Below are 144179 nucleotides of genomic sequence, written 5' to 3' on the forward strand. Positions count from 1 at the left end.
AAGCAGACTCCAAGAAAGTAAAGTTTCCTTCCACATACAAATTCAAACCTAAAGTTCCAGCTTTTCGGCCCTTTCTGTCTCGAGGAAAAGCTAATGGGAAAAGTGATGGCAAACATCCCCAATACAACAAGTCTGGTAAGACTAAAAAGTATTGGGCTACCAGAGGACCGGTTGGTAAAACATTGCGGTGCATATGCATGCTCAGATTAGCCATTTTTTTCACTGATCGCTATGCAGCGAACAACGGCAGCTAGCGATCAACTCAGAATGACCCCCAAAGGCCAGGGTTTTGCAAGAGACCGTTCAGAAATTGCTTCAGTCAGGGGTAATCATTCCATTTCCTCCTGCACAACGAGGACAGGGTTTTTACTCCAACCTGTTTCTAGTTCAGAAGCCAAATGGGTCATTCCGGGCCATTCTCAATCTCAAAGTGCAGAACATGTATATTTGGGTACCTCAGTTTCATATGGAGACTTTAATTTCATAATTTTGGCCATGGAGCCAGGGGATTATATGGTATCCCTGGATATACAGGATGCTTCCCTACATGTTCCTATAGCACTGTCCCATCAGTGCTATCTCAGGTTCATTATCCTCCAACAGCATTTTCAGTTCCAGGCCCTACCTTCTGGGTTAGCCACAGCCCCCAGATGTATTTACCAGAATTATGGTGGTAATGGCAGCTTATCTCCGCCAGCAGGGGATAAGAATTTTTCCATACCTCGACGATCTTCTTTTAATCCTAGCACAGTCTCAGGATTTGCTCCTGCATCATCTGCAACAGACAATAACATGTCTGCAGAAGCACGGGTGGCTCATAAATTGGGCGATCGTCTCTGGTTCCATCACAGTGGATGACTCACTTGGGGGCTGTACTGGATTCAAGCCTTCAAAGAGAATTTTTACCTCTGAACAAGATATCCAAAGTTCAGTCAAGAATTCAAGAGCTGTTACACAGTCAAAGGGTATCCATTCACGCAACAATGCGTGTGATGGGATTGATGGTGTCAACATTTGACATGGTGGAGTATTCTCAGTTCCACTCAAAGCCTCTGCAGTATCTGATCCTTGCCAAATGGAATGGGTTTCATCAGATGACAAAAAAATGCACACCATGGTCCTTACGGTGGAAGTAAGGAGGTCGCTAGCCTGGTAGCTAAAGATATCCAATCTGGACAAAGGGAGACCCCTTTTGGATTTCAGATTGGGAAATTCTGACAACAGATGCCTGTCTCCAGGGCTGGGGAGCAGTGTCAGGAAGGTTTTGTTTCCAGGGGCAATGGACCAAGGAAGAAGGTTGTCTGCCAATAAATATATTGGAACTTCGGGCCATATACATGGCACTGATCCAGGCAAAGGACATCCTTCGGGGAAAACCAGTCCAGATCCACTCGGACAATGCAACATCAGTAGCGTACCTCAACCATCAGGGAGGAACTCGCAGCCAAAAAGCTATGAAGTAAGTCACACACTAAAGTGGGCAGAACTTCATCATCCAGCCTTGTCCGCAGTGTTCTTTCCGGGAGTCCTAAACTGGGAAGCAGATTTTCTCAGTCAACACGCAATTCAGATAAGCGAATGGGCTCTACACCCGGAGGTCTTCCAGACTTTAATCGACAAGTGGGGATTGCCAGAGATAGATCTCATGGCGACTCGTCAGAACAACAAAGTTCTCGCATACGGGTCAAGAACAAAGGATCCCAGAGCGATCTTTGTGGATGCCCTGTTAGTGAGATGGGACTTTCATCTGGCTTATGTGTTTCCTCCAATCGCCTTATTACCCAGGGTGGTGAGAAAGATAAAGCAATGAAAGGGTGCCGTGATACTAATAGCTCCGGCTTGGCCCAGAAGACATTGGTACACAGATCTGCAGAGAATGTCGATGGTTGCTCCATTCCTGCTCCCTCAATGTCCAGATCTACTGATGCAGGGTCCTTGTTATCAAAGACATCTGGATCGACTGTCTTTGACAACATGGCTCTTGAGACCTCTATCCTGAAATCAAGAGGATTCTCACAACAGGTAATTCAAACAATGCTCAGAGCAAGGAAACCTTCCTCAGCTCGAATTTATCACCGAATATGGCAAACCTATATTCATTGGTGCAGTGAACGGAAAATGGACCCTAGGCCTTTCAGAGTTTCCAGGGTCTTAGCATTCCTTCAGGCAGGAATGGATAAAGGTTTAAAGGTGGCTTCCTTGAGAGTGTAAGTGTCAGCATTGACTGTATGGTTCCAAAAGAAAATTGCCAACTTACAGGATGTGCATACGTTTTTCCAGGGAATGCAGCGCATTCAACCTCCTTTTGTTCCTCCTACAGTGCCTTGGGACTTAAGTTTAGTACTAAATGCCCTTCAAGTTGCCCCATTTGAACCACTTAATAAAGTGGATCTAAAATGGTTTACAGCTAAAGTTCTCTTTTTCCTGGCCATGGCGTCAGCTAGAAGAGTGTCAGATTTAGGGGCATTGTTATGTCATCCTCCATTTCTGATCTTTTATCCAGATAGAGCAGTTCTCAGAACTAAATCTGGGTATCTTCCCAAGGTGGTGTCTAAATTTCACCTTAACGAAGAAATTGTAGTGCTGGCTTTCCAGGAATCGTGCATTTCTGCGGGAGATGAATCGCTGGACGTGAATCATACCAGTGCCATCAGAAAGACAGATTCTCTCTTCATTCTCTACGGATTTCACAAGAGAGGATAGCCTGCTGATAAGCAGACACTGGCGAGGTGGCTTCGTATGACTATTTCAGAAGCATGTTCTCACGCTGATCTCCCTGTTACGGCTAATGTCTCTGCTCACTCTACTCGTAAGGTAGGTCCATCATGGGCAGCACAACGTGGTGCTTCAGCAGAACAGATATGTAAGGCAGCCACATGGTCTTCCATTAACACATTCATTAGACATTATGCCGTGGATACCTTTGCCTCCCAGGACGCTGAATTCGGGCAAAGGATTCTCCTGTCCAATCAGGAGCGTCCCCACCACTAAATTGCTTTAGGAAATCCCAATGTTATCCTGTGGATAACCTGTGGACCCTGCCGGAGAAATATACGTTATGTTAAGAACTTACTGTTGATAACGATATTTCTCCTAAGTCCTCAGGATCCACAGGGATCCCACCCTGATGCACCTGATTTGAGGATCCTTTTACTCACTAACCTCTTCCTTCTTGTACGGAAGGGTGTGCATGTCTGTTCTTTTCGCCTGATTAGGGCTATCTATGATGCTTCTGCCTTAAGCTTTGGGAAAATAACTGATTTGTCTGAGCCAGGAGGCAAGGATATATGGACGGGCCTGTTGCATGCTCGGAGGCCGAAAAGCTTTGACCAATTGGTGCAAATCCGCTGTCGTGTCATCAGAGCCGGCCCTAACCAATATGATGCCCTAGGCAAGATTTTGGCTGGTGCCCCCTAGCAGCGTCACTAGTTCTGCAAGAGATGCCTGGCATGAGTCAGCTGGCAGCTCTGCTAACGTCGGGCGCCTTTTGTTTATGAAAATGCATCTTATTTGCATTACTATGTGGCTAGGATGCACAAGCAGCTTCTGCTGATTAAAATGATAAGCAGCATGCCTATATTCTGTGTGCGACTGCGGCTGTATCTGCATACGAAATGCTACATTACAGTGATTTCCAGGAATACACACAGAATATAGGCATGCCGCATATCATTTTAATCAGCAGAAGCTGCTGGTGCCCCTAAGCATACCAAATGCCCTAGGCATTTGCCTAGTTTGCCTATGCCTAAGGCCGGCTCTGCGTGTCATCATATCCCATTGTTATCCTGTGAATCCTGTGGACTTAGGAGAAATACTGTTATCAACGGTAAGTTCTTACCATAACGTATATTTTGGGGTACAGTTCTCCTTTAGATCCAAGCTTCTACTGTATTTATTATTTTCTTATTTGTTTTTTTTTTCACCAACCAAGTCTCATAGACACAAACTATTTGTGTCATTAATAAAAACAAATTGTAAACTGCCATTTCATTTTCTGCTAATTTAGTGTATGGACACCAGGATCTAATCCTGGATCCCGAACCTTCGTCCCTCTAGATGAGAACTGTGCAGCCACCACAGGAGAGATATCCTGGTCCTGAAAAATAGGATTATTTTCCAGTGCATGTGCAGGTGAGACCCGGACCACATGTCCAACTTGTCCAACTAAAACCACCCTGGCATTTAACCTGCTCATCGAATGGCCTCGTAGGCCGCAACCATCTTCTTCATCAACGGAATGTATTGATGGGTTTACACTGTTGCAAATCTGATCCGACTCTGGATCCTCAGATCTCTTTCCACTGGAAAAAAACAAACTCTCAACAGTTCTGTATCTAACATTATTCCCAACTCCGACATCCGCGTCGTTGGGATCAACAGTGATTCTGGCAAGTTCAGGAGCCAGCCACTGGGTTGAAGAACTGTCAGAGAGAAATCAACGTTTGCACCACTTGTTTCTTGACCTCGCCGTAGTCAGGAGAGCGTCCCAGTACAGAATAATAATGGCTTTTACTATTGAAGGAAAACCATCATACTGCCATCAATCCGGTGAACTGGCAATGACAATCCTGAATAGCAAACCCAGGTAAACCTAATGCGAAAGAAACCGCACTTAAACCCTCTTCTCCTTTAACAGATTGGAGATCCCTGCCCTGAGAGATTCCATCTTATAGTTCAACTTCTTTAGTAGAAATTTTTGCAATTGTTCTGACCGAGCTGTCCGGGCTCAGAAGCACGAAAAAGCTTGAATAGCAGCTTTTTTTTTTTTTTGTGACAGGGACAGCAGGCTAATGTCCTGATCCTGACCCAACTCTTGAATGGAGTCGCATACTACCTCCCCATCCAGAGGAGAATCGGTAAGATCTATTTGTAAAATCAGTGAGGGGAATTATCTGGACACTCCAGTATGTCCCCCTTTGGACTCTATTCTTAACTCACTGGTCCATGTCCATTCCAGGACTGACTGAAGAGTATTAGACGTGGTCCCACAGGTGTGGGCGCCCGCAAGATAGACCCAGCGACATGCGGTGGATGTGGTAGAAACAGAGGATGATTTCTGCTTCTGCGAACTTGAAAATACTTCTGACCTTTTAACTTTACCTTTTACCTTTTTACCTTCCTCTACCTGCAAAGAAGGGAAAAAACCATATCCATCTGGTCGAAATGACTGCATTCTACAAAAATGCGTCACCAACCGTTGTGAGGGAACATAGCTCAAGAAGGTAGACTTACCAGTGGTATCTGCCGAGATCAACATGACAAAGCCATCCCCAAACCAGGTTTCACCTTCATAGGGAAGATACTCCAGTACTTCTCGGAGTCAGCCTCAGCATTCCATTGGTGAATCCACAATGCCCTCCTAGCCGAGACCGCCATGGAATTGGCCCGCGAACCCAAGAGTCCCATACCTCTTGTAGTCGCACGGCAGTATGTTGCAATGTTTTAGATATGACCCAACTTAAGGAGTATCCCATCTCTCCCCAGGGTAATTATATCGGATGACAAGGTAACCGACCATTTCTGAATACAAGCACTCCCTCATGCGCATTGTTTTGTTCATATGTTTGTAAATCCAGTCATAAGAACACAGAGACATGTGAGTTCACTGCTGTGCCGTTTTATTCCATCACCAACTCCAGGCACACTGCACACTGGACCACCCACTTCCCAGCATCCCCCTGGTCCCAGGGACCATCACTGAAGATTCAGGCTTACACATATTAGTAAGGGAGTGTCTACAAATATTAAGCATTCTAATACACTAACATCACATCCTCTTTTCTTTAAAGATAAGCCCTGTACGCTTCAATGCAACAATTAACAACGTCATATTAAGAACATCATCTAACACGTTTCAATGAGTTTCTCAGGTCTGCATATTTCCCTTTTGGGTCTTTCATACACAGTCTGTGTTTCATCTACCATGTTGGACCTTTCTAGAATCGTGGTTTGTTTACCATTATAAGGATCTTCATACATGTCAGATGAAGGGTATTCTTCAGTCATTTTGTCTTCATTATGGTTAGGTTGAGATCTTAAATCCACCCGATTTCTTCTTACTTCCGTTCCACGCTCTGTACATATAGTATAAGATCTTGGTGCTACTTGTGCTTGCACAATACCTTTCTGCACCCAAATACCTTTCTCGTGATCTCTGAGACGGACTTGGTCACACGATTTTAGATCAGATAAGCTTTTTGTTCGCCTGTCATGGAACAGTTTCTGTTTCGCCTGTTGACGTTCCTTACTCAGTCTGACCAACGCTGAGTTATGTGTATTAAGCAGTTCATCATGTATCGGGAGATTTGCTCTAATCCTCCTTCCCATCAGCATTTGTGCAGGAGAAAGTCCATTCTGTAAAGGTGTACTGCGGTAGATTAAAAGACTTTTGTAGAAATCTTCTTAACCTTCTTGAGCTTTTTTCATAAGACTCTTTACAGTTTTTACTGAACTTTCCACCAACCCATTTGAGCGTGGATAGTGAGGACTTGACATAGTATGGACCAATTCCCACTCATCAGCAAATTGTCTAAATTCAGCACTGGAAAACTGAGGACCATTGTCAGTGAACACTTCCATAGGAACACCATGCCTTGCAAAGGTTGACTTCATGCAATTGATTACGGCTTTACTAGTAGTTGTATGTAGTGTCTTCACCTCAGGGTAGTTAGAGTAATAATCAGTCACAACAATGTACGTTTTCCCATTACAATCAAACAAATCTGCGCCAACTTTCTGGTATGGTCTCTGTGGCACTGCGTGAGGACTCAGTGGCTCGACTTGTTGTTTCGGTCTATACGCAAGACATAATTCACATGTAGCTCTAGTCTGTGCTATGTCTTGGTTCATTCTTGGCCAATACATAACTTCACGCGCTCTCCGCTTACATTTTTCTTCTCCTAAGTGGCCTTCATGTATCTTGCACAGCATAGTTTTTCTTAGTCGTGCAGGTATGACAAACCTATTGCCTTTGTAAATAATACCATCGACAACTGTAAGGTCACTGCGGTACATCCAATAATCATGGATAGACAGCGGGCACGCATGTTTTTCTGCTGGCCAACCTTTCCGAATGATATCTTTCAACACTTTCATTGTGTCATCTGTCTCAGTTTCTTTCCTAATCTGTTCTTGTCTTGCAAGAGACACTGGTAGAGAAGCTACGATCAAATTAACATAGGCTTCTATCTCTTCATCCATCAGACTTTTGGAACCTTCACTTTTGTCCACAGCACGAGAAAGTGTATCAGCAATGTACATGTATTTGCCGGGACAGTACAGCAAGTGTGCATCATATTTCTGTAGTCTGATAAGCATTCGTTGAATTCTCATGGGACAGTCATGTAATGATTTAGTCATGATAGCTACCAATGGCTTGTGGTCAGTTTCCACTGTAAATGTTTGACCATACACAAACTGATGAAATAGCTCACATGCATATGTGATCGCTAGAAGTTCTTTTTCTATCTGAGCATACCTTGTTTCAGCACTTGTCAGTGCTCTTGATGCATAGATTACTGGTTGCCATGTATCCTCATGTTCTTGTAACAACACTGAGCCTAGGCCAAATTGCGAAGCATCTGCTGAAATTCTTATTCTTTTCGCAGGATCAAAGTGCCCTGTAATGATCTGTTTCAAGTTTTGCCAACTTTCTTCTTGTTCATGTGACCACATCCACTCGTTATCTTTGTCCAACAACCATCTAAGAGAGGCTGTTCGTTCAGAGAGTTGAGAAATAAACTTTCCTAAGTAATCATTCCTAGGAATCTTCTGATGTCGTCTTTGTTGTTAGGACGTTCCATGTTCACTATGGCTGATATTTTCCTTGGTCTGGTTTTACACCTTGATCCGAGACCACGTCGCCCATAAAGGTAAGTGTATTCATGCCAAATTCACATTTGTCCTTGTTTAGCTTTAGATTCACTTTCTTGACAAGTTCCATTACTTGTCTCAATCTAGAATCATGTTATTCCTTTGTAGATCCCCAGACAATAATGTCATCCATCATTGTTTCAACACCTGGAATATGTTCAAAAATCATGTGTATCTTTTTGCGATATTCTTCTGGAGCAGACAATATTCCATATGGTAGTCAAAGAAATCTGTATCTACCTTCTGGTGTATTAAATGTACAAAGCTTTGAGCTGGCCTCATCTAGCTTAATTTGCCAGAATCCTGAAGATGCGTCCAATTTACTGAACCATTTTGCTCCCACAAATTGCGACATGATTTCATCTCTGGTTGGTAGTTTGAAATGTTCTCGTTTAATAGCTTTGTTTAAATCTCTGGGGTCTAGACATATTCTGAGTTGTCCATTTTTCTTTTCAACAATTACTAAGGAGCTTACCCATTCAGTAGGCTCATCAACTTTCTGTATCACACCCAAGGCTTCCATGCAATTTAACTCGTTTCAGTTTTTCTCTCAGCGCAAACGGCACTTTTCTACAGGGGAGTATTACTGAAGAAACTTGCGTGTCTGTATTTATTTTATGCTCTCCAGGCAAACAACCTAGACCTTCAAACAAGTCTCTGTATTCTGTAAACATTGATTTGCAGTCATCTTCTACTTGTGATGACACCATAAAAACTTTCTTTAGCAAGCTTAGTTTCTCACAGGAACTTAATCCTAGAATCGGTTGCACATTTTTATCCACAATCAGTAGAGATGTTTTAAACTGTTGTCCCTTATATTTCAGTGTCACTAAGCATGTACCTTTCACAGGAATTTCCTCCCCAGTGTACCCTGTAACTTTCACTTTGGCTGGATGAATTTTAGGTTTTACTCTAAAAGTCTTATAGTCTTGAAACGATATTAAATTCACCTGCGCGCCAGTATCAAGCTTAAAGGGAATGACAATCTCGTTCACAGTTAAAGGGACAATCCATTCTTTCTTATCTGCACTGCAAAGTTCAATGCAATCCACAAAGAATTCCTCTGTTTAACAGCATGCACTTTGGTTGTTTCACTTTTCCTTTTACAGCATTTGGCAAAGTGATTAAGTCTCCCACATTTCATGCAGGTTTTACCATAAGCAGGGCACATTTTAGGATTGTGAGCATTTCCACATCTACTACACATTTCCTTGTTAGACTGTGGCTTAGACTGCTTCATTCTTGAGAATGGAGGTTTGCTTGGCTCTGTTTTCTGCACTACATGGACAGCACCATCACTGTCCTTGTGTAACTTTTTGGCTTGAAATCTAGTTATTTCTGCAGATCTACACATAGTCACTGCCTTTTCTAGTGTTAGGTCTTGCTCTCTCAGCAGTCTCTCTCTGAGTCCATTATCAGGTATTCCACAGACAATACAATCTCTAATCAGTGAATCTTTTAAATCACCAAACTCACAGGTTTTACTGAGTGATTGCAGCTCTGTAACATACTGATCAAACCCATCTCCAGACTTCTGATCACATGTGAAAAACTTATATCTTTCATATGTCACATTTTTCCTTGGCACAAAGTAATCTTCAAACTTTTGCATTATAGAAGATAGCACCATATTCTGCCCCTCATCAAACTGAAAACTATTATAAATGTCCAGCACATCCTCTCCTAACACATGGAAGAATATGGATGCATTAGTTTTGTCAGCCTCTGTATCAGCTCCACAAGCAGCAAGCTATATATTAAACCTTTGCTTAAATCTTTTCCAGTTTTCAGACAAGTTACCAGACATCAGCATGCCGGTTGGAGGAGCCAGTTTATCCATGGTTACTCACTGTTTGAAGAGAGGAGCACACGTCAGGCTTTGCAGATACTGAGTATCACAGCCTTACAGACTTCTGCAGGATTCTTTCACACTCTGAGAGCACTAGCAGTCCAAGTTAAACTTCTTCTGACACCATGTTTTGTTCATATGTTTGTAAATCCAGTCATAAGGACACAGAGACATGTGAGTTCACTGCTCTGCCGTTTTATTCCATCACCAACTCCAGACACACTGCACACTGGACCACCCACTTCCCAGCATCCCCCTGGTCCCAGGGACCATCACTGAAGATTCAGGCTTACACATATTAGTAAGGGAGTGTCTACAAACATTAAGCATTCTAATACACTAACATCACACGCATGTAATGCAAATATAATCAAAGCATATAATTAAAATATCACTTAGCTTCCTGTATACGATCCTTTGTAACAGGGCCCCGTGCAGAAAAGGGGTTGACTCTCACTTTATTCTATCCACGGCGGGAAAAGAATAAACACTCAGACTCCTCGTGAGGATTTGAAACCATCTTGTCACGGCTGACCTAGAGCTTTTCAACAGAGCGACCAGCACATGAGAAGGAATAACTTTACTTCAGCATTCATTATAAATTTTAATAAGAATATATACATTTAAATACACATATACACACATATTTCTATATATAGATATTTTACATATTTTTGTCAGGAACAGCAGGGTCCCTATTGACGTTAATACGTTCTTAATGTGTATGAAACATGTACTGCATGCCGATGTTGTGGATCTAATCAGGAAACAGCATGGTCGACATAAGAAATAGTATTTGTGTCGATATCAGTGAGTAGTAACTGGGCAAAATAAAATTTTTGCGACCCCGAGGGGTCTGAGGGAAATAAATCATTAATATTACACCCTACACAAAAATTACCACATCTGTGTTCGAGCCACAGATCTATGCAACATTACAATACATATATATATATATATATATATATACACATTTCCAAAGTCAGCCGGCACTCTAAATCAAATAGCAACTTCCTCCGGTGCCAGAATGAGTAAAAAGATATGCATCCAATAAATACGACACTCAGAGATGATATAATGAAAAACTGGATATATACACATACAGGTATAGCTTTCTGAAATGCATCACATTATCATGCCAATTTTTACCCAGTCAGATTAGTTGGTGCCGACAGGGTCACCCACACACGTCTGTGTCTCCCATGTAGTTTTCTCATTGGAAAAGCATACATCTACTGACATGTTGACACTTATTTACATGAACCAAGTACCATCAGGAGTCGGCGGTGCCGACAGAGACATTCTCATAGCCGTATGTGGCAGAGCCCTTAGCCTCAGACATGCCGACGATAAGGGATAGGCTCAGTACCTTCTGTCAGGGAAACACAGCAGATGTTTACCAGCTCTTTTACACCACACTCATTATATATTGTGCTTTATTTTTAACATATATTGCACTAAACACTGTGCCCCCCCCCCCCCCACCCAGTTTTACACTGTGACCTGTTCAGCAGTGCTTTGGCAGGGTCAGCATCTCTGAGGAGAAAATGGCGCTGGTTAGAGCTGTGAGGGCTAAGCCACGCCCCCTTAATGGCGGGCTTCAGTCCCGCTATTTTCTATATATTTGTACTGGCGGGGGTCTGTATTTAGTGCCTAGGCACTTAATATCTCTCTTGCCAGTCTCTATCTGAGGTATACATGCTGTCCAGGGCGCCCCCCCTGCGCCCTGCACCCTTGTAGTGCCGCTTGTGTGTGGGAGCAATGGCGCGCAGCGCGGCCGCTGCACGGTACCTCAGAGTCACAAAGTCTTCTGCCATCACTGAAGTCTTCTGTTCTTCATTTACTCACCCGGCTTCTTTCTTCTGGCTCTGCAAGGGGGGTGACGGCGCGGCTCTGGGAACGAGCAGCTAGGCGTACCAAGTGATCAGACCCTCTGGAGCTAATGGTGTCCAGTAGCCTAAGAAGCAGAGCCTTTGAACTCACAGAAGTAGGTCTGCTTCTCTCCCCTCAGTCCCACGATGCAGGGAGACTGTTGCCAGCAGGTCTCCCTGAAAATAATAAACCTAACATAAAGTCTTTTCTAAGAAACTCAGTAGAGCTCCTCAGTGTGTGACTAGTCTCTCTGGGCACACAATCTAACTGGAGTCTGGAGGGGGGGCATAGAGGGAGGAGCCAGTTCACACCCCTTTTAAAGTCTTAAAGTGCCCATGTCTCCTGCGGATCCTGTCTATACCCCATGGTTCTTGAAGCATCCCCAGCATCCTCTAGGATGTATGAGAAAATATATATTTTGTGTCTTCTTAGCTGCTGCAGTTCTTGAAAGTATAGTTAGATCCAGCAAAAGCACAAAGGGATATCTAGTCAGGATCCCGGCAGTCCGAAAACTAACTCCAGAACCCCGACACTATTCGGAATGCTGACACGAGCATCCCAAATAGGGTCACCATCCCAGCGCCAGGGGTGTTAGGTTTAGGCTGCAAGAGGAGGCTTAGGGATAAGCTGCGCCAGGGAGAGGGGGGGGGGGCTGCGGAGGGAGTTTTAGGGTTAGGAGTAGGTTACCCGGGGTGGGGATTAGGTTTAGGCTGTGGGGGGAGGGGTCAGGTTTAGGAACCCCCAGGGAAGATTAGAGTTAGGCTGCGGGGGGAGGGTTAGGTTTAGGCTGAGGGGAGGGGGGTTAGGTTTTAGCACCACCAGGGAGGGTTAGGTTAAGGTTGCGGGGAGGGTGATTTATGTTTAGGCTGTGGGGAAGGGGAGGTTTAGGTTGCAGGGATGGTGGGTTAGGGGGCCGGGGGTGAAGATAAGTCAACTTACCTTCCCCTGTCAGTATTCCGATCATTGGGATGCCGCTGTTAATATTTTCCCCGCCAGCATCCCAAACGCTGATAAATCAAACCCAACCAAACCCAACCCAGCACAACATGTAGTGTTATTGTCAGAGACAAAATATTCACCACAATCAATTTATACCAAATTCAGCCTCAGTAACTGATGATGTTAAAAGAATTGTCCTCCTTTCCTAGGAATCTTTCATCCACTATAAGCTTTCTTCCTTGGGGAAGGTGACATTTGAGAACTACAACTAGTTGTGTTTTTCCTGTGCATTGAAAAAATGCTTAGTTGCCAAGTAGAGCAACGGGTTACCGAGGGGTTAAAGTGGGGGGGAACGAGGTGGAACTGAGTTCCCCCACCTGTATTGGTAGGGGGAACTAGTTCCACCACTTCCATTTCCTTGCATGGTAATTCCAATAGAAAAACCTGCCCCATCACCTACATCAGTAGATGATGCAGGCGGCGCTAGTGTTACTGACGAGCTGCAGCCACCTACCCCTTCCTCAGGTCCTGGTTCCATGGTCCTCCTCCATTTACAGCCCACCCCTCCTGGTACTCACACACGCTGTGTCTGTTGGACAGCATTCATCCCCTCCTCAGGGCCCAGTGGCTTCCTTTTACGTCACTATGTGTAAGCGGCACTACTACTGTGGGAATTGTGTATAAGGGGCACCACTGTGTGGCATAACATGTATAGAGGGTACCATTCTGTAATGCAATGTGCAGAAAGGGCACTACTGAGTGATGTAACCTAAATACGTGGCATTACGGGGGGTCATTCCGAGTTGTTTGCTCGTTGCCGATTTTTGCAACGGAGCGATTAAGGCAAAAATGCGCATGCGCATGGTACGCAGTGCGCATGCGCTAAGTATTTTAACACAAAACTTAGTAGATTTACTCACGTCCGAACAAAGAATTTTCATCGTTGAAGTGATCGGAGTGTGATTGACAGGAAGTGGGTGTTTCTGGGCGGAAACTGACCGTTTTCTGGGAGTGTGCGGAAAAACGCAGGCGTGTCAGGGAAAAATGCGGGAATGTCTGGAGAAACGGGGGAGTGGCTGGTCGAACGCTGGGCGTGTGTGTGACGTCAAACCAGGAACGAAACGTCCTGAACTGATCGCAATCTGTGAGTAGGTCTGGAGCTACTCAGAAACTGCTAAGAAATTTCTATTCGCAATTCTGCTAATCTTTCGTTCGCAATTCTGCTAAGCTAAGATACACTCCCAGAGGGTGGCGGCTTAGCGTGTGCAATGCTGCTAAAATCTGCTAGCGAGCGAACAACTCGGAATGACCCCCATTATGCGGTGTAATGTGAATACGATTGTTCTACTGTGTTGTGCAATTTGAATTGAGGGTACTATTGTGTGACCACGCTGCTTCTTTGTGAGATCAATGTCCCTTTACGAAGTATTGGAAGTGGGGCACTAATCTGTTGTGCACAGGGGAGTGCCGCATCACTAGCACTGGCCCTGGCATCGCTAAATGTGAGGGGGGGGGGGGGGCAGGGGGCTGGGTAAATGAGTTCCACCACCTCTCCAAGACCACTTTAAGCCCTGGGGTTACCTTAACATTTTTAGTTACAGTGAAAAATGCCCACTGAATCTTTCCATATGCTAACCGAGGCTTACGGGCCAGATTGTATGTGATGTGCACGTGTGGTCGAGTTGCACAAAAGATTTAGTGACAGTTATGAAGATGCCAAAGATAACAAATGCTCCAGAGGGCCTTGCACATCAAAAACAAATGAAATTGAGAAAAATTTTGAATTGACCATCGACTCCGAATGATAGCAGAAATGGTAAACATAGACAAATAAACGGTAATGCAAGTTTACAACAAGATATTAATTATCATGACAAAAATTTATGCAAAGATGATTCCAAAACTACTCCCTGCCGAGCAGAAAGAAAATTGAAGGCAAATTTGTACAGACATTTTGGAACAAATTCAACTGGATTTGCATTTTTAAATAAAATTACCTGTAATGAAACATGGATCTTCCATAACGATCTTGAGACTTAACGCCAGTCCATGCCCTGAAAACACCATCATGACAAATGAAGAAAGCATGTCAAAGCAAGTCCAAATTTAAAGCCAAGTTGTTTTCTTTGATATCAAGAGTGTTATTTTGGCAGACTGGGTACCAGCTGCAACAGTGAATCAGCATTCCTACAAAAAATATTTTTTATTTTGCGTATAAGAATCAGAAAGAAGTCAGAGTTGTGGAAAATTTGGTTTCATCCTCCATCAGGACAATGCACCAGCCCACACGGATTCAGTATGAAATCCTGGCTGACGGAATGCCTGCGGTCAGAATACCGACACCGGCATCTCGATAGTGTAAATTCCGATAGGGGGTGGTAAGACTGTTCCCCCTCTCCCCTACCCCTCCCTTTCCGCAGCCTAACCCCAACCTCCCCCTTATTGCCTAGCCCTAAACTCTCCCCGACAGTGCCTAAACCTAAAACCCCTTCCTCCAGTGGCGCCTACATCTAACAGCAGCCTAATCCTAAATCTCCCCCACTAGTGCCTAAACCTAACTTCCCCCCGCTGGTGCCTAACCCTATTCCCCCTCCTGCCCCCCACGCAGCCTAGCCCTAACCTCCCCAGGTGGCATGTAAACCTAACCCCCCCCCCCCTTTAGTTTTAACCTGCCAGCTATACTTACGGTTGGGATGCCAGCTGTCAGGATTCCGGCGTCAGTCTCCTGACTGTCGGGATTCTGGCATCAGCATTCTGACGGCTGTCAGGATTCAAGTGTCGGCATTCCGACTGTCAGGATACCGGCAGCCGGCATCTTGACCACATCCCGCCCAGGGCTGTTTCTAGCCAAATTTGGCTCCCAGTGCGAGATTTAAAAATGTGCCCCCCAATTGACATAAAAAAGCACCCCCCCCATATAGATATAGAAAGAAAAAGTATGCGCGGCTCCCGACAAGTGGGTGTGGCCTCAATAAAGTGAGCATGGTCCCTATTTTACACAATACGGCAGGCAAGTGTCCCCATTTTACACATTACGGCAGGCAAGAGTCCCCATTTTACACTTTACGGCAGGCAAGAGTCCCCATTTTACACAATACGGCAGGCAAGAGTCCCTAATTTACACAATACGGCAGACAAGAGTCCTCATTTTACAGATTACGGCAGGCAAGAGTTCCCATTTTACACATTACGGCAGGCAAGAGTCCCCATTTTACACAATACGGCAGGCAAGAGTCCCCATTTTACACATTACGGCAGGCAAGAGTCCCCATTTTCCACAATACGTCAGAACACACACGCCAAGAACCTAAAGGATTTAATCACCAATTTGAGTGATTAAAGGACTGAGTAAAACAGGTGCTCCCCGTGGAGCACACATTGTGATTACCACCTTTTTCATGTTCAACAATATTTATCTGCACTGTTTCATTATATTGAGTGTCATATTTGATACATGTGAAAGTAAAACACACCTTTATATAAGTATCCATTTGCATCATTTCACGAGTACTCAAACTGTAGGGGATGAGCGCAGTCAGGTGAAAACCAGATATCCACAATACGGCAGGCAAGAGTCCCCATTTTACACATTACGGCAGGCAAGAGTCCCCATTTTACACAATACAGCAGGCAAGAATCCCTATTTTATTCATTAGGTGGCAAGGGAGGAGGGGTGAGTGGGGGGGGGGAGAGAGATTTACGGTGAGGTTCTTCCCGCTCTTCGGCCCGCCTCTCCCTCGTCGCGCCGGCTCTTCCTGTAGCTTGGCTCCCCCTCTTCCCGAGTACCCAGCTCGGGGGTAGAGTTTCGCGGAATGACGTTGTTGCATTGTGACATCACGACGCAACCGCGTAATTCCGCTCCCCAAGCTGGGTACTCAGGAAGAGGGAGGAGGAGGGCAACAAAGAGCAGCAGAAGTGCCGCGGCGGGCGCCCCGTGCAGTTGTACGGCTTGCCCGTCGCAAGAAACTGCGCTGATCCCGCCCGCACAGCTCTCTCTGTGAAGCAGTTTTTGGCCAGAACAGATTGCAATGCTAGAACACCCTCCATACTCACCAGACCTACAGATTGGTCCATGTTTATCTTGGCCTTTAATAGGATTATAGGATTAACTAAGACTGGGCAGTCGGACTTAATCCCCTGCTGTGTTGAGTTAGGGGGTCATTCCGAGCTGATCGTAGCTGTGCTAAATTTAGCACAGCTACGATCAGGCACTCAGACATGCGGGGGGATGTGCCGCTCCCCCCCCCCCTGAAATGCAAAAGCATCGCACAGCGGCGATGCTTTTGGATTTGAGGAGTAACTCCCTGCCAGCACAGCTCCTGCGGCTGGCCAGGAGAACCTCTTTGCAGCCCGGGTCGGTGACGTCACACAGCTGCCGCGGCCTGCCCACCCAACGGTCCAGACATGCCTTCGTTGGCCAGATCGCGACCCCTAAACGGCGGCTTAACAGGCAGAGGCAATCGCTAGGGAACAACGGCCTTCGGCTGTCCAGCATGCGTCGGCGCACTGCGGCACCGGCGCATGCGCAGATCCGACCCGATCCCTGCGATAAACTGCAGCGAGCGATCGGAATGACCCCCTTAATCCCCTGCTGTATTGTTCTCTGTATTGTATTGCAGCTGAGAACAATAGATGAAGGGCTTATGTTAATAAACCATGGTGTGCCTAGGCGCAGCAAAGAAGCCAAGATAACCGTAGATCTATCTGTAGTGTAGAACCGCGTGACTTCTTTCTTTTCCCTAAAGTTTAATCTATACTCTGAACAGAGGTGGATTTAGACCTCATGGGACCCTAAGCAAGACACCAATTTGGGGCCCCCTTTCCTCAAACAATCCATAGCACTACTGTATATGAGCCTAATTCATGATTGCATGCTGCGGTCGATGTTCACAGGCCCTGGCTGTTGGGGGCGCAGGGTGGCAGATAATGGGGGCTGGCAACAGGTGGCAGAGGGAGGGAGGCAGATCATGGTGGTGACCAATTGTATCTGTAACCAGACAGAATGACAGTCACAGTAAGGGCGGGATGTATTAAGATACATCGCCGCCCCTCGCCGCTTATCGCAGTGAAGTTGATTGCATATGTACTAACATATGCGATCAATATCGCAATGCAGTGACGGAGGCCCCCCGCGATACCTGTGAGGTGGCCTGCGGGAGGTCTCCGTCACCTCCCAGGGGTCTCCACACTGCCTACACGCCGGGAAGCAGCAGCAGGCTGCCCCCGGCGCCTCCTCCTCCCCCCTGCAGCCAGAAGGACCTCCGGCTGCGTTGCTAGGGGGAGAAGATTACCTTCCGGTACCAGGGCAGCCTGGAGGAAGGTATGCCGGGGGAAGGGGGGTCGGCGTCTGCGGCGGTCGGCAATAAGAAGCCCATAGGCTTCTATATGGTATCGCCATCCAGAGATGGCAATACCCTGGACGGCGAAAAACCGGCAGTAGGGTCTTAATACATTTGAAAATGCGGTAAAACCCCAGTTTTCGGGGGTTTTACCGCATTTTTCCTTTAGTACATCCCACCCTAAGGGGTCTATTCATGAAGCAGTGAAAAGAGTGGAGAAGTGAGCCTGTGGAGAAGTTGCCTAAGGCAACCAAACAGCATTGAAGTAACACTTACAATTTGCATACTATACAATTGTACGGAGCGGCTGATTGGTTGCCATTGACAACTTCTCCACTGGCTCACTTCTCCACACTTTTCACTGCTTCATGAATAGACCCCTATCTGCAGAGTCGGCACTGTGCTAGCAGGGGGCGGGGTCTCAGTGATGCCCAACCCAATCATCGCTGTCCACCACTCCACCTATACTGCTCTCACACAGCGCGGACCCCCAAAGCTGTGCCGCAGTGACAGTTACTTGTGCTATTGAGGACTACCAGTGGGTATTGCCACTGGTGTACTTAATCTAGCCTCTAGTTAGCATGATTCCGCCCACAGAAAAGCAGCTCTGGCGTGCGCGTGAAAGGGGGCGTGCGGTCACTATTCACGGGGGCGTGTGTGAGTCAGGGGGGAGTGGACTCGCGGCAAGCCCCTGTATGTCTTAGCAACCGGCACCGCGGGTGGCGGCGGCCTTCCCGGCACTGTGTTATGGACCGGCCCATAGGCTGACCGGCCCTGCTCGCCGCTTGCCCCGCACTTTGCGGGGTAATCCTGGAAGCGTCTGCTGTAACATGTGCTTCCTGTTTGGCTAATGCCACTGTTACTCCTTCCCAGACAGCATCTGGCAAGTCCGCTCTGAGCACAGAGACATCGAAACCTGGGACCTGCGGAACTCAATGCACTGCTGTCTTCTGCATCTCGCTAGACTGTGTGCCTCAGAGCTGAGGCTGGGCTATCGGATCACCATCCGCTCTCCTGTTGTATCTTAACCCTGCCAGGGACAGTAGGTGGTGTGGCGTGGCGCCCTCCTGAATCCCCTTTTCCGGGCAGTGCTGTCACCCGCTGGCATGTAAGAATTTTGGGGAAAGCACGGTAATCGCAGACCACCTCCCATCTTTTTTCCCCTTCCGGGCACAGCATAGGTTGCATTATTTTTTTTTTATTACACTTACTGCCTTCCACTCACACTCTCTAAGAATCCTCTGCTGCCCCTCGGCAGTATTATTATTATGTGGGGGGTATGTAATGTAATGTCTCCAGAGTCCACAATAAAGCTGTCTAATTACAGTGCCTAACTCCCTGACGCTGGAATGCGCCGGTTCATTAGCCAATCAGAGCTCGCGGACCGGCAGCCAATCAGGAGCCGCGGCTGCCGGTCCGCAAGCTCTGATTGGCTAGCAAACCGGTGCCTTATTCAGATTGACCCCGCCGCCGATGGAGAGTGAGACCGGGCATCAAAGAGAATTGAGGGGCAGGAGAGGCACTGCGCTGCGCACTCCTCGACACACACAGAACGAAGCCAGCAGGATGCAGTATGGTGGACGGCACGGCGTACCGGCTGGGAATTTCTTACCAGTACACCATACCGCCATACTTGCAGCACTGCCTGTGGTGAAACACCTTTCTTATCCCTTAACCCAGGGGTGACCGAACTTTTGGGACCTGCAAATAACACCAATATTAACACACATTTAAAAATAGCATCAAATAACCCCCTTCCCTGTGCAAATCTTTCCCTTTGCAGATCCCCCCCCCCTTGTGCAGATACCCCTCTTCCACTCCCCTGCATAATAGCCCCCTGTACAATACCCTCCTCTGTGCAAATCCCCCACTTTGCAGATACCCCCCTTCCAATCCCCTGCATAATAGCCCCCTGTACAATAATCCCCTCTGTGCAGATCCTCCACCCTTTGCAGATCCCCCCTTGTGTAAAAAAACAAACAAAAAAAAACCTTTACCACGTGAAGATACCGGGTGTAGTAGGGAATGCTGGCGGCCGGTGACCAGCATACCGGCGCCGGAATCCCGACTGCCGGCATACCGACAGCTGGGCGAGCGCAAATGAGCCCCTTGCGGGCTTGCTGCGCTCGCTACGCTGCGGGCACAATGCTATCAACTCTCCCTCCATGGGGGTCGTGGACTCCCAAGAGGGAGAAAAGATGTCGGTATGCCGGCGGTCGGGATTCCGGCGCCGGTATGCTGGTCGTCGGGAGCCCGGCCGCTGGCAAACAGAAGCCTACCCGAAGATACCACGCTCTGTGCAGATCCCACCTTTGCAGATTATCCCTCCTCTTGTGAAGAAACCCCCCTTTGCATAACTTACCTGACAAGTTGTCACGCTGCCTAGCTTCAGTCCTCCCTCTCCCCACAGTCACACTCCAGCTTTCATGCTACATGGCCTCCCGCTGGCTGCTTCTCCTGTCGTCGCCACCGCCAACTGGATCAAACTGGATCCAACTAACACCCAGGCTCCTCACATCGCGGGTGACCTAATGATGTCACTGCATCCCTGGGAACTGTGAAAAGCAGCAGCGGCGGCAGGCTCCTTACAGTTATTTTCTGTTAAGTCTGTCACGATCTACCGGCAGATGCTCCGCGAGCTACCGGTAGATCGCGATCTACTTTTTGGCCACCTCTGCCTTAACCTGTTCAACACAGGTGATGGCAATCATTAATTAAGAGAAAAGTCCAGGAGCAGAGCATTTTGTTCCCCCTGGAGAGGGTCATGGTGGGAGGTATGAATCGTCTTATTCCCGAGAAGCACATGTCCCATGACTGCATATTATGGGGTATATGCAATTGCGGTCGAATTGCCGCAAATGTCGAAAAACGGGGCATTTTCGACACAAAAAAAATATTCGACAATGCAATACAGTACTTTTCGACATAAAAACGGACGTTTCAGATTCGACTTTTTCAAATTCGACAGTTGTCAAATTCGAAATGTCTGCAATGGTAAAAATTCGGCTTTTCGACAAAAGTATATTCAATTGAAGAATGTCGATTCGACAACAGTGCTTTTCGACAGTAATTTCGTCAATTTCATTCCGCCTCACTTTGTTGGCGTAATCTGATAAAAAAAATTTAAAAACATGTTTTTTTTGTTTTTTTATTGATAATAGCATATCTATTTATATTAGAAGGGATTATGTACTTGGTTTGTCTATTAGGAGACACCAGTATTATTTATATATTTTTTAAAAGAATATATTTTTTTTTAACTGACTAAAATAGAGAGAGCATGGTTTTCAGTGGGAAGGAGAGGGAATGGGTTAAAATCAAGAAAAAAAAATGCGTGGGGTCCCCCCTCCTAAGCATAACCAGCCTCGGGCTCTTTGAGTCGGTCCTGGTTTTAAAAATACGGGGGGAAAAACTGACTGGGGATCCCCCGTATTTTTAGAACCAGCACCGGGCTCTGCGTCCGGTCCTGGTGCAAAAATACGGGGGACAAAAGACGTAGGGGTCCCCCGTATTTTTAACACCAGCACCGGGCTCCACTAGCTGGAGAGATAATGCTACAGCCGGGGGACACTTTTATATCGACACACACATACTTACCTATGTTCACACGCCGACCTCTGTCCACTTCTCCAAGTAGAATCCACGGTGTACCTGAAAATAAAATTATACTCACCAAAATCCAGTGTTGCTGTGTCCTGTTCTTTTTTGTAATCCACGTACTTGGCAAAAAAAGAAAACGCATTACCCGGACCACGGACTTAAAGGGGTCCCATGTTTACACATGGGTCCCCTTTCCCCGAATGCTGAGACCCCTCGTGACTCCTGCTGGGACTTGTAGTTCTGCTGCAATAAACAATATTCTTTTATTTAACACAAGGCTATCAGCCCCCTATCCGCAGCCCTTGGATGGGGAGGACAGCCTCGGGCTTCACCCCTGGCCCTTGGGTGGCTGGAGGGGGGGACCTCTTGATTTAAGGGGTCCCCACTCCTCCAGGGTACACCGGCCAGGGGCGACTAGTTAGTGATTTAATGCCACGGCCCCAGGGACCGATATAAAAGTGTCCCCCGGCTGTGGCATTATCTGTCTGACTAGTGGAGCCCGGTGCTGGTGTTAAAAATACGGTGGACCCCTACGCTTTTTGTCCCCCGTATTTTTGGCACCAGGACCGGACGCAGAGCCCGGTGCTGGTTGTGAAAATATGGGGGATCCCCTGTCAATCCCCCCCCCCCCTATTTTTACAACCAGGACCGGCTCAAAGAGCCCAATGCTGGTTATGCTTAGGAGGGGGGACCCCATGCAATTTTTTTCTGGGTTTTTTAATAATTTTTGTGCCGTCCAAAAAGTCGAATCCAGGACGCACATATCCGTCAATTGGTCCGTTTTTCGACAGCGGGACTGTCAAATCCGTTTTTTATTGAATATGTCGAATTCGGGTCCCGGCGGGAGGGTATGTGACTGTCGAATTGTGTCGGAATTCGACCGCAATTGCATATACCCCTATACCCCTTTCACACCGTAAACCTGGGTCCGACCCGGTATTTTGAACCCGGGGCCTGGCAGCCAGTCGTCCTGTTGGTGACCCGTGTGGTGTGCGGGATGTCTGCGGTACCTTCAGTGCAGAGCTTAGAAGCAGCAATCACTGGTCACACTACGTACAGAGCCCGCAGACAGCTCAGGGTAATAATGGCAGCAGCAGGTGGCTCTGCCACAGCCCGGCAGTCAGTGTATTATCCTTACACTTGTACTAACTAGGCCGTACACTCTGTGTGACCCCGCACACAGCGCTCCTCCTCCGTTATCCCAGTGCTCACCCCGGATAGGCATTGTGTAGCAGCCGGCCATTTACCTCGGACTGGAGGACAGAGAATATCACACATCCCCCAGCTCATCACACCATGTAAGCAATACTATGCATGCAGGGAGCAGGGGTAATACGCTGTAACAGGGTGCGGGCTACAGACACTGAGGACTTTGGTGCAATCACACCTGATACACGGCAGCAGCACGTTACTCCTCGGTGCTGCAGCTGCTGCTCTGCTGAGACTGTGCAGTGATGCTGCTGCATCTGGGTAACTGTATTATATACATTACGGTAACTACTCCCTAGCAGCTGTTCTCATCTGTAACTCTTTACATGCAGATTAGAAGTTAGTGCACAGTAGAAATAGGCTGCTTGGTTATTTATTATTATTCGTCTCTTTTTATTTTATTATCAGTGATTTTTAGAACACCCGACTATTCTATTGCACTTTATAACAATAATGAATATTGTATGAACCATACAAGGCAGATCACTGTTACAAAAAGACAACACTGATTGCACAATTGTACTAATGAGTTTTGTTGTTTGTTTGTTTGTTTGTTTCCCAAATGTAATGGGGCATAAAATGTTGCAGTACAGCATACAGCATTTGGACCTGCCTGTGTGCAATGTAGACATTGGGGCAGATTCAGTTATACCACTTTCAAATGCCGGATCGCACCCGGGAATTAGAAACGGGTTCTTCCCGGGTGTGACCCAGCATTGAACTCCGAGAACTGGCTTCCCGACCCGATAATATGTAATATGCCAGGTTGGGTTGCCATCGGGGGCAAGGACCGTGGCGGTGTTGGAAGATGAGATTATCTCCGTGCCGCCTATCCCTGCGCTTTGAACGGGTACCGGGTCGCATCTACCCGGGTAACCTATTTACATTGCACCTGACCTGGAAATAACTCTTCTTTATTCCCAGGTTGAATTACCGGGTCAGACGACCCAGGAATTCGGGAGTGAACCTTTCAGACCGCACAGCGACCCACGTGGACCTGGCAAAATACCGGGTCAATACCAGGTTATTTGTGCTGTCTGACAGGGGTATTACTGTAGCTGTGGTGGTTACCAAACAGCTAAATCTCTGGTATAACGTCCGGAGCTAGTCCGTTATCAGGCAATTCCCCTGCATGGTACACTTACTGCAAACACACCCTAACCCATAGATTCCAGGGTAAGTGCCCAGAATCTATGGGTAACCTCATGTGGCAATAAGCCCCGGAGGATGCAGGCATTGGTTTTATTTTTCCTTGTAGCGGCTGCGGGAAGAACCTGCGTCAGGGCAGAGACCCCAGAGCTAATTGAATCTGCCCCATCGAGTTAAGCAGCTGTAATTTCTAGTAATTTTACCTGAACAAACCTTAATATTGGTAGAAATCTGAGAGGCATACTGTAGGTCAGGGCTGGCCAAACCGGTCCTCGAGATCTACCAACAGTTCATGTTTTCCAGGCCTCCTGGAGACCTGTAGAATTGTCAGTTAGGAATGAATGCAGCACATCTTAATTAGTACTGACTACACCTGTGCACCAGCTAGGTGGTCTGGAAAATGTGTAATGTTGGTAGATCTCGAGGGCTGGTTTGGCCAGCCCTGCTGTAGGTGATATTTATCATTTTACAAGTAACTATCTCAACTGAGGTCTTCAGCTCATGGACAATAGGAAAATTAGCAGCATTATTTCAATGTCCTGATTCAAAATGATAAAGAAATTTGAGTGAGTGAATAGTGGCAGCTAAAATACCATCAAGTTTAATACCTGTGGCTATTTCTGACTTTAAAATCAGCAATTTAGGAACAAATAGAAACTAGAGAACATAGGGAAATAAATTGAGCAGTTTTACATCTTAGTAACAACTTTTTTTTTTATCTTCAACTCATAACAATTTTCAGAGTTACATAGAATGTGATGGCAGATAAGAACCACTTGGCCCATCTAGCCTGATCATGTACATGCACTAGGGTTTTTTTTTGTTGGGAGCCAATTAACCTATTAGTATATTTTTGGATTGTGGGATGAAACCGGAGTACCTGGATGAAACCCACACAAGTACAGGGAGAATATACAAACTCCACACAGTTCGGGCCATGGTGGGAATCAAACCCATGACCTCAGTGCTGTGAGGCAGTAATGCTAACCATTACACCATCCGTACTGCCTTGCCTAAACACTTGTTTCTAATAGGTATATTAAATGTGGTTTTTCTGCGGCTCTGCTTGCTGCTGCTGTTGGAATATACCTGTTGCCATCACCAATTGATCCAGAACCATTCATGTAAGTAGTAACCTTTCTGGGACCTTATCAACTACTAACTTTGTTCCCCGTGATGTAATGGCTGGGTTTCCTGTCTGAGTTCTCCCGCCTTTTCCCATATCATAACAGGGCCGCAACTGGGGGCGAAGGGGGGGAGTGCTGGGTTTAGGGGGCGCTGAGACCTCGTCCAGCTCCCTAAGCCAGCCACTCCTCCTCCTCCACGCTGGGCGCTGTAATCTGGGTGAGTGGTGGATCCATATGGAAGCAATCACATCCTACAGCACACTGCCTGCAAGCACTTTGTCCTCCATGGCACTGCACTCCATTCATCCAGACTGTGGCAGACTTTACAGTCAATCTAAAATCCTCATGGCGAAGCACTACTTGACAATCAGGATTTTAGATTGAATGTAAAGTCTGCCACAGTCTCAATGAATCGAGTGATGAACAAGGCACATGAGCCTGTAGCAGTGGGTTGCTGTGTGTGGGATCCGCTTCCGGATTCTGCCAGCTACTGACGGCGTTAGCGGGGTGCTGTATGTTGTGACTAGTGGCAGCCTGCATCTTCATCAGTGATGCAGTGTGGTAACTGGTTGCTTACTTTCATTGCCATTTTCGTGGTGTAAAATAATTTAGATTTTGTGTGTGTGTGTGGTGTGGAGGGGAAGGGGGTCAACAAATTACTGCCTTCCCCCGGGTGCAGAAAATTCTAGTTTCGGCCCTGATCATAGGGACAGGTTTTGTTTTTATGTTAAAACCGCTAATTCTTTGGAAAATGTGCCTTCAGAAGTATATTTATAAATGTTGTGGGGAGAGGAGGGCAGAGACTGCAGAGTTAGGTGGAGGGGTGGCAAGCTAGAATGAAAAAAGTTTTAAGTGAACACTTCAATGCTGGGAGCAGTCCAATAGAAATCCTATATCAGAGAATGCGAAGGGGTGATCAGGCGAGTCTGCTGTTAATAGCACAACGAAAAGGACGGGAGGGAAGTCTGTGGAGATGTAGGGTCCAGCAGCTTTGTAGGTGAGAGAGGAGTTTGAATATGATTATTGGGAGCCAGTGGCCTGACTGGCAGAGATGACCAGCAGATGAAAAACAATGAGGATGGCAAAAAAGTTGAGGATAGGCTGGAGAGGGGAGAGGCAGGAGATAAGGACAGGTTGCAGTAATCACAGCGGGCAAGCATGAGGACGTGAGAGTTTTAGTAGCATCCAGGGCTAGGAAGTCCACAATTCAGGAAATATTTCGGAGGAGGAAAAAAGGATTTTGGTACTTACCGATAAATCCATTTCTCTGAATCCACTCGGGGACACTGGAGATCTTAGACAGCTGAGGTGTGAAGGATGCAGACCGGAGGTCTTCTGGGAGAAACACAGCTGGCTCCTCCCCATTCACCCCCCCCAATCCCTACTTGATGGAGAGAAGAAGGAACATGAATAATCAAAGCCATATGGGAAGGGACCAACCATGTCCCCGAGTGGATTCAAAAAAAGGATTTATCGGTAAGTACCAAAATCCTCTTTTCTCTTTCATCCACTAGGGGACACTGGAGATCTTAGACAGCTGGGGATGTCCCAAAGATACTCCCATGGGCGGAAGTGCTGTCCGAAGCCTGCAGAACCAAACGTCCAAAACTCGCATCTCTAGATGCAAAGTATCAAACTTCTAGAAACGAGTGAACGTGTGTGCTGATGACCACGTTGCAGCTCTGCAAAGCTGGGTAGTGGAGGCTTCTCTAGCCGCAGCCCATCGAGCTCCCACTGATCTGGTGGTATGAGCACCTACCTGAAAAGGAACTCTCTTACCACTAGAGATATATGCCTGTTTTATAGTTAATCGTATCCATCTGGCCAAGGTTTGATTTGAAGCTGGCCTGCCCCTCCTAGTAGACCCGTAAGGCTCTGACCACATTCAAGGACAGGTCCCCCTCTGCCAATCCTTGGAAGGAGGGAACCACAATCGGTTGGTTTATGTGGAAATCAGAAACCACCTTAGGTAAAAACTCTCCTTTTGTACGGAGCTCTGCTCTGTCTTCATGAAAAACTAGGAAAGGACTTTTACATGACAGGCCACCTAACTCTGAGACCCTCCTCGCCGATGCTAAAACTAGGAGCAAGGCTGCTTTCCAGCTCATGTATTTCAGATCTGCTTTTTCCAAAGGCTCAAAAACTGCTGATTTAAAAAATTCTAGCACTAAATTTAGATCCCACGGGGTGTGGGAGGATGAAAAGGTGGCTGTATTCTAAACACACCCTATAAAAACGTCTGGACCTCCTGCAGGGATGCCAGATGTTGCTAGGAAAAGACTGTGGGGGCCGAGACCTGTACCTTCAATGATCCCAATCTCAAACCACCATCCAAACCCCTTTGGAAAAACCTCAACAGTCTAGAAAGGCAGAACTCTCTAGGATTCCAACCCTTAAGCTGGCACCAGTCCATGTACTTCTTCCAGATTCTATAGTAGTGTGCTGCAGTGACTGCCTTCCTTGCAGCTAACATGGAAGGAATAGTCGATTTCAGGATACCCCTGTCTCTTAGCATCCTGGGCTCAAGAACCATGCCGTCAAACATAGACGGTTCAGATCTGGGTGAAGGAATGGGCCTTGTGACAACAGGTCTTCCCTCTGTGGCAGTTTCCAAGGATCTTCCGCCAGGAGTCCCCTCAGGTCTGAGTACCAACTTCTGCTAGGCCAGTCTGGTGCTATTAAAACCACCCACGCTCTTTCCCGTTTCACCTTTTTCAACATTCTTGGTAAAAGGGGAAACAGCAGGAAGATGTACACCAGTTTGTATGTCCAGGGATCGCCAGAGTGTCCACCGCCTCTGCTGCTGGATCCCTCGTCCTGGCCACATATCTTGGCAGCTGATGGTTGTTGTCACAACTGAGGGCCTGAGCTGACGGGAGGCAGCCTCAGTTGTAGGGGCTGAGATGTACCGGAACCTGGGAGGTTGTATCAGACCCCTGGACATGTAAGTAACATGAATAATAACTGCCCGAAGGCGTGACCACGACAACTTGGATAAAAGTCAATGATGTTTATTATGACAACTCCGCAACACAGCAGCAGTAAAAGAAAACGTAAAAGTCAGCAAAGAATAAATACAGTTCCTGGGTACTACAGGATGGCAGGAGCCACAGGGCACTGGTAGTGTGAGATAGTTCTTATGATCTTCTAGATGGAAAGTCCTTACCAGGCCCGACTGTAGCAATGGAGATAACCCAGGATTGTGCCAGCTGGTGTTCCAGGAAAAGCTGGGTTGCTGAAGATAAAACAGCTGCTGTGGATACTGGCTGGAACCAGACTGTTGTTAGCACGGAGTGGATACTGGCTGGAACCAGTTAAATAATAAATGAACTTGGGAGCGATGAAATATGAACTGAAATGTAGAACTTGAGAGCGGAGAAATAATAATACCGGTGGAGAGTGGTAAAGTGTAGAAAGGACACCGGCCCTTTAAGGGAAGCTGTACTCTGCTGGAAGCTGAGCTGGAAGCAGGTAATGTTGTAGCTGGAAACAGATGAATCCACAATGGATTGGAGAGTCAGGCTACACCGCAGGTGGAATGCTGGTGCGGGTCTCTATGGTGGAAGTCTTGAGACAGGAGCTGGAACCTGGAAGACAATCACAGGAGAGAGACAAACAGGAACTAGGTTTGACAACCAAAGCACTGACGCCTTCCTTGCTCAGGCACAGTGTATTTATACCTGCAGCAAGGAAGGGATTGGCTAGGCAATTATGCAGATTACAAATACTGAGAACAGATTGGTGGAAATGATCAGCTGACAGAATCCAAGATGGCTGCGCCCATGCAGACACTTGGAGGGAAGTTTGGTTTGTAATCCATGTGGTAATGAAAACAGTAATGGCGGCGCCGACCACCGGAGACAGGAGGCGCCAGGCTGACAGATGCACATCCAACCACGCGGACACAGCGGAGGCCGCGGCTGACGTAATCGCCACTCAGACACTCTGCATGCAGAAGTTCAGGGACGGCGGCGGAGGCCGCGGGAGACGCCATGCCAGGTGTAATATGGCGTTTACTGTGACAGCGTCCCAGAGTGACAGGAGAGGATACAGGAATGTACACATCAGGATAACAGATGGGATCCGGTCCTGGAGCGCTGAGCCAGCCTTAGGAGGCATCTGATGGGTAAGAAATGGCGTCCAGATACCCGGATCGTGACAGCACCCCCCCCTTTAGGAGTGGCCCCAGGACACTTCTTTGGCTTTTGAGGAAACTTGGAATGGAATCTCCGGACCAAGGCAGGAGCATGGACATCAGAAGCATTGGTCCATGAACGTTCCTCAGGACCATAACCTTTCCAGTCAATAAGATATTGTAGTTGACCGTAACGGTGACGTGAGTCCAGGATCTTGGCCACTTCATACTCAACGCCTCGTTGAGTTTGGACTTTCGGAGTTGGAGGAAGTGAGGAATGAAACCGATTCAAGATCAGCGGTTTCAACAGGGAAACATGGAATGTCCTGGGTATTTTTAAGAAGGGAGGCAACTGGAGTCTGTAAGCAACAGGATTGATGACTTGTTCAATCTTGAAAGGACCGATATAGCGAGGTGCAAACTTCATACTGGGAACTCTTAACCTCAAATTCTTCGTGGATAACCATACCCGATCACCCACCTTGAGAGCAGGAACTGCTCGACGCTTCTTATCCGCAAACTTCTTGTACCTGAACGATGCCTTGAGCAGAGCTGATCGTACGCTCTTCCAGATATTGGCAAACTGATGCAAGGTGATATCCACTGCGGGAACAGAAGTTGCTGGAAGCGGTTGGAACTCAGGGACTTTAGGGTGGAATCCAAAGTTAGTGAAGAATGGTGTTGAAGCAGATGAAGAATGATACTGGTTGTTATGACAGAACTCGGCCCAGGGAAGTAATTGAACCCAGTCATCTTGAGAGGAGGACACATAGATGCGGAGGAAGGCCTCCAAGTCCTGATTCACCCTCTCGGTTTGACCATTGGTCTGAGGATGGTAAGCCGTGGAAAACTTTAGCTTGACTTGGAGGACTTGCCATAAACTTCGCCAGAATTTGGCTGTGAATTGAACTCCTCGATCTGAGATAATTTCTTCAGGAAGACCGTGGAGTCGGAAGATCTCTTGTATGAATACTTGAGCCAACTTGGAAGCTGACGGAAGACCGGTGAGAGGAATGAAGTGTGCCATCTTGGTGAACCGGTCAACTACCACCCAGATGGTATTGAACTTGTTGCACATGGGTAAGTCTGTAATGAAATCCATCGACAAGTGGGTCCATGGTCGACGGGGAACGGATAGTGGAACCAGTTGCCCCGCAGGCGACTGGCGGGATACTTTATGTTGGGCACACTTTGGGCAAGATGCAATAAACTCCAAGACGTCCTTTTTCAGAGTTGGCCACCAATAGGACCTAGAGATAAACTCCAGGGTTTTTTGGATACCTGTATGTCCGGCAAAACGGGAAGCATGGGCCCAATGCATGAGCTTCTTCCTTAGCATCGGCTTCACAAAACTTTTCCCTGATGGGGGCGTAGAGTCCATCCCTACCGTGGAGAATGCCAACGGATTTATAATAGGATGCTTGTCTGAAGACTCTGACTCATTTTCTTGCTCCCATGAGCGGGAAAGGGCATCGGCCTTGCGATTCTGAGAGCCCGGACAGAACTGGAGTTTAAAGTCGAACCTGGAAAAGAAAAGTGCCCATCTGGCCTGACGAGGGTTGAGACATTGTGCGCCCTTCAGGTATAAAAGGTTCTTGTGGTCTGTAAGTATGGTGATTGAATGAGAAGCTCCCTCCAACAGATACCTCCACTCTTCTAGAGCGAGCTTGATGGCTAGCAACTCCTGGTCGCCAATGGCATAGTTGCGCTCAGCTGGGGAGAACTTCCGGGAGAAGAAACTGCAAGGGTGTAAATGGCCATCTTTAGCCCTCTGAGATAACACCGCTCCTACTCCAACGGAGGAGGCATCCACCTCTAAGATGAAAGGAGAGTCGATGTCAGGCTGTTTCAGAACAGGCGCAGAGATGAACCTTTGTTTTAAAAGATGAAATGCTTGCATGGCTTCTTCAGACCACTTGGACGGGTTAGCACCCTTCTTAGTGAAAGCAGTAATAGGCGCCACAATGGTGGAAAAGTCTCGTATAAACTTTCGGTAATAGTTGGCGAACCCTAAGAACCTCTGGACCCCTTTGAGGGTTAAGGGTACCGGCCAATTTTGGATTGCTTGTAGTTTCTCAGGATCCATCTCTAGTCCGGAACCGGACACAATGTACCCTAGAAACGGAATGGACTTGACTTCAAAGACGCATTTTTCTAATTTGCAATAGAGATGATTGACACGGAGACGGGACAGAACCTCTTTAACCCAAAAACGATGTTCCTCTAAATCGTTGGCAAAAATGAGGATATCGTCTAGATAGACCACGACATGACGGTATAGAATGTCTCTGAAGATCTCATTGACAAAATGCTGGAAGACAGCTGGAGCATTGCTCAATCCGAAGGGCATGACGAGGTACTCATAATGTCCGTCACGGGTGTTAAAGGCGGTCTTCCACTCGTCACCCTCACGGATCCGGATGAGATTGTATGCACCTCGCAAGTCCAGCTTTGTAAAGATGGTAGCTCCGCTAACTCTGTCAAAGAGCTCAGTAATCAGGGGTAAAGGATAACGGTTCTTGATGGTAATGTCGTTCAAACCTCTGTAGTCGATGCACGGCCGCAGACCACCATCTTTCTTTTTTACAAAAAAGAAGCCTGCGCCGGCTGGAGAAGAAGAAGGTCGAATGAACCCCTTTGCTAGGTTCTCTTTAATATATTCCTCCATAGAATGCGTCTCAGGCAGAGACAACGGATAAGTTCGGCCTCGAGGTGGAACCTTCCCTGGAACGAGATAAATCGGACAGTCCCATTCTCTATGAGGAGGAAGGATATCAGCAGAAGCTTTACTGAACACATCCGTGAAATCTTGATATGGAGGAGGTGGAACATCAGACGACCTGGGGGAGGAAGAACAGACAGGCAATACTTTAAACAAACATGTCTCAGCACAGGAGGAACCCCATGCCAGGATTTGCGTAGTCGTCCAATCAATTGTAGGATTGTGAAGACGGAGCCATGGAAGGCCCAGGACCACAGGATGTGTGGCTCTTGGAATCACTAAAAAAGAAATAAGTTCGGAATGAAGAACTCCCACTCTCAGACGAACTGGTAGAGTCCTTAAAGAAATAACTGCATCAAAAATTTTGCTGCCATCCACGGCAGTTAAAGAAATGGACGAAGGAAGTCTTTCGGTGGGTAGGGACCACCGTTTAACATAGGCTTCGGTAATAAAGTTCCCAGCCGCTCCGGAATCAAGGAGCGATAACGTTGAGCAACTTGAAGCGAGACTGGGGAGATTACAATCTTGAGGAGATGGAGAGGAGATCATTACTCCTAGCCGGCCCTCTCCTTGGCGAGCTAGGATTTGGAGTTTCCCGGACGTTTGGGACAGGCATTAATGGTGTGAGACGGAGCTGCACAATAGAGACAGAGAAACTCGGAGAGACGTCTTCGGCGCTCAGCAGGAGTTAAACGGGAACGGCCAAGTTGCATGGGCTCATCTTTAGATGGTGACAGTTGACGAGGAGGAGGAGCAGAAGATTTTGGAGCAGATGATCTTCCACGCTCAGTTGCTCATTCTCTCTGAAACGTAAATCAACTTTCGTGCAGAGTGAGATTAGCTCATCTAACTTAGAAGGTAAGTCTCTGGTAGCTAACTCATCTTTAATATGCTCAGATAAGCCATGCCAGAATGCAGCATACAGGGCCTCGTCGTTCCATGCCAGTTCGGATGCCAGGATCTGGAACTGTATCAGATATTGTCCTACAGTACGTGACCCCTGGCGTAAACGGAGAATCTCGGATGAAGCTGAGGTTACCCGGCCTGGCTCGTCGAAGATGCGCCTGAATGTTGACACGAAGGCAGTGTAGGAAGATAGCAGGGTGTCTGACCTCTCCCATAACGGTGATGCCCAATCAAGGGCTGAGCCACTGAGAAGAGAAATAATGTAGGCAATTTTTGTACGGTCACTGGGAAAATTGCCAGGTTGTAGCTCAAACTGAATCTCACACTGGTTGAGAAATGCCCTGCAGAATCTTGGTGATCCGTCAAATTTTGCTGGCGTTGGAAGATGAAGACGTGGAGCAGAAATGGGTAAGGTGGGTGGGGTTATAGCTGGAGTCACTGTGGTTGATGCACCAGACGCGCCTGATCCACGGAGAGTTGTCTGAATCCCATCCAGCCGAGTAGAGAGATCCTGGAGACAGCGGATGATGTGGCCCTGTGCAGCCTCCTGATGTTCTAGTCGGGCTGCCAGTTCTTGCATCGGCCTGGCCGCTTGATCCTGGTCTCCGGCTGGATTCATTAGGTCAGTGCTTACTGTCACAACTGAGGGCCTGAGCTGACGGGAGGCAGCCTCAGTTGTAGGGGCTGAGATGTACCGGAACCTGGGAGGTTGTATCAGACCCCTGGACATGTAAGTAACATGAATAATAACTGCCCGAAGGCGTGACCACGACAACTTGGATAAAAGTCAATGATGTTTATTATGACAACTCCGCAACACAGCAGCAGTAAAAGAAAACGTAAAAGTCAGCAAAGAATAAATACAGTTCCTGGGTACTACAGGATGGCAGGAGCCACAGGGCACTGGTAGTGTGAGATAGTTCTTATGATCTTCTAGATGGAAAGTCCTTACCAGGCCCGACTGTAGCAATGGAGATAACCCAGGATTGTGCCAGCTGGTGTTCCAGGAAAAGCTGGGTTGCTGAAGATAAAACAGCTGCTGTGGATACTGGCTGGAACCAGACTGTTGTTAGCACGGAGTGGATACTGGCTGGAACCAGTTAAATAATAAATGAACTTGGGAGCGATGAAATATGAACTGAAATGTAGAACTTGAGAGCGGAGAAATAATAATACCGGTGGAGAGTGGTAAAGTGTAGAAAGGACACCGGCCCTTTAAGGGAAGCTGTACTCTGCTGGAAGCTGAGCTGGAAGCAGGTAATGTTGTAGCTGGAAACAGATGAATCCACAATGGATTGGAGAGTCAGGCTACACCGCAGGTGGAATGCTGGTGCGGGTCTCTATGGTGGAAGTCTTGAGACAGGAGCTGGAACCTGGAAGACAATCACAGGAGAGAGACAAACAGGAACTAGGTTTGACAACCAAAGCACTGACGCCTTCCTTGCTCAGGCACAGTGTATTTATACCTGCAGCAAGGAAGGGATTGGCTAGGCAATTATGCAGATTACAAATACTGAGAACAGATTGGTGGAAATGATCAGCTGACAGAATCCAAGATGGCTGCGCCCATGCAGACACTTGGAGGGAAGTTTGGTTTGTAATCCATGTGGTAATGAAAACAGTAATGGCGGCGCCGACCACCGGAGACAGGAGGCGCCAGGCTGACAGATGCACATCCAACCACGCGGACACAGCGGAGGCCGCGGCTGACGTAATCGCCACTCAGACACTCTGCATGCAGAAGTTCAGGGACGGCGGCAGAGGCCGCGGGAGACGCCATGCCAGGTGTAATATGGCGTTTACTGTGACAGCGTCCCAGAGTGACAGGAGAGGATACAGGAATGTACACATCAGGATAACAGATGGGATCCGGTCCTGGAGCGCTGAGCCAGCCTTAGGAGGCATCTGATGGGTAAGAAATGGCGTCCAGATACCCGGATCGTGACAGTTGTTCCGAGAGGCCATTAGGTCTATCTGCGGTAGACCCCATCGTCGTATCACTGCCTCGAGTACCTGTGGGTGTAGACACCACTCCCCTGGATGTATATCCTGACGACTGAGGTAGTCTGCTTCCCAATTGTCTACTCCTGGAATGAAGACTGCCGACAGGATTATGTTGCGCTTTTCTGTCTAAGACAGAAACCGTGTGGCTTCTTTTAAAGCTATGCGGCTCCTTGTTCCTCCCTGACGGTTTATGTATGCTGTCACCGTCACGATGTCCGACTGCACTCTTACGTGCTGAGACCATACTAGGTCTCACACCAGAAGAAGTGCATTGTAAATGGCTCTTAGCTCCAGTACTTTTTTTGGGAGACTGCTCTTCTGCAGTGAACATCTTCCCTGAAACTGATGGCTGTCCAGTACTGCTCCCCATCCTCTGAGACTGGCATCTGTTGTCAAAATCTTCCAATCCCAGATTCCAAACCTCTTTCTCGTCGCTAGGTTCTTGTGTACCGACCACCAAACTAATGAGGTCCTGGCCTTGGGCGACAAGTGAATCCTTCAGTGAAGAAGTAAATGCATGCCTGCCCCCTGAGCAATCAGATTCAGCTGAAAAGGTCTGGAATGTAGTCTGCCGTTTTGGATCGCTTCGAAGGATGCTACCATCTTCCCTAGAAGCCATACACAAAGATGCAGAGAGACAGTCTGTTTCTGTAGAACCTGACATACCATTTCCTTGATGTTTCGAATCTTGTCTTCTGGGAGAAACACCTTGTTTCGATACCCTGTATCGTATCTAAAATGAGACCCAGGAATTGAGTCCTCTGCGTCGGTTGCAGATTGGATTTTTTGAAATTCACGATCCAGCCATGTCGAATCAGAAACTTATGAGTGATCTGAGCATCCTGGATCAACTGGTCCTGAGAGGGGGCCTTGATAAGAAGGTTGTTCAGATACGGTATTATCGTTACCCCTAACAATCTCAATTTCTCTGCCATGATCTTTGTGAAGACTCTTGGGGCTGATGATAGGCTGAACAGTAGAGCTCTGAACTGGTAATGAGTCTTGCCCACTGCAAACTGTAAATAGGTTTGTGCGGGGTCCAAATTGGGACATAGAGGTACGCATCCTTTATGTCCTTCGACACCATGAACTCCCTTTGCTCCAGTTCCGCAATCACTGACTGTATTGATTCCATCTTGAATCTGTTAATCATCAGGAATTGATTTAACACCTTTAAATTGAGGATTGGCCTGACAGACCCATCTGGTTTTGGCACTATAAAAAGAGTTGAATAAAATCCCGTTCCTCTTTGAGAATTCGGGACAGGCATAATGAATTCCATCTGAAGTAACTTTTGCATAGCCATGTCTAATGCCCTCCCTTTTTGAGGGCACAGCGGAAGGCTTGTCGTATAGAACTGACTGTGAGGCCAGGTCAGAAATTCTATTTTGTATCCCTGGGTAATAATATTGTTGATCCAGACTTCTGGTGAGGTTTCAGCCCAGGTGTCCTGAAACCTTTCCAACAGTGCGTCCACCATAGGAGAATCAAGGTGAGCTGGGAGACCGTCATGCCACGGTCTTGTCAGCAGGTTTAGGGTCCTGTTTTCGGGCTGTGGACTGAGAACGGACCTATTTTACAGCTTCAATAAGGGCTTCTAACCCCTTGACCTCAGCATCCTCCTCCTGAGGCCTGACATCAATTACTGCTTCTACTGACTCTCCCTCCTCCTCATCTATGAGACAATCCTCCTCTTCCGAATCTTCTTGCAGGAGAGGGAGGGGTCTCTTTACGGCTTTACGCACATTTTTCTCTACCTATGCGGGCGGAGTTACTCTAATTAGGTATTCCTCCATAGTCTTGGAAAAACCTGCAGCCCATTCTAAATGTTGCTTGCGGGATCCCGCCATTTCCTTAGAAATATCTGCCAGGGTATGTTCCCATGACCCGGATGGACCACTGCTCCCAAGTTGAGTGTCCATTCCCAAACATGTGTCGCAAACCCCGGAGCTGCCAAAATTAGTGCTTTTTCTTCACATTTTGAACATACATAGCAAGTTTTTGTGGTCTTGGATGGTGGTTTAGACATGGTAAAACACACACACACACACACACACACACACACACACACACACAAATCAGCAGTACTTTCACCCTATTAGAATAGGAGGCGAAAGACCGTAGGGATAATAGGGAGCAATGATAAATTGGGAGTCACACAGCTGGAATTATATTAACCATTAAAGAAAAAATTGTTATTAACCAGCCTGACGTTTACAACCCCCACATCACCAACTGTTGGAACAGCTTGATTTGTGAGAAAATTGTGTTGCTCCTCTTCCTCAGGACCTGTCAGCAGAGTCCCTTCTGAAGAAAAAAACATAAACTCTTAAGTACTGTATTTCAGAAAGATCTTTAGTAATAAAGCTTATAAAACTTTCTCTCAGAGCCAGCGCCATTAATTATTATACATAAGCCTATGTTCTGTTTTGGTTGCAATTTTCCTTGTGGCCTTTGACAGAATCTATATGAACTCTCCCTCAGAGAGGACTGCCCTTTCTAAAAGCGCGCCTGGCCGAAAAAAAACAAAATGTCTGTCACTGAAATATTTGATTCACATCGCAGCCTCAACATTTACAGTGTGGCTATACCCTCAGTGCCACTTGCCTATTAGCCACTAATAATGAGCTCGCTCGCCGAGAAAGGTCCGCTTAGATTACCTCAGTGGCTCCTATCTGCCAGCTTTCAGCGCCTCTGCCAGCAGCGCGTCCATACACCAGCGCACCTGTTTGTCTGCGGTTCCCCCACTGGACACGACTGCCGCTGTGGAGCCCTTCCGCCTGGCTGCCTGTATGTCCCTGCTGCCAGATCCCCCTCCGTGAGCTGCGCTCCTCCGGTCTAATTGCTGGCCGCGGGGAGGATAACAATGCCCTGCTAGTGCTATAAATACTACTTCAGATTCTCTGTGTGAGACGCTGATCCCTTCTAACCGCATCTTTGTCTTACTGAAACTGTTAATACAGTTGTTGGCAGCCTTCACCCTACTTCCAGCTAGGTAAGATCGGCCCACAGAAATAATATTATAGAAAAAATATTCTTATGGAGCAGGAGCTCCTTTCCTGTGCTGCTACCTCCAGCACAGTTTTTCAAACTGGAGGGATTGGGGGGCATGAAGGGGGAGGAGCCATCTGTACATACATTTTTTATTACATTGTGCTACCTCCGGTCTACATCCTTCACACCCCAGCTGTCTAAGATCTCCAGTGTCCCCTAGTGGATGAAAGAGAAACAGGATCATGAAAGGTAATAAAAAAAAAAAGGTAACCAAAGTTGAAATCAGGCGCAGTTGGGTCGCTGTTCTAATGCTGCTGCTATATAAACAGGATCAGTCAGTCCTGTGAACCACAAAATATATACAATACAAAAAGCAGCGCTAATAATTAAAATAGTCTAAAAACAGATGGATGGGATGAAGAGTATGACATTTTATAAAAACAATTCATATAACAATGGCTAAAAAAATCAGTAAAATCACCAACATAGCCTGCTTAATTTTTTGTGTCCGTTCCTTTATAAAGTTACTGGACTGCAGATAGGTGTCGGAATCTGTAATAAGGGCTGATGGCACAGTCCAAAGTTAACATTACCGCACAAGCACCGCTGGAGGCATGGGGGGTCATTCCGAGTTGATCGCTAGCTGCTTTCGGTCGCTGCGCAGCGTTCAGGCAAAAAATCGGCACTTCTGCGCATGCGTATGTGGCTCAATGCGCACGCGCGTCGTACTATTACAATGAACAATGTAGTTTTACACAAGGTCTAGCTAAGCTTTTCAGTCGCACTGCTGGCTGCAGAGTGATTGACAGGAAGAGGGCGATTCTGGGTGTCAACTGACCGTTTTCAGGGAGTGTTCGGAAAAACTCAGGTGTGGCTGGGCGAACGCAGGGCGTGTTTGTGACGTCAAAAGAGGAACTGAACAGTCTGAAGTAATCGCAAGCGCTGAGTAGGTATTGAGCTACTCTAAAACTGCACAAAAAAACTTTGTAGCCGCTCTGCGATCCTTTTGTTCGCACTTCTGCTAAGCTAAAATACACTCCCAGTGGGAGGCGGCATAGAGTTTGCACGGCTGCTAAAAAGTAAAAACTGCTAGCGAGCGAACAACTCGGAATGACCCCCCAAGTCCCTTGAAGTAATCCCTTGGGGTAAATGTTGGTACCAGGGTCTTGAATCCTCACCAGAATGCGGAGCCTTGATTGCGGAGTAGGCGTAGAAAATGATCCCAAGAAACGAATCCGTTCACCAAACAGTAGTACTGCAGAAGCTGATTTGGGGTCCAGTATGGTCCGGGCACAGGGTAGGCAGCGTGTGGTCAGTGATGGCTGATCAACAGCAACATTAACACGTTTCGCTGCAAGTCCTGCAGCTTTTTCAAAAAAGCTTGACAAAGCTGCAGGACCTGCAGCGAAATGGATTAGGTGTTGCTGTTGATCACCCATCACTGACCACACGCTGCCTACCCTGTGCCCAGACCATACTGGATCCCAAATCAGCTTCTGCAGTACAACTGTTTGGTGACCGGATTCGTTTCTTGGTATCATTTCCTACGCCTACTCCGCAATCAAGGCTCCGCATTCTGGTGAGGATTCAAGACCTTGGTGCCAACATTTACCCCAAGGGATTCCTTCAAGGGACTATGGCCCTTATTCCGAGTTGTTCGCTCGCTGCTAATTTTAGCAGAATTGCCAATAGGCTAAAATCTGGCAGTTCTGCGCATGCGTATGCACAGCAGGGCGCACACGCTAAGTATTTTTACACAAAACTATGCTATTTTACTCACGGGCGAATGAAGCGTTTCAATCGCTCTGCTGATCGTAGTGTGATTGACAGGAAGTGGGTGTTCCTGGGCGGAAACTGGCCGTTTTCAGGGAGTGTGCTAAAAAACGCAGGCGTGTCAGGGAAAAACGCAGGAGTGGCTGGAGAAACGGAGGAGTGGCTGGCCGAACGCAGGGCGTGTTTGTGACGTCAAACCAGGAACTAAATGGACTGAGGTGATCGCAATCTAGGAGTAGGTCTGGAGCTACTCAGAAACTGCAAGGAAATTGCTTTCGTTAGCAATTCTGCTAATCATAGCAGAATTGCTAATCTTTCGTTAGCAATTCTGCTATGCTAAGATACACTCCCAGAGGGCGGCGGCTTTGTGTTTGCATTTCTGCTAAAAGTAGCTAGCGAGCGAACAACTCGGAATGAGGGCCTATGCCTCCAGCGGTGCTTGTGTGGTAATGTTAACATTGGACTGTGCCATCAGCCCTTATTACAGATTCTCACACCTATCTGCAGTCCAGTAACTTTATAAAGGAACGGACACAAAAAATTAAGCAGCCTATGTCTGTGATTTTACTGATTTTTTTAACCATTTTTATATGAATTGTTTTTTATTAAATTTCGTACTCTTCATCCCATCCATCTGTTTTTAGACCATTTTAATCATTAGCGCTGTTTTTTTTATTGTGTATATATCATGAAAGGTAATGGCTGGGTGGAGCTGGAAAATGCAGGGTAACAACTAGAAATTGGATCTGGGGCACAGAACGGGGGAGAGTGTAGTAGTAGAGGGGACTTTGGCTAGGGGAAAGATAAGGAGTTGAGTTTACCAGATACTGAGCTTCAGGTAGCATTGTGTCATTCAGGATGAGATGGCTGACAGACTAGAAGAAACATGGGGGATGACTTATGGGTCGGCAAGTATGCTAACCCTCCCCTCCCTGAGGGTGCCTAAACCTAACCCCCCTCCCGGCATCTTAAACCTAACCCCCACCTTCAACCGCGGATTACCTCTCAGGCGGCCCGGCAGTCACTTGGCACCGGGATTGTGATCTCATTCGGGTAGATGGCATCGGCATTCCGAGCAGGGTTGGGATTCTGGCATCAGTTTTTCGACTGCCGGGATCCCGACCGTTGGTATCCTGATTGGATTCCGGACAGAAGGAGAGAAGTACGAGGAAGAGAGATAAATTTAGGTATCAGCATACAGTTATTAATGTAGTTTAAAGGAACTGAAGAGCTCACTCAGAGAAGACATGTAAAGGGAGAATTGAAGGGGTCCAAGGATAGAACTTTGAGGGATCCACATGGGGTAGGAAAGTGGAGGTAGGTATAAGTACAGAGAAGGAGTGGTTGGACAAATTGGAGGCAAACCAGGAAAGAGTGACATTTGATGATGATGGCCACAGCCTGCATCTGTTTGGTGGAAAATGTTTGTAGCATGCTTATTTATGAAAATACATAAAATACTGCAAAATTCCAGCAGTTCAGTTTCGGCTGCAATTGAACTGGAGCAAATCCAGCACAGCCTTATTGTTTGTTTTTCAGTTCTCCCCATTGTCAGGTATGGTAATGCCACCTGAAGATGGCATTACCTAGCAGTGCAACGTTTAGCTTTCTTCCTAGACGCACAGGTTCTCAAACTCGGTCCTCAGGACCCCACACGGTTCATGTTTTGCAGGTCACCTGTAGATTTTTAAAATGTGACAGTTGGTGATACACACAGAGGCAGAACTCTGGGAGGCAACGGAGTCATCTGCCGCAGGGCTCCTGCTCTGAAGGGGGCACCTCTCCTCCCATTCTGTGACACCATTGAATTAAGTTAATTGATAGCTGCCGCTATCTCTTCAGTGGCCAACTTCCTCACTGGTCCCTGCACATTACAAATCACACCCTCTTTATTATACTGAATATACACATTTTACAAGTGTCACACCCAGGATTACAAACCACAACCTATTACACTGGAAGCAGTCACCTTACTGATGAAGATATTTGCTCCTGTATAGGAAATATGAGAATTTTAACTATATGAAGATATTTCTCTGACAATTACACGTAACTTCATATAGTTAGAATTCTCATGCTTCCTGTACAGGAGCAAATACCTCCATCAGTAAAGTGTCTGCTGTCAGCGTAACAGGTCATGGGTTCTAATCCTGGGTATGACTGCTAAGAAATGTGGGATTTAAAATAAAAGACAATTTAAAGATTAAATGTATAAATACAGTATATACATTTTTTTCAGAACACTCCATAAACACACACACATATATACACACACAATCACACACACACATATATACGCACACATACATACATATATTTATCTTAATGTAGGAAATAGGGGGCACCAAAATTTATCTTGCCTCCGGGCAACTGGGACAAACTTACGCCACTGGATACACAGTACACACGCTGGGTGACATGGAAAACGTGAACCGTGTGGGGTCCTGAGGACCGAGTTTGAGAACCACTGAGCTAGTGCATATACTTCAGTCCCCATAGCAGCATAAGCGGATGCAGAAACCAACAAAAATAGAGGGTCCGCAAGAGAAATCAGTGAGTTCTCTGGGGTACCCCTCTTGTTAAACAGGAGAAAACAGTGATAATCCCTTTCCCTGGGTGCCAGTAAAATTAGTTATTACTGCTTGACAAATAGACCCTTCAATGTGTACAATACACAGGTGTCTTAGAAAATAGGCAGAAAAAGTAGTCTCTTCTGTTATCTGTTCATGGGTAGTTATCCGATCCTAAAAAGCCACTAACCTTGAATGGTAATCCACTGTAGGGTCAATGTTTGGCTCATTTACATCTTATCTCACTGTTTGAATATAGCATTTCTGGTAAACTCTGGCCCTAAGGTCAGTGGGGGTCATTTTGACCCAATCGCACACTGCACTTTTTCGCAGCCGTGCGATCGGGTCGGAACTGCACATGCGCTGCGACCGCAATGCACAGGCACGTCGTTATCCGGTGACGGCCGTCGCTGGGCAACGACAAGAACTATGAAGAAAGACTTTCGCAGCGGCGAATGCAAGAAGATTGATGGGCAGAAAGCGGATCCAGGCGTCAACAGACCGTTTTCGGGGAGTGGTGAGTCCAATGCGGGCGTGTCGAGGCGTTTGGAGGGCGGATGTCTGGCGTCAATTCCAGGACCTAACAGGCTGAAGTGATTGCAGTGGGTAAGTAAGTCCAGACCTACTCCTAAACTGCACAAAATGTTTTTGCATAGCTCTGCTGCACAAGCGAATGCAGCCTTGCTATGCAAAAATACACTCCCCCATAGGCGGCGACTATCTGATCGCACGGCAGCTAAAAACAGCTACCGTGCGATCAACTCGGAATGAGGGCCAGTGTTACATCATATGCTTTCGATTCTCAATAAATAGTATTCTTGCTGCAGATTATAATAATATTAATGCCATCATCTATGTGGTTTACATTTCCAGGTTTGACAAACCACCACCACTAACTGGACCTCTGACTGTAAATAGAAAGCTCCAAGAAGGAAAAAGACTCTTTTATGGACATCTGAAAGGCCCGGAGTCATTTACTAGTGATCATGAAGGTTGGGATAAAGGGAATTTCTGTATTTTTCAGACCAGGGATCCCACTGGAGCATAAGAAGCATTCAAATTTGAAATGAAAATGTACATAGGCCACACCCACATTGGTACATAATGAACAGAGGGTATAAGATGTTGCTATATATTTGGAAGCAGACAAGTCCATATTCAACTTCCCAGCAATTGACAATTGACCATTTGCTCCCACACTGGAAAAAGGAAAAAAAAAACGGTCGTTCAGACAAACTGCTTAAATCGAACAGATTTAAGCAGTTCGTCTGAACGACCAATTTTGTCTATATTCCAGTGATTGGGAGCAAGTGGTCAATAGTCACTTGCTCCCATCCAGTACCAGATTTTTGTTCCAACCTGCCAATTGGTTGAATAAATGGACAGATAATCTTAAAGTGTATGGCCGTTTTAAGGGTGCCCTCTGGCCTGAGATTGGGAAACCTGGGTTAGAGAATTACAGTATGTTTGTCTGGTTATTAATAGCTCCTGATCACTTGATGGTGACTATGAAAGAACCTACCGTTTTGCAAAGCCCGACAATTTTTTTTATTTTTTAAACAAAGCAAAGAAAACACAACTTTTGATTAATTTAACAACTTAAAACCATTTACAAACTGCATTAACACTAAATGAATATCTAGGAACATAAAGCAAAACTACAGTAAGTGGCAACATAGTACTGTTTTGTTATTTCTGTGATTCTTTGCTATAAGCTGTGATGTAACACCGTGTAGGAAACCTTTATACTGGCACTGTGGACGGAAAGCTGTGGATGATTCGTGGAGAACAATTGAACCTAATAACCCAGATGGGGAAGAATGTGTCTGGATGTGGTGAGTGCTTGCAATATCTTATCTGGTTCCCTCTAAACATCAGTAGTGCAGATAAGGCAAAAGGCATCTTTGTTTAAAGCTGGCCATACACTAGTCCAACTTTCATCCAAGTAGTTGGTTGGAATGAAAATCTGATAATGGATAGGAGCAAATAACAATCAGCATTCACTCCCAAACACAAGAAAGCAGACAAAAACAGTCATTCAGACAAGTTGGTTAAATCTGTTTGATTTAAGCAACTTGTCTGAACAACAGTTTTTCTCCATGTTCTGTGGTTTGGGAGCAAATTGCTGATTGTCATTTGTTCTCATCTATTACCAGATTATCATTCAAACCAACCAACTAGTTGGATTACAGTTGGTCTAGTGTATGGCCAGTTTACACGCTACAATTCTCTGGCCAATCTGCTTGATATCAGCGGATTAGCCAGATAATTGGTCAGCCACATACTGTATACACTGCAATGTAGAAATATTGATTGGTTGAACATGCCGGATCCATTCTTTAAGTGCTATGACGGCTGCATCGGGCAGTGTATGACCTGCTGTGGCCGACCGATGGACATTCCCCTGTTCCTTCATATGGGAAGGAATGGGGTAATGTCTCCTCCACAGGGGGTCAAATACCGATATCATGTGACCTCACAATGTATGTCCCTGCAGTGGCAGATAAAATGCCTGTCGATTTTATCTGCCCGTGTATGCCCGGCATAAGTAATGAAATTGTATTTGAATTTGCAATGTTAAAACATATGGGGGGGATGTAATAGGATGTGTGAATCAGAAAGTGAGACATTTTGAGAGAGTATTCTGTTTGTTTGTTTGTTTGTTTTTAAAGCGGCAATCATTTACTCAGCAAAACTATGTTGATTTTGCTGTGAAATAATTGCCGCTTTTAATCTCCCCCCAGAAAAATATAATAAAACCTCTCACTTTCTGATTCTCACACCCTATTACATTCCCCCCGATATGATTTCTTGAATAATTGGGCAGATAACTATTAGAGCCCTTATCCACACTGGGGTTAAAGTCAGGTGCAAAAAATAAACTACAACCCTTTCTATGTGTATAGACGGATTCGGTATGTGATAGATGGGATTCCAGCTGCCAGAATACCGACAGCGAGTCCCCTCGCCACAGGTTCTATTATCACTCTGTTGGTGGCGTGGACCCACTAGGTTGTCCAATCCAGGCCATTTTTTCAATCCCGGGTATTGGGATTGGAAAATGGTCAATCCCGGGATTGGTTTGTTTTCTCTGTCAAGGCTCACCCCCCGCCCAGCACCGCACCGCCCCCCGAACACATAACCCACCACCGTAGTACCTGAGAGGGAGGGCGGGTGACCATCCATGTCGGTGAGGTCTGTGCGTCGGGCGGCTGGCTACGCAGCGTGACCTCTGATTTCACATCACGCTGCGCAGGGGGAGCTGGGCAGCATCTGAGCCTCCTGAGGACATTCAATGCTGCCCGGCATTAAAAAAACAAAGGGAATTTTGGCCTAAATCCTGGGATCCCGCCGATCCCGGGATTGGTCACCCTAGGACCCAGCAACCGAGTGGGAATTACAAGTGGGTTTCGGTATTCCGCCCATCGATAATGTGCCGGCTGTCAGGATTCTGGCGTTAGTCTCCTGAACGCCGGGATTCCAACAGCTGGCATTTTGACTGCATTCCTTATAGACATATGCATTCATACTGGTATCTGCACGTGTTCTTGCTGCAGCACAAAGTTTTCGGAATGCCTCTTTCATTACATTTAAAGGATGTAATCACACTTGTAAAAGTCTATTCATCTGTATGGGAGAATGTGGAGGTACCCACTATGGATTAACAGGAGTGGTTATAACAGCTTTGTGTTATACGTTTCCTATTCATATCCATGGCCCACAATTGGAAATGCTGCAACACTTTTCAGTGTAGGATTTTATATACTGTAGCATGCTAGTCTCTGTGAGGAGGGGACCATAATGTTGTTTGTTAATCCTTATGGGGGGTTTTATGATTTACCAGTAGGAATGCCATCAGCTGCCCCCTGCAAACGTACAATGTGCCATTTTGTTGAAAGACCCAAGGCTGTCATTCCTGGAGAATAACGAGTGGTGGGCAGATTTGAGAGGAAGTTGTATAATAACTTATATGGTGTATTTTAGTCTATGAGGGTATGCTGAATAATAGTCAGATATACAAAATAGTGTTTCAGCCTCATTTATTCTAATTCAAATATCCAATCGTGCACTTTCATTTATTTTTCTGGTCCATATTTAGAAACAGTGCTGTTGTAAGTATACACTTCTGAACTAGAACCAAAAAGGAATGACTCACTGAGACAAATCTTGTTTCCGCTGATAGGCACCCCTGAATATGAACCCGTCTGTGGGCGTCCACATGGGGTACGAGTGGACTGTGATGGATATCTAATTGTGGTAGATTCGTATTTTGGATTGTACAAAGTTGACCCACAGTCTGGAGAGAAGCAGCTTCTGATCTCAAACAATGAAGGTGATAAGGACAAAATATTGATATGCGGCGCACCTTGATAGTGCCACCTACTGTTGGCTATGATGAAAGTCTTGCTATGTAAATGATATTGGGTCTAATTCAGACCTGATTGGTAATGCACAGCAGCCGATCAGGTCTGAACTGCACATGCGCCGATGCCGTAGTGCGTCGGCACATGCCAGACAGCCGACGGCAGTCTCAGCCCTGCGATTGCCTCTGCCTGATTGAGAAGCAGAGGCGTTCGCTGGGCGGGCCGGCGCCATTATGCCGCCGTTTTAGGGGTGCAGTCCTGGCAACGCAGGCATGCCCAGACCGTGCGGAGGCGGGCCGCAACGGCTGCGTGACGTCACACACAGCCGCTGCGACCCTCACAGCGACGAGTAGCTTCCTGCCAGCGCGCAGTAGCTGCGCTGGTAGGGAGCTACTCTTCAAGTACAAAAGCATCGCCACTGTGCGATGCTTTTGTACTTGTGCGGGGGAAGGGGGGGGGGACAGGCCTGACATGCGGGGTGGACTAGCCCTGTGCTGGGCGTCCCCCCGCATGTCAGTGCGACTGATCATAGATGTGCTAAATTTAGCACATCTATGATCAGGTCTGAATTAGGCCCCTTGCCAAAAGTCTGTGCTCCTGGTTTAGTGTAAGAACCTGCACACAGTCTTTGTCTTATTGATGCATGGCAGCAGCTATATGAGACTCGCAGAAGCTGTCCCTGATTCAGCACTACTACTGGGAGTATGCCATTTGGGTTCTATCTGAATGTATAAATTCTATAAATATTGTAATTCTATACAGTATTTGATTTAGGTGAGGAGGGAATGTGAAAAATCTTCTGTAGAAGATATAATAAAAAAAGACAGTCTCGCGATACCGTGGCGTACCTACAGGGTGGATGGACTGGCAAATGTCCAGGCGCCCACAAGGTGAAGGGGGCCCACCCTGAAATCGGTCAAATACTGTAGACCAGTGGTTCCCAAACTTTCTTGAATCACAGTACCCTACAGCATTAGCATTTTTTTTCACGATACCCCTAGGAGAATTTTTATTATTATTAATCATTTAAAAAAATAAAAAATAATATTAAATTAAGTAAATTGTGCCTAACTGGCATCCTTAGGTTTAGTTATGTGGTGTACAGTTGTGCTTCTGATTGCTCACATGTTTTATGATTGGCAGCCACTAGCACTGGTTTTGTCTATCACTCTGACCATAACTATTTTGATTTGGTCCTGGACCACCAACATGAGGCACCCCTGCAAGTGTCCTGAGGCACCATGGCTGTAGACTAAATACGTGATTTGGCAATTTTGTCTTATGGGCCCTACACACAGCGTGATGTGCCGCCGAGGTGCCCGACGGCCGATACGGCCAACGGGGGGTGACGCGGTGGGGAAAGGGTCGAGTGACTGGGGGAGTGAAGTTTCTTCACTCCCCCAGTCACACGGCCCCATAACCCTGCATGCTAATATGGATGAGAGTATCCATAGTGGCATGCATGTATAAGTGACCCGGCACCAATGATGAATGAGCGCATCGTTTATCGTTGGTGCCCACACACTGAAAAATATGAACAATATCTCGGTCATTAATGAACGAGATCATTCATATCTTTCAATGTTATTGCTTAGTGTGTAGGGCCCGTAACTATTCAGTTCAATTAGACTTGTGATTTCTAATAAAATGATGCGTTGGCCGCAGGGATCAGCAGCGCTGTGCGTCAAGCAGTGAAAGAGTGGAGAAGTTGTCCATAGCAAACAAATAAAAAAAAGATGAATGTTTGATCAAAGGTAACATGGAGAGCTGACGTCCGTCATACTGGTGGCCAGTATAATTCTAGTGCGTTAAAGGAAAACCTGGGGCCTCCTTTTAGTGCAAGCAAATCGCTAGCCGTGACGGAGCATTTAAGCAGCGCCAGGCGTCTCTGGCTATCTGGTGAATAAGGATAGATGCCCATTGGTGGTTGTCATTAAAAAATAAAAAAAAATAGTTATGATTCTCCAGGGCTATTACTACACCATTTTTTCTCTCTCGAAATGTCTGACAGGAGTGGATGGAATTCCTTTCCGGTTCTTAAATGGACTTGAGCTGTCCCGAAATGGCACAATCTTTTTTACAGACTCAAGCAGTAAATGGGGTAGACAGCATCACAGATATGAGGTAAGTTTACCATTTGGGTAAGCTACATGGGGAGCATTGTGCTAGAGGTAGGTAGTTAGGTACATTATGTATCCTGCTTGGACATTTAGGGCCATATTCAGTTAGCTGCCAGAATAGCTTTCAGTAGCGGAGCGCAATATGCTGTTAGCCTATCAGGCTGTGGGCAGAAATCAGCTACCGTAATGTGGAGATATACGCACAGCAGCTCACATTCTAACTGAGGGGCAGATTTATTAAGCCTGGTGAAGTGATAAAGTGGAAGGTGATAAAGCACCAGCCAATCAGCTCCTAACTTATATTTTATAGGATGGGTTTGAAAAATGACAGCTAGGAGCGGACTGGCTGGTGCGTTATCACCTTCCACTTTATCACTTCACCAGGCTTAATAAATCTGCCCCTGAATCCGTTCCTTGACCTTCACTAGTTCACTGAACATGTTTAAACCGTTTTGTCATGCCAGATTTTGTGAGTTAGATTAATTTCTGTCCACATGCAACAGTTATTAGTTTCACATATCAGACAACTAATGTTGTAGTCTAGAATAAATGTTTTTCTTTATTTCCAGTTTTCTAAAACAGAGCCACATTTTACTATCCACATGCATAAATGGGTGTGATATGTAATACCGTCACCCGGGGGGGGGGGGGGGGGGGAATTATGGATGTCAGTATCCCAACATCGTGGCAATCGCAACAAAGCCCTTGCGGGCTCGCTGCGCTCACAACCCTGCGCGCCTGGTGGCAAGCTACGATCACCGCAGGTTCTATTCTTCCTCTATGGGTGTCGTGGACATCAATAGAGGGGGAATCACCTACCTCGCCAGTATATACCGGCGGCGGGATGGTGCTCCCATCAGGATTCCGGGATCTGTATTGTGACTGCCGAGATCCTGACGATTGGTATGCTAACTGCATACCACATAAAATAAGAATTTACTCACCGGTAATTCAATTTCTCGTAGTCCGTAGTGGGTGCTGGGTACTCCGTAAGGACCATGGGGAATAGACGGGCTCCGCAGGAGACTGGGCACTCTAAAAGAAAGATTAGGTACTATCTGGTGTGCACTGGCTCCTCCCTCTATGCCCCTCCTCCAGACCTCAGTTAGGGAAACTGCCCGGAAGAGCGGACACTACAAGGAAAGGATTTGGAATCCCGGGTAAGACTCATACCAGCCACACCAATCACACCGTACAACTTGTGATAACTATACCCAGTTAACAGTATGAACAACAAATGAGCCTCATGAACAGATGGCTCATAACAAAACCCTTTAGTTAAGCAATAACTATATACACGTATTGCAGAGAGTCCGCACTTGGGACGGGCTCCCAGCATCCACTACGGACTACGAGAAATAGAATTACCGGTGAGTAAATTCTTATTTTCTCTGACGTCCTGGTGGATGCTGGGTACTCCGTAAGGACCATGGGGATTATACCAAAGCTCCCAAACGGGCGGGTGAGTGCGGATGACTCTGCAGCACCGCATGAGCAAACTCAAGGTCCTCCTCAGCCAGGGTATCAAACTTGTAGAATTTTGCAAACGTGTTTGACCCCGACCAGGTAGCCGCTCGGCAAAGTTGTTATGCCGAGACCCCTTGGGCAGCCGCCCAAGAAGAGCCCCCTTCCTCGTGGAATGGGCTTTTACTGATTTAAGATGCGGCAGTCCAGCCGCAGAATGTGCAAGTTGAATCGTGCTACAGATCCAGCGAGCAATACTCTGCTTAGAAGCAGGGGCACCCAGTTTGTTGGGTGCATGCAGGATAACAGCGAGTCAGTATTTCTGACTCTAGCCGTCCTGGAAACATACATTTTCAGGGCCCAGACTACATCCAGCAACTTGGAGGCCTCCAAGTCCCGAGTAGCCGCAGGCACTACAAAAGGTTGGTTCAAATGAAACGCTGATACCACCTTAGGGAGAAATTGGGGACGAATCCTCAATTCTGCCCTGTCCCTATGGAAGATCAGATAAAGGCTTTCACATGACAAAGCCGCCAATTCTGACACACGCCTAGCCGAAGCCAAGGCCAAATATATATATATATATATATATATATGACCACTTTCCACGTGAGATACTTCAACTCCACGTTCTGAAGTGGCTCAACAATGTGATTTTAGGAAAACCAACACTACGTTGAGATCCCAAGGTGCCACTGGAGGCACAAAAGGGGCTGAACATGCAGCACTCCCTTAACAACGTCTGAACTTCAGGCAGCGTCTTTCCTAGCCTTTAACAGCGTAGGAATCATTTCATCTGGAACACCCTTTTCCGTTAGGATCCTGCGTTTAACCACCAAGCCTTCAAACGCAGCCGCGGTAAGTCTTGGAACAGACAGGGCCCCTGCAGTAACAGGTCCATCTGAGACACAGAGGCAATGGGTCCTCCGAGATCATTTCTTGTAGTTCTGGGTACCAAGTTCTACCTGGCCAATCCGGAACTACGAGTATAGTCCTTACTCCTCTCTTACTTACTATCCTCAGTACCTTGGGTATGAGAGGAAGAGGAGGGAACACATAAACCTACTGGTACACCCACGGTGTCACTAGTGCGTCCACAGCTATCGCCTGAGGGTCTCTTGACCTGGCGCAATACTTTTGTAGCTTTTTGTTGAGGCGGGACGCCATCATGTCCACCTGTGGCCATTCCCAACGGTTCACAATCTGCGTGAAAACTTCTAGATGAAGTCCCCACTCTCCCGTGTGGAGGTCGTGCCTGCTGAGGAAGTTTGCTTCCTAGTTTTCCACACCCGGAATGAACACTGCTGACAGTGTTAGCACGTGATACTCCGCCCATCGGAGAATCCTTGTGGCTTCTGCCAACGCCATCCTGCTTCTTGTGCCGCCTTGTCGGTTTACATGGGCGACAGCCGTGGTGTTATCTGACTGAATCAGCACCGGCTGGTTTTGAAGCAGGGGTTCTGCTTGCCTTAGGGCATTGTAACTGGCCCTTAGGTCCAGAATATTTATGTAGGGAAGTCTCCTGACTCGACCATTGTCCTTGGAAATTTCTTCCCTGAGTGACTGCTCCCCAACCTCGGAGGCTTGCATCCGTGGTCACCAGGACCCAGTCCTGAATGCCGAATCTGCGGCCGTCGAGAAGATGAGCACTCTGCAGCCACCACAGCAAAGACACCCTGGCCCCGGGGACAGGGTGATCAGCAGATGCATCTGAAGATGCGATCCTCACTTGTCTAACAGGTCCCACTGAAAATTCCTTGCATGGAACCTGCCGAAGGGAATTGCTTCGTAAGAAGCTACCACCTTTTCCAGGACTCGCGTGCAATGATGCACCGACACCTGTTTTGGTTTTTAGGAGGTCTCTGACCCGAGATGACAACTCCTTGGCCTTCTCCTCCGGGAGAAACACCTTCTTCTGTTCTGTGTCCAGAAATATGCCCGATATCAGCAGACGCGTTGTAGGAACCAGCTGCGACTTTGGGATATTCAGAATCCAGCCGTGCTGTTGTAGCACTTCCTGAGACAGTGCTACTCCGATCAACGACTGCTCCTTGGACCTCGCCTTTATAAGGAGATCGTCCAAGTACGGGATAATTATAACTCCCTTCTTTCGAAGGAATATCATAATTTTGGCCATTACCTTGGAACACACCCTCGGTGCCGTGGACAGACCAAACGGCAACGTCTGGAATTGGTAATGGCAGTTCTGTACCACAACCTTGAGGTACTCCTGGTGAGGTGGGTAAATGGGGACATATAGGTAAGCATCCATGATGTCCAGTGATACCATGTAATCCCCCTCTTCCAGGCTTGCAATAACCGCCCTGAGCGATTCCATTTTGAACTCGAACTACCTTATATAAGTGTTCAAGGATTTCAAATTTAGAATGGGTCTCACCGAACCGTCTGGTTTCGGTACCACAAACATTGTGGAATAGTAACCCCGTCCCTGTTGAAGGAGGGGAACTTTTATTATCACCTGCTGGAGGTACAGCTTGTGAATTGCCGCCAGTACTACCTCCCTGTCCTGGGGAGTAGTTGGCAAGGCTGATTTGAGGTAACGGCGAGGGGGAGACGCCTCGAATTCCAGCTTGTATCCCTGCGATACCACTTGTAGAACCCAGAGATCCACCTGTGAGCGAACCCACTGGTCGCTGAAGTTCCGGAGACGCGCCCCCACCGCACCTGTCTGTGGAGCCCCAGCGTCATGCGGTGGACTCAGTAGAAACAGGGGAGGATTTTTGTTCCTGGGAACTGGCTGTCTGGTGCAGCTTTTCCCTCTCCCCCTGCCTCTGGGCAGAAAAGAAGCACCTTTTATCCGCTTGCCTTTCTGAGGCCGAAAGGACTGTACCTGATAGTACGGTGCTTTCTTAGGTTGTGAGGGAGCCTAAGGTAAAAATATCGATTTCCCAGCTGTTGCTGTGGATACAAGGTCCGAGAGACCATCCCCAAACAATTACTCACCCTTATGACAATGTCTATAATATTTGTCCTATTAAAAACACGTTAAAGGTTAAAGAACACAGTACGCAATTGGCGCAAAAAGTACCGCAAGGGTACGCCCTTAACTATACCTTAAGGAATGTACTTATACTGTAAACATTTGTGCAGTGACAATGTGTAGATGTAATGCAGTGTAACCTTGTTAGCTTAAAGCTGTATGAGCGACTATGACGCTCTGAGAACCTTTATGCATTTATAATAATCAATCAAATACCGGTCTAAGGTTCTAACGCCTTTAGTGAGAGAATGAACGTTCAAAAAGAATAATACAATACAAGCTATACACTACCAAAATAACATAGAATATCTAACCAAGTTACTACACATAAAATACAATAAAGACACAATTACTTTTAAAAGGGGAAGGAGAGAGAGAATGGCTTATAACATTAAATAAGAGACAATATGGTTGCAGATAAACCTACACATGCGAGAGACAATCGCTGCGCAGTTGGTCAATGCTGAATACCGCATGGGATAGAAGCTAGACTCCATTTTGGGAAAACTCCCATGATTCCAAAGACTGCAACACATGGTTGAAAGGGGGAGGGGAAAACACCCAGCAGCAGCCATTTCTTACAAACCAACTAATCTTATTCCACATTCCAATCCAACTTCCTAGAACCATCTTATTCAATTTCACATTCCAAACAAACTCAGTATCTCAATAACCAGAGCATATGGTATGCTGGCTATGCTATATGAATTATCACAAGACCAGATCACAATGTAACCACACATATCAGCCTGCCATTGCTACAAAACCCATATTCACAAGTAACTGCATGGCGGTATTCATGATTGACAAGATATATTATAACAAACCAGCACAATCTATTTTAAATCACCATAGGCAAACAAATACCACAAATGCTATGCTACAGGTTGTCTAATGTCCCAGCTACCATCACAGATTCCCAGATCTATCACACAAACAAGTTACAATATCCTATTTAAACCAGCACCATTGACCTTAAAGCCATCTGTCTATATTTCCTTATCTAGCCATGTGAATTCAATACTTAGCCTTTCGCTTGGAGGTCAGTCCTGGGGATGAAGCAGCCATGCTGCTGGGTGCCAGGTAGCTGTGTGAGTGCGTGAGCCCTGTGATTTCCAGTGGATAATATCATACCTGCATTCCAGCTGTGGGGGTGTGTCAACCACAGGAAGTGTGTCTTTCACAGTATGTGGGCTGTCTTGTATCAGTGAGCTGAGCATGTGAGCTTGGTTATGCAAAATGTTGGGTGATGACTAACACATTCCTGTCTTGTGGAAAGCTATTGTTTGGCGAATACAAAACAAAACCCTGTCTCTGGGTTTTGTTCGATATTCATGATGTCCACTTTCAGTTGAGACAATGACATCTCAGCAATCATTCTTCTGGAGACAAACCCTAAGCCCATTTGTAAACACAGGTGTTGGCCCTCCTCATTGAGTCTCAAAGCTCAGTGTAATTAAAGGCTATTGTACTCCGTCTGCGGGAAAGATACTGATTTGGAATACAATTAATCTTCAATTACTATTCCTGTGCTTAACTATGCATAAGATATGTGAAGCCCTCCCAACATGCAAACTATTGTTTGGGGAATCTCTAAGGTCAAAGAGCCATTTGAGACCCACTGATACCTGCTGGACTCAGGGGAATATTAACTTATAAAATCCATTATTTTGATTAAATATGTAGCGTGCACACGCATGAAGTGCATATATGGCAACATGCAGCGTGATATTTTTCTGACTTTGACACTTATAAGGCAAAACCTCCATGTGCCTTTTAGAATCAGCATCACCTGTCCACTGCCGGGTCCATAATACCCTCCTGGCAGAAATGGACATTGCATTAATTCTAGATGCCAGCCGGCAAATTTCCCTCTGTGCATCCCTCATATATAAGACAACGTCTTTAATATGCTTTATGGTTAGCAAAATAGTATCCCTGTCGAGGGTATCAATATTATCTGACAGGGTATCAGACCACGCTGCAGCAGCACTACACATCCATGCTGAAGCAATTGCAGGTCTTAGTATAGTACCTGAGTGTGTATATACAGACTTCAGGATAGCCTCCTGCTTTCTATCAGCAGGCTCCTTCAAGGCGGTCGTATCCTGAGACGGCAGTGCCACCTTTTTTGACAAGCGTGTGAGCGCCTTATCCACCCTAGGAGATATCTCCCAACGTGACCTATCCTCTGGCGGGAAAGGGAACGCCATCAGTAATTTTTTTAGAAATTACCAGTTTCTTATCGGGGGAACCCCACGCTTCTTCACACACTTCATTCAACTCATCTGATGGGGGAAAAAACACTGGCTGCTTTTTCTCCCCAAACATAATACCCTTTTTAGTGGTACCTGGGTTAATGTCAGAAATGTGTAACACATTTTTCATTGCCGTAATCATGCAACGGATGCCCCTTGTGGATTGTGTATATGTCTCATCCTCGTCGACACTGGAGTCAGACTCCGTGTCGACATCTGTATCTGCCATCTGAGGTAGCGGGCGTTTGTGAGCCCCTGATGGTCTTTGAGACGCCTGGGCAGGCACGGGCTGAGAAGCCGGCTGTCCCACGGCTGTTATGTCATCCAGCCTTTTATGTAAGGAGTTGACACTGTCGGTTAATACCTTCCACATATCCATCCACTCTGGTGTCGACCCCGCAGGGGGTGACATCACATTTATCGGCACCTGCTCCGCCTCCACATAAGCCTCCTCATCAAACATGTCGACACAGCCGTACCGACACACCGGGAATGCACACACAGGGAATGCTCTGACTGAGGACAGGACCCCACAAAGTCCTTTGGGGAGACAGAGAGAGAGTATGCCAGCACACACCACAGCGCTATATAATTAGGGATTTACACTATTACAGAAAGTGATTTTTCCCTATAGCTGCTTAACATGTATAATTTGCGCCTAAATTTAGTGCCCCCCCTCTCTTTTTAACCCTTTGAGCCTGGAAACTGCAGGGGAGAGCCTGGGGAGCTGTCTTCCAGCGGAACTGTGAAGAGAAAATGGCGCCAGTGTGCAGCAGAATTGGGGGCAGGTGTGGAGGTAGCGCTGGGAGATGAGATCATCTCCACACCGCCTCTGCCTATACTGTCAACAGGTCCTGGGTTGCATCGACCCAGCAACCCATTCACACTGCACCTAACCCAGGAATAACCGCCTCCCGGGTTGAATTACTGGGTCAGGCGACCCAGGAATTCGTCAGTGACCCCTTTCACACCGCACAGCGACCCGGCACTATACCGGTTCGATACCCAGTTATTTGTGCGGTGTGAAAAGGGTAATAGTTGCCTACTTCTCTGCCCCCACCGGGAGGTGGCAGCGTGGTAGGTGCATAGGGTATGCGGTTGATGGAAGGTGGGCTGTCTGGGGCGTGGCTGGCAGGAAGGTGGGCTGTCTGGGGGTGAGACATCAGGATCACATCATCGTGACGCTGCCCCCGCTATACAGTGCTGGGCAAACAGGCACTGTATAGTGGGGGGGCAGAGCTACGAGGATGCAAATCATCGCAAATTGCATTATCAGATCCCTCTCGCACCACCCACTTGTGCTCTGTTGTGAGCAAGTATGCTATGATACAGCTATACATAGGTAGGTTTCCCAGCATGACGCTTCCGGGGGTAAATTTACTAAGATGGGAGTTCTATTTAAGATGGGATGTTGCCCATAGCAACCAATCAGATTCTACTTCTCATTTATCTAGAATCTTCTAGAAGATAATACCTGGAATCTGATTGGTTGCTATGGGCAACATCCCATCTTAAATAGAACTTCCATCTTAGTAAATTTACCCCCCGGACTCAAAAGAAATCCTTATTTATGATTTACTTACTGACATGCAAAAAGCCTCCCACAGCAGCCAATTATACAGCCACTTCTTATTGCACACTGTTGTTTTTCAGAGAAATGTAAGCTAATATTTGATTGGCCCTAAACCTGTCCTGTGGGTTACACCATTTACAGTTCTATTTACATGGTTTCATTCATTAAACCTTTAGTAGTGTGTCTGAAATGTAACTTCAAATAGACAATTTGTGCGTGAAAGGCTACAGATTAAATCAAAGTACCTGACTGACCTACATGCTTGATATTCATTTCTATTACACAATTTACTGTCTCCACTTACAGTAGTTGTATGTTGGATTCTATATGAATGGTTAAAATCAAACAAAACATTTTAATACAGAGTGTAACTCCTTGAAGTAATGTACAGCACTAACTTACAATGGTATTCCAGGTATTGGAGGCCAATCACAAAGGACGGCTAATACAGTACGATCCAGGGAGGAAAGAAGCAAAGAGCTTGCTGAGCGACCTCTACATGGCTAATGGGCTAGCCTTATCACCGGAGGAGGATTACATATTGATAGCAGAGACCAGCATGTCCAGAATACTACGGTTCGTATGGAATCTTTCCCTAGCTATGCCTTACATTGTCCTCTACCAGTGCACTTAGCCCTGAAGTAATGCATTCCCCCATATTCTTCCTGCACAGCTATTGGCTAGCTGGCAGTAAAGCAGGAGAGAAAGAAGTGTTTGTGGACAATTTGCCAGGCTATCCAGATAACATTAGAGCCTCAACCACTGGCAAATACAGAATTGGGATATCCACCACACGCTTTCCTGGCTTCTTCCCTCCATTCCTGGACGCCATTGCACCTTACCCTGCACTGAAGAGATTTATTGTCAAGGTATGGACACATATTGCTTTTATTGTCTCTCCATCAGAACTATATTCCTGAAATCATAGGCATATACTTGTGAATGCTCATTCTTCTTGTGCTACACACAGACACCTGCCAATACACAAGATGCTGGGACAATACTATCCTTTAATACTAAATAATGAGATATAATAAGTTCTCTGTAGTGGATTTGTGGCTCAGGTAAAGGCAGCGGTTCCCTTTATTCTCTCTATTGGCGTACCATGTGCATAGCTCTACCCAGGACTCATATGGTGAAACTTCATCTCTCCCTATTCTTGGAATCAGGATGTTTATAGTGCACTAGCTCTGAGAACATGAATACTCTCATTCATAAGAAAGTTCTTAAGTTATTATGGGACAGATTCAAATAGTGCATGGTTTTGCAGATAACAGGTTATTATGGGAGGACAGACTTTCTCATTTATTACTCACACCCCTATGCATACTATTAGAGCACAAGGCTTTGATGGATCGTTATGGCTAATTGACTTTGCCCTTATATGTATTCAGTTGCAGATCTACACTGGTTAACAAACATTCTGTAGCAATTGCCATCTGCTGTTAGTTTAATTAACCACTTAACTGATGAATCATTTTTCCAAAAACGCTCAGAAATTGTCTTTTTTTTTTAATGATTGAATTAGGTTAAGAATATTTAAATTGATAAAGCTAAATATTTATCGTATATAAAACACTTTAAGAGGTCTGAGAACACTGTACGCTATCTACGTAAGAAGTACCGTAAGGGTACGCAAGTTGTGTAGCGATCGCTCAACCGTAGTCGAGACGCTCAAGCGTCACGTTCGCTTACGGCCCAGTGATCACAGGCAGGCACGCTATTGGCTGCCGACTAACGTAATGATTCGCTATAGCGTAGCGTACGCTCGGGACCACGAGGAGATCACCAGCGGTGCAGACGCTTACAACGTTAAAACCTTTATATCTATACCTTTAACAATGAGATACACAGTATACCTTAGTGTAGAGACAGAGTGTAAGTGCAACCTGGTGTAACCTGATTAACTACAAAGCTGCTTGAGCGTCACCGACGCTCAGAGAATACTTAACCCTATAAAGAATACACAGATACCTGGGCTTAGGGTCCAAAACCTATTATATGTATTATAACTATTATACTTGCAAAAGGAATCACAGTACAAATGATACACTACAATATAACATAGACTAACTAACCAGATAACTACACGGGAAATACAATACAATACAATTAAAGGAAAATACGAGAGAAAGAGTAGGGAGAGAGAGAGAGAGAGATGGCTCACAGTAAGACAATATGATTACGGAGAAAACTTACGCACAAGGGGAACGATCGCATGCGCCTCGATATCCAGCTCCCGATTATCAGCAATGAGAACCGTTGATGAGAGTGAATCTGGATATGGTCGGCCTGCCTATTTATGCCCCACACACAATACAATTCAATGGTCCCTACAATCTCATTGTCCATTGGACACAGGAATTCGGCTTCGCATTATAACAAAAGGTCATAGGTTGATTCATACAGGTGGGCTGTGACTGTTTCCAACTGTTCAGGTGGGTGGGATACTGGGTTTCCCGCCGCATGACTAAGTAAGAACAAATAATAGTAAATGGACATAAACTTCTTATGTCCATAACTATTCGCACGAGCGATTAATCCGCTCCAAACCAACACCGGAATATTGCTATTTAAATACTCTTCCGATGGGTACCAAACACTACTGTATGACCCGTTAGACCCTTCGTACAATACAAAGAGGAATCTCTCCGTTCAGGAACATGCTATGTTAACCAAACTTTCAGAATCTATCAAAGGGACCATGATCTATAAAATACCTTATTAGTGAAAATATGTAACGATTGAGTCGCACGCTACGACTACACAAACTTTACCGTAAATACGCAAACCGAGCACCAGCGGGTGCACGCAACAGCGGGTATGCGCACTCACGGGAGAGCGCACGCATGCGCAGCGCGGACCTGAATGAGGTGCAAATATGGCAGTGTGCATAGAGATATTTTTCTGACTTTGACAGTCCACCCTTTGGCAGTCAATAATAACTGCCACCTTCTAAAACATTTCAAAAGGAGAAAAATATATGTCAGGGGTTAATTCATTTCCATGGTTGGGTAAGGGAGGAGAGAGGAGTAGGTGGGAAGAGGGTATGACCTAGTGAGATAGCAGAAGCATGTGTGTATGAGTCCATGTTTGGGGGGTCAAGTATCATCGTGCCGTACGTGTTGTAAATCAAGCTTCGAGGTATTGCGAAGTATACAATTGAATTCCTTCTTATCCCGTGGTACGGGTCTGTGGATGGGCTGTCAAACTTTACCGAGCTCTTTTCGGATTTTGAACAAAATGGGGAGCACATTTTAGTTGATGATACATGAATGGGGGAATATGTGATTGCTGATATCTGAGCCTGTATTCCCTATACTATGTGTGTCATTACCTGAGGGTTGTAGAAATGAAGATAAAGAACACTTATGGAAAATGCAGTAGTATTCTATGTCAGGTTAATGTACATCTGTCGGTTGAAGTTTTGTTCGGTATCAGTTGAAAGTCGTCTTCTTTGCGCTGTGTTGCCCATTAGGTGTGAGCAAAAAGCTTTGTCAATGCCATTAGATTTACAAAAAATGTTGGGCTAGCGTAAGTTTAAGAATTCTAGGGAAACTGGGGATCCATGGCAAAGTTCATCAAATGTCCATATCTCAAGTGGTCAAAACTTCTTCTTTGGTCTATCCGTTGTCTGTATAGCGTCTCGTCAACTTCCTCGTCCAAGTGGGTCTTTTTATCTTGGAGAAAAACCAGAAAAACAGGTGAAAGAAACGGACCGTATAATCGCATTTTCATTACATCATTATTTCTATAATTGGGTCATAAATCAAATCCAGGTTAATTACAGTTTCCTCACTCCTCAAACTCATTACCCTGGTACGATGTTTGCACTTCATTAAAGCCTGCCCGCATCTAAATATCAAGCCAATTGATAAGACAACACCTAAGATACATAGGAGAAACTTCCCAACATCCATTATGACTCCTTGAGCCCAGTCTCCCAAACCGGAGAACCAATTTCGCGGGTTCAACCATGACACCCAACCAGTCAGCTCATTACCTACAGCAGCAAGAGAAGAGTGAGATTGTGTTTTCGGCGAAATTCCCACTTCAATTGGAGAATATCGTCCATCTTTTGGTCTATGACCTCGACCGGATCCTCGGTGCTATTTGTGATATACGTGCAACACTTCACGCCGTACTGTGTTGCCAATGTAACACAATATCCGCCTGTCACTGCTGTGAGGTAATTAAGAACCATTCTATGCTGCACCAGTTCTGTTTTATAAGCTTGAAGTTCCCTTCCAGTATATCTAAACGTGTCATCATACATTTCAGTGATATTATCTAACAAATTTGCGAGCGCCGATATGTATTTATAATTTAGCACTCCTCTAGCGGTGCGGGTGAAATCTAACGCGATTAAGAATTGAATCCCGGTGGATTCACTTATCAGATCAGAGGCCGGATGCTCTGTCTTCTCTATCAGGTGCCTTTTAACAACGTGCTCGTAATGGGTGTGAGTATAAGGAGCTTGGGCACCACGATGTATGTCTTTCATTTTATCATGTGTTACAGTCATTACTTCAGGCAATACTTTTCCAATATAACACAATCCTTCAGAGTTTGGGGCTAGCCACTTGTACGCCTTTCTCCCGCATATGAAATATGCATCATCGGGGAGAACATATGGGACGGAGAAGGACATAACCATATTACACACCTTCCAGGTGAAATCTCCTAACCCTAATTCTTCCATCTGCTTAATACACGTATCAGGTTGTACGATATGTGCACAGTATCCTGGTGATACTTCTCCAACTCTCGTAATCCTATTTCCTAAGGTGTACCTATACCGGAAAGATTTTCCTCTACTAGCTATGTGGCGTACAAGCTCTGTATCTGTAGGCATTCTATCTGCTCTATGCGAAAAGGTCATGGTGTGGTTACTCCATGACACTTCCCAATTTCCCGGCTTTCTGGGATTAGAGATGTTGAAACATAATAGGGACCTATCCACATGGTATTGGTGGAGCTTCAAACTAGGAGGGCTGGAGATATTAAACCTCCTGTCCACCAGTCTCCCACCATTTAACTCAAGTACCTCCCCTATCGTTAAAGGAAATGGTACTAGCCCTGATTTGCTATGACCTTGAGGTACTTGAGAGCATACCCAACAATCTGTTTTGTTTAACACATTACCCACTAAGGAGTGATAGTCACTCAATGGATGCCGGTCCATATGGATATTAAAACTGGATTGGCATTTCTTAATGCACCCATCTTCAATGACATTGTTACAGAGCCTACAGATACAGTTTTCCTCAGCTAACAATCCGTCACAATTCCTTCTATGGTCAATGCTATCGGATCGTTTTCTGATACTCGCCTTTGCTTGTTGGTTAGGTTGATCTTGGAAAACTACGCCTCCATCTTTATCATCAGAACCCATTCCAGAACCTCTATCGACCTCCATGGTACTCTCGCCGGAACAGACTGCTCTGGTCAACATCATGGTTAACAGGAAAATCCGGATCACAGTCTCTTGGGGCAAGTCCATCTTATAGGAGGAAACGGAGAAGAATGAGAAGGAGGAAAAAGAAATTTGAGGGAGAGGGGATGGGAAGTGGAGAAAAACAATAAAAGGGAGTGGGGAGTCGACAACAGCTCTCGGTCTTCAAGGCTCAGGTGCCGCCTCAGTCCTCCTGGAACAGACACTCCAGTGATACAACCTCTACCGTCTGTTCCTTATCACGGGACTTCTCTGGATCAGCAACCTTCTTGCAGTGGGATGAATGGACCCAAGTCTCTCTCTCAGCAACCTTCAATGCTGTAGTGCTAGTCAATAAGACCTGGTATGGTCCTTCCCATCTGTCAATAAGGCAACCTGAGCGTAGAAAATTCCGTATCATTACATAATCCCCAGGTTCAATGTCATGACAATTACTATCAGGTAGATCAGGAATCACCAACTTCAGATTATCATTTTGATTCCTTAACTGTTTACTCATGTTAATCAAGTACTTTACAGTTACTTCATTGTTACATTTCAAATCATCCTGAGGGTTAATCATGGCATGCGGTTGTCGACCAAACAAGATTTCAAAGGGAGACAGATTAAGAGGGGACCTGGGAGTGGTTCTGATACTGTACAATACAATGGGTAAAGCTTCTGGCCATGTCAATCCTGTCTCTGCCATCACTTTACTCAATTTATTTTTAATAGTGCTGTTCACTCTTTCGACCTTCGCACTCGCCTGTGGCCGGTACGGAGTGTGCAGCTTGCTATCAATTCCCATCAACTTACACATTCCTTGAAAGACATCACCTGTAAAATGGGTACCCCTATCACTTTCGATTATTCTAGGGATACCATATCTACATACAAATTCCTGCACAATTTTCTTAGCAGTAAACATAGCGGTATTTGTAGCCGCAGGAAATGCTTCGACCCAATTTGAGAAAACATCTATACAAACAAGTACATATTTCAAATTCCGACAAGGGGGTAATTGTATAAAGTCAATTTGTATTACCTGGAAAGGGCCGCCGGCAGGTGGGATATGGGATGGTTCTGTAGGTATTGCCTTTCCAATATTCTTTCTCAAACAGGTAAGGCATGACATTGCTCTTTTACTCGCATGAGAGGAGAATCCTGGGGCGCACCAATATGCTCTCACCAATTTGCACATCCCTTCCTTGCCTAGATGAGTCAGCCCGTGAGCTGCTTCAGCCAGACATGGAAGATATGCTCTGGGGGCCACTGGTTTACCATGTCCATCCGTCCAGAGTCCTGAGGACTCCTGGCCATATCCCTTTGCCTTCCAGACTGCCCTTTCCTGTGTGGAACACAAATTTTGCATTTCACACAACTTCTGTGTGTTAATGGTATTAAATACCATCAATTGTGTGGTCTGTCTGTCTGTATGGGGGTAGCAGCTGCTAACTTAGCAGCTTCGTCTGCTCGGCTGTTACCAAGTGATACCGGGTCTTGGCTATATGTGTGTGCTTTGCATTTGATAACAGCCACTCTGTCGGGTTCCTGTATCGCTGTTAGAAGCCTTTTTATGTGAGTTGCATGCGCTACCGGTGTACCAGCTGCCGTCATGAAATTTCTGAGGCGCCATAGGGCTCCGAAATCATGGACTACCCCGAATGCGTATCTAGAATCGGTGTAGATATTGGCTGACTTACCCTTAGCCAATTCACATGCTCTGGTTAGGGCGACCAGTTCAGCAACCTGGGCTGAGTGAGGTGGGCCTAGCGGTTCCGCTTCTATGGTGTCTTGGTCATCTACGACTGCGTATCCAGTACACAAGTCTCCCGAGTCTGACTGTCTATGACAACTACCGTCCGTGTAGAACGTGAGTTCTGCATCTTCCAGTGGGTTGTCACTGATGTCAGGCCTTGCGGTAAAATTTTGGGTCAAATATTCCATACAATCATGTGTATCTTCCTTTATATTAAATCCTCCTTCCCCATCACTCTCACCTTCCACCCTTTGTGCCTGACCAGGCACACCTGGGAGATACGTTGCAGGATTTAATGCACTGCATCTCCTTATGGTGATGTTTACGGGGGCCATTAGTGCCAATTCCCATCTTGTAAACCTCGCTGATGAGACGTGTCTGGTTTGGGCAGAATTCAATAAGGCTGATACTGCATGTGGCGTATGGATTGTGAGGTTGTGGCCTAGCACGACATCTTCGCTTTTTGTCACTAGCAATGCTATCGCAGCAACGCTTCGCAAGCATGTGGGGAGGGATCGCGCTACCGTGTCTAGCTGAGCGCTGTAGTATGCAACTGGCCTACTGGCATCACCGTGTTTTTGGGTTAGTACACCTGCCGCGCAACCAGCACTTTCTGTTCCGTATAGTTCAAAGGGTTTTCCATAGTCTGGCATACCTAGTGCTGGTGCCTGTGTTAGGCACTGTTTAAGTCTCTCAAATGCTGTTTCGGACTCGTCTGTATGCGAAATCCTATCAGGTTTGTTTGAGGAGACCATTTCCTGCAAAGGTAACGCCAAAATGGAAAACCCTGGGATCCAATTACGGCAATACCCACACATTCCTAAAAACGTTCTGATCTGTTGCTGGGTTTGTGGCAGAGTCATGTCTCTAATTGCTTGGATTCCATCAGCGGTCAGGTGTCTGAGTCCTTGTGTTAGACAGTGTCCCAAATATTTTACCTTAGTTTGGCATAATTGTAACTTGTCTTTGGACACCTTGTGTCCGGTGTCTGAAAGATGAAACAGGAGCTGTTTCGTATCCTTCAGAGATGCTTCCAGTGAATCTGAACACAGCAGTAAATCGTCCACATACTGTATCAATACTGATCCACTGTCTGGTTGGAAAGACTGTAAACAATCATGCAAAGCCTGAGAAAATATACTTGGACTATCTATGAAACCTTGGGGTAATCGAGTCCATGTGTATTGGACTCCTCTGTATGTAAATGCAAACAAATATTGGCTGTCAGGGTGCAGAGGTACCGAAAAGAAAGCGGAGCAGAGGTCAATAACAGTGAAAAATTTGGCAGTGGGAGGGATTTGCATTAGGATGACAGCTGGATTTGGCACTACGGGGAACTGACTCTCAACTATTTTGTTAATCCCCCTTAGATCCTGCACTAGTCTGTAACCCCTCCCCCCACTCTTTTTAACAGGGAAGATGGGACTATTGGCAGTGCTGGACGTTCTTACCAGAATGCCCTGTTGTAGCAAGCGCTCTATTACTGGGTAAACTCCTAACTCCACCTCTGGCTTCAGAGGGTACTGTGGGATTTTTGGAGCTATCCTACCATCTTTTACTTGTACAACTACTGGAGCTACGTTTGCCATTAATCCAGTGTCTTGTCCGTCTTTTGTCCAAAGTGACTCTGGTATCTGAGATGTCATCTCTTCTATTTGGGATGGATTCCTATTTGTCATAATGGTATGTGACATTAATTTTGATGGGGAGTCTAACATGTCTCGCACTTCCTGAGCGTGTTTCTCAGGTATGTCCAAGAATACACCTTCAGGAGTACAATAAATGACGCACCCCATTTTACACAGTAAGTCTCTTCCCAGGAGATTGGTTGGTGCCGATGCAGCCAGCAAAAAGGAATGCTTGGTATGCAAAGGCCCTATTGTAATCTCGGCTGGTTTGCTAACAGGGTAGTGCTGGACTACTCCTGTTACTCCCATGGCTGGAATTGTCCTACCAGTGGTTCTCATGCCCACTGTCGAATTTATCACTGACTTGGCCGCCCCTGTGTCTACAAGAAAGTTTAAAGTTTTACCAGCTACATTAATTGCGATCTCGGGTTCACTTCCAAGGTTGGCAATTCATTTTACTGGCTGCAGATTACAGGTATGGCCACACCCCTATTGGGTATGGTGACCTTCCTGAATCCCGCTGGCAGCAACTACTTGTGAGGGAGTTAGCTGGGAACTACCAGAGGCATGCCAGTCTCTGTTCGGGGGATATCTTTTTGTTTCCCCTGTATGTGGCTCATAACTCCGTTTCTGTGGACCCCGATCCCAATGTCGTGTGTCGTGTCGTTGTCTAGGGGGTTGGTATGAGTTTCGTGGATTCTTTACTCTACAATCTCATGCCATGTGTCCCTGTTTGTGACAAGAATAACAAGTAACCATACTTGACTTACCCACAGGATTTGGTGATACAAACAAAGGCTGCCTTGTGGTCAGAGCCTGTATACTTACTGACATTAATTTATCACCTTGTTGTTCCCTGTGTCTGGTGATGTTTCTATCGTGATCAATAGCAGCCTCTCTCAAAGTAGCCACAGACAGACCTCGCCAACATGGTTGTGTGGTCTGTACCCTAGTCTTCAATGACTCTTTTAAACCATCCATCAGTACCAATACTGCTACTTCCCGATGGTTTGTGTCTGTTTTAATGTCCTCTATGCCTGTGTATTTTGCCATTTCTAATAATGCTCTGTGAAAATACTCTGCAGCTGTCTCTGACTCCTTCTATTTAATGGAGAATATCTTATTCCATTTAGCTACTGCTGGGAAATACTCTTTTAACTGCAAGTTTATTCTTTTCACATTATCTTGGTTGTACACATCTGTAAGAGGTACATCATGATCTAGTCCGCAATCAGCTAAAAATTGAGTTGCGTCGACATTTGAGGGTAAACATGCTCTCAGCAATATCTGCCAGTCTTTATTGTTGGGCTCTACAGTGTTACCTAAGTCTCTGATGTATTTTTGACTGGCAACTAAGTCTTTTCTAGGGTCAGGAAATTCAGACACTATGGTCCTTAATTCCATTCGGGAAAATGGGGTGTACATGGCAATGTTCCTAATGGGAGTGGCTCCTGATGTGTCTGTTTTCCCATTTGGCACTGCTATTACTCTAACAGGTGTAATTCTAACAACCTCATTCTGTGTAGATTCTACAGGCTGTGGTGAAATAGTCTCAGCATAATGCATGGTGCCGTACTTACCAGTTGATACGACCTCACCTATCCCTCCGCTAGGGGCCTTTACTAATCTCGTGGGTGGAGCTGTGCCTACTGTGGTCTCTGCTATGGTGGCTGCTAGAGAGAGCGCTGAAATCGTTGCCGATTCGTCCTCTTGATCACACTCCTGAGGAAAGTTCAAAACAGGGTACAACTTGCACGGGTTAATACTTGCATGGGTTAATGGGTTAACATTATCATTAACATTTACACAGTTACTAAGTGATTTTGTGTTACACCTTAGTGCGTCTTTCTCCGCAATCAACTTCTCTCCTGATATGTATGGTGGCGGTGGGGCCGTGGCAATCAGTTTTCTGTTAGAGCCAGATCCCGCCGCCTGAGCCAAACCTCTCTGTATCTCACCTTCCTGTTGCCACAACTGTAAATAATCATAATGCTGGATTCGTCTCTTTGTTGATTTTATGAGACATATCCTCCTCCTTAAATTTTGTAACACTTCTGAGCTGAAGCTCCCTACTCTTGGGAATTTCTCCCCGTCATGTACAGTCATTCTCTCCCATTCATCACATAAAGTTTCTGTGTGACTTCCATATTTCTCACACATTATATACCTGGCCGACCCAATTGGTCGGACCACTGAATCAACCCGAACCGAGGTTGATCGCCCCCTACCTGAACAAGTGGCCCCCATAGTTCGAAAGTGTTGCTTTATTTAGCCAACTCTTACGCAAAACCAAATGTCCAAAATAGGCTGACGGTGGCGGTTTACCGAGTACCCCACTCACTCGCTCACGCCGACCAATACGACCTGATCACACCGATATGGTGCTGGCGTACTCGACCTAGGGCCCCTGCGACCTGAACCTCTATTTACTGGAACCTGCGAGGGTTATCCGAAGAACACTTACTCTTTCCAGTAACTATTGGTTGCTGGATAGTTCCTGAGTGAGCAGCAAACTTCCCTTAAAATAAAAAATTACACAAATCACGTTAGAGTGTACAAATAGCGTTTGTGACCCCTTTACTCTAATGGTATTAGGTCAGATTACTAATGTACACAATTACGTGCGGTCCAATCGTTCAGTACACAAACAACTAAGCTTATGTACGGAAAGACCAATGGAATCGAAAATTACGGCTGCGAATTCCTTCAGCCAGAGCTTATATGGCCTATATGGGTGTTGCACCAACCCTTTTCGGTGTTGTGCCTGTGAACTGTATAGCGGACTTCCTTGTCGGCTGTACCTGGACCTCCTGGTCTGCTATGACCTCCTGGTCTTGTTACAGTATGACCTCCTGGTCTGCTATACTCTAATGCTCAAAATTGTATATTTAACCAGGGATGCCTCCCTAGCCACCGTGCACGTCACTTACACGCATGTACCTCACGAGTACTCGACTTTTCTTGTGGTTCAGCCTTTAAAAATTGTAAAAACACTCACTCATCACATGTACACTTTTGTTTCTATTTCTATTTCTGCGCAGAAATTTTTCTTTAGATCAGGTGTGTTACCAATTAGGAGCAGGATCTGTTAATTAAATTTCGGACACCCAAAAATAGACTTGCGTTATTTCTCGCCTCGCGTTATTTATCGCTTTGCGTTAAAAATCAACTTATCGTGACTTGAGCTACGTGGGCGTAACCGGACGCTCCGTTGCGTAACGTACGCTGCGTGCGTCGGCCTTTGGATTGCGTACGCAAGTCTTTGTTAGAGACACGTATACGCAAAGCAAAGATCCACCGTAACACAATTTATACTTTTATCAATGTAGATGATCCTTGATCATCTACCACACAACACACTGACTTCGCCTTATCTCCCAGGCAAAACTGTGTGTTTGTCTATCCTTTAACGATGTTATCTATTCTTAAACTATGAAATAACGGCAACTCTCTTTTAGCACTTTTATCAACTATAAAACTGGCAGACAGGAGAGTGATATACGAAAATACACAAATGAAAAAGAAATGCAGATATATATATGTGTGCGTGCGTGTGTACGCAAGACAGAAAAATAAACAGTTTTAAAAGACACTAGCGTTTTGTTCTTACCTCCGGTTCCCGGATTCCTTCAGCACTCTTTACCTAAGCGAAGCAGACGCTTATCCTGTCAGCACTACGAGGGATACAACCTCCCGCCCTTTGCTGAGGGATAATGTCTGCTGATCTACCTAGTGCAGATATGTGAAGGACGGGCGAGCCGCCAATTGATAAAGCTAAATATTTATCGTATATAAAACACTTTAAGAGGTCTGAGAACACTGTACGCTATCTACGTAAGAAGTACCGTAAGGGTACGCAAGTTGTGTAGCGATCGCTCAACCGTAGTCGAGACGCTCAAGCGTCACGTTCGCTTACGGCCCAGTGATCACAGGCAGGCACGCTATTGGCTGCCGACTAACGTAATGATTCGCTATAGCGTAGCGTACGCTCGGGACCACGAGGAGATCACCAGCGGTGCAGACGCTTACAACGTTAAAACCTTTATATCTATACCTTTAACAATGAGATACACAGTATACCTTAGTGTAGAGACAGAGTGTAAGTGCAACCTGGTGTAACCTGATTAACTACAAAGCTGCTTGAGCGTCACCGACGCTCAGAGAATACTTAACCCTATAAAGAATACACAGATACCTGGGCTTAGGGTCCAAAACCTATTATATGTATTATAACTATTATACTTGCAAAAGGAATCACAGTACAAATGATACACTACAATATAACATAGACTAACTAACCAGATAACTACACGGGAAATACAATACAATACAATTAAAGGAAAATACGAGAGAAAGAGTAGGGAGAGAGAGAGAGAGAGATGGCTCACAGTAAGACAATATGATTACGGAGAAAACTTACGCACAAGGGGAACGATCGCATGCGCCTCGATATCCAGCTCCCGATTATCAGCAATGAGAACCGTTGATGAGAGTGAATCTGGATATGGTCGGCCTGCCTATTTATGCCCCACACACAATACAATTCAATGGTCCCTACAATCTCATTGTCCATTGGACACAGGAATTTGGCTTCGCATTATAACAAAAGGTCATAGGTTGATTCATACAGGTGGGCTGTGACTGTTTCCAACTGTTCAGGTGGGTGGGATACTGGGTTTCCCGCCGCATGACTAAGTAAGAACAAATAATAGTAAATGGACATAAACTTCTTATGTCCATAACTATTCGCACGAGCGATTAATCCGCTCCAAACCAACACCGGAATATTGCTATTTAAATACTCTTCCGATGGGTACCAAACACTACTGTATGACCCCTGTTAGACCCTTCGTACAATACAAAGAGGAATCTCTCCGTTCAGGAACATGCTATGTTAACCAAACTTTCAGAATCTATCAAAGGGACCATGATCTATAAAATACCTTATTAGTGAAAATATGTAACGATTGAGTCGCACGCTACGACTACACAAACTTTACCGTAAATACGCATACCGAGCACCAGCGGGTGCACGCAACAGCGGGTATGCGCACTCACGGGAGAGCGCACGCATGCGCAGCGCGGACCTGAATGAGGTGCAAATATGGCAGTGTGCATAGAGATATTTTTCTGACTTTGACAAAATACACATTGTACAAAATGATTTTCTTAATTTTTTTTTTAAATATATATATTTTTTAAAAACATTGGTGCAAACATCAATGATTTTCTTAAAAAAAAAAAAAAATTATAAAAAATAACCCCATCAGTGCAAACATCGATAGCCAGAACGTTGCGACCATCGATGAACATGACATCGCGACTTCCGTTTACAGGCATCAAGTCTTCTCAGGAGCCCCTGGATCCCCTTGGGAAAGTGAGAGGCTGCTTTTTTTCACATTTCCCCAGCGACTGCTAGTGTCTGTACTGGGGGTTGGGGGTGCTGCCGGGCTGACCGATCAGCAGTAATCGAAAGCAAGGCAGGCACTGGGGGAGAGGGAACCAGGAAGCAGAGAGCAGCAGTCCCTCTGACAGCAGCAATTGCTGTCGGGGAAAGCCCAGCCTGGTGTGGTTGTATCTGATGCGACCATGCCATGCAAGTTAAGGAGACCTTTCCATGCAGATAATCATAATTATTGTGTCACCTCCGTTTATGGGATACATGTGTGATCATCAGTAATGCTGGTGACAGTCAAAATTTCTACAGCATTAGCCAGACAGGAAAATGCTGACACGGCTGTAATGTTGTATAAACCAGTTTCCCAAACTTCATCATTACAGTCCAAGTTTTAAGGATATCCATGCTGGAATCCAGTTGGTTAAATCAAATTGACTGAGGTACTAATTAATTTACCTGTGCTCAAGCATGGAATCCCTTAAAACCTGAGCACTGAGTCAGGTGCCCAATATCCCTTATGGACTACGAGAAAAGGATTTACGGGTAAATCCTATTTTCTCTAGCATCCATAAGGGATATTGGGGAAACTAGTACGATGGGAACGTCCCAAAGCTTCCAGAACAGGCGGGAACGTGCAAAGACTGCTGCAGCACCGCCTGCCCAAACTGGGTATCCTCTTTGGCCGGGGTATCAAACTTGTAGAACTTCACAAAGGTGTTCTTCTTCGACCAGGTAGCAGCTCGGCATAGTTGCAAGGCCGAGACTCCACGGGCAGCCGCCTAGGAAGAGCCCACTGATCTTGTAGAGTGGGCCTTCTGAGACTTAGGAACAGGTAAGGCTGCCAACACATAAGCCTGTTGGATAGTAAGCATAATCCAACGAGCAATGGACTGCTTCAAAGCAGGACAACCCTTTTTCTGCACATCATAGAGCACGAACAAGGAATCCGTCTTTCTGATCCGAGCTGTCCGCTTGACATAGATCTTCAAAGTACGCTCAGCATCCAATGCATCCGGAGGAGCAGAAGCGTCAGAACTGGACGGAACCACAATAGGTTGATTCAGGTAAAACGCGTTGACAACCTTCGGCAGGAACTGCTGTCTCGTCCGGAGCTCCGGTCTGTCCTCATAAAAAACCAAGTGTGGACTTTTGCACGATAAGGCTCACAATTCTGAGAGACAAAGAGCAGAAGCCAGGGCCAGTAACATCACCGTCTTCCATGTGAGGTTCAAACCAGGAGGACTGTAGAAATGCTAAGACAACATCCAAATCCCAGGGTGCCGTAGGCGGCACAAAAGATGGTTGGATGCGGAGTACCCCTTGCAAGAAGGTCTGAACTTCCAGCAACACTGCCAATTTCTGCTGGAAGAAAATGGAGAGGGCTGAAATCTGGATCTTAATGGAACCCATACGTAAGCCCTTATCCACACCAGCCTGCAGGAAACGTCCCAAGTGAAACTCAGCAGGCGGATATGTGCGTTCCTCGCACCAAGAGACATATCTTCTCCAGATATGATGATAGTCTTTTGACGTCACAGGTTTCCTGGCAATAACCTTTTTGGAAATGCTTTTGTGAGCTAGGATGTTCTGCTCAACCTCCATGCCATCAAACGAAGTCGCCGTAAGTCCGGGTAGACAAACAGTCCTTGTTGAAGAAGATCTCTTCGGAGTGGTAGAGGCCAAGGGTCTTCCACAGACATGTCCAGCAGATCCGCGTACCATGCCCTTCGAGGCCAATTCGGGGCAATCAGAATTGCCTGTACTCCCTGATTTCTGATTCGCTTGAGCACCCTTGGGAGCAACGAAATCGTCAGAAACAGGTAGACCAGCCAGTAAGGCCAAGGCGTCGTCAGTGCATCTACTGCCCTCGCCTGAAGGTCCCTGGTCCATGAGCAATACAAGGGAAGTTTCTTGTTGAGATGAGAAGCCATCAGTCTATTTGTGGGCAAACCCACCGGTTGATGATCTGCTGGAACAGCAGATGGTGGAGTCCCCACTCCCCCGGGTGGAGATCGTGACGACTCGGGAAGTCCTCCTCCCAGTTGTCCACACCCGGAATGAAGATTGCTGACATGGCTCTTGCATTTCTTTCTGCCCAGAGGAGTATCTTTGACACCTCTCGCATGCAGGCTCTGCTTTTTGTCCCTCCTTGTCGATTGATATACGCCACCGCCGTGGCGTTGTCAGACTGTACCTGGATTGCATAATCCTGGAGTAGAGGAGAGGCTTAAACAGAGCATTGGAGATCGCCCAAAGTTCCAGAATGTTGATCGGAAGGAGGCTTTCATGGGAAGACCACCTGCCCTGGAACTGTGCCCCTTGGGTGACAGCTCCCCATCCCCTCAGACTCGCATCCGTCGTGAGGAGGGTTCAATCCTGAATCCCAAAACTCCGGCCCTCCAGGAGATTGGAGGACTGTAGCCACCACAGGAGTGAAATCCTGGCCTGCGGTGACAGCTGACTGATCCGGTGCATCTGTAGATGTGAGCCGGACCACTTGCTCAGAACTGAAACATTCTGGCATGGAACCTCCCGTACTGGATCGCCTCGTATAAGGCAACCATCTTGCCTAAGAATCTTATGCAAAGATGTACGAACACTTGAGTAGGTCAGAGCACCATGTAGACCATCTCCTGAAGTGTTTTCGCCTTGTCCTCTGGTAGAAATACCTTCTGGGCCACAGTATCCAGCAACATCCCCAGGAACAGGAGCCGAGTTTGCTCCAGGTGGGACTTCTGTAAGTTGAGGATCCACCCATGGTCTGACAGAAGATGGATGGTGCGGTCGATGTGGAGCAACAAAAGCTCCCTGGATCCTGCTTTGATTAAAAGATCGTCCAAATAAGGTACCACATTAACCCCCTTGACCCGGAGTTGAAGCATCATCTTCGCCATCACCTTCATGAATACCCTCGGGGCAGTAGACAGGCCGAAGGGCAGTGCTTAAAATTGGAAGTGATCGTCCAGCAGGGCAAACCGTAGGTACGCCTGATGAGGCGGCCAAATCAGAATATGGAGATAGGCGTCCTTGATATCCAAGGAGACCATAAATTCCTGTTCTTCCAGGCCTGCAATCACTGCTCACAGGGATTCCATTTTGAACTCGAACACCCTCAAATATGGATTCAAGGATTTCAGATTCAGAATGGGTCTGTCCGAACCGTCCGGCTTCGGCACCACAAACAGGTTTGAGTAAAACCCCTTGCCGCATTGCGGTAGTGGTACTGGAACAATGACGTGGGACTGAACCAACTTTCGGATAGCCTGTTTCAACGTAACTTGCATATCCTCTAAAGCTGGTAAGCCTGATTTGAAAAATCGTTGAGGGGAAAGGGGTGGGTTGAGAGTACTATCGAACTCCAGCCTGTAGCCCCGAGAAACCAAGATCTCTGACCCAGGCCATCCTGACAAGAAGCCTCCCAGACGCGGCTGAAGTGACGCAGTTGAGCTCCCACCTCGAGGTCCCCTCGGGGTGGGTGGGCACCATCATGCTGAGGCCTTAGTGGAAGCAGAACCGGTGGACTGTTCCTGAGAACTGGTGCTTGCTGGTTTTCTGGACTTACCTCTGGTGCCTCTAGCCACATTGGAGGCACCTCTGCCCTTAGATCGAAACCTGTGAGACCAAAAGAACTGGATAGATGGCCCCTGATAGGAGCGTCTCGCCGGCGGGCCCCAGAGTGGAGAAACGTGGATTTTCCAACCATAACTTTGGAAATCCAGTTATCCAGTTCGACCCCAAAAAGACATTCCTCAGAAAAGGGGAGGGATTCCACACAGCATTTGGATTCTGCGTCCACAATCCTCTGACACAACTACAAGGCCCTGCGTGCCGACACTGCCATGGCAGAAGTCCGAGCATTAATACTCCCCATCTCCTTGAGTGAATCACAGAGGACACGGGTAGTGTCCTGAATGTGCTTCAGGAGGGTTACCATAGTAACTAAGGACATATACCCCGAGAGGCCTCCTTGAATTTGAGGGGCCCAGGAATGAATAGCATGGGTCATCTAGCAACCCGCAATGACCGGTCCTTGTGCTATACCGGCTGCTGTGTATATAGACTTTAGTGTAGTCTCAATCTTCCTATCCCCAGGGTCCTTCATGGTAAAAGAGCCCGAAGGGGGTAGCACCACCTTTTTAGACAGGTGAGACACTGAGACATCCACCCCAGGGGGTTCCTCACAAAATTTTCTACCTTCAGGTGCAAATGGGAAAGTGCGCAAAAGCTCTTTGGACACTTGGAATTTTTTGTCTGGATGTTTCCAGGCCTGTTTGAATAAGTCATCTAACTCTGGAGAATTAGGGAAAGTGACATTAGGTCTGTTCTGTACAAAGAAAACAACTGCTGTGAAGCAGCGTCCTCTAGGGGGAGCTTTAACACATCCCTTATGGCCAAAATGAGGGGTTCAATACCCTGAGCAGAATCGGGATCCCCACCAACGGGATCCAGGTCATCCCCATCATCCTGTATATCATCATCTGTATCAGATAGTATAGCAGGTAAACCACGGTTCTGAGGGGGGGCGTGGCTTGGATCGGTATGGAGTAGCGGTGTGCAGCCTTAGCTCTCCGCTAAAAATCCTGTAAACCCATCCGATTTCCCCAACCCGTGGATCCTGCTCCCTGCCAGCTGCCCCTTGAGTGTGTGCTGCCTCTGCTGCTGCCCTTGCTGACCCGTTGTGCTGCTGTGGACCTTCCAGCGTGGTCCCTGGCTCCCTGCCTCCCCGCCGGCCGCCGCCGGAGCTCCGGGAGAGGCGCGTGTCCGCGCGCCCGGCGGTGCCTGTGAGCTGGTCCTATGGCTGGGGGCTGCAGGGGAGAGGGCCCTACTATCTGCTGGGTCCGGTGGGGGTGCATGCCTGAAGCCCCGCTGCGGTGACGCTGGAGACCGAGCCCGGGTGAAAAAAGCCAGCGAAAAGCCGCCATTCTTAGCCCTGCTGCTCCTTCTCCCCCTGCGGTGCTGTGCGGAGCGATGACTGTGGTTGCCATCCTGTCTCCCTCCTGGGCTTAATACTTCCACGAGGCCTCGCAAAGCCAGTGTCCTTTATATTTTCTCTTGGATGGACTGTATATACTTCACTGAAACCGGCTGCCCTACATTAGCTGCCTGTTATCCTGTGGTGATAGCCTGGGTGTCCCTGACTCGGCTTTTCTTCTGCTGCAATTTACACAACGTACACCTGCTTCCTGACTATCTGCAGTGTGCCCACATACTTGTTCCGTTTATTTGGGGTGCCATATCTGCCCAGCCTAGGCGGCCCTGACCCGTGTGCTGAACCTGCTGTAATACTCCTGTGGATCTGCATTCCCGTCCAGGGGCACCATGGTGAAGGGAGGACAGAGTGCGGCTAACGCTGCTGCGAAACTGGAGAAATTTGCCAGATCACAGCAGGCATCTACGTCGGCAAAGCGGGGTGAAGCCGGCCCGACCTCGCCTGCGGCCGAGGTGGACACCTCCGACCATGATGAGCAGGTGCATTCTACCCAGCAAATATTGCAGGCAATCTCTGCGTCCGAACAGAGGGTCACGGGCCGGATTGGGCAAGTACAAATGGATGTTTCTCTGCTAAGGCAGGATATGCAGAAGATCCGAGAGCGTGTGGGTGAAACTGAACATCGGATATCGGTTTTGGAGGATGCTGCTCCACCCTTGCAGTTGAGAGTGGCGGACCTGTCTACCCAAGTGACGTCTATGCAGGCTAAAATGTCAGATATAGAAGGGAGATTGCGGCGCAACAACGTCCGATTTGTCGGGTTGCCCGAGAGAGAGGAGGGCAACTCCCCGAAGTCATTTCTTGAAGGGTGGCTTATTGATCTGTTTGGCAAGGAGGCATTTACCTCTCAATTTGCGGTGGAGAGGGCGCACAGGCTCCCGCCTAGACCGCCGCCACCGGGGGCCCCGGCCAGAACATTTATTGCACGCTTCCTGCATTTCAAGGACCGTGACACTGTGCTCCGTCTGGCCCGAACAAAGGGCCCTATCCAACAAGATGGACATAATATTTCCGTATTTCCTGATTTTGCCCTGGAGGTGCAAAAGAGCCGATCTCAATTTATTCAAGTCAAGCGTCAGCTCAGAGACCGCAATATACAATATGCTATGATGTTTCCAGCCAAGTTGCGGGTGGTGCTTAACAACACCACACATTTTTTCACATCTCCTCAAGATGCTGGTGCATGGCTGGAGCGTCAACCACGCCCTCCTTAATGATGTGTTGTTGCTCTGAGGCTGCTTTCAGTTTTTTTGCACCGCTGTTTCTATTTATCTAATGCATATTCCTGTGAATATAAATGCAATGTGAGGATATATGCAATGTGGGGCGTATGGGAGTGGGGCAAATTTATGTTATTGCTCGCTCTGTATCGTTATGATATGGCGGTAACGGTCAGTCCCACATTATTTTACTGCTATTTGCTGCTTTGTAATGGGGCATGTGCCTGGCAATGTTGTTTTTTTCTTTTTTCAGGGTTGGGGTACTACTTTTTTCTACGAGTTGTGGAGAGCTCTTACCGAAAATAGTGTAAGGGCTTTTCCTTAGGTTCTTTGGTTAGGCCCTTATCCCTTAGTTTGGTTACTTAATGGGAGTTACGGGATCCAGGTATGCCTTAAGTTTGCGAGGTGATACAGGGTGGGTGCGGGGGGGGGGGGGGTAGTTTGTTTTTTTCTAAGCTATAATTTTTTAGTTCTGTGCGTACTTTGCAATGACGCGTTATTTCTGTATGATATTGCTCTGTGCTCTTTTGCCTCCTGGGACGTAGGGGGATTGGTTGCTCCTGTCCCTATTTATTGTTTGCTCAGCCTTGCTATGTTGCGATGCCAGGTTTTGCTGTATGTCTCTTTGATCTATCCTGTTACCCCTTTCCGTTACGATTTCTATGTCTGCTGTTTCTGAGGGGCTCCGTCTGCTCAGCTGGAACGTTCGGGGATTGAATGAAAAAATCAAAAGATCGTTGGTCCTGACTCAGGTTAAAAAATACCAGGCGGACATAATTTGTCTTTCTGAAACACATTTGCATGGAGGTAGGGTGTTGGCACTTAAAAAACCATGGGTTAGTCACGTGTATCATTCCACTTTCTCTAGCAGTGCCAGAGGCGTTTCTGTAATGATTAGAAAGTCAGTACAATTTCATCTGGATGACTGTGAAACTGACCAATATGGCAGATACGTCTTCCTACAAGCCCATATTAACTGCTGATTGTTTCATATATTAGCAGTATATGTCCCCCCGCCATATAATAATGAGGTTCTCCGTCACGCTGCCCGTTTCCTGGCCCGGTCCCCTGCTACCCCTGTGATATGCCTAGGGGATTTTAACAATGTTATGGATAGTGGTATGGACAGGTGGAGGGAGTCTGTTGCGTCTTCCCCTCCCCTGGCGTCCCCTACCTCGTTCGCGAGACTGGTGGGGGAGCTGGGGCCACTCATTTCTCCTGTCAGTCCGCTACCCATCATGCTTTTTCTCGTATTGATTTGGTTTTAGTTTCTCCTGATTTATCCCCTATACAGTGTTCTGTCGCTGAAGCATGATGCCTTTAAAGCGTTTTTGCGGGGCTCCTTTATAAAGCGGATCTCTGAAGTTAAAGCGTTCAGTAAGAGGGAGGAGGTGCGGTTGGAATCTTTGTGCCAGCAGCTGGAATCTCAATATCTTATTACCCATTTGCGGTCTGATGAGTTGTTGTGGAAGAACGCGCAGAGTGAGTGGTCGGATTGTTTATTTGAGAAATCCAGGCGTAGACTCCTTTTTGCGGGACATGAGCAGTATTTTCAGGCGGAGATGAATGGCAGCTACTTGGCCTTTTTGGCCCGGTCTGATTCCCCTAGAACAGTAATTCAGTGTGTGAAGAACTCTGCTGGCCAACTGTGTTATTCTGGATCAATGGTGGCGGAGACCTTCCGTAGTTATTATTCCTCGCTTTATGCCTCCCGAGCCGGTTACTCTGATGATCAGCTTGGGGAGTTTTTGTCTCAGTTGACCTTGCCATGCTTGTCCCGGGAGGACTCGGGGGCTCTAGATGCACCTATCACGTTGGAGGAGGTGGAGGCTGCGATCCTGTCTCTCCTGGCGTCTAAGGCACCGGGATCCGATGGACTTCCGGGTGAGGTCTATAAAAAATACAGTACGTTTTTTGCCCCCTATCTCTTACAATTGTTTGAACTACTCTTAGAGGGTGGGGCTCTCCCGCGTTCTATGGCCGAGGCCAATATAATTGTCCTGTTGAAACCAGGGAAAGACCCCCTGCTCCCCGAGTCTTATCGACCCATTTCCCTCCTCAATACTGATGTCAAGATACTGGCAAAAATCTTGGCATCTCGATTGAATTTGGTAATTGCAACAATAATTCATCCAGACCAGACTGGCTTTATGCCGGGTAAATCCACGGCCCAAAATCTGCGTAGATTGTTCTGTCATCTCCAGAGAAGTGATATGGTGGGGTCGGTTGCGGTGGTGGTGTCCCTTGATGCGGCAAAAGCGTTCGACTCCGTAGAATGGAGGTACCTGTGGGGGGTGCTGGAGAAATTTGCTTTTGGCCCTCGATTTATTAGCTTTATCCAGTTGTTGTATTCCTTGCCTGTGGCTCGTGTGACGGCCAATGGTTTCACGTCTGAGCTTTTTGCGTTGGAGAGGGGCACTCGACAGGGTTGCCCCCTCTCTCCTGCACGGTTTGCGATCGCCGTGGAGCCGTTGGCCGCCCTGCTGCGCAGTAATGGCGGGGTCAAGGGAGTTGAGATTGGGGGTCATGTAGATGTGGTGGCGCTATACGCGGATGACATGCTTCTTTTCCTGCAGGACTCTGATGACTCCCTACAAACAGTGTTACAGGTAGTGGAGAATTTTGGTATCTTTTCCGGTCTGCTAATTAACTGGGACAAATCCCACATTTTTCCTATTTCTGGCCTTCTCCCTGAAAACACACGGGGGGCGTATCCTTTGCAATGGACACTGCGGTTCAAATATTTAGGCATCTGGATTACTCCTATGGCGCGTAGCTATGTGGCCCAAAATATCGACCCCATATTAGCGACATTTAAAGAGAAGGCTCATAGCTGGAAAAAATTACCATTGTCTGTCCTGGGTAGGGTTAATTTATTTAAAATGGTGATGCAGCCAAAGTTCCTTTATGTTCTGCACAATTCCCCGGTCTACCTCCCCAAGAAGATCTTTACTGTTATTGAGGGAGTTTTATCCTCATTTATATGGAGTGGCAGGCCAGCGCGGGTCTCTATCAGAACACTATGCAGATCTCAGATGTCCGGCGGGGCAAGTCTCCCGGATCTCAGACTATACTATGTGGCGGCTCAGCTGGCCCATCTGAGTGAATGGACCGGGGATTCTCTGGGTACTACGGTGAGGGGGTTTCTGGCTGAGCGGACGGAGTGCTCTCCTGCTTTCTCTCTCTCTCCTCTTCAGCTTCTCCTTACTGGTCTCTCAACGTCTGGCTTGCCTCCCCTGTTGCGTCAAGCCTTGCTTATCTGGCGCTATGCGCACACTTTATATGACTGGGAGGGACATGATACCTGTACCCCACTGTGGTTCAATAGTGCATACCCTGAGCTATATGAGATGTCGCTAGATAATATATGGATTGCTAGGGGTGTCATGGCACTGGGTCAGCTATACCACGGTGGAGTGCTGAAGTCATTTCAGCAACTGAAGATCGAATTTGATGTACCTAACACTGCTATGTTCCGGTATTTTCGGCTTAGACATGCTGTACAGACCCAATTCCCTCACGGCCCACCATTGATTGTTGACTCACCTGTCAGGACGCTGCTTACTTCTTTGAGTCAGAGGGGGAAGGTGTCTACCATATATGCTGCTTTAAATAATAATAGCTATCCCGATCTATTAAATAATCTCCGTATTAAATGGGAGACTGATTTGGGGCAATTGTCCCATGAGCAGTGGCTCCAGATTATGAGTTCCCTTAAATACACTACGCCATGTATAAGGTATAAACAGGTTTTTTTCTACATTCTACACAGGGCCTATCGCACTCCGGTTACTATGCAGAGGGCTGGTCTTAGGGAAGATTCTAACTGCCCCAGGTGTCGGGCAGCCGATGCCGGATTTTGGCACTTACTGTGGGATTGCCTTGAGATTTCCCTTTTCTGGCATAAAGTGTGGTGTGATGTGATGTGATCATGACAGCACCGTCCCTCCCTACATTAGATCCTGGTATATGTTTATTTGGGTTAGATTTGGAGGAAACACACTCTGTTTTACTGTACAAATATGTCCTGTGTCTCACTACGCTAGCTAAGGTGGTTATCGCTAGGGTCTGGTTCTCTGCTGGTGTACCTAGGGTGGAGCACTGGAGGGCGTTGGTGAACGAGGTAATTCGTCATGAGAGACATATGTATAAAATACGGGGTTCCACCTCTCGATTTACGGAGATGTGGGATCGCTGGAGTAGCACAAGGCTGGGCGGGCAGGTATTAAGCACCTGAGCGACATTTGTAATAATATGGATACTCTTTGTCGTGGATATATATACGATAAGAATTAACACGCACACCAAATTGTGATCTGAAAATATCCGTTTATTGATGGCAATTGTTATTGTTATAGTTAATTTTCAATGTTGATGTTTTGTTATGTTTCTGTGACACAAAACTCAATAAAAATCACTTGATTTAAAAAAACCCCCACGGTTCTGAGGACCTGCATGAGAGAGGGGGGCTGTGCATCTGCCCTAGCAGCTAAATCAGCAACAGCCTGTTGTAGTAGCTGAGTTTTCTGCACTTTAGCAGTGAGCTGGGATGACATATCAGACATCATAGTCTTAAGAGACCCTAACCAGTGGGGCTCTGGACCCTCTCCCCCAGCCCCTTCACTGATTTGTGAAGATTGACTACACTGTTCACAGGAAACAGAGTCAGTAGATAATGGAGAGAATCTAGTGTGACATACACTACATAGCTTGTGTTTACCCATATTTTACAGTAAGCACACAACATACACACAGACAGTAACTGCAAGCCTGCCCCACTGGGAGAGTAGACACAGAGTGAGAGGACCCAGCACACCCTGAGCTGCACAGCCCCAGTGAGGCTGTCAGCTTCTTAAAACACAGTAAACACTAATAAATGAAGTCCTAAATAGGAACCAGATAGTGTACACAAGCGGCGCTCCCCCTTTCTACACCCTATACCAGAGATCCAGCGCGGCTGAGGAGTCAGGAAGCGCTGTGTGTGCTGTATATGGCTGCAGTAAGCAGATGAAGGCGCCAAAATGCCTCAGGTCCTGCTATGATGTAGCTCCGCCCCCTGTAACGATTCTGGAGCTACTATACATATTATACTGGCAAGTATCCTTTTATGCTTAAAACATCACACAAGTGTTAGTTAAGCCCAGTTGTGCCAGTTCTACACGGGGATCTTAGCAGGACCCCTCCCCCCGGGAGGATCCCGTACGCCGCGCCAGTGGTCAGCCGCACTTTGAATCGAAGGACCCCCTTAGCGGAGCCCCCGGTTTGTACTCACCACCGATGTCACCTTCAGGCAGCGTTAGGGGTGTGCAGCGGGCTGCGGTTGCGCTAGCCAAGGCGCAGTGCCCCGCTGAACAACAACCCCTCAGGACGGTGGTCCTGCAGCGGGGAAGCGGCTCTGCACCTCGAAAGGCCGGTGACCACCCCCCCCTCCCCCCAAACTCCCACGGCGCAGGTATGCTGCTACACAGACAGCATACCGAAAATAATAAGATTTCAAATAAATTGAAGAAAACTCTCTGGAGCTCAGAGATGTGCATCCTCTCCTGAGGCCACTTTTTTTCTAAAACTGCCTGTGGGAGGGGGCATAGAGGGGAGGAGCCAGCACACCCAGTTGAAGAAATGTAAAGTGCACTGGCTCCTTTGGACCCCGTCTATACCCCATCGTACTAGTTTTCCCTAATATCCCTTATGGATGCTAGAGAAAATAAAGCAGTCAGTATTTACCCTGCACAGAAACAATATAACCCACCCAATCTAATTCTCTCTGCACATGTTCTATCTGCCCCACCTGCAGTGCACATGGTTTTGCCATTAGAGAAAGATTTTGCTTTGCGATCAGGTCTGAATTGGGCCCTATATCCTTTCAGAGGTAGTGCTCTGTCTGCTACCTTATAGTCCTAATCCAAAGTAAGTGGCCAGGAGGAACCAGCTAGAAGCCCCAGGGAGGAGCTGCAGATGTTACATACATCAGGTACTGTGTAAATAGACTGGTGGTGGTAGAATTCTACAGCTGTATAACCAGTGGCACTATGATGGTCGCTGAGTAACAACCGTATGAGTAGTACGTAAAGGCAGGTTACAGACCGTAAATACCCTCCCATACAGTGTGATAGAGAATGACCGTGCTATCACAAGGATCAATTATTGTAGATCTTATTTCTAATGAAGAGAAACAACAGTTATTATTTGACATTAGACCACATTGTGTTGACCAGCGGTAAGAATGTATGAATAATCTGGACTCTATGGTGTACAACGCGGGGTAATTTTCATACACAATATATACAAGTTATATGAAAGAATGATTGATATAGTGAAGTATTATTTTAAACATTGTGTAAACATGAGAATGGTGCACCTCATCCAACAACAAAACTGGGTCTTGATTTGGCCACCAGTGTAATAGAATTGCATCTGTGTGCCCACTGATGATAGTTAATAACGTCAGCTGTTTTTTGCATTGCAATGATGCAGGTCCATTACAAATGGTGGTGTGTTACATCTCTTTAACATACCCTTTAATACTGCTTTGCGGACATTTGCAGATTACCCCACTTGCGGCATACAGCTTATTGCTGAGGAAGTATGGACTGTTCCTGGAGGTGAACCTACATGGAGAAATAGTGGACAGTTACCATGACCCTGATGGAATTGTGACATGGGCCATCAGCGATGTCTATGAACACCAAGGAAAACTGTATTTGGGCAACACAGATTTGCCTTTCCTTGTCGTTTTACCAAAAAACAGTAAATTATAATGGAACCTGTATTGTGGCTGTTAGGCAATTACCATTTCTGTTCTGAACAGAGGTTTGCTGTATGTAACATGTGGGTTACGGTCTTTTTAGGTGTAGTTTGTGGCCTATAATGCACACTTTTTATTTTTGTAATAAAATTTTAAACTTGTGTTTTTGTTGAAATATGAATATAGCAGATCAAGACAAACAAAAATAGGCTCATGTCTAGCTAGGTGTCCTGATTTATTCCAGAAATTTATGCATATTAACTGCCTAGTAAGCCACAATGACGCTGCACAACACTCTGGCTGATGGGGGGGGGGGGGGGGGGGGGAGTGTTATTAGCAGATGACACCACACCCACACTTCCCCTGCTGACTGTATTTTGAAAATATGTCTCCCAATTTCTGTGCATGTGTTGACTTCTTTATATAATTCCTGTCCTTTCCACCAATGCTTATTTATTAGATCACTGAATAATTATAGGATATCTGGTGGATGACTGGCACCAGGCATAGGTATCCGTTCACCTAAGGTTTTATAATGGTAGTTGTGAGTTGTACTTGTAACCGCCTGAAAAACAGAATGCATTACACCCAGGAGCAGATTGCGTTGGAAAACCGGCCCGGGAAATTGATGTAAGCAGCCGTAATGGGGTCGGGGTCTGTTTAGGGGGTAGGATCTGTAAAGGGGGACGGGATCCCTCCTTATAAGGCCTGATTCTCAGTTGCACACAGTGGTGGCCCTCCTTACATCTCAACACGCTGACACCCGTTGGAAATAAAAAAACAACAACAACACATTGGCTGACACACAGATATTGACATGGCAGCAATGCACCCAGCAACCTCCCTCACACACCTATACCCCAACCCTACCTGAGGTTAATTTTTCTCTCTGTTTCGGTAGCAGCCGACGGACGGGACTGACTGGGTCCAGTTCTGACAGAGTAGTAGCCAAAGGTGCATGAGCACTGGAATGGGGTGGAGCTGCCAGATGGAGCCAGCCACATAAAAAGCAGGCAGAGCTACTGACAGACCTCCCAGCAAAGTCAGACGTGTGCCCTACTCACACCCCCTTAAAAAAAAAAAAAAAAGCCCAACCATGCAGTAGGCACCGCAAGTCAGCTCAGCATAGAGGCCATGGGACCGCCCCAATGGTACATCATTCCATCATCCCCCCAGCTCAATCTGCCCCTGATTACACCCATGGCCTTGGTCAACTCACCGTTCCTGAAGTGAAATCCTGATCCACTGCATTTACTGGCAGTTTGGATCATAGGGTGAAGGTCCCTCTATTTATGGGATTGCCTACTTGTAGACATTACTCGTTTAGATGTTTTAAAATTCCATAACTGCTATAATGTAGTCATTTCAACAGCAGATATATTGGCATGTATTCATTAGATAGAAGGATTACATATATAAAAAAAAAACCCTTGTGCAAATATTTTAATATTCCCTAATCACAAATTTCATATGATGTGTTAGCATGCGTATTCCAGACAGTATCTATTTTTATCTTATAATGTGTTTAAAGTTGATGGGAAGCTACCTAAAGAAAGTTGTGTAGCTATAGTCCCTTCATCTGCCAGTTTTACGTCTGTATGCAGCTGCCCATGTTCTGAATTGAAGTGGTCATTCCTTCAAAACCAGCAATTAAAAGTATATCCAAAGGTCGACATGAGTTTTTCACAATTTTTTTTTTTTCATTTTTTTGAACTTTTTCATACTTTACGATACACGTGGACTACAATTGGGAACGTCTTGCCCGAAGCATGGCGAGCGAAGCGGTGCATTAATTGGGGGTCCTGGTCACTGTACCGAGAAAACGACACTAAAAATAAATGTAAAAAACTCATGTCGACCTATTTTGGGTGCAGACTTAATTACGGTCATCCAGTAGTGGTTGACCTAGGCACTGTCAACCTAGGGGTGTTCGAACCTATGAACCACACCACACCTATGAAAATGACCAATACTACTGAAATATGAATCTGCGGATTTCCTTAATTTCAAGGAGGTATTTTCTGCCTCCTTAACAGTTTATTTTTTCCTACCATGGTGATATTATTGGACTACATCCTTACGGGGTTAAGCCACAAAAGATGATGTCCCAGAAGTATAGAATTTATCACCACTATAATTCAAGGACATTGCAAACCATCCTTAGGATCACGGACTAGAGATCCTTAAACCATTAACTGATGATTTTTCTCTTCAAAACTGTGCATATAGATGCTTTTTAAATTTGTTTTTTATTTACCATAGTTTAAAAAAAATGTTTTCAATATTTAAATATTACACTATGCACATCTGTATAATGGATCGCCTCGCCAAAAACTGGGGGACATAGTGGGGCGCCGTGGTCACATGTGATCTGACCATGCCAATTAAGGGGGTAATGTAGGATGACAGGCCCACTGGAATCTATCATCACCACTGTAATTTAATATGGCAAAAGCTGAACATTGTTAAGGTGCTGATGTAACGTAAATCAGGGGATATAAGGGATTGGGTGGGGGGTCTGGGTGCTACTGCTACTAGTAATTGCGTGGGGAGTAGGGTTTGTGTGTAAGGGTGCTACTAGGGAGATACTAGTGAATGCAGGTGGGGGGGGGGGGCGATTGTATGTCTGGGTGTTGCTATGGTCTTGGTAGCTAAATGTGGGGGGGGGGGGGGGTAGAATGTGTATCTGGGTGCTCCTGAGGTGTTGGTAATGTATGCAGGGAAGTGTGTGTGTATATGTGTGCTACTGTGGTGTAGGAAATGAATAATGTTCTGTATACATTCACCAACCTGTAGCTTAGCTGATAAATAACGCAGCCATCACACCTTTGCGTGATCTGAAGCATCCCACCATCTATTAACAGTGGATTTAATTTTATGTTCACATATTGTAATTTTTTTCCCCTTAGTCTTGTTTCACTCATTCATTAAAACCAGTGATTCCAAACAGGAGTACTGAAGTCCAACAATATTAATTTGCATTGAAATCATCAGTGCTCAGTGCATTGAGTTAGAATGTTGTACACAATTCATTACTTAAGGCTTCGGCCACACATAGCATTTTTGCAGCACCCGTTCAACAGGAAGGAGTCTGCACATGGTCTTCTATCTGGCCGTCTACATATATGCAGCAGTGCTGCACCCGCCCGATCCAACCACAGCATGTTGAGCAGGATGACAGGATTACTGGATTTCAAGTAGAACATATATATTTAAATGTGTGTGTTCACACAGTGCGGCTGTGCGTCACTGTGTTCTATTTGAAATCCCATTGTGGCACTGGTCGGATCCTGTTCTGCGGCATCCGGCGACAAGGCTACGTGTGAATCCACATAGCATTTTCCTGTTCAACGGGTCCTGCAAAAACACTGTAGAGGATATGCACTAAGCCTTGAAAAGTGATAAATTTCACAGTGATAAAGTACCATCCAATCAGTTCATAACGGTCATGTTACAAGCTGGGTTTAGAAAAAATTACAGGAGCTGACTGGTTGGTACTTTATCACTGAAATGTATCACTTTTCAATGCTTAGTACATCTGGCCCATAGTGGCCCAAGCCGAATTGGTTTCTGGGAGAATGCCTTTGGTGATTTTGAATTCTTAACTGCAATTCAGCGAGATGATTTATAAGACTTGACATCAACAGAATTTAGTTTTTTTTCCTTTTAAGTCCTAATAAAGTATATATACTGGCAAGCCTAATCTTACCTTACATCAGTAGTAGGGACACTGATGGAACCACTCAAAAAAAAAAAAGAAAAAAAAAAGAGAGAGTTGTAGAATAACTCAAATCCAGCAATTTACAGAATTCCAAACAGCATGGATTTACTGGGGAGAGATCATGTCAAACATATCTTACTGACTTTTTTGACTGGGTGACAAAAGTAATAGATCAAGGGGTGGGGCTGTAGATATAGCTCATCTAGACTTTAGTAAGGTTTTTGAGGATGTAGTTATCTGGCACCTACATCCCAGACCCTCACTATCCAGACGGTCGGCGTGCCGACCAACATGGACTATTCCCACTCGTGGGTGTCCCTCGCCACTGAGCCCGCAAGGGGCTTCGGTGCGCTCACCCCCCCCCCCCCCTACCTTTCCCGGGCATCTAAATGCCGGGATCCCGCCAACGCTATTGTGACCGGTGGTCTCAGGTCTGCTGGTCACACATACCCAACCCAGGCTTTTGTTACTGTCCCACGTCGCAGACTGTTAAACTTGAAGGTTTAGGACTGGATTTTAAGATGGTTGAAGGAATAAAATCTTGGTTGCAGGATAGAAAACAGAGTTGTAGTAAATGGAGTGCATTCACAGGAGGGAAAGGTTACCAATGGAGTGCCCCAGGGATCTGTACTTGGACCAGTGCTTTTTAATATCTTATTGGTGACACTGCAAATGGTATTGTAGGGAGGTATGCCTTTTTGCAGATAACACAAAAGTATGCAACAGGGTAGACACAGCGGGAGGGGTAAAACAAATGATTGGTGATTTAGGTTTATTTGAGAAATGGTCAAGAGTGTGGCATTTACAGTTTAATGCCAAAAGAAAATGCTAAATCATGCACTTGGGTCTCAAAAACCCAAAGGCTAAATATAGTATTAACAGCACTATAATGGAAACTACTGAGGAGGAAAGGGATCTAGGAGTCACTATTTCAAGTGACTTGAAGGCAGGAAAGCAATGTAACAAAGCAATCAGGAAGACTAGTCAGATGCTTGGTTGCATAGGGAGAGGAATCAGCAGCAAAAAGAAGTAATAATGCCACTGTATAGGCCATTGGTACGGCCTCATCTACAATCTGTGTTTAGTTCTGGAAGCCATATATCTCCAGAAGGATATTGATACATTAGAGACTGTATAAAGAAAGGCAACTAAAATGGTGCATGGCCTACATCACAAAACATAACCAGAAAGACTAAAAGTTAATAGTAACTTTAAAATATATCAAGGGTTTTAACAAGGTAAAGGTGGGAGACATTCTTCAAAGGAAGAGACGTATTAGAACAAAAGGACATGCACTGAAACTGGAGGGAGGCAGGTTCGGAGGGAATTTCTTTATAATGATATCCTAATGTCTATCCCAGGCATGCTTAAATTGCTCTATTGTATTAGTCTCTACCTCAGGCATTCCCAACCTCGGCCCTCAAGGCACACTAACAGCCCAGGTTTTAGTGATATCCAGCCTTCAGCACAGGCAAATAAATTAATACCTCAGTTATTTAGATTTAACCATCTGTGCTGAAGCCTCAGTATCATTAAAACCTGCAATGTTCTTGTGACTGGGGGACGGAGGTTGTGAATGCCGGAGGTAGAGACTAATACAATAGAGCAGTTTAAGCATGCCTGGGATAGACATTAGGATATCATTATAAAGAAATAAGGAATTATTAGGGTTTGAGGTAACAATATGGTAAAAAATGGGGAAGACTAGAAGAGAGTCAAGTGATTCTTATCTGCCACCAAAATCCATGTTTCTATGCTTGCCTACTAGTATGGCTGGCAGGTGATGGCCAACTATTAACATCATTAGGTACCACCCACTTGTTACCTAATGAGCTGCTAGGGTGTTGGAAGTGAATGCAGGGGGGAATGTGTGTCTGGGTGCTGCTGGGGTGTTGGGAGTAATAGGGAAGGGGGAGGGGTAAATGTCTAGGTGCTGCTGGGGTGTTAGTAGTGAGTGTGACTGGATGCTGCTGGAGTGTTGGTAGTGAATGTGGGTTGTGGGAGTATGTGCCTGAGTGCTGCTGGGATTGGGGTCTTGATAGTGAATGTGAGCGGAGGGGGGAAGCACTATCTATTTGGTCTCCAGGCATGAACTTATGTCCCTGTATCTGCAATAAACCGAGACCACCAAAGCTAGAATTCTGACCTGAATAAGACCAGCATACACTTTGTTCATCCAAGGTCACTAATTCAGACAAAGGCATCCCTGACTTGAAACCTTTCATGAATTGGCAAGACCTTTTTTTCCCCATCACCTTGAGGAGGTTGAAGCCATATATTAACACAGGAAAGAAAAAAAATACTCTTTTTTGGGGGGGCACTCATTCGCTGTATTGTGAAAGACAGGGCAGTGCCAGTGTTCAATTAAAATATAACTTTTAATATATATATTAAAATAACAGGGGCTATAAGTCTTTCAGGACAAAAAAAAACACACAAAAATTATAAACAGTAATTACAGCAGTGAATAGTGCCCTGCATAATTAATTGGGTAAACAATAAATTCCCAATGTGGGTGGCTGTAAGGCACGATCTCACTGCTGTAATTACAGTTTATAATTGTTGTGTGGTTTTTTTTGTCCTGAAAGACTTATAGCCCCTGTTACTTTATTATATACAGTAAAAGTTATATTTTAATTGAACACTGGCACTGCCCCGTCTTTCACAATACAGCGACTGAGTGCCCCCCCTAAAAAAAAGAAAAGAAAAGAGAGTCTTCTTTTCTTTCCTGTGTTAATATATGCCATTTCTGACTCTGGGGAGCACCGCCAACCCTTTAATTAACTGATCTTGTATCTTTCTAATACTGAAGGTAGGTGGTTGTCTTTGAATTATAACTATTCTCCTGTTAAACTCCCTCCTTTTCTTTTTAGGGGATCTTTTAGAGATAGGAGAGGTCTAGTGCTATTTGTCTCAACTTTTCTTGAGGTTGAAGCCAAAGCAGATACCTTAAAAATCTATATTTCTTTCTGTACTATCCAAAAAGGCTGCATTATACAGGATAGAATAGTTATGGACTTAGAAAATCGCATAATAGGTGCACCACCTTAGTTGGAGATCCCCAATTTCTCCAGGAAGGGAAGCAACTGTATATTATCATGCATCGACAATTCCTCGCAATTCCAGATGGATAATGTCTGTAGCACCGCTTGCACTAACTCATCCAGCCCATCAAAATAAGTCCTCTATTTCAGACTCTTCACAAGAATGGGACAATGACATAAATATGATGTATTTGTGAGTTGTGACCCAGTCACTGAGTTTTCCCGTGACCAGAAACGAAATATAAAGGAGGAGAGGAAAAATTGACCACCAACAGAAAACACAGAGAGCCAGCTGTAATAGTGTCTCACTGTGTAGTTTCATCCCACCCTGAGAATACTTCCCTGCAATTGACCAAAGACCAAGGGAACTGGAATCACTGTAAAGTGTCTATTTTAACTGAGCTTTTGTCTGGGCATTGAAGCCCACCAAAGAAAAGATGCTTTACTGTCAACTCCTCCTCCTCCCCCACAGGTCAGCATGCAGTTGATTACTGCCATAGTAAGATTGGCAGCCTTCTGGTCAAACTAGGAAGTATTAGTGTGAGCATTGACAGGTTGTCCCATAACTTCCCCCATGCTTCATAAGTAGGTACCATGACTGTACAGGCACTGCATCCACAGAGGGCAATTATGGCTTCATTACACTCCTACATGATTGACATACAGAGGATGGAGTCACTTACTTGGCAGCTCCCCCTTACACATGATCTGGCATTGCTGCACCCACCCAATGGCAGTGTTGTACAGGGCTCCCTATTCACGATCCACACCACCATAAAACAACAATGCAGCACTGAGAAAACCAACATATCATACTAAATGAGGGTTTAGTAAGAAACACCTACAATCAAAATCCCTACAGTCAAAATCCCGACAACAATTGACCGACGGTCAAAATTCAGACAAGGTCAAAATACCGACATTTAAAATACAGACAAGGTCAAAATACTGACATCTAAAATGTTGACAGGTTAAAAAAAAAATGGCGACACAAGTATTTTTGTTTTTTTGTGTGTATGTCGACATAGACACCATATAGGTGTACCGCGTCCCCTCGCATGGCGAGCACGGGCAAGGTGCGTTGCTGTGCTCTGGACACTATTATATTCCCCCTCCAGGTCCACTGGGATGGTAAAGTAAGAACAAGTCGGTTTCAATGAAATGACTTTTTGACCTGTCAACATTTAAATGTCGAGATTTTGACCTTGTCGGGAGTTTGACCGCCGGTCAATGGTTGTTGGGATTTTGATGGTAGGTAAAATGATACAAAAAGAAAAAAATCTCATTGAATACCTCCATAATCGTGCATTAAAAGAAATTAAGAACACGCTGAGAAATAACATTTTATTGAAAAGTGCAGCAGTGAACAGGGTCTAGGTAAAGGACACTTTTTAAATAAGATGACAGTTATCACAAGGCAAAGAGTTATCTGCTGATCAAACATATAAAAGTCCAAAACCTGCTAGAGATTGCCAGTGTGAAGTCATTGTTGCTCTAAACGTCACTTAAATTGGAGATCTAGTTCTAGTGCTAAGCCTGGTCGTCTACTCTCAGCAGCTGAGAACATTTTATGACTCTCCTTACAGAAGCTTGGGTGGGAAAGATTGTGTCTCAACAATCTGACATATTCATCTGGGTTCCTGTGTGCAGATCCCCAAAGTGACTTCTTGGTCAACTTCACTTGCTAATGACTACTACATTTACCATTGCCAGCTCGGCAGCTACATATCGAGCCGATGGAGGATAATGTGTAGGAACTAGATGTTACAGTTCATGCAATGGATTGCATGCGTCACAAGGGCCTCTGATACACAAGTACATTGGTATTTGTCTCAGTTATTCCACCCAACTAAGCCTGACACAACAGAATACAACATTTTGAACATACTGAATTTATATATGTTCAAAACAGGTTTCTTTTATAAACTTGCATTGCTTTTAATACTTTCAAGCACATTTCCATGCACTTCAATCAGATTATTGCACACTAGCTTCATTAAATAATTTACCTACTGACACAATATCCAGATTTTTTGAAAGGAAAAAAAATTGCAATATAAATCATTAAATTAGAAGAATGTAGTGGATCACTGGATGTGTAAAGTATAAAGGCAATGCAAACACTACAATAGTCACACAAATACATGCAGAAAATCAAATGAATGACAATAGTTATTTCACAAACCCAAGGCTGAACAGATATCTCCAGTGCATGTTCCCTTCTATGTGAATAATTCATATAGTTCCCATTCTAACAAGCACTATGGGGGAGATTTATCAACGCTTGGAGATAAAGTACCAACCAATCGGCTCCTGTCATTTTTTGTTTTGTTTTACACACATCCTCAAACATGACAAGAGCTGTTTGGTTAGTGCCCTCTCTATTTCTCTCTAAGGTGTGATACATCTACCCCTATATGCTGATGTGACAATTTTCCATATTATCAGATTTAAGGAAAGAAAACTAAATGCAAGATTGGACAATTCATGAACTTTAAAAGTTGAATCTCTGTAAGAAAACAACGTACATGTTACAGACTTGTCACCATGTGACTTATTACAGTGAGAGAATGTGATGTATTCTGTAGGCATTCATATGTAATTAGCAAACTACTACTATGGCAGTGTCCAAAAATAATTTCTGCACAAAATATACATTGTCTTCTATAATACTGCACAATACAGGGTAAATAAATTACTATTTAGAAATGACTTTACATGAACCCTTCATTTAATTTTTCACTGAAAATATATAGTGGCTATGCAGGTGGAGAATTAGTATAAATCATATTGTAATGAAGAAGACAAACCATTATTTTCATACTACAAGCTGAAAAAGCAATAACTGTGTGTTCAAGGTGCTGGCCAATCATACACATGGAGAGGGCAGATGTGCACAGTATATGCACTACACACTGACAACTCTAGGAGAGACAAAACCTAGAAGCCATCATGTCAATATTTATTTGCCATGGCTACAATACCTGGCTTACTGGATGCGTGTGCCACAATACGCCGGATGTAATGGCTTGCGAGACAGTCGGAGCGCCGAGACTCCGGCCGAACCCGTACGTGTTTTTTTTAAAACAGCAAACATTTACTGGTCTGTTTTGCCTTGTAAACGTTTGCGGCTTTAAAAAAAAACAAAACAAAAAAAAAAACAGTTCGCCCGGAGTTTCGGAGCTCCGACCGTCTTGCAAGCCACTACATCCAGTGCAATGTAATAGCAGCTTGATGTACTGTCTCGAACTCGTATGTTATGTACCGGATCTATTTTAGTTTCATAACATGTGGATACACCTTTCACTACCGGTTTTATGACAATGGGAAGGGGGGGGGAGTTGTTCTTTAGTAGAATTCTAAATATGTTGTGACTAAATAAACCAATAAGCCGTATTGGAACAATCTAGCTCCACGAACTACAAGTGATAATTTTACTGACAAACACATTATGTGGTAGGGGCACTGCATCTGGCAGACGTACTGTACGTCAGAATGTAATAGCCTGCAAGCTGCAAACAGCAGCCAGGTTTCGATGATTTAGTCACAAGATTTAAAGTGGCAATTTCTTCTAAAAGGAAAATAATGTTCCGCTTTAAACCAAGCAGCTAAATCCCTTTTACATTTGGACCTTATTTTCATGACAATCTGAAAAATAATTCATGATCAAATTGTACGTTAAACCCTTTTATAAATAAAGCTTTAACATTAATTATTTCTACCTATCGGCCAGTGAAGGTGCAATGTTTCATTAATAGGACTGATGATTAAAAAAAAATACCAGCATATTTTTGATAAATATTCAGAGTAATGTGTACTGCTGGACATCACCAGAATTGAATTGCCCTCAATCTATTTAGGCATAAGACTATTATCACACTAGAACACAACGCTGAAAAAGCAAAGATGATTTCATAATTAACACAACTCTCAAAAAAGCAGCTTTACACCAAACTATGGATTAATCTAACATTCCAAAACCCTGATATGTTTCCCAGTTTAGAAGTTTTATAGGATTTCAGGTTATATTATAACAAAAATATTCTTATCTAGTTAAAAAGACAAACTTTTTTTTTTTTTTCTTAAGAGTCATTAGTACACTGCAAGAGTTTAGTTTGAATAATCAATTCAGATCAATATGAAAAACAAAAGGTTCATTGCTTTTAAGATTGGTTAGGAGAGAGAAAGTGAGAAATAGGACACAGTCTGTTCCCTTTGTCATTTTAACCGTCTAAAACTGCAGCCAGTCAGTCCCAGCAGTGAATCAGTCAGCCATAAGTTACCTAGATAGTACTGCAGTACCAGGAAAACAATCACATTACCAGAGCGTTTACAAGTCACAGATTTCACAAAGGAGGCCGACTTGTGATTAGGTCCTGCACAAAAATGACAGAAATAAGCCCGCTCGTCACTTCAAAGACCTGAACGTGAAGACGGAACACTTAACGTAAGGAGCGCTGCTTCAAATACTTTCTGTTCAACATGTGACCCCATTCACCTTGGCTTGTGAACATCAATTGTGGATCAAATCGGTACCTACAGGAAAGCAACCACATCATAGTTCTATTAGATTTGTGACATCCTATGGTTATACCTTACACACATTAGAATTTACATACTAAAGATCTATACGTCATCTGGAACATTCTTAAACAAAATATATAAAACAAAAGTATGAGGGAAAACATAATAAGAACAGATGATGGATGAGACATAACTGACTTATACTAAACCCTGCAGCATATTAGAATCAGATAGGCCCTTCTACCAGGACCATGTGCTTTGTATCTTTACAGTCTGTGGGGGGTATTCAATTAGCTCACACAATTTCAGAGCTTTAGCCCCCATGCGTATTCAATTGCGGCCCATTTTCACCCACTTATAAGGCATTTTCGACAATGCCTTATCACTTCTTTTTTTTTTGTGAAAAAGCATTGTCGAAAAATGCCTCAAAATCTTCAAAAACGTGCCTCGTTTTCACCGATGCAGGTGCGAAAACGCGCAGATTTGCCAAACCACATGTTTTTCGTTTCTTCCGAATGTTTTGCCTAGGCAAAAAAATAAGAATTTACTTACCGATAATTCTATTTCTCATAGTCCGTAGTGGATGCTGGGGACTCCGTAAGGACCATGGGGAATAGCGGCTCCGCAGGAGACTGGGCACATCTAAAGAAAGCTTTAGGACTAACTGGTGTGCACTGGCTCCTCCCCCTATGACCCTCCTCCAAGCCTCAGTTAGGATACTGTGCCCGGACGAGCGTACACAATAAGGAAGGATTTTGAATCCCGGGTAAGACTCATACCAGCCACACCAATCACACCGTACAACCTGTGATCTGAATCCAGTTAACAGCATGATAACAGAGGAGCCTCTGAAAAGATGGCTCCCAACAATAATAACCCGATTTTTGTAACAATAACTATGTACAAGTATTGCAGACAATCCGCACTTGGGATGGGCGCCCAGCATCCACTACGGACTATGAGAAATAGAATTATCGGTAAGTAAATTCTTATTTTCTCTAACGTCCTAAGTGGATGCTGGGGACTCCGTAAGGACCATGGGGATTATACCAAAGCTCCCAAACGGGCGGGAGAGTGCGGATGACTCTGCAGCACGGAATGAGAGAACTCCAGGTCCTCCTCAGCCAGGGTATCAAATTTGTAGAATTTAGCAAACGTGTTTGCCCCTGACCAAGTAGCTGCTCGGCAAAGTTGTAAAGCCGAGACCCCTCGGGCAGCCGCCCAAGATGAGCCCACTTTCCTTGTGGAACGGGCTTTTACAGATTTTAGCTGTGGCAGGCCTGCCACAGAATGTGCAAGCTGAATTGTACTACAAATCCAACGAGCAATAGTCTGCTTAGAAGCAGGAGCACCCAGCTTGTTGGGTGCATACAGGATAAACAGAGAGTCAGATTTCCTGACTCCAGCCGTCCTGGAAATATTTTCAGGGCCCTGACAACATCCAGCAACTTGGATTCCTCCAAGTCCCTAGTAGCCGCAGGCACCACAATAGGTTGGTTCAGGTGAAAACGCTGGAACCACCTTAGGGAGAAACTGAGGACGAGTCCTCAATTCCGCCCTGTCCGAATGGAAAATCAGATAAGGGCTTTTACAGGATAAAGCCGCCAATTCTGACACGCGCCTGGCCCAGGCCAGGCCCAACAGCATGACCACTTTCCATGTGAGATATTTTAACTCCACAGATTTAAGTGGTTCAAACCAATGTGACTTTTGGAACCCAAACTACATTGAGATCCCAAATTGCCACTGGAGGCACAAAAGGAGGCTGTATATGCAGTACCCCTTTTACAAACGTCTAAACTTCAATGACTGAAGCTAGTTCTTTTTTGGAAGAAAATTGGCAGGGCCGAAATCTGAACCTTAATGGACCCCAATTTCAGGCCCATAGACACTCCTGTTTGCAGGAAATGTAGGAATCGACCCAGTTGAATTTCCTCCGTCGGGCCTTACTGGCCTCGCACTACGCAACATATTTTCGCCAATTGCGGTGATAATGTTTTTGCGGTTACATCCTTCCTGGCTTTAGATCAGGATATGGATGACTTCATCCGGAATGCCTTTTTTCCTTCAGGATCCGGTGTTCAACCGGCATGCCGTCAAACGCAGCCGCGGTAAGTCTTGGAACAGACAGGGTCCTTGCTGGAGCAGGTCCCTTCTTAGAGGTAGAGGCCACGGATCCTCCGTGAGCATCTCTTGAAGTTCCGGTTACCAAGTCCTTCTTGGCCAATCCGGAGCCACGAATATAGTGCTTTCTCCTCTCCATCTTATCAATCTCAGTACCTTGGGTATGAGAGGCAGAGGAGGGAACACATACACTGACTGGTACACCCACGGTGTTACCAGAGCGTCTACAACTATTGCCTGAGGGTCTCTTGACCTGGCGCAATACCTGTCGAGTTTTTTAATCATGTGGACGACTTCTGGGTGAAGTCCCCACTCTCCTGGGTGGAGGTCGTGCTGAGGAAGTCTGCTTCCCAGTTGTCCACTCCCGGAATGAATACTGTTGACAGTGCTATCACATGATTTTCCGCCCAGCGAAGAATCCCTGCAGCTTCTGCCATTGCCCTCCTGCTTCTTGTGCCACCCTGTCTGTTTACGTGGGTGACTGCCATGATGTTGTCCGACTGGATCAACACCGGCTGACCTTGAAGCAGAGGTCTTGCTAAGCTTAGAGCATTGTAAATGGCCCTTAGCTTCAGGATATTTATGTGAAGTGATGTATCCAGGCTTGACCCTAAGCTCTGGATATTCCTTCCCTGTGTGACTGCTCCCCAGCCTCGCAGGCTGGCATCCGTGGTCACCAGGACCCAGTCCTGAATGCCGAATCTGCGGCCCTCTAGAAGATGAGCACTCTGCAACCACCACAGGATGGATACCCTTGTCCTTGGTGACAGGGTTATCCGCTGATGCATCTGAAAATGCGACCCGGACCATTTGTCCAGTAGGTTCCACTGGAAAGTTCTTGCGTGGAATCTAACGAATGGGATTGCTTCGTAGGAAGCCACCATTTTTACCCAGAACCCTTGTGCATTGATGCACTGAGACTTGGTTCGGTTTTAGGAGGTTCCTGACTAGCTCGGATAACTCCCTGGCTTTCTCTTCCGGGAGAAACACCTTTTTTTTTTTTTTTTTTCTGGACTGTGTCCAGGAACATCCCTAGGAAACAGAAGACAAGTCGTCGGAACCAGCTGCGATTTTGGAATATTGAGAATCCAATCGTGCTGCCGCAACACTACCTGAGATAGTGCTACACCGACTTCCAACTGTTCCCTGGATCTTACCCTTATCAAGGAATCGTCCAAGTAAGGGATAACTAAAATACCCTTCCTTCGAAGGGATATCATTTCGGCCATTACCTTGGTAAAGACCCGGGGTGCCGTGGACCATCCCTACGGCAGCGTCTGAACTGATAGTGACAGTTCTGTACCATAACCTGAGGTACCCTTGGTGAGAAGGGTAAATTTTGACATGAAGGTAAGCATCCTTGATGTCCCGAGACATCATGTAGTCCCCTTCTTCCAGGTTCGCAATCACTGCTCTGAGTGACTCAATATTGAATTTGAACCTCTGTATGTAAGTGTTCAAAGATTTTAGATTTTAGATTTAGAATCGGTCTCACCGAGCCGTCTGGCTTCGGTACCACAATAGTGTGGAATAATACCCCGTTCCCTGTTGCAGGAGGGGTACCTTGATTATCACCTGCTGGGAATACAGCTTGTGAATGGCTTCCAAAACTGCCTCCCTGTCAGAGGGAGACGTCGGTAAAGCCGACTTTTGGAAACGGCGAGGGGGAGACGTCTCGAATTCCAATATGTACCCTTGAGATATTACCTGAAGGATCCAGGGGTCTACTTGCGAGTGAGCCCACTGCGCACTGAAATTCATTGAGAACGGGCCCCCACCGTGCCTGAGCTTGTAAGGCACTAGCGTCATACTGAGGGCTTGGCAGAGGCGGGAAAGGGTTTCTGTTCCTGGGAACTGGCTAATCTCTTCAGCCTTTTTCCTCTCCCTCTGTCACGAGCAGAAAAGAGGAACCTTTTGTCCGCTTGCCAACAAAGGACTGCGCCTGATAATACGGCGTCTTATTTTGAGAGGCGACCTGGGGTACAAACGTGGATTTCCCAGTTGTTGCCGTGGCCACCAGGTCTAAAAGACCGACCCCAAATGTCCCTTTTCAAAGGCAATACTTCCAAATGCCGTTTGGAATCCGCATCACCTGACCATTTTACTGGTAGAATTGGACAACGCACTTATACTTGATGCCAGTCGGCAAATATTCCGCTGTGCATCATGCATATATAGAAATGCATCTTTTAAATGCTCTATAGGCAATAATATACTATCCTTATCTAGGATATCAATATTTCCAGTCAGGGAATCCGACCATGCCAACCCAGCACTGCACCTCCAGGCTGAGGCGATTGCTGGTCGCAGTATAACACCAGTATGTGTGTGAATACATTTTTGGATACCTTCCTGCTTTCTATCAGCAGGATCCTTAAGGGCGGCCATCTCATGAGAGGGTAGAGCCCTTGTTCTTACAAGCGTGTGAGCGCCTTATCCCCCCTAGGGGGTGTTTCCCAACGCACCCTAACGTCTGGCGGGAAAGGGTATACATTTTAAGAAATTATCAATTGTTATCGGGGCGAAACACACGCATCATCACACACCTCATTTTATTTCTCAGATTCAGGAAAACTACAGGTAGTTTTTCCCTCACCGAACATAATACCCCTTTTTGGTGGTACTCGTATTATCAGAAATGTATAAAACATTTTCCATTGTCTCAATCATGTAACGTGTGGCCCTACTGGAAATCACGGTTGTCTCTTCACCGTTGACACAGGAGTCAGTATCCGTGTCGGCGTCTGTATCTGCCATCTGAGGTAACGGGCGCTTTAGAGCCCCTGACGGCCTATGAGACGTCTGGACAGGCACAAGCTGAGTAGCCGGCTGTCTCATGTCAACCACTGTTTTTTTATACAGAGCTGACACTGTCACGTAATTTTCAACAGTACATCCACACAGGTGTCGACCCCCTAGGTGGTGACATCACTGTTACAGACACTCTGCTCCGTCTCCACATCATTTTTCTCCTCATACATGTCGACACAAACGTACCGACACACAGCACACACACAGGGAATGCTCTGATAGAGGACAGGACCCCACTAGCCCTTTGGGGAGACAGAGGGAGAGTATGCCAGCACACACCAGAGCGCTATATATATATATACAGGGATAACCTTATATAAGTGTTTTTCCCCTTATAGCTGCTGTATGTTTTAATACTGCGCCTAATTAGTGCCCCCCTCTCTTTTTTTAACCCTTTCTGTAGTGTAGTGACTGCAGGGAAGAGCCAGGGAGCTTCCCTCCAACTGAGCTGTGAGGGAAAATGGCGCCAGTGTGCTGAAGAGATAGGCTCCGCCCCCTTTTCGGCGGCCTTATCTCCCGTTTTTCTGTATATTCTGGCAGGGGTTAAATGCATCCATATAGCCCAGGAGCTATATGTGATGTATTTTTTGCCATGTAAGGTATTTTTATCATGTTTTATTGCGTCTCAGGGCGCCCCCCCCAGCGCCCTGCACCCTCAGTGACCGGAGTATGAAGTGTGCTGAGAGCAATGGCGCACAGCTGCAGTGCTGTGCGCTACCTTATTGAAGACAGGAACGTCTTCTGCCGCCGATTTTTCCGGACCTCTTCGCTCTTCTGGCTCTGTAATGGGGCCGGCGGCGCGGCTCCGGGACCCATCCAGGCTGGGCCTGTGATCGTCCCTCTGGAGCTAATGTCCAGTAGCCAAGAAGCCCAATCCACTCTGCACGCAGGTGAGTTCGCTTCTTCTCCCCTTAGTCCCTCGATGCAGTGAGCCTGTTGCCAGCAGGTCTCACTGAAAATAACAAACCTAAACTAAAACTTTCACTAAGAAGCTCAGGAGAGCCCCTAGTGTGCACCCTTCTCGTCGGGCACAGAAATCTAACTGAGGCTTGGAGGAGGGTCATAGGGGGAGGAGCCAGTGCACACCAGTTAGTCCTAAAGCTTTCTTTAGATGTGCCCAGTCTCCTGCGGAGCCGCTATTCCCCATGGTCCTTACGGAGTCCCCAGCATCCACTTAGGACGTTAGAGAAATTGGCCGTACTATTGCATAGGGCGAATCCCCATTCGCCCTAAAAAAACAAAAAACAAAAAAAAATAGCGAAGTGTGCAGTTTTTTCGCCTAGGCGAAAAACGGTCCTAATTAAATACCACCCTATGTAGTCAAGTACATGGGTGACTTTGCAGCTGGCAGGAGCGAAAAACTATGCTAACATACAACACTGGCCAGATTGATAACTGTAATAGGAAAAGGTTTCTCCAGTGACTCCAGAAGTCATACATGGCTGTAAGATTTTGCAAGACAAGGAATACATGTTTGGAAAGAATTACATTTGTAGAAACAAAATCACAGTTGTGCTGCGGGAATCTGCATAATATTGCACATTATTTATCAGTGGAATTTATCACATCACATTTTCATCAGAACAAAAGGTGTTTATATGGATGCAGGAAACCCATTCATAACATTTTCAGGAATGACAGAATAACTAGGCATGTTTCTTAGCCAGAAACTGCCTCAGGAGTGGAAGACACTGCAGAGATGTACAGGACATGGCCCTAAGAACCATTAGTGACACACAGTCTGCAGTGGCAGACATTTGTGGAAGTGTTAATGTGCGAGGGACAGTGTCCCATTGTAATGAGACGGTTATGTACACAGAATAAAGATGGGAAATGGAGGAGTAACTGGGCTATGTTACTGTAGTACAGTACAAGTTATATTTTTAGTGAAAAAGCATTGTCGAAAAATGCCTCAAAATCTTCAAAAACGTGCCTCGTTTTCACCGATGCAGGTGCGAAAACACGCAGATTTGCCAAACCACATGTTTTTCGTTTCTGCCGAATGTTTTGCCTAGGCAAAAAATTGGCCGTACTATTGCATAGGGCGGATCCCCATTCACCCTAAAAAAAAAAAAAAAAGCGAAAAGTGCAGTTTTTTCGCCTAGACGAAAAACGGTTTTAATTGAATGCCTCCCTATGTAGTCAAGTACATGGGTGACTTTGCAGCCGTTTTATCCTTCAGTACTTATCCATAACTATATACTTTGTAAGTGCTGTGTACTTATATGCTGGCAACAGGATAGATGAGAACAGAGGCTTGCTCTGGTTAGAAAACATGGGGGCTAATTCAGACCTGATCGCTGCTGTGCATGTTCGCACAGCAGCGATCAGGTCTGAACTGCGCCGACGCCGCAGTGCGCCAGCGCATGCCAGATAGCCGACGGCTGTCTTAGCCCTGCAAACGCCTCTGCCTGATTGACAGGGCGGGAGGGTGCGGGCTGGCAGTGTTTGGCCGCCATTTAGATGATGCGGTCCGGGCAACGGGCTGCGTGACGTCATATGCAGCTGCTGCGACCCGTGCAGCGACAAGTAGCTCCCTGCCAGCACGCAGGAGCTGCGCTGACAGGGAGCTACTCTGCCAGTACAAACGCATTGCCGCTGTGCGATGCTTTTGTACTTGTGCAACGGGGCAGGTCCTGACATGCGGGGCAAACTAGCCCTGTGCTGGGCGTCCCCCCACATGTCAGGGAAGCTGATCGTAGATGTGCTAAATTTAGCACATCTATGATCAGGTCTGAATCACCCCCATGGTCTTTACTCTTCTTCCAATAAGCCAGTGGTTTCCAAACTTTTTTGAATCACGGCGCCCTAGAATTTCAGAATTTTTTTCACGGCACCCCTAGGCCAAAAATTTATTTTTGAGAAATTTAGAAAGAAATAATAAGAATTTACTTACCGATAATTCTATTTCTCATAGTCCGTAGTGGATGCTGGGAACTCCGTAAGGACCATGGGGAATAGCGGCTCCGCAGGAGACTGGGCACAAAAAGTAAAAGCTTTAGACTAGCTGGTGTGCACTGGCTCCTCCCCCTATGACCCTCCTCCAAGCCTCAGTTAAGATACTGTGCCCGGACGAGCGTACATAATAAGGAAGGATCTTGAATCCCGGGTAAGACTCATACCAGCCACACCAATCACACCGTACAACTCGTGATCTGAACCCAGTTAACAGTATGATAACCGTAGGAGCCTCTGAAAAGATGGCTTCCAACAATAAACAACCCGATTTGTTTGTAACAATAACTATATACAAGTATTGCAGACAATCCGCACTTGGGATGGGCGCCCAGCATCCACTACGGACTATGAGAAATAGAATTATCGGTAAGTAAATTCTTATTTTCTCTGATGTCCTAGTGGATGCTGGGAACTCCGTAAGGACCATGGGGATTATACCAAAGCTCCCAAACGGGCGGGAGAGTGCGGATGACTCTGCAGCACCGAATGAGAGAACTCCAGGTCCTCCTCAGCCAGGGTATCAAATTTGTAGAATTTAGCAAACGTGTTTGCCCCTGACCAAGTAGCTGCTCGGCAAAGTTGTAAAGCCGAGACCCCTCGGGCAGCCGCCCAAGATGAGCCCACCTTCCTTGTGGAATGGGCTTTTACAGATTTTGGCTGTGGCAGGCCTGCCACAGAATGTGCAAGTTGAATTGTACTACAAATCCAACGAGCAATCGTCTGCTTAGAAGCAGGAGCACCCAGCTTGTTGGGTGCATACAGTATAAACAGCGAGTCAGATTTTCTGACTCCAGCCGTCCTGGAAACCTATATTTTCAGGGCCCTGACTACGTCCAGCAACTTGGAGTCCTCCAAGTCCCTAGTAGCCACAGGTACCACAATAGGTTGATTCATGTGAAACGCTGAAACCACCTTAGGGAGAAATTGAGGACGAGTCCTCAATTCCGCCCTATCCGAATGAAATATCAGGTAAGGGCTTTTATAGGATAAAGCCGCCAATTCTGATACGCGCCTGGCTGAAGCCAGGGCCAACAGCATTACCACTTTCCATGTGAGATATTTCAAATCCACTGTGGCAAGTGGTTCAAACCAATGTGATTTTAGGAACCCTAAAACTACATTGAGATCCCAAGGTGCCACTGGAGGCACAAAAGGAGGCTGTATATGCAGTACCCCTTTGACAAACGTCTGAACTTCAGGCACTGAAGCCAGTTCTTTCTGGAAGAAGATCGACAGGGCCGAAATTTGAATCTTAATGGATCCTAATTTTAGGCCCATAGACAATCCTGCTTGCAGGAAATGTAGGAAACGACCCAGTTGAAATTCCTCCGTAGGGGCCTTCTTGGCCTCACACCACGCAACATATTTTCGCCAAATGCGATGATAATGTTTTGCAGTTACATCCTTCCCGGCCTTGATCAGGGTAGGGATGACTTCATCTGGAATGCCTTTTTCCTTCAGGATCCGGCGTTCAACCGCCATGCCGTCAAACGCAGCCGCGGTAAGTCTTGGAACAGACAAGGTCCCTGCTGGAGCAGGTCCTTCCTTAGAGGTAGAGGCCACGGGTCCTCCGTGAGCATCTCTTGCAGCTCCGGGTACCAAGTTCTTCTTGGCCAATCCGGAGCCACGAGTATCGTTCTTACTCCTCTCCTTCTTATGATTCTCAGAACTTTTGGTATGAGAGGAAGAGGGGGGAACACATATACCGACTGGAACACCCACGGAGTTACCAGAGCGTCCACCGCTATTGCCTGAGGGTCCCTTGACCTGGCGCAATATCTGTCCAGTTTCTTGTTGAGACGGGACGCCATCATGTCCACCTTTGGTTTTTCCCAACGGTTTACAATCACTTGGAAGACTTCTGGATGAAGTCCCCACTCCCCCGGGTGGAGGTCGTGTGGAATGAACACTGCTGACAGTGCTATCACATGATTTTCCGCCCAGCGGAGAATCCTTGCAGCTTCTGCCATTGCCCTCCTGCTTCTTGTGCCGCCCTGTCTGTTTACGTGGGCGACAGCCGTGATGTTGTCCGACTGGATCAATACCGGTTGACCCTGAAGCAGAGGCCTTGCTTGACTTAGGGCATTGTAAATGGCCCTTAGCTCTAGGATATTTATGTGAAGAGACGTTTCCATGCTTGACCACAAGCCCTGGAAATTTCTTCCCTGTGTGACTGCTCCCCAGCCTCTCAGGCTGGCATCCGTGGTTACCAGCATCCAATCCTGAATGCCGAATCTGCGGCCCTCTAGAAGATGAGCCTTCTGTAACCACCACAGGAGAGATACCCTTGTCCTTGGAGATAGGGTTAACCGCTGATGCATCTGAAGATGCGATCCGGACCATTTGTCCAGCAGATCCCACTGAAAAGTTCTTGCATGGAATCTTCCGAATGGAATCGCTTCGTAAGAAGCCACCATTTTTCCCAGGACTCTCGTGCACTGATGCACTGACACTTGTCCTGGTTTTAGGAGGTTCCTGACTAGCTCGGATAACTCCCTGGCCTTCTCCTCCGGGAGAAACACCTTTTTCTGGACTGTGTCCAGAATCATCCCTAGGAACAGTAGACGTGTTGTTGGAATCAGCTGTGATTTTGGGATATTTAGAATCCACCCGTGCTGACGTAGCACTACCTGAGATAGTGCTACTCCGACCTCTAACTGTTCCCTGGACCTTGCCCTTATCAGGAGATCGTCCAAGTAAGGGATAATTAAGACGCCTTTTCTTCGAAGAAGAATCATCATTTCGGCCATTACCTTGGTAAAGACCCGTGGTGCCGTGGACAATCCAAACGGCAGCGTCTGAAACTGATAATGACAGTTTTGTATCACAAACCTGAGGTACCCTTGGTAAGAAGGGTAGATTGGGACATGGAGATAAGCATCCTTGATGTCTAGAGATACCATATAGTCCCCTTCTTCCAGGTTCGCTATCACTGCTCTGAGTGACTCCATCTTGAATTTGAACCTTTTTATGTAAGTGTTCAAAGATTTTAGATTTAAAATTGGTCTCACCGAGCCGTCCGGCTTCGGTACCACAAACAGCGTGGAATAATACCCCTTTCCCTGTTGTAGGAGGGGTACCTTGATTATCACCTGCTGGGAATACAGCTTGTGAATAGCTTCCAATACTGCCTCCCTGTCGGAGGGAGACGTTGGTAGAGCAGACTTCAGGAACCGGCGAGGGGGAGACGTCTCGAATTCCAATTTGTACCCCTGTGATACTACCTGCAGGATCCAGGGGTCCACTTGCGAGTGAGCCCACTGCGCGCTGAAATTCTTGAGACGACCCCCCACCGTGCCCGAGTCTGCTTGCAGAGCCCCAGCGTCATGCTGAGGACTTGGCAGAAGCGGGGGAGGGCTTCTGCTCCTGGGAAGAGGCTGCATGGTGCAGTCTTTTTCCCCTTCCTCTGCCCCGGGGCAGGAACGAGCGGCCTTTTTCCCTCTTGCCCTTATAGGGACGAAAGGACTGGGTTTGAAAAGACGGTGTCTTTTTCTGCTGAGAGGTGACCTGGGGTAAAAAGGTGGATTTTCCAGCCGTTGCCGTGGCCACCAGGTCCGATAGACCGACCCCAAATAACTCCTCCCCTTTATACGGCAATACTTCCATATGTCGTTTGGAATCCGCATCACCTGACCACTGTCGCGTCCATAACGTTCTTCTGGCAGAAATGGACATCGCACTTACTCTAGATGCCAGGGTGCAAATATCCCTCTGTGCATCTCGCATATATAGTAATGCATCCTTTAAATGCTCTATAGTTAATAATATACTGTCCCTATCCAGGGTATCAATATTTTCAGTCAGGGAATCCGACCAAGCCACTCCAGCGCTGCACATCCAGGCTGAGGCGATCGCTGGTCGCAGTATAACACCGGTATGTGTGTATATACCTTTTAAGATATTTTCCAGCCTTCTATCAGCTGGTTCCTTGAGAGCGGCCGTATCAGGAGACGGTAACGCCACTTGTTTTGATAAGCGTGTGAGCGCCTTATCTACCCTAGGGGGTGTTTCCCAACGTGCCCTAACCTCTGGCGGGAAAGGGTATAGTGCCAATAATTTATTAGAAATCAGCAGTTTTTTATCGGGGGAAACCCACGCTTTATCACACACCTCATTTAATTCATCTGACTCAGGAAAAACCACTGGTAGTTTTTTCACACCCCACATAATACCCTTTTTTGTGGTACTTGTAGTGTCAGAAATGTTCAATGCCTCCTTCATTGCCGTGATCATGTAACGTGTGGCCCTACTGGACATTACGTTTGTCTCGTCACCGTCGACACTGGATTCAGTATCCGTGTCAGGGTCTGTGTCGACCATCTGAGGTAACGGGTGTTTTAGCGCCCCTGACGGTGTCTGAGACGCCTGAACAGGCACTAATTGATTTGTCGGCTGTCTCATGTCGTCAACAGTTTTTTGCAAAGTGCTGACATTGTCACGTAATTCTTTAATTACTACCATCCAGTCAGGTGTCGACTCCCTAGGGGGTGACATCACTAACACAGGCAATTACTCTGCTTCCACATCATTTTCCTCCTCATACATGTCGACACAATCGTACCGACACCCAGCACACACACAGGGAATGCTCTGATAGAGGACAGGACCCCACTAGCCCTTTGGGGAGACAGAGGGAGAGTTTGCCAGCACACACCAGAGCGCTATATATATACAGGGATAACCTTATATAAGTGTTACTCCCTGTTATAGCTGCTGTATTTATATATTAGCTGCCAATAGTGCCCCCCTCTCTGTTTTACCCTGTTTCTGTAGTGCAGGACTGCAGGGGAGAGTCAGGGAGCCGTCCTTCCAGCGGAGCTGTGAAAGAAAATGGCGCTTGTGTGCTGAGGAGAAAGGCTCCGCCCCCTTCACGGTGGCCTTTTCTCCCGCTTTTTTCAGGAAACTGGCAGGGGATAAATGCATCCATATAGCCCAGGAGCTATATGTGATGCATTTTTTTTAGCCATATAAGGTTTTTATATCGTTTTTATTGCGTCTCAGGGCGCTCCCCCCCAGCGCCCTGCACCCTCAGTGACCGGAGTGTGAAGTGTGCTGAGAGCAATGGCGCACAGCTGCAGTGCTGTGTGCTACCTTATTTGAAGACAGGAACGTCTTCTGCCGCCGCTTTCTCCGGACCTCTTCGCTCTTCTGGCTCTGTAAGGGGGCCGGCGGTGCGCCTCCGGGACCCATCCAGGCTGAACCTGTGATCGTCCCTCTGGAGCTAATGTCCAGTAGCCAAGAAGCCCAATCCACTCTGCAGTCAGGTGAGTTCGCTTCTTCTCCCCTTAGTCCCACGATGCAGTGAGCCTGTTGCCAGCAGGACTCACTGAAAATAAAAAACCTATTTAAACTTTTACTTCTAAGCAGCTCAGGAGAGCCACCTAGCTTGCACCCTTCTCGTTCGGGCACAAAAATCTAACTGAGGCTTGGAGGAGGGTCATAGGGGGAGGAGCCAGTGCACACCAGCTAGTCTAAAGCTTTTACTTTTTGTGCCCAGTCTCCTGCGGAGCCGCTATTCCCCATGGTCCTTACGGAGTTCCCAGCATCCACTAGGACGTCAGAGAAATTACATTAAGTAGATCACGTTTATATGTCATCCTTGGGGTCAGTTGTGTGGTGAGGGACAAGATTTGCTTCTGTTTGGCCACATATTTTATGACTGGCAGCCACCAGCACTGGTTTTGCCTATTATATTGACCATGAATAATTTGAATTGGTCCTGGACCACCAACCCAGGGCACCCCTGCAAGTGTCCCGAGGCACCCCAGGGAGCCACGGCACACTGTTTGGGAACCTCTGCAATAAGCAAAGTACTCTAACCAAACTCATATATAGAAATCTACTCATTCTGTATTAGTCAGTGATAACAAGCTAAGAGAGTGGGTTACCAATGTACAGAGATTTATACCTGGGATCAAAAACCCCTGGGGTTTGGCATGACACTCCATAACAAGACTGCAGCATCATAAGACGATGGTTCATCTTCTCCAGGATCTCTTGGTCTATGGTTTTAGCGATATTTGTCAACTGGTTTGGATCCGCTGTCAGATTATAGACTTCCACAAAAACCTAGAGTTCAAGGTTTTAAAACACAAGTAACATAAAAGGAAAGTAACATTCTATTTATGACACCTATTAGAACTGCTGTAGAGCACAGACTTTAGCCTGTATCCACGTAATATTCTGTACATAAACCAAATGTAGCCTGTATCCACATAATGGACCTTATTCAGCTTCAGTGGCACTAATTTAGCAAAACTGCAACTGCTAGCACTTGAATGCTGAGGGCCGCCCAGCACAGGGCAATGCCACCCAGCATGCTCAGTGCTGCAATCAACGCAATGTAGACCTGGCAAAATAAAGGTAGTCCCCGGCTGCGAAGGCAGTTGGACCGCTGCCATCTTACCGGTCGCAGCAGACGCATGTGAAATCCCAAAAACGGCCTGGACCCGCCCTCGTTTTCGCAACCACATCCCCACGTCGCCGCACCCAAATGCCTCTGCCTGTGTGTTCACATTACTGCAATGCGATCGCATTGCCAGGCCCACGCAGAACGAACCCTGCATGGGTGCACTGGCCCAAAAATCGGCAAAACGTGATTGCATTGCTGATGCAATCCATGCTGAACAAGGCCAATATCCTGTACATAAACCAAATGTAGCCTGTACCCACATAACGTCCTGTACATAAACCAAATGTAGCCTGTATGCACATATTATCCAGTACATAAAATAAATGTAGTCTGTATCCACATAACGTCCTGTACATAAACCAAATGTAGCCTGTATGCACATACTGTATTATCCTGTACATAAACCAAATGTAACCTGTATGCACATACTGTATTATCCTGTACATAACCCAAATGTAACCTGTATGCACATACTGTATTATCCTGTACATAACCCAAATGTAACCTGTATGCACATACTGTATTATCCTGTACATAACCCAAATGTAGCCTGTATGCACATACTGTATTATCCTGTACATAAACCAAATGTAACCTGTATGCACATACTGTATTATCCTGTACATAACCCAAATGTAGCCTGTATGCACATACTGTATTATCCTGTACATAAACCAAATGTAGCCTGTATGCACATACTGTATTATCCTGTACATAAACCAAATGTAGCCTGTATGCACATACTGTATTATCCTGTACATAAACCAAATGTAACCTGTATGCACATACTGTATTATCCTGTACATAACCCAAATGTAACCTGTATGCACATACTGTATTATCCTGTACATAAACCAAATGTAACCTGTATGCACATACTGTATTATCCTGTACATAACCCAAATGTAGCCTGTATGCACATACTGTATTATCCTGTACATAAACCAAATGTAACCTGTATGCACATATTATCCAGTACATAAACCAAATGTAGCCTGTATGCACATACTGTATTATCCAGTACATAAACCAAATGTAGCCTGTATGCACATACTGTATTATCCAGTACATAAACCAAATGTAGCCTGTATGCACATACTGTATTATCCTGTACATAAACCAAATGTAACCTGTATGCACATACTGTATTATCCTGTACATAAACCAAATGTAACCTGTATGCACATACTGTATTATCCTGTACATAAACCAAATGTAACCTGTATGCACATACTGTATTATCCTGTACATAAACCAAATGTAACCTGTATGCACATATTATCCAGTACATAACACAAATGTAGCCTGTATGCACATACTGTATTATCCTGTACATAACACAAATGTAGCCTGTATGCACATACTGTATTATCCTGTACATAACACAAATGTAGCTTGTATGCACATAGTGTCCTGTACATAACCCAAATGTAGCCTGTATCCACATAATATACATTAATCCCGACAGTCCACATTTGAGGACACTGTCCCACTTTCAGATTTGGGATGCATTGTCCCGATCAGTTGTGCAGTTACGTAGGTAAGCCCCACTAACGCAGAGCAGGGGTAAATGGGTGCAGCGTGAATCTACCTCGATGTTCACCGCATTCAGGGGAAAGGAACATAATCCAACACGAGCATGTAACCACTTAAAATGCATGAACCAACTGCAGCATGCATCTACATACTGGTCCTGCTTCTGAGTCGCAGGTTACTTTGTATGTGACCGAATTCAGCACATGGATATTTTGTTAGCGGAATGCTAATGCAGCCAACTGGAGATATGACAATATGCATATATTCCCCATGGTGCATGCACAATTTGCTGAGGTTTTCTAAATGCTGCCATGGAGCTGTATGTGACAACCAAAATGGGCTGCAACTTGTATTCACATAAAATACTATACATAAACTGAGCAATGGTACCAGCTACTCTAATCACATTTTAAGGATGACAAATGATTCAGTTCATCTTACCTCTGCATCATCAAACTCACAGTACTGCAAATCATGGGCTGCGGACATTGTCCTCACACAGGCGTAGGTGTTGTTTATAGCATCTTCACATACACAGTCTGGGAAACATTGCTAGGCAATATGGAGAAAGTGAGAATGGATGATTAATGTGATTCATATGCACATATTAACATTTTCAAGTAGCCCACTATTCCTTTTTTAAAGGTCATGGACATTCTCTAAAATGCACAGATACTACTTCCAGCATGTGGCGTTCAAACAGATCGTCAGACTAATACTTGGTTGCCCTTATCTTCTGTAAGTGATCACTGGTTTCTATAGTTCAGCATAAATAGACAGATTACAGTCCATTGCCCAAATATATATTGATTTAAAAGAGAATCAAGGGGTTCCTTCTCTGGCAGTTAGTGCTTTGGAGCCCTCTTCAGTTCCCTATACCCGTGCCCTTACTAATGAGGTAAACAACTTAATTGGCCAAGGCTCCTATCAATTAGGATGTCACATTAATTATAAACCTCTGTCCAGGATTAAATAATGCACCCATGTTAGGTATTAAAAGGATTGCACTTTGTTCCGCCTACTTGTAAGGAAACCACGGGAATGCCACGAAAGAAGCCCCACATATGCAATGTTTGGGGAGTACTGAAAAAAGGGCTGTGTCCAAAAGTGCACAATCCCATCAGGAACTTCCTTAGTAAACAAAATGCAGAAATGGCTGCATACTTGTAAGTTAATATCTGACCTATCTTCTTGTGAGCTGGAAATTTTAGATGACATAAAAGATAATAGAGCTCCCACATGCTCCTTCCTCCTGTAGCCACCATAGTGGGGCTGGTTCTGGGTCGCATGCAAAGTGGTTGTGGGCCGCTGTGGAAGCCCGATTTACTAACTTTTCTAGTGCAATATTCCATTCAGCTAATGCAAGTGTCTGCAAGTGGAAAGTCGTGCCACCTATTTAGTTTTCACCAGCCATTGCAACCATGATTAAATATCAGCACTTGCACAGCCAAAGACAGGCTTTCTTTCCCCGTATGCACGACTCAGAACCGCATTATGATGCACACTCACAAATCAGGACAATTACATACAACCACATTGTTGCAGCCCAATTTCACAGAAAGGCAGATCCAACCAAGTTCCATCCGACTCGGTATAGGACAGAGATGCGCAAGTTTGCAGATGCGCATGCACTGTGTTGCAAAGAGCTCTCAATGTGTGTCCCTGCACAGAGATCAGTCTGACTCCTTATCAGACCCACTGTGCTATAATACTGCTTCCTAGACAGGTGAGCATTGTAAAGCTTATCATCAAGTGTAATATAGGATGTACTAAAAGTAAATAAATCATAAAGAATAAAAAAAAGAGAATAAACTTATACATACAGAAACCCCAGGGCCTAGGGCAGGACATGACGGATCAGTACGATTACCACCTTCTCCTTGATATTCAATCAACATATCTGTTCTCCAGGTAACATTACTGTTTCTCTGAAAAACAAATGCAAAATACTCAGAATTAATTTATATCTGCAAAAGTATACTTTAATGTGCTCAGAATATAAAAGTGGGGGGAGGGGGGTGGGCAGAATGCAACCAAACATCTCTTGTTACAAACGTCTTTTTATTGTTAGGTTCTATTAATATTGTTAATCACGTTCTTTCAAATATCTAATTGCAACACAAAACAGATGGTTAAACACAATTGAAGTCTGTGCGTGTACTTGCCAGAATAGGGAAGAAAGACATCCCATCCATCTGGGTCTTATTGAGGTCAAAACCAGCAATATCCAGAATGGTTGGACCTAGATCAATGTTTGCAACAAGTGCCTGAAAATAAAAGATATAGCACAGGTGTCTGTGAGGTACAGATAAACATCTTTTTGGCTGCTGTTCCTTTAATCAGCCCTTGGAATTGAGAGAAGCATTGGAACACTCTCCCACACACAGCACAAGCCAGGAGAGTCAAGTAAATAAGATTAAAGAACTACTTAATTACCTACTAAAGCTTTTTCAAAGAAGCCAAATCCAACTTTCTTTTTTCCAATGCTATAAATCTACTAGATATCTTATGCAAGTTTAAAGAACTCTGACAATTAAGGGTAGAATTAGACAAGCTTGGACAGAGATAAAGTACCAGCCAATCAGCTTCTATCTGCCATGTTACAGGCGGTTTGAAAAAGGACAGTTAGAAGCTGATTGGTTGATACTTTATCCCTGCTTTCTCATTCCAAGCTTTGATAACTCTCCCCCATAGTGTTCTGTTAATAGGGTGCAGTTCTTGTCTTTTGAATATCTACAAACATAGGGGCAGATGCAGCGTTGAGTGTAAACATGAACGCATCTATAGTAACAGCCAAAGAGGAGGAAGTGGGTAGTGACAGGGCATTCAGTGAGATGGCAGATAAGCAGACCTGGGCATTAGTGTAATTACCCCTATATGGAGGCATCATTTTTTGCCTAGTATAGGTCAGGTGCAAGTGCAGGTTGGTATCGATATACCGGTGCCAGTCATCCTGGCGGTCAGAATCCCAACCGCGGGATGCCGGGCGCCGGAATGCTGGTAGTGGGGCTAGCGCAAAAGAGCCCCTGAAGGCACGCTTTGCGCGCCACGCTATTTATTCTTCGTAGATACCTCAACAGGGGGAATAGGTGTTGGTATCTCGGCGTTCGGGATCCCAGCGCCTGTATGCTGAGTGCCAGGATCCCGACAGCCGGGATATGGAATGCATCCCACAAGCACACACGGATATAAACTACTAGTATATCAGGCACAAACACGCACTTTTGCTCCTCGAGTAGTGTACAACTTCTCATGAGAAACTATACTAAATTATTTTCACAATTTACTTTCAACTCTGCATCAGGCCCAACATGTCTAGTGCTGCACAGTGGGATGGTGCCCTGGGGGGGGGGGGGTATTGCTGCACAGTGGGATGGTGCCTGGGGGGGGGGTGAGGGGGGGTGTATTGCTGCACAGTGGGATGGTGCCCTGGGGGGGGGGGGGGGGGGGGGGGTATTGCTGCACAGTGGGATGGTGCCCGGGAGGGGGGGTGTATTGCCGCACAGTAGGATGGCGCCCGGGGGGGGGGGGGGGGAGGTATTGCTGCACAGTGGGATGGCACCCGGGGGGGTGGAGGAGTGTATTGCTCTCACTGATCCGGCCGGGCTTCATTGTGTAAAGTCTGGCAATGTTTTACTATTCACTCCCATAATACACTGCCGGCAATATGAATTACACAGGCACTGGTGAATTCGATTTTTTAAAAACACAGTAGTTTAGTAAATTACCGTGTTATTTCTCAAAAGTTGCATTCTCACACTGCCGAATTCAGCAGAGATTGATTTTGGCTGAAATCGGCAGAAATGAGAATGTTCGTAAATATACCCCTTTGTCTCAATCACTATATCTTTCTCTCCCTGCCTCTGTGTCCCTGTCTCTCTTCCTGTCTATCTCTCCATCTCTCTCTCTGTCTCTCTGCCCGTCTGTCTTTCCCTGTCTCTCTCTCTCTCTTCCTCCGTCTCTCTCTCGAGTCCCAGTGGCTGTACCAAGTATCCAAAAAGTCATCTGTTGGGAGGCCGTCATTCAGTATACCGATGCCGGAATTCCAATCGCAGTAATGCCGACAAGGGTGCAGAGAGTACCCAAACCTCCCTCCCGTACCCCTAACCCTCCCACTCTGCAGCCTAACCCTAACTCCCCCTTACCCACAGCCTAAACCCATCCCCCCCTTTCCCACAGCCTAAACCTAACCCGCCCCCCTTAGTGCCTAACCCCCCTCTCTGTAGCCTAACCCTAAGACCCCCCTCCTCCCCCCTGAGTGTGCCTAACCATAACCCAACCCCCCCCCCCCCCGCGTGCTGTGGCAGGACCTGGCTCCAGGCATGTTCCAATAGAGTGTCCGTGCAGGGCGCCAGCCTTCAAGGGCGGCGCATGCTAGTGCCGCCATATTGGAGCCTGCCTGGAGCCAGGTCCTGCAGTAGTGGCTGTGTGTGCCAATGAGGGGGAGTGCTGTGGGCGGGACAAAGCTAAACTACTCTGCACGCTGTGCGGCACTGGCGTCACACAGCGCGCACAGATTAGCTTTGCTTTAGTCCGCCTCCACAGCACTCCCCCTCGTCGGCACACACAGCCACTGATAGGACTTAGCCAGGAGATGGGCCGCAGGATGGACACTGCTGCAGACTCAGTGCAGCTGTCCCGCGAGTGTATCTGGCACTCTGGGGGCGAGTGTATCTGGCACTATATCATCCTATATATGACACTCCCCCACTCATCCCCTTATTTAAATGAGATAGTCTAAATCTCCCATAGCCAAAATCACTTGCACACTTAGTCAAAATCTCTGGTAAAGTTAGTCAAAATCTCCTACTGCCAGTTCAAGGGAAATCTCTCAGTCAAAATCTCTCATAGTCAAAATCTCTCCGTGTGTATGCACCTTTATAGACAGGGAAAAACAGACACCCAACTGACTTTTTAAACATTTGAATTCCCCCTATTGAGCGTCACATTTGGCCATACATGACTGGCATACATGACTTGGGCATACATGACTGGCATACTTGGGGCCTGTGAATGCAGATAGAGAGTACTGCACACAGCAGACAACAGGCCATCTATGGTCATCTTATGAATGCTTTTACCGTCATGCCTGTTCAGATATGGATTACCAGGGGTATTGACGTGCTTTTTGTGCCATAGATGCTGCAAAATTAGGCAAACTGACAGAGTGGCTGCAGCGTCACAGTGTTTGTGACCAGCATTATGTAGAGAGCAGGTTGTATATAGATCAAAACTGCATATTTAAAATGTAAGGTTTAATTAACACCCTTTGGTTCATTTACTAGTGTGTAGCAGAGTAAACATGTTCATTTTACTATGGATACTAACAGGCTCTCTTATCGAGCCATATTTACACACCTTCCTGTTTAGGAGTTATCAGCATTATTTCCTTTTACAGTACTTGTTTCAAATCTATTTCAAAATGATAAGAACACAGTTTTATTCTCTCTTTGGGGCCGATGTATCATTAATCGCCATACCTTATTGTATAAATACCACCTGTTATTACATGTCCCCTGATCATTACCTTGCAGAGTTCTAAAGAGGTAAATGTTTTCCCTGGCTCTGATGCTCCAATGACTGAGGTAATGGCCCATTACTGCATGTGTGTACTCACTGTCTGTTCTCAGGGGCAGTAACAGTATCAGGGAACACAAAGCGGCAGTCAACAGTTAAAGGTGGATATTGCAAAGCCTCTAAATTAGCCATACTGATTCTAAATACGAAAATGACTTTTTTATGTATCACAAATCTATTGTGTTTTATTATTGTAAACTCATTGTTTAGATTGTCTCCAGTGCGCTGCCACTCACTAAGCAACTGCGTGGCAGCCACTGGAGACAAGCTGATCGGTCTGCCATCCCAATGCACTAGGTCACTGACTGCTATGTTTGATTCTGTTATTCAGTTGTATAGAAATGTCACTGTGCAATTTCCCACCAATGTAGTTTGAACTTATTGTATGGTTTGTGTGTGTTAATGTAATTTCCCTGTAGAGCAATACAGGCACTTTATAAATAAAGTATAATAATAGACTGTGGCATATACAGTATGTGTGCGTACAGTATTACTTCCTATGTGTACATAAAAATCATGAGCTGTGTTTTATAGCCTCTGTTTTTATGCCCCACTTGGGCCCAGATTTATCATGCTTTGGAGAGTGATAAATTACCAAACAATCAGCTCCTAACGGTCATTTTTCATACACAGCCTGTAACCTGACAGTTAGGAGCGGATTGGTTGGTACTTTATCACTGTGTTATTTATCACTCTCCAAAGCTTGATAAATCTGGGCATTGATGTTTAATCCTTAATCTAAATCTACAACCAATCTGTACAAGGACAGATACTGTGGTATCAATGGGGGTCATTCCGACCCAATCGCTCGCTGCAGTTTATCGCAGCACAGCGATCGGGTTGGAACTGCGCCCCAGCCATCGTTGCCTAGCAATCGCCTCTGAGGTAGATTTACCAAAAGCTTGTACAACAGACAAATAGAGAAGTTGCTCATATAAACCATTCAGGTTCTGTCTATCATTTTCTAGAATGCAATAGAGAAATGAGATCTACAATCTGATTGGTTGCTATGAGCAAAAGCACCACTTTTTATTTTTAGAAACTTTAGTAAATCTACCCCCATGTCTTATACACAGAATTTGACGGCAGATAAGAACCACTTGGCCCATCTAGTCTGCCCCTATTTAACCATATTGTTACCTTAAACCTTATCTGATCCTTATTTCTTTGTAAGTATATCTTTAGGTCTACTGTCTACTTTTGCTCTACTGTCTTAGCCTCTACCAAATGTGATGGGAGGCTATTCCACTTGTCCACTACCCTTTCTGCAAAGTAATTTTTCCTCAAATTTCCTCTAAGGCCACCTCCCTCCAGATTCAGTGCATGTCCTCATATTCTAGCATTTTTCTTCCTCTGAAGAATGGGGGTCATTCCGAGTTGTTCGCTTGCAAGCTGCTTTTAGCAGATTTACTCACGCTAAGCCGCCGCCTACTGGGAGTGAATCTTAGCTTCTTAAAATTGCGAACGACGTATTCGCAATATTGCGATTACACCTCTCTTAGCAGTTTCTGAGTAGCTCCAGACTTACTCGGCATCTGCGATCAGTTCAGTGCTTGTCGTTCCTGGTTTGACGTCACAAACACACCCAGCGTTCGCCCAGACACTCCTCCGTTTCTCCAGCCACTCCCGCGTTTTTCCCAGAAACGGTAGCGTTTTTTCGCACACACCCATAAAACGGCCAGTTTCCGCCCAGTAACACCCACTTCCTGTCAATCACACTACGATCACCAGAACGATGAAAAAGCCGTGAGTAAAATTCCTAACTGCATAGCAAATTTACTTGGCGCAGTCGCACTGCGGACATTGCGCATGCGCACTAAGCGGAAAATCGCTGCAATGCGAAAAAAAAAATACAGAGCGAACAACTCGGAATGACCCCCAATGTCTCCTGCCTGTACCTTGTTAAAACTTTTGATATATTTGAAAGTTTCTATCATGTCCCCCTTTGCCCTTCTCTGCTCCAAGCTATACATGTTAAGATCTTTTAGTATTTCAGTTGCCCTTCTTTGTACAGTCTCTATTGTATTAATATCCTTCTGAAGATATGGGGGGTCATTCCGACCTTCGCACGCAGCGGTTCTTTGCTGCGGTGCGAACAGGTCGGAAATGCACATGCGCGGCGGATGCATTGCGCAAGCGCATCGTAGCCGGCCAACGCCGCCGCCAGCAACAAATGTGATCGCAACGGTGATCGCAAAAAGATGGACAGACGGGAGGCGCTCCGGGGGGGGGGGGGGGGGGGGGGGGGAGGGGGATACTCACCATTTTCCAGGCGTGGTGAGTCCAACGCAGGCATGTCCAGGCGTTTGGAGGGCGGATGTCTGATGTCAGGACTGGGACCTTCGTCGCTGGATCCGTCTTGTTTTGCAAGAAACTTTTTTAGCATAGCAGGGCTGCACAAGCATTCGCAGCCCTACTATGCTAAAATACACTCTCCCATAGGTGGGGATTAGTTGATCGCACCAGTAGCAAAAAGTCGGAATGAGGGCCATGGTCTCTAGAACTGAACACAGTATTCTAGATGAGGCCGTACCAATGACCTATACAGTGGCATTGTTACTTTTTTCTTTCTGCTACAGATTCCTCTGCCTGTACAACCAAACATCTGACTTGCCTTCCACATTGCTTTGGCATTAAAATTTAATTGGTACGTTCTTAACCATTCCGCTAGTCTAACTAGATCACCAGTCATTTGTTTTACCCCTCCTGGTGTGCCTACCCTGTTGCATACTTTTATGTCATCTGCAGAAAATGATTATTTTTCCTTAAATACCATATGCAATGGTACCAATAAAGATCTTAAATAGAACTGGTCCAAGTAGCGATCCCTGGAGTACTCCACTAGTAACCTTTCCCTCCTGTGAATGCACTCCATTTACTACAACTCTGTTTTTTTTATCCCGCAACAATCCAATCCCATGCTTTCAAGTTTATTTAACAGTCTGCTATGTGGGACAGTGTAGATAAGTTACTGTATATATACGGCCTCATTTATTACTTCTGTCACCTAGTCAAAAAAGTCAGTAAGATTTCTTTGACATGATCACCCCCAGTAAATCCATGCTGTTTGGGATCCTGTAAATTGCTGGATTTGAGATAATCTACAAGTCTTTCTTCTAAGAGTGTTTCAATCAATTTCCCTACTACTGATGTAAGTCTCACTGGTCGATCGTTGCTTGCCTCTTCCTGGCTTCCACTTTTGTGCAGTGGGACTACATTTGCTCTTTTCTAGTTCTCTGGAATTACTCTTGTAGCTAGCGACTGATTGAATATTTTTTTTTTCTCCTGCACTCTTTTCAAGTTACTCCATTTTCCTAAAAATCACTTACACATTTCCCACCCATACAAAATCAGAGTTCCTAAACTCTAACACCTGTTTTTGTATAAGATGAGTCAGTCTCTGTCTTTATTCTGAACCATACAGCTCGATGATTACTGGTTACCAGGTTTTCACCCCCAATATACCTTGCTAATCTGGTTAGGCTTGATTCCAGGTCCACGGACAAGTAGTGGAACTTTAATATCAAACTCGTAGAGCTGCCGTTTGTCTATTGGCATGGAAAACTGACCTGGCAGACAAATAGCACAGAAATGGTTTTATTATTTCACATAAAATACATTTTTACTGTACAATAAGACTTATTACTATATACTGGTGGCATTCTCTGACTGTAGTGCTTCACAATTAGGAACAAAACAAAAATAAAACTGGCCATGACATTAGGCAAAGCAGTAAGAGGGCCATTTTTGCAAACTTACAATCACTAAATATGCATTTTGCTTACAGGTCTTCTATTCATTGTTGATTCAGATATGACCAATGCGGCTTGTTCATTGTGCCAGTCTTCAGGATGTGGTCATCCCAGGTGACATGTACTGCCTGCCCCAGCCTAACTTACCCATATACTGTGAGAAACAATGCCTGAGTAAGGCTTGCGCTGGCAACAGTCTAGAAAAGACTGAGAGCGGTATCCTATTAGGTGCAGTGATTTACTACATGGTAATAATGGGCTTTTTATCCCAATAACACTATCGGGAAATCTAACTGCAGCCTGTCTTACCGTGCGGTAAATCACCTATTATTGGCCGATAACACATGGGATCCATAATAACATCGCTGACCCATGTGTGTCCATCTGATAATGGGTCTCCTGGGGGTCGTTATTGGGGATTATGATTATTATGATTATGATTTGCATGCCTCCGCCATGGGGATCCTATAACTCACTGCAGCTAATAGGATACTGCCCTGAGTCTTTACTGAAAAATTAAAGTATCATTTTGGCATTATAGCCAAAAATGTTCACTTTCTCCTCATAGGTTTGTGTGTTAAAGGTCAAATTAAATATTAGTCAAAGTTTAACATAACAAGCAGTCTGTAAAATTACTTAAAAAAAAATGTATATGACTGCATCATATGCTTAATTAAAATTCTTTTTGTAGCACAAGAGGAGACTTAGATATGGGAAGTGAAGTCGCTGAGCCTGGTGCAGTTGCACAGTGATAACAGAATGGCTCAGCAATGGAAATAGGTGATCATTATTGTATGACAAGATAAGGGTCTATAGGTCCTCGCCTCCTCTTTCAACCTGATCCTGTTTACAGGTTCTCCATCTCTTTTAATTTATACTATGGTGCCGCTATACCAGAGAAATACATGACTTATTATCCTCCTTAATAATCAAACATTACAGCAAACCCACCGACATCACAAGTTTAGATGTTTACCTGTGTGGTATCCATTGTCAGATGTGAAGAAGATAAAAGTGTTATCCAGTTCGCCTCGAGCCTGGAGCTCCTTCAGAAGTTTCTCCACCAAGTCATCAACTGAGAGCAGCGTACGCCACCTGTGGCAAGAACCAAACATTCATAGCACCATCTCATTTGCTCACCACACAATTATGTACCGCATGTTCAGAAAGGGCAGAAACTCATTCAGATTATTTGTTGCTAGACAGAGACAGTAAAGTCATATTGTAGAACCATAATGATGAAACTTTATATTGACACTTCTAGGTTATCACAGACTAAAGTGTTAAGGGCTAATTCCACTGCAGAAAAGCAACTCCATGTCAAATCTTTTAAGAAAAGGATACAGTACAAGTCATAGGTCATAGCCTGTAGGTTGCTCTTTCCATGTAGAGCATTGAGGGGTCTATTCATGAAGCAGTGTGGAGAAGTGAGCCAGTGGAGAAGTTCCCCATGGCAACCAATCAGTGTTGAGGTAAAATTAATGAAATGCATTCTATAAAATTATACGTAGCAGCTGATTGGTTGCTGTGGGCATCTTTTCTACACTTTTCATTGCTTCATGAATAGACCCCTGAGTTTTATGCTGCAACTGAATCACTCTACTACACACAGAGCTGTCAAAGAGCTTCATGCAAGCTTTAAGAAATGAATACATTGTAAATAATTACAGTAATACTGATGAGTATTACACTCATTTACAATTGCAAGCAAAAGCTGTAAGTTAAAAACTTTATAAAAGCACACTGTACCAGGCAAATTGCCAACTTCCAATTACCAACAGGGAAATAGCATATAAAACATTCTTACAAATGGATTCTGAAGAAGACCACACAAGTAATATTCCACTTCAGATCTCCTACGTAAGAAGTTTCCCTAAACAACACCACTAAATTGGTCATTATATTAATACCAACACGTCACTTCCAAAACTGACAACTTATACCCCTTTCAGACCGCCACCTATGAACACCGGTTATTGGCTCATGAGTGCGCATAACCCGTGTTCATGTACAGTCTGAAAGGTGCAAGGATTGAAATACCAGGTCGAGTGTATTTCATCCCTGGTCATGAGCAGGGTTGAACACGTGTTCAACCCGACTCACTGTGCGGTGTGAACGGGAGACGGGTCGATGCGACCCATTTCCCGTTCACTCACTGTGTACGGGCAGTGCTTAGAGATCATGTGATCTCCAAGCACTGCCCCTGCCGCATTACTTCTGACATCACCAACATGCCGGGTTGCAGTCATTGGTAGCGGGGCGCCTGGGGCGGGTCGCACACTGGGAGCTACCGGGTGTGACCCGCCTCAGGGCTATTACTGCAGAGCTGGTGTCATTAGTACATTCATACTGTGCAGGAATGATGTGTATGGATGACAGAAAATATAATCTTTACCTGTGGCTTCAGCCTGACCTCATCCAGGCAACCATTGAGTGGTGCCAATATTTTGCAACACAAACATTTACTTTTTTATCAAATAGGTTTTGTATTTATAAAAAATGATTATTGTACAATAGTGCTGAGGCTCGGTAAAATATTTGTGTGTAATGTGCCATAAGCCCCACTTAGGCTTGGGACATACTGGTGTACCCCCTGCTAAATCGATCCTGAACAGACAGGAACCCTACCTCTTGCGAAATGCATCATCTAGGAACTGGATGGAGGAGTTTGCCATAGGAGTCTTTGCTTGTCTAATTAACCAGTGTTTGTCCTAAAAAAAAAAAAAAAAAAAAGATAAAACGCACAAACAAAATGAAACCACTGTTTAAGCTATTTTTGGTACTCCCATTACAAAATGCACAGGACAAATATTAAAGTATTGCAAAAATGACTATGGGTGGCGCCAGATGGTTTCCTATCTCAGGAGCCCAAGGAGAAATAGGGGTTACCCAACTGAACCCCAAAGAGTTCAACTAAGACAGTAAAAGTATCTACAGCATGGAGAATGGTGTAATATAAAACTCATAAAAAGGTCAGAGATACTTCCGCCACGACCAAACAGTCCCTTAATCAGCGTGAAGGAGAGCTAATCAGTATTCTGGGACTGCGCAAAGGTCCTTCATGTAACTTCATATTGGGAATGGTCAACACCCTTTTACTCACTGTAAGAAATGTGAGCTGCAAATAGGAAAGACTAAAGGCATATGTACAAATTAATAATGAAAATATTTTTATTCAAATTTACCAATGACATTTTCATACAGCATACTGTCACAGATTAACTTATCACTAGTGCAGACAATAATATAATTGGTTAAAAAAATAATTTTAAAAAGACAATTTTAGAAAACTGTCTAACAAGGTAAAATAAAGACTTAAAAGTGATGAACCTAATAAGCTAAGAAGTGTGTGTGAGAAGTGGAGTATGCGTTATAGGCCAGAGTAAGCCAATGGTGTATAAATGAAAACTGTATATAAGTGCGAGTGATAGAAGAAATAACGAATGGGAAAACATCATGTTAATACAGTACAGATTTATGAGGAGGGGAAGGAACATAGGATTTGGGATGCGCATTTATCAAAGAAAATAGCATAACACACGCATCCCACTCATGTTCCTTCCCCTCATAAATATATACTGTAATAACGTGTTTTTCCACACTCATTTCTTATATCATTGGCACTTATATACATCTTTCATTTATGCATCATTATTCGCACTAACCTATAGCCTTGAGAAAAGTCATATCCACTGAAACGTCATTAAATGGGTGTTATGTCATACTGAATTGTTTGGAGTATCGGTCCTTTTTTTGCTGTTAATTGGGGAACAAGTTTATATATAATTTGCTCATAAGAATAATAACACAGGAAGCGATATTTCCTGTAAACAATAAATGATGGCCATAAATGCACTGTTCTTATGGGACAGAATAAACATGTCTTTAACTGAACTAGAAATTCTGATGCCACAGCTGCTGTCACTAGAGAATGTGCAAGTGGCTGTGGGATTTAGAACAGCTTGTCTGAAATAACAGTGCAGATCAAACAGATCAGACCTGGCTTAGGTAAGGTGAAAGGAAGATACAGGTTGAGTCTCCCTTATCCGAAATGATCCAAAATCCTACATTGTTTTAGCTTGACTGAGACAGTGACACCTTTGCTTCCCGATGGTTCAATGAGCACTAACTTTCATGCACAAAATTATAAATACTGTATAAAATTGCCTTCAAGCTATGTGTATAAGGTTTAAATGAAACATAAATGCATTTAGTGTTTAGACATGTGTCCTACCCCCATAATATCTCATTATGGTATGCATATCTAAAGCCAGGTACACACTATACAATTATCTGGCAGATAATCTGCCAGATCTGGCTGGTTGGAATGAAAATTTGGTTATGGATGAGCACAAATGACAATCGACAATTTGCTCCCAAACACTGGAAAACAGACAAAAACTGTCGGTCATCCAAGTTGGTTAAATTATTGTTTAACTAATTTGTATGAACAACAGGTTTTGTTCGTTTTCCAGTGTTTAGGAGCACATGGTCGATTGTCATTTGTGCTCATCCATTACCAAATTTTCATCCCAACCAGCCAGATCTGGCAGATTATCTGCCAGGTGATTGTATAGTGTGTACCTAGCTTTACAATATACTTTCGGTCCCAAGTATTATTGATCTGGAGCCTGTACATTTATAAGTGAGATAGACACATTTATAAGGGTTAATAAATATTACAGAGCCTCGTGACTACGTTCCTAATTTTATAAACATCCCAAGTAACTTACCTTGCCGTGAACATTGAAATTGTTGGTTCTTGGAGCGCTAATGTTCACAAAAGCGTTTGCATATTGAGGAGCAGCCGTCCATGGGGAGTGTGGTGCCGGAGTGGCGATCATCATAAAGAAAGGCTCATAATTTGATTTGTAATTCAGGAAGTCCAAGGAAATGTTGGCCTGTTAAATATGATAAAAATAGATAATGCAATAATATCACGTTCTAAATATCCAAAGAGGTAAGATTGCTGATGGCTTTATTGCACGGTGTCTAAAGCTACATTTGCAGTATATATTTCATACAATCTTTTAGCATGCCATATATATTTTGGGATGCAAGCAGAATGTCGACGTTGTTGAAATGCAGACATGGACCAATAATGATCTCTGCAGAATGTCAACATATTCACCATTCGAATACGTCTCTTGGCGCTAATACCATATTTCATTAAATGATAAATATCCTAAGTGATCTAATCTTAATTAGCAATCAGCTGCAGGATGTAATATTATGCCTGTGTGCGCATAACAAAGTAATCTCCTGTTGCTACAGGAGATTGCATCCAAAATTAGAAAATTCACTCTGCGCTAGTTTTATAGTTAATCAGACTTATGAGATCAGTGAAAACACATGCAGTTATAAAATTGTTTTTTAAATTCTTTATTTTGTATGGTCAGGTAAGGTAGAAACAGTACAAATAGGAGTAGTAAACGGGCAAACAGAGCCCAAAAGCATTACAATGACGACCATAGTAATTTTAAAGAGTAACATAGAGCAAAAACCAGAATGAAATCAGTATCGAATGAATATAGTGGGGGGGGGGTGGGGGTGGGGGGGGGGGGGAAGAATGGTGGGGAGGGGAGGAGGGAAACCACGATACAATCTTACAACAACAAGTATATATCGCATTATGGTATGTAGGGTACGAGGGGGGGGGGGGGGGAGAAGCATAGGAGCGTAAAGAGGTCAGGCAAAGGATGGAGAGTGAGAGCTAGTAGAAGGGGTGGACATCAGTCGTCGCCCACGGGCCCGCAGGAAAACTTAACAATGCAAAGAAGGAAGAGACGATCTACTTTCTGCAAGGAGCCAAGGAGCCCAAACCTGGTCAAAAGTATATCCTCGGTCATGGAGGTAGTAGGTGATCTTCTCCATTGCTGCAATATGCCAGACTTTGGCTTTGAGGGCAGCGAGAGGAGGGGGAGAGGGTTTTTTCCAATAAAGAGCTATCAGCGATTTTGCCGCTATTAAGATGTGTGTCGCTAGTTTTTTTTAAAATTTATCAAGGGCTGGGGGGGGGATAACAAAGTAAAAAGACTCAAGGGTCTTTCAGCAGAGGGGTCTCGAGGAGGGAGTTCAAGAGAGCATGAACTAAGTCCCAAAAGGGGGTTATTATCGGACAGGTCCACCATATGTGGAGCATAGTACCTTTACAGCCACAACCTCTCCAGCAATTAGGAGAAGTAGATGGGTAGATCTTATTGAGTCTGTCAGGAGTGTAATACCAGCGATAATAAACCTTGTATGAGGTCTCTTTAATATTGGTTGCAATTGAGCTCCTCGCAATCCCCAGTCTCATGTCGTCCCAGTCCTCGGCTGTTGGGGGAGGTCCAAGAACTCGTTCCCAGGCAGTTTCATGGGGTCTGGAAGGGGGAAGGGTGGCGTCTAATAGGAGGGCATAGAGCTGGGAGATTAATCCTTTGGAAAGGGGGGAGTTTTTACATAACGTTTCAAAGGGGGTAAGGGGACGAAGTACCGTGAGCGGGGAGCATAAAAAGTGGCGAATTTGTAGGAATTCAAAAGGGTTAAAAGTTTGTGAGGGGTTCTTCTGCTGGAGATCAGACAGGGATAGCCATTGGCCCCGATTGGCAAAATCAGCTGGGAATTTAAACCCCAGTTGAGTCCATGTACGGAATCTCGTAACCGAGGATCCCGGAGGAAATAGAGGGTTCTGCCAAATAGGGGTCAGGGGGGAGGGGAGGGTAGTAAAATTCAGCTTTACAGGACAACCGTCCCAGATTTTAAGATTAAATTTGATGGTAGGAAGTAATTTGGATGTAAGGGGTCGGGATGTGGAAGGTAGGCCCCATATGGGGGTCAGATCCGGGAGGGAGATGAAAGCCGATTCAATATCAAGCCAGGAAACTGATCCAGGGGGAGCATAGGAGGCTATAATATGGGAGAGATGAGAGGCGAGATAGTAGAGTTTAATTTCAGGAAGACCCCTGCCACCGGCAGAGACTGGTCTTTTCAAGGTGTTTGCAGCAATACGCGGGGGCCTGTGGTTCCAAATAAAACGGATAAGGGCTTTCTGAATATTGCGAAGGAAGGAGGCAGGGACGGCCACAGGGAGAGTCTGAAAGAGATAAAGCCATTTGGGGACTATATTAATTTTGACGGCGATAATCCTGCCCAGCCATGAAATAATAAGACGAGAGGTCAGACTGCATCTTGGAAAACAGAGGTAGGAAGTTTTCACGGAAGAGAGAGTCATAATGGGAAGTGAGATATATCCCCAGATATTTGATCCTTTTGGTTTGCCATTTGAAGGTAAAATTTGTCCTGAGGGAGTCGGCTTCTCGGGGGGGGGGAGGGGGGGGGGTTGAAACATGGAGCAGCATGGCCTCCGACTTAGAGTAATTAATCTTATGGCCCGACACCACACCATAAGATCGGAGGACCGAGAATAAGTTCGGGAGGGATATTGCAGGTTGCGTCAGGGAGAGGAGAATGTCATCTGCGAAAAGAGAGATTTTGGAGTCGGTATGGCCCACTTGAACGCCATGTATATCAGGATGGGATCTAATTTGGGAGGCAAGCGGTTCAATTATAAGGGCAAAAATCAACGGAGATAGGGGACTTCCTTGTCGTGTGCCGTTAGAGATATGGACCGGGCAGATGGGACGCCATTAATCAATACTGTCGCGGAGGGGGTCGAGTATAGTGCCAGGAGGCCAGTGAGGAAGTCACCAGACAAGCCATAGGCTGCGGAGGCAGATTTGAGGAAACTCCAGGAGATCCTATCAAAAGCTTTTTCAGCAACTAAAGAGAGGACAATAGTAGGGGATCCCCTGGAGTTTGAGATATGAATAAGATCGACAGCACGTCTGGTATTGTCCCTCGCTTGGCGACCCGGAATAAACCCCACTTGGTCATAGTGGATCAGGGATGTGAGATACGGGTTCAAACGGTTTGCCTGAATTTTAGCAAATATCTTCAGATCTAGGTTCAGGAGGGAAATAGGACGGTAGCTAGCACAGTGAAGTGGATCTTTACCTTCCTTAGGGATCACCACAATTCTGGCTTCTAGCATCTCAGAGGGAAAAGGGTCACCATGGAGTACCTGATTAAAAAGGGACTAGAGGTGGGGGACGAGGAGGGTAGAGAACTTTTTGTAGTACAAGGCTGTAAAGCCATCTGGACCAGGAGATTTGCCCGATTTTTGAATCATTATAGTCTGAGCAATTTCCTCCGCAGAGATCTCAGCGTTCAGATGTTCCAAAGCGTTGTGGGATATTGTGGGGAGCTTAGCTTCGGAAAGGAAGCCAGAGATCAAGTCGGCGTGGGTCGGAGAGGAGGAGGGGAGGGAAGGAGAGGGTAGGTTATACAGGTCAGTATAGTAGGCTTGAAAAGCCGCTCTAATGGCAACAGGGTCATGAGTCAAATGGTTGTGGGGGTCTCTAATCGATATGATATTGTTTCGTGCCCTAGTAGATCGCAGTCGTGAAGCCAGGATCCTGTCTGCCTTGTCCCCCTTCTCATAGAACGTTTGGCGTAGCCATTTAAGACGTGTAGCCACTTGCCTAGAAAGAAGGAGGTCAAGTTCCGCCTTGACTGTACGAAGTTCAGATAAAATAGTCGGGTCAGGTGACGCTTTATGCTGGGATTCTAGGTCATGGAGTTTAAAGGAAAGCGCGTTAATCTGGGTGAGGGATTGTTTTTTATTCTTGGAAGCCATGCTGATCAGATGCCCCCGCAAAACCGCCTTATGGGCCAACCAAAGAGTAGATCTAGAAACATCTGGGGAGTCGTTGAGGGCAAAATAATCGGAGAGCTGGTCGCGAAGATGGGACAGGGCTTCAGGGTTGTGAAGTAGAGAATCGTTAAGGCGCCAAGTCATTGGACGAGGGCGAGAGAGTAAGTCTGAAATATCACAGGAGATAGGAGCATGATCAGACCAAATAAGTGGGTGGATATAGGCAGATTGAAGATGCAGAGCAAATTCATAACTGAGCAGGATCATATCGATGCGGGAGTATGAATTGTGGGGTGAAGAATAAAACGTATAGTCCCGAGCAGACGGATCCTTCATCCTCCAGGAATCGTAGAGGAGTTGGGACTTCATGAGACGGAGGAGAGACCTAGAGTTGAGGGAGTCCGAGGAGGGGGCTGAGGGTACAGAGGCCGAGCGGTCCAGTGTGGAATTTAGAACAGAGTTAAAATCCCCCGCGAGAATGAGTTCTCCTTGTCGAAATCGGGATATGAGAGTGTCTAGTTTGGAGAAAAATTGGTCTTGACGTTGATTTGGGGCATATATGTTAACCAACGTACATAGCTTATTATTTAGTTTCCCCACCAATATAAGAAAGCGGCCCTCTTTATCAGTATGAGACTCAATAAGTTCAAAAGTGAGGTGACGAGCAATCATAATTGCGACCCCTCGTTTTTTGGCACCATGGTCGCACGCATGGAAGGAGTCAGCGTATAACTTACATCGTAGTTCAGGATGGGAGTTATGCAAGAAATGAGTCTCCTGGAGGAAAACCAGGTCACCTTTGTGGAGCTTAAGAGAGGCAAAAAGTTTCCCTCTTTTTTGGGGGCTATTGAGCCCTTTTACATTAAAAGAAAGAACCCGCAGACCCATGGGCATTCAACCAAGGGACAGGCAGAGTAGAAAAAGTGGTGGACCGTAGAGATGGCGTGGAGGAATGGAAAGATGCATGGAGGAAACAGAAAACAAGAGATATCGTGGCGGGAAGGAGGGAGAAGGTGGAGAAAGAAGGAGATTGGAAGGGAGGGAGGGACAGGTGGTCATCCGGCACTCGAGGCCAGGACCATTGGCGCCGACAAAAGGAAGGGATACTAGATGTCTGGGGAACATCTAGGTCAGCTAAAGGGCAGAAAGCCCCGAGGGGGCGCGGCAAGGCATCTGAGTGGTGCATCTCAATGGGAATAATGGGAGGGAACATACATACAAACAAACAAACAAACAAACAAACAATCAATCCCCTCTTGGGGAACCTGAGGGATAAGCAAGAAGTAGAGGCAAGACTGAAGAGCAAGTGGGGCGTGGCTTGGATCGGCATGGAGTAGCTGTGTGCAGCCTTAGCTCTCCACTAAAATCCTGCAAACCCATCCTTTTTACCCCAACCTGTGGATCCTGTTCCCTGCCAGCTGGCCCCTGAATGTGTGCTGCCTTTGCTGCTGCCCTTGCTGATCCGGTGAGCGGCGCGGGTGTGCTGTTGAGGACCTTCCAGCGTGGTCTCCGGCTCCCTACCCCTCCGCCGGCCGCCGTCGGAGCTCCGGGAGCGGCGCGTGTCCGCGCACCCGGCGGTGTCTGAGCGCTGGTCCTCCGGCTGGGGGATTACAGAGAGGAGGGCCCTGTCATCTGCTGGGTCCAGTGGAGGTGCATGCCTGGGGCCCCACTGCGGTGACGCTGGAGACCGAGTACGGGCGAAAAAGCCCGCGAAAAGCCGCCATTTTCAGTCCTGCTGCTCCTTCTCCCCCTGAGGTGCTGTGCGATGCGATGACTGTGGTTGCCATCCAGTTTCCCTCTTGGGCTTAATACCTGTCCACAGTGCCCTTTTTTGGATGGACTATATACATTTCACTGGAGCCGGCTGCCCTACATTAGCTGCCTGTTATCCTGTGGGGACAGCTTGGGTGCCCCTGACTCAGCTTTCACTCTGCTGCAATTTCTACAACATACACCTGCTTCCTGATTATCTGCAGTGTGCCCACACACTTGCTCCGTTTATTGGGGTGCCATCTCTGCCCTGACTCTTGTGCAGAACCTGCTGTAATACTCCTCCGGATCTGTATTCCCGTTCAGGGATACCATGGTGAGGGGAGGACAGAGTGCAGCTAACGCTGCTGCGAAACTGGAGAAATTTGCCAGACCACAGCAGGCATCCACTTCGACAAAGCGGGGTGAGGCCGGCCCGCCCTCGCCGACGGCCGAGGGGGACACCTCTGACCATGATGAACAGGTGCATTCTACCCAGCAAATATTGCAGGCAATTTCTGCGTCCGAGCAGAGGGTCACGGACCGGATTGGGCAAGTACAAATGGATGTTTCTCTGCTAAGGCAGGATATGCAGAAGATCCGAGAGCGAGTGGGTGAAACTGAACATCGGATATCGGCTTTGGAGGATGCTGCTCCACCCTTGCAGTTGAAGGTGGCGGACCTGTCTACCCAAGTGACATCTATGCAGGCTAAAATGTCAGATATAGAAGGGAGATTGCGGCGCAACAACGTCCGGTTTGTCGGGCTCCCCGAGAAAGCGGAGGGCACCTCTCCGGAGTCATTTCTTGAAGGGTGGCTTATTGATCTATTTGGCAAGGAGGCATTTACCTCTCAATTTGCGGTGGAGAGGGCGCACAGGCTTCCACCTAGGCCGCCGCCGCCGGGGGCCCCGGCTAGAACATTTATTGCACGCTTCCTGCATTTCAAGGACCGTGATGCGGTGCTCCGTCTGGCCCGAACAAAAGGCCCTATTCAACAAGATGGACATAATATTTCCGTATTTCCTGATTTTGCCCTGGAGGTGCAAAAGAGCCGATCCCAATTTATTCACGTCAAGCGTCAGCTCAGAGACCGCAATATACAATATGCTATGCTGTTTCCAGCCAAGTTGCGGGTGGTGCTTAACAACACCACTCATTTTTTTACATCTCCTCAAGATGCTGGTGCATGGCTGGAACGTCAACCACGTTCTCCTTGATGATGTGTTGTTGCTCAGATGTTGATTTCATTCTTCTTGCACCGCTGTTTCTATTTATCTGATGCATATTCCTGTGAATATAAATGCACTGTGGGGATATATGCGATGTGGGGCGAATAGAAATGGGGCAAAATTATGGTATTGCTTGCTATGCATCGTTATGATATGGCGGTAACGGTCAGCCCCACATTGTTTTACTACTGTTTGATGCTTTATAATGGGGCATGTGCCTAGCTATGTTGTTTTTTCTTTTTTTTTTTTTTTCAGGGTTGGGGTACTACTTCCTTCTACAAGTTGTGGAGAGCTCTTGCCGAAAATAGTGTAGGGGCTTTTCCTAAGGTTCTTTGGTTAGGCCCTTATCCCTTAGTTTGGTTACTTAATGGGAGTTATGGGATCCAGGTATGCCTTAAGTTTGCGAGGTGATACAGGGTGGGTGCGGGGGGGGTTAGTTTGTTTTTTTCTAAGCCATCACTTTTTAGTTCTGTGCGTACTGTGCAATGACACGCTATATCCGTACGATACTGCTCTGTGCTCTTTTGTCTCCTGGGGCGTAGGGGGACTGGTTGCTCTTGTCCCTGTTTATTGTTTGCTCAGCCTTGCTCTGCTGCGATGCCAGGTTTTGATGTATGTCTCTTTAATCTATCCTGTTGCACCTTCCTTCTATAACTTCCATGTCTGCTGTTTCTGAGGGGCTTCGTCTGCTCAGCTGGAATGTTCGGGGATTGAATGAGAAAATTAAAAGATCGTTGGTCCTGACTCAGGTTAAAAAATACCAGGCGGACATAATTTGTCTTTCTGAAACACATTTGCATGGAGGTAGGGTGTTGGCACTTAAAAAACCATGGGTTAGTCACGTGTATCATTCCACTTTCTCTAGCAGTGCCAGAGGCGTTTCTGTAATGATTAGAAAGTCCGTACAATTTCACCTGGATGACTGTGAAACTGACCAATATGGCAGATACGTCTTCCTACGAGCCCATATCAACTGCAGATTGTTCCATGTATTAGCAGTATATGTCCCCCCGCCATATAATAATGAGGTTCTCCGTCATGCTGCCCGATTCCTGGCCCGGTCCCCTGCTACCCCTGTAATATGCCTAGGGGATTTCAACAATGTTATGGATGGTGGTATGGACAGGTGGAGGGAGTCTGTTGCGTCCTCCCCTCCCCTAGCGTCCCCTACCCCGTTCGCAAGACTGGTGGGGGAGCTGGGGCTGGAGGATGTATGGAGATGTCGTAATCCCACAGCTACTCACTTCTCCTGTCAGTCCGCTACCCATCATGCTTTTTCCCGTATTGATCTGGTTTTGGTTTCTCCTGATCTGTCCCCGGACGTGCTGGCGGTGGATTATCTCCCTAGGGGTATATCGGATCACTCTCCTGTTTTAGTTACAGTTAATATTGGTTGGGAGCGGGGTGCAAAAATGTGGAAGCTTAACCCCTTTTGGTTGACTTTGCTGGGGGAGGGTGCAGAACTGATTGCCGCATGGGAAGGGTTCCAGGAAGACAATTTACTATTCAGTGATCTGCCGCTAAAACATGATGCTTTTAAAGCGTTTTTGCGAGGCTCCTTTATAAAGCGGATCTCTGAAGTTAAAGCGTTTAGTAAGAGGGAAGAGGTGCGGTTGGAATCTTTGTGCCGGCAGTTGGAGTCTCAATACCTTATTACCCATCTGCGATCTGATGAGCTGTTGTGGAAGAGCGCGCAGAGCGAGTGGTCGGATTGTTTATTTGAGAAATCCAGGCGTAGACTCCTTTTTGCAGGACATGAGCAGTATTTTCGGGCGGAGATGAATGGCAGCTACTTGGCTTTTTTGGCCCGGTCCGATTCCCCTAGAACTGTAATTCAGTGTGTGAAGAACTCTGCTGGCCAATTGTGTTACTCTGGATCAATGGTGGCGGAGACGTTCCGTAGTTATTACTCCTCGCTCTATGCCTCCCGAGCCAGTTACTCTGACGATCAGCTTCGGGATTTTTTGGCCCAGTTGACCTTGCCATGCTTGTCCCGGGAGGACTCGGAGGCTTTGGATGCACCTATCACGTTGGAAGAAGTGGAGGCTGCGATCCTGTCTCTCCCGGCGTCTAAGGCACCGGGATCCGATGGGCTTCCGGGGGAAGTCTATAAAAAATACAGTATGTTTTTTGCCCCCTATCTCCTACAATTATTTGACTTACTCTTAGAGGGTAAGGCTCTCCCGCGCTCTATGGCCGAGGCCAATATAATTGTCCTGTTGAAACCAGGGAAGGACCCCCTGCTCCCCGAGTCTTATCGACCCATTTCCCTCCTCAATACTGATGTCAAGATACTGGCAAAAATCTTGGCATCTCGATTGAATTTGGTAATTGCAATAATAATTCACCCGGACCAGACTGGCTTTATGCCAGGTAAGTCCACGGCCCAAAATTTGCGTAGACTGTTCTGTCATCTCCAGAGGGGTGATGTGGTGGGGTCGGACGCGGTGGTGGTGTCCCTTGATGCGGCCAAAGCGTTCGACTCCGTAGAATGGAGGTACCTGTGGGGGGTGCTGGAGAAATTTGCTTTTGGCCCTCGATTTATTAGCTTTATCCAGTTGTTGTATTCCTTGCCTGTGGCTCGGGTGACGGCTAATGGTTTCACGTCTGAGCTTTTTGCGTTGGAGAGGGGCACTCGACAGGGTTGCCCCCTATCTCCTGCACGGTTTGCAATCGCCGTGGAGCCGTTGGCCGGCCTGCTGCGCAGTAATGGTAGGGTCAGGGGCGTTGAGATTGGGGGTCATGTGGATGTGGTAGCGCTATACGCGGATGACATGCTTCTTTTTTTGCAAGACTCTGATGACTCCCTACAAGCAGTGTTACAGGTAGTGGAAAATTTTGGTATCTTTTCCGGTCTACTAATTAACTGGGACAAATCCCACATTTTCCCCATCTCTGGCCTTCTCCCGGAAAATACACAGGGGGCGTATCCTTTGCAATGGACATTGCGGTTCAAGTATTTAGGCATCTGGATTACTCCTATGGCGCGTAGCTATGTGGCCCAAAATATTGACCCCATTCTAGCGACATTTAAAGAGAAGGCTCATAGCTGGAAAAAACTACCGTTGTCTGTCCTGGGTCGGGTTAATCTATTTAAAATGGTGATGCAGCCAAAATTCCTTTATGCTCTACACAATTCTCCGGTATACCTCCCCAAGAAGATCTTTACTGTTATAGAGGGCGTTCTGTCCTCATTTATATGGGGTGGCAGGCCAGCGAGAGTCTCTATCAGGACATTATGCAGATCTCAGATGTCCGGCGGGGCAAGTCTCCCTGATCTCAGACTATACTATGTAGCGGCTCAGCTGTCTCATCTGAGTGAATGGATCGGGGATTCTCTAGGTACTACGGTGAGGGGGTTTCTGGCTGAGCGGGCGGAGTGCTCTCCTACTTTCTCTCTTTCTCCTCTTCAGCTTCTCCTCTCTGGTCTCTCAGCGCCTGGCTTGCCTCCCCTGTTGCGTCAAGCCTTGCTCATCTGGCGCTATGCACACACTTTATATGATTGGGAGGGACATGATGCCGGTACTCCATTGTGGTTCAATAGTGCATACCCTGAGCTATATGAGATGTCGCTAGATAATATATGGATTGCTAGGGGTGTCGTGGCGCTGGGTCAGCTGTACCACGATGGAGTGCTGAAGTCATTTCAGCAACTGAAGATCGAATTTGATGTACCTAATACTGCTCTGTTCCGGTATTTTCGGCTTAGACATGCTGTACAAACTCAATTCCCTCATGGCCCACCACTGATTGTTGACTCACCTGTTAGGACGATGCTTACTTCTCTGAGTCAGAGGGGGAGGGTGTCTTCCATATATGCTGCTTTAAATAATAGAAGCTACCCCGATCTATTAAATAATCTCCGTATTAAATGGGAGACTGATTTGGGGCGCTTGTCCCATGAGCAGTGGCTCCAGATTATGAGCTCCCTTAGATACACTACGCCGTGTATAAGATATAAGCAGGTTTTTTTCTATATTTTACACAGGGCCTATCGTACTCCAGTTACTATGCAGAGGGCTGGTCTTAGGGAAGATTCTAACTGCCCCAGGTGTCGGGCAGCCGATGCCGGATTTTGGCACTTACTGTGGGATTGCCCTGAGATTTCCCTTTTTTGGCGTAAAGTGTGGAGTGATGTGATCATGACAGCACCGTCCCTCCCTACATTAGATCCTGGTATATGCTTGTTTGGGTTAAATCTTGAGGAAACACACTCTGTCTTACTGTATAAATATGTCCTGTGTCTCACTACGCTGGCAAAAGTTGTTATTGCTAGGGTCTGGTTCTCGGCAGATGTGCCTAGGGTGGAGCACTGGAGGGCGTTGGTGAACGAGGTAATTCGTCATGAGAGGCATATGTATAAAATACGGGGTTCCACCTCTCGATTTACGGAGATGTGGGATCGCTGGAGTAGCACATGGCTGGGCGGGCAGGTATTGAGCACTTGAGCGACATTCGTAATAATATTGATATTCTATGTCGGGTACACATATGCGAAAAGAATTAACACGCACACCGAACTGTGATCTGAAAATAACTGTTTATTGATGGCAATTGTTATAGTTTATTTCAATGTTGTTGTTTTGTCTTGTTGTGTCAATGTGTTACAAAACTCAATAAAAAATTACTTGATTCAAAAAAAGACTGAAGAGCAAGTGGAGCAAGAACAGGGGGAAAGCAGGGAGGGAGTGAGAAAGCATGGTAACACATTACAATAAATGCTGTCAACATAGTTATTTGAGCAAATTTAAAGGTTATCAAGGTTAAAACATAAGAGTTCTAAACACAACTTCAAACGGCTCCCTGAAGAGGGAGCAAGGCCATTATAGACCGTCATAACTGGTGATATCAGGTAACAAAAGATGAGGTCTGGTGACAAGTCAGGTCACCGGAGGCGGAGTTGAAAAGGTCGCTGTTGTCGGGACTGTAGACCATTCCGAACGGGGAGGTGAAGGTAGCATCCTCTGGTTTGGAGTGGTTGGGGGTACGGTGGAAGAGTCTTCATCAGTGGGGATACCTACTTTGGTCAGTAGGGATTGAGCCTCAGACAGGTTTCTGGCCGTCAGCAATTTCCCTTGATGCCAGACCAGGATACGGAATGGGAAGCCCCAACGGTTTTTGATGTTGTGCTGAGAAAGTCTCGAAGTGACAGGTTTAAAGTCCCTGCGTTTAGCTAAGGTGATCGGGGAGAGGTCTTGAAAGATCTGCAAGGGGGCATTCTCGAAGGTAACAGAACGCAGTCGGCGAACCTCCTTCATAATGGCCTCTTTCGCAGTAAAGTAATGCATTCTGAGGATAACGTCCCTGGGTCGGGAGGAATCCTGTGAGCGAGGACGAAGAGTACGGTGAGCACGGTCTAGAAGAAGGTGATCTTCGGGGGTGTCAGGGGAGAGCTGGGTAAAGAGGCGTTTAAGGTATAGGTCGAGATGGGAGGACTCTACGTCCTCTGGGACACCCCGGATCCTCAAGTTGTTTCTTCTTGCCCTATTGTCCTGGTCCTCATGACCCTCCTGCAGTTGAGAAATATCTTGGCGCATCTGCTGGAAGTCTGTCTCGACGGATTGTTGGAACGTCACCACCTCCTCAACTCGCCTCTCAAGTTGGTCAGTTCTGGAACCGATCTCTGCAATGTCGGACTTCAGCGCGTGGAGGGCTTGGACAGAAGTTTTAACATCTCTTACTTCCTTGAGAAGGGAGAGAAAGTCTCGCCGTGTAATGGGCGCAAGATCGTCAGCTTCAGATTCGGAGTCGGAGAGTCCATGGGAATGGTCGGGATTGTGAGGTCTAGATTTGACAGGGGCGCCTTTTTTAGTGAGGAAGGGCGTGAGGTCAGCTCCCTGAGACTTTTTACCTCCTTTAGGCATCTTGCGAGGGCGTAGGAGACGAGGACAAGTGAGAAAGAAGTAGGTAGCTGGGTTGCTCCAGTAGCTCGGCTCAGGGCCAAGAGGGGAGAGAGACAGGACGTTTACGGGTGAGACATTGGGGGGTCAATAAAGAGCACCAGGCGAGTCACGTAGCAGCTTAGGGGAGAAAACTGTGGTTCTGTAGGGGTCCTGCGTGGCTCAGAGATACAGGCAGGGTCAAGCAGATAGGTGGAAGTAAAAAAAATAAAAATAAAAATCCTGGTGTCAATGGAGCCTTTCACCACAGGGGGGAGCCAAACAGTCAGAGATGAACCCTGCAGTGTAACAGAACCCAACTTCCCCTTCAGGGAGGAACAAAATAAAAAATAAATAAAATAAAGTATATATATATTTATATAAATGGGCCACCTGTGTGGATATTCACCCCCCTCCAAGGGGCAATGCAGGGGTCACAGAAGGCAGGGGGGAGTCTGGTCACGGTCCAGCCAGTGACCAGGGCTCCTATAGCTCTGCTCAGGTAGGGGGGAGATCCGGCAGGGGAGCCGCCCCACAGGGCACCTGGACGGCCACACTCCTCGGGCAGGCAAGCCCCCGGGGGAAGTTGCAGCGGGGGCGGAGAGGCCGGCAGCGCCAGGAGCGAGTGGAGGACGAAGCCGCACGGGCGTCCGGAGGTCCGCGGCGGAGAGATGAGCGCCGCACCGGAGCCTGAGTGTCCGGAGGTCCTCCCTTGTCTTCTTCCCCGGGTCCCGGCCAGTAGTGGAGGTAAACAGGCGGCAGTGGGGAGCGGCGGGTCCGGCGCTGACAGGGAGCGCAGCAGGGGACACAGCAGCAGGATGTCGCGGGCGGCTCCGTCTCGCCGCCCGTCAGGTCCCCAAGATCGAGGTCCCGGCTCAGTGGACGTGGGTAGGCCGCAACACGCGAAGTCGGCCTAAGCCGTCTCCAGATTCCGCGGCGCTCACCCACGGGGGTGAGGGTGGCTGATTTAGGAGTGGGGTACTGATGGGGTGGGCGGAGGGCCGCGTTTAAGGTGACCAGGAGGGTTTTTGTGAATATAGCAGGCCAGAGCTCGTGTTGAAAGCAGCCACCTCAGTTGGTAGCCAAGTCACGCCCCCTAAAATTGTTTTTTTAATATATAAATTGAACCAAAAAGTGCATATTCTGACACAAATTTAATAATAAAGAAATCAACATTAAAAAGATATGCAATAAACCACATCTGTACATCCTAGTCCTATGTATACAATTCTATAAACTGTACATATGATCAAATTCCAATTCCAGCTAATCTGGCCACTAATAGAGGTGGATCAATGAACTATAGTTACTGTATATCAGTGCACTGTCAAAAAACACGATGAGCAAGTTCTATTATAGCACGCCAATGCATGCACATGCTCAATTAAGCCACCTGTGAGGTTGTTAACGGGCTCACCACTGTATGATGAATGAGTGAGGCAGCTTCTCCAATGAAGGGTCAGCAATGTTGAATTAGGAAGGAGCCGGTTAGGAGGCACCGGACGTCTCCGTTCTCCACAGTCTGTATACCGCTGTACCTTCCAATAGCCGCCCAATGAAGTGCTGCCGTTGTTTGGTGGTGAGCTGATGTCCGTATTTAGACCGTCCTCAGTAGTGGTATCCTTCGTCACCGAGTGTCACTCTTCGATAAAGCTCCCCACCAAACAATGGCAGCACTTCGTTGGGCGGCTATTGGAAGGTACAGCGGTATACAGACTGTGGAGAACGGAGATGTCCGGTGCCTCCTAGCCGGCTCCTTCCTAATTCAACATTGCTGACCCTTCATTGAAGAAGCTGATCATATGTACAGCTTATAAAATTGTATACATAGGACTAGGATGTACAGATGTGGTTTATTGTATACCTTTTAAATGTTGATTTTTTATTATTAAATTTGTGTCAGAATATGCACTTTTTGGTGCAATTTATATATTAAGAAACAATTTTATAACTGCATGTGTTTTCACTTATCTCATAAGTCTGATTAACTATAAAAGTAGCGCAGAGTGAATTTTCTAACATATTCACCATGCCAACATTCTGCAGGAACGGTTAGGGTTCGGATTAGAAGTTGCCGTTACTGCTACTGGATCAGATGGCTGCTGGACCATGAAGACACCACTGCAACACCGAAGCCGTAAGTGATCACAACACCACCGGGACAGAGTTTTGTCAACATTCTAATCATGTCAACATTTCATCAGAGTCGACATGATAAATGTCAATATGGTCAAAGTCAACTTGAATTAGGACCATGTCAAAATTATAAATGTCAACAAAACAAAGCCAATCCATATATTTAGTATAAGGGGAGAAGACTCAAGCCTGAAATAGAGATAAAGTAGAGAAGTTGCCCAATGCGACCAATCAGCTTCTGCCATTTCATAGACTGTGCTAGATAAACGACAGAAGCATACTGGGGTGCTTTGGGTAATTTCTCCACTTTATCTCTCTTTAATGCTTAATACATCTCCCCCATAATATTTTACAATGTCAATCACTTCGCTAGAAGAACACACCTGTTATGTGCACAGTTCCTTCCCTAATACATAATTCCATATAAAATCACATAATGTAACTACCTCATTTGTAGTTGGGGTGCAGATGAATAGATAAAAAAAAGGAGGTAATGGCTTTTTGAAATTCTAGCTAATTCATATGGGAAGAATGATTCATATTTGTAGGCTAACCCCCTGACATTACCATCACCACCACGTATTTAGCTAGTAATTCAAGTGTTTGGTTCAATCATGCTTTCAACCAAAGTGAACACAATAAATAACATATCTTACCAAGACATCAGTCAGGTAATCTACACTGTAGTTCTGTCCATAATTACGTGCCCGTCCATTCACTGACAGAGTATAGTTATAGTATTTTGAATTTTTTTCCTACAAAGTCAAACAAAACACAGGCATTACATTTACGATGGATATATTTATAAACCCTGTAGTGGATAATGTTTTCACATAACAGTTCTGTATAGCACACAAATATGGCTCACTTGTTGCAGTTAAGCAATTTATCCGACATTACACAGAGTAAATATTAATAGTAAAAGAAGTAGAAGCAAAAAGAACAAACAATATTTACACCTAAAGTAAATTTAAAGATAATATCTATAATAGTTAAGAAGCAGATTATAATGAACTAAAAACATTCTTATAGTAGATACAGATTACAACAAGCCATTGTTAAGAAAATCAATGCATAATGCCAGTAGAACGGAAGGTCTGTCTCCAGACTACAGTTAATAAGAACAAACACACACTTCAGGAAACACGAGTGCATTCCACATGCCCAGCAGTCTGTTGCAATGTCTTTAATGTTTAATTTTTCTCCTTCACATTGCAACATCCTTGTTTTTTTTGCTTCACCCTGACACAGTAAAACTGGGTATACACCAGATGACAGGCAAACAATGCGATGTCAACGATTTCTCTTGAACTTACAAACAAACATGCAAACTATGCAATCTTGCCAACGCCTGAACAATATATCATGCATCATTAGGTCGTTTGGTTCTTAACGATATATCAGGTGTATATGTAGGTAGTGCGTACACACTGCCAGATGTGTTAAACATCGTTAAGGACAGCCTCAGATTGAGCAATTTGTAGGGCCGAGCAAAAGACGCGACAAACGACTCATGGGAGTGCATACACACTGGACGATGTGGACAATGTATTGTTACAAATCGCCGATGAATGACAAATCGTCCAAGAAATCGTCTAGTGTGTACCCAGCTTAAAGTTTCCCGAGACCTCAGATAAACTTTCTAAACACTAGGGGATCCATGCTATTAGGTGCAAGGGGGCAAGTTGCCGTTGCAAAAGCGTAGAAACACTGCAACTGAACCGCAGCTCTCCCCCTTACAGCCAAATCTTGCTGATTTTTGTACGAGTCTGGGGATACCGTACGCGGTCTAAATTACTTGCGGCTTGCAGGATCAGTCCCTAAAAGAGGTCTATGAACTAAAAATAGCACTTACTGCTATTTTAAAATATATATATATATATATATATATATATATATATATATATATATATATATATATATATATATATATATAATGTATCAGTCTCATAACAAAGTTTCAGGACAAAAGCCATTCTTAAACTAAAGGTCTTAGACCATGATAAACTGCCCAATAAGAGTTCTGGTCAGCTGGAGACCACAACTAATAGTTAATACGACCTCAGCCACAGAAGCCATAATTCAGATGCCAGTCATGTTAGCAAATCAACGCTAACTGACTGGCTTCACTGTAAAATAACTTGTTATATGGCTCCCTGAATAATTGCAGAAAAACAAGGTGTAACTGAATATTAAATGCAAACTAGTTGTAATTAGCATCCAATAATCCACAGGTAGTTATTTTTATTCACATTTATGCAGTGCCAGCATACCCAACAAAGCTTCACAGCCGTGCACAAACACAGTAATAACACTAGGTAGCAACATACAAGGAGGAAGCTAAATATATATATATATATATATTTATTTTGAGAGAGAGAGAGAGAGAGAGAGAGAGAGAGAGAGAGAGAGAGAGAGAGAGAAAGAAAGAAAGAAAGACAGAAAGAAAGAAAGGAAGGAAAGAAGAGTTGTGCATATGAGGTTAATGGGCAGACTACATTAGTCTGGCCAGGTTGCAATGAAAATTAGAATTTTTTCACTATTAATTCAATTTTCTTGAAATATTCCATGACAGCCTACATGAATCTCTCCTGTCAGATGAGTAGATACAGAAAAACAGAAATCTCTGTAAGGTATATTGTGTGGCTTCTCCTTCCCCTGGTGTTTGGGAATGATACCAAGCTGACCCTGATAAACCATAAACCTGTAAGTAATATATGTTCAAAATTAGGTCAACGCGCATTGGTGGGTCGTTCCAACCTGATCGTAGCTGTGCTAAATTTAGCACAGCTACGATAACTTACATTGACATGCGGGGGGACGCCCAGCACAGGGCTAATCCGCCCCGCATGTCAGGCCGGCTCCCCCCGCACAAGTACAAAAGCATCACACAGCGGCAATGCTTTTGTACTTGAAGAGCAACTCCCGGCCAGCGCAGCTCCTGCGGATGGTCGGGAGTTACTCGTCGCTGCCCGGGTCGCGGCAGCTGCGTGTGACATCACGTAGCTACTGCAGCCCGCCCCCGCACGGTCCGGCCACGCCTGCGTTGGGCGGACCGCACCCACAAAACGGCAGGCAAATGCCGCCATCTCCCGCCCAGCGACCACCTCAGCCTGTCAATCAGGCAGAGGAAATCGCTAGGCAATAACAGCCTTCGGCTATCTCGCATGCGCACTTCTGACCTGATCGCTGCGATGAACGATAGTGAGCGATCAGGTCAGAATGACCCCCATAGTGCATAAGTGATCATTTTATTGAATATCTACTTAAAGGAAATTCCATCAACTGAGCAACAACAGAACACATTCCATCCAGAAGATAATACTAAGCAGTGAAAATAGTGGAGAAGTGAGCTAGTGGAGAAGTGAGCTAGTGGAGAAGTGAGCTAGTGGAGAAGTGAGCTAGTGGAGAAGTTGCCAGGTTGGTTTTGCCTTGTAAATTGACGCTTTAAAAAACGTCAGAGATCGGCCGGCATCCCGCACCTCTGGCAATCTCGGACCCTATTACATATGCCTCCAAATTGGTTTTCTGCCCATGACATGATCACGGATATCTATGAATCACAGCCCTAATCTGGGTGGCTCCCTTGGCAGTTTATGAACTCACACACAATATACAGTACATCTGAAGTTACAGGAGAAGGAAACATGTTAGGTGATGGTGATAATAGCAGCTACTACTGACTTACACTATTGGACGCTACAGATTCAGCTCACAGTTAACTCAACTCCAATGTCTGTTGGAAAACGATTAGCTCAAACAGGTTACCTGTGCAAAAGCATTCCTTGTACTAGCTATTGGGATCCTGGCTGACATGGGGAGTCTTTCTTCAAACCGCAATACAACAAATTCAAGAGTCTAAGCAGAATTGTTTCACTTCCATCTTTGGAAAGGACCCCAGGGATACCGGCAATAACGGTGATAATATTAAATTAAAAACCTGGTGTTATATTATCTCAATTTAAAATTTCAGCGTCAAAATCACAGATAATCTAGCCCTTTACCTCTATTAACAA

The 144179-nt window shown here is 45.9% G+C and overlaps 2 protein-coding genes across 2 annotated transcripts in view; one reads left to right on the forward strand and one right to left on the reverse strand.

Annotated features, from left to right (window-relative positions):
* Window positions 1-22657: 22657 nt before the first annotated feature.
* On the forward strand, window positions 22658-84176 carry LOC134932795 (adipocyte plasma membrane-associated protein-like). Its single transcript, XM_063927546.1, has 9 exons — window positions 22658-22769; window positions 24864-24953; window positions 42934-43052; window positions 43797-43895; window positions 46244-46393; window positions 48436-48548; window positions 57256-57416; window positions 57514-57709; window positions 83815-84176. Coding segments are annotated over exons 1-9 (1143 nt in total). The 5' UTR covers window positions 22658-22767; the 3' UTR covers window positions 84028-84176.
* Window positions 84177-92109: 7933 nt separating this feature from the next.
* The window catches only part of GNS (glucosamine (N-acetyl)-6-sulfatase), a 103133-nt gene continuing 51063 nt past the window's right edge, over window positions 92110-144179 (reverse strand). The window contains exons 5-14 of the mRNA XM_063927547.1: window positions 140820-140918; window positions 125207-125374; window positions 123102-123184; window positions 121450-121568; window positions 120187-120290; window positions 113310-113411; window positions 112968-113072; window positions 111586-111696; window positions 109105-109265; window positions 92110-95315 (exon numbers count right to left, since the gene is read on the reverse strand). Of these exons, the coding sequence (XP_063783617.1) occupies window positions 95222-95315; window positions 109105-109265; window positions 111586-111696; window positions 112968-113072; window positions 113310-113411; window positions 120187-120290; window positions 121450-121568; window positions 123102-123184; window positions 125207-125374; window positions 140820-140918 (1146 nt within the window). The 3' untranslated portion in view covers window positions 92110-95221. The remainder of the gene's footprint in view (window positions 95316-109104; window positions 109266-111585; window positions 111697-112967; window positions 113073-113309; window positions 113412-120186; window positions 120291-121449; window positions 121569-123101; window positions 123185-125206; window positions 125375-140819; window positions 140919-144179) is intronic.

Source organism: Pseudophryne corroboree, chromosome 6 (assembly GCF_028390025.1).
Source record: "Pseudophryne corroboree isolate aPseCor3 chromosome 6, aPseCor3.hap2, whole genome shotgun sequence".
In the NCBI taxonomy this organism is placed as follows: domain Eukaryota; kingdom Metazoa; phylum Chordata; class Amphibia; order Anura; family Myobatrachidae; genus Pseudophryne; species Pseudophryne corroboree.

Coding starts and splice junctions, on each gene's coding strand:
- LOC134932795 (XM_063927546.1), top strand. Junction 24,954..42,933: donor ATTGATCCAGAACCATTCAT/GTAAGTAGTAAC, acceptor TTACATTTCCAG/GTTTGACAAACCACCACCAC. Junction 46,394..48,435: donor TCTGATCTCAAACAATGAAG/GTGATAAGGACA, acceptor AATGTCTGACAG/GAGTGGATGGAATTCCTTTC.